This window comes from Papio anubis, chromosome 17, assembly GCF_008728515.1.
Source record: "Papio anubis isolate 15944 chromosome 17, Panubis1.0, whole genome shotgun sequence".
NCBI lineage: Eukaryota > Metazoa > Chordata > Mammalia > Primates > Cercopithecidae > Papio > Papio anubis.
Genome location: NC_044992.1, coordinates 19,742,123 through 19,868,836, shown reverse-complemented (window position 1 = coordinate 19,868,836; position 126,714 = coordinate 19,742,123). Strand labels below are relative to the sequence as shown.

The window sequence follows — 126,714 nt, the reverse complement described above, 5'->3', positions numbered from 1 at the left end:
GCGAATGGATGGGTGGGTGAATTGGTGAAAGGGTGGGTGAATGAATGAATGGGTGGATGCGTGGGTGGGTAAATGGATGAATGAATGGACGGACGGACGGACGGAGGGATGGATGGATGGATGGATGGATGGATGGATGGATGGATGGATAAGTGGGTGGTTAGGTAAGTGAATAAATGGAAGGTGGCTGAATAGATGGATGGATGGATGGATAGATGAATGGATGGATGGGTGGTTGGTTAGGTGAGTGAATGGAGTCATAGGGATAGATAGATGGACAGGGATGAATGGGTGACTGGATGACTAACAAATTATATTTTTCTCTATTCCAGTGAAGTCATAGAATATATTTTTTCGTGTTTTTGTTTGTTTGTTTGTTTGTTTGTTTGTTTTGAGACAGAGTCTCGCTGTGTCGCCCAGGCTGGAGTGCAGTGGTGCGATCTTGGCTCACTGCAAGCTCCGCCTCCCAGGTTCACGTCATTCTCCTGCCTCAGCCTCCTGAGTAGATGGGACTACAGGCGCCTGCCACCACGCCGGGCTAATTTTTTGTATTTAGTGGGTTTTTTGTTTGTTTTTAAATGGAGAAATGGACTCATTTAGGCCAAAGTGCCCTGCATGCTTGAAAGTCCTAATGTGGCCCTGGGGAAGGCCTAGCAGCCCTCATCTAATGACCGGCTAATGCCCTTGTTCTCCTCCCTTCCTCCAGCCTTCCTCGGCCTCCAGGAGGTCTCAATTTCCCCACCTCCAGGCTTTTGCCCAGGCTGTTTCTTCTGCCTTGGATACTCCAGGAAGCCCTCTGGAGCTGGCTTAGAGTCTGGTCTGGACCCCCGCAGATGCTTGGTCTTCTGTTTGAAACAGCCTCTACCCAGACTGTGAGCTCCGGCGGTGGGAGACAGGGTGGGGCGGGGGTGAGCGGGGAGGGAGTGGCAGTGGGGAGCCATCATCTCTCCACACAGGCAGGAGCCCTGGGAAAAGGAAAGGACGGCCTCAGTTACCGCCGTGTTTCCCAGATCCCGTCCATGTGTGAGGTCCCTCATTATTGCCTCTCACCATCCCACTTTCCAGATGAGGACCAGCCACAGGTCAGTAAATGGCTAGACCTTTATTCAGCAAGGGCGGCCTGAGGCTCTGGAGGGGTAGGAGGGGCCGAGGAGAAAGGCTCTTAGAGACAGAGCCCAGGACCCAGCAGCTGCAACAGGAATAAAAAGGCTGTTATCATAAGCGGGGTGCAGCAGCCACTGCAGCTCGCCCCTTCCCTGCTCTGGGACTTTGGGGCACATCCTTAACTTTTCTGAGCCTCAATTTTTTCATCTGAAAAATAAGGTCAGTTATCACTCAACCAGGAGCCAAGAGGGATAATAGTGAAGGACATGCAGGTGCTCATGGGAACATCCATGACTGTGGTTGTCATGCCTCCCAAGCTGGCTTCTTGGCTCCCCTCAAATCCTGCCAGCAAGGTCAGTCTGGCTACCCGCCTCACAGTGGCCTCAGGTAGGCACAGGGCCTGGAGGTGGGACCTGTCTGTGGTGGGCGCGAACAGAGCACTGGCGTTGGTGGTGGGGGTTCAGGGTGGTGGGAATTGACAGCTGGGCCAGCTCGGGCAGGGAAAGAACAGGGAAACCGGGCCAGACGCGGCGGCATTAACCCACGGGCAACAGGACACAGCCATAACTTCACCAAATGCCCTCGAGGGGCCCTGGGCTCGGCTTGCGGGTGGGGATCCACTGTGAGAAGAGGAACCACAGGCTCGCTGGAGGTGTTGGAGGCGGGGCAGGAAAGATGGGAGCCAACTTCCATTCATTCATTCATTCCTTTGCTGAACACCTGCTCTGGGCCAGTCCCTGATCTGGGCATTGGAGACATAACAGGGGACAAAAGAGACAAAAGCCCCTGTTCTTGTGCGGCTGATCTTTTTGTGCAGGAGACAGACAACAAAAATGGAGATGCGTAAACTTGAGAGGAGGCAGCTTCAGGCAGAGGTCGGGGTATGAAGGTCAGGGTAGCAGGGTGGAGAATGAGGCGTGAGTGCTGCTTAGTTGGGGAGGTCAGTGAGGGCCTATCCAAAGAGGGATGTTTGACAGGAGACGTGAAAACTGGTGCAGAGATGGAAAAAGAGTGTTCCATTCTGAGTGGGAGAGAGGTCAGCAGGCGCAAGGCTTGGAGGCAGGACAGAGCATGGTCGCTCACACAGAGAGCCGAGAAACAGAGCGCTGGCCCCGAGTTGGGGAGAGGCTAAGCCGGATCACGGGGCCCTGAGGGCCACAACGCAAAGCTTCAACTTTATTTTTTTGTTCTGTGGGGAGCAGCTGGAAGGTTTTAAGCAGGGGCAAGATGGTCTCTCTGGTGGGTTTATTTTTGTTGTTGTTTTGTTTGTTTGTGTGTTTTTGAGATGGAGACTCACTCTGTCACCAGGTTGGAGTGCAGTGGCGCAATCTTGGCTCACTGCAGCCTCCGCCTCGCGGGTTCAAGCAATTCTTCTGCCTCAGCCTCCCAAGTAGCTGGAATTACAGGCGCATGCCACCGCATCCAGCTAATTTTTTTATTTTTAGTAGAGACAGGGTTTCACCATATTGGCTAGGCTGACCTTATGATCCGCCCACCTCAGCCTCCCAAAGTGCTAGGATTACAGGCATGAGCCACCGCGCCGGGTAGGTTTATTATTTTTTTTAATTAAAAAAAATTTTTTAATTAAGATACTATTTATACAATGGAAAATCAACCATTTCAAAGTGAACAGGCCAGGTTCAGTGGCTCATGCCTATAACCTCAGTACTTTAGGAGGCCGAGGCAGGAGGATTGCTTGAAATCATGAGTTTGAGACCAGCCTAAGCAACATAACAGTATTCTGTCTCTATTTTTTAAATGTATTTTTAAAAAATGAATCATTTAGTGGAATTTGTTATACTCAGAATGTTGTGCAACCACCACCTCTGTCTAGTTCCAACACATTCTCATCATCCCAAGAGAAAACCCCGTCCCCATTTCCCCTCCCTTCAGCCCCTGGCAACCACCAATCTGCTTTCTGTCTCTGTGGATTTCTCTGCAAACACGCTGGCACTTTTGCCCTTTGTCTTCTCCACTAGAATGTTGCTCCCCTGGACACGGATGTTCGGAACCTGCTCACCCCCAGTGCTCAGCACAGTGCCTGGCACACGGTAGGCACTCAGTGACCTGGTGGAACGAACGAATTTGAGAATAGTTGTCCGCTGACGTTTCCTGTGAATGAAATCCTGCATGTGTGCTCTTGTGCCTGGCTGCTTTCACTCAACATGAGGCTCATCCACGTTGTAGCATAGACCAGCATGTCCTTCCTTGTGATTGCATGATGCTCTGCTGTGTGGACAGACCGTGTTTTGCTTTGCGTCCATCAGGTGATGGACGTTAGGATGTCTCCACCTTTGGCGACAGTGTGCAGCCCTGTGTAAACATGGCTGTGGTATTGTTTGTTTAGACGCCCGTCTTCATTGCTCTTGGATGTACACACCTGAGAATGCGATCGCTGGGCCACGTGGTGACACAAATGTGCCAGCGTGTCCGTGGAAAATGGGATGGAGGGAAATCAAATTGGATGCAGGGTTGGGGTGACCACCCAAGCCGGGCATGCTCTTCCCACACCAGCTCTAGGACGTGATCCTCTCACAGTGGGGAGACTCGGGGCTGGAGTCTGATGCCAGGAATGGCTTGCTGGAAAGCCCCAGAGTTTGGAGCATGGTGGGTGCTCGGTCACCCCGGGAGCCAGAGAAACCCCGCTTTGAGAAGCCTGCAGGCCCCAGAAACAGATGGCTCTGTGGGCTCCTGCTGCCCTCAGGTTTGTCTCACCCCGTGCAGAGGACAAATGGGGAGACGGACGCTGGGCAGTGGAGCTGGTGGACTTGTCCTCGGTGAGGATGAGCCAGGCCCAGCAAGTCAGCAGCCCGAACATCACAACACAGTCACAATAAATCAACTCTTGCTCATCCCACTGCCTCTCCCCTCCCCGCCAGGGCTGTGCCGTGAGCCTCAGGCGAATTTCCTCCCCCTGAGGTTCCGGGGTTCGAGGTAGCTCGCCCTGCCGGACATCCAGGAGGGCTGCCACCATTTCCCAGAGACTGCCCTGTGGGCACAAAGATCTGGGGCCCGTCCTCTGATACCTGAGGTCCTCCATGTCCCCTTCTGTGAAATGGGAGCAAGAATCCACCCCCGACCACCTGCCTAGGGGCTGCAATGGGGGAAATGAAAGCCCAGTTCCCCAAAACCGTGGGAGCCTGTCGCATCATTGCACCTCGCTGAGCCTCAGTGTACCCAAATACTCAGCAGGATTGGACCCATGGCTTCTCTGTCCCTCTGGCCTGTCACCCTGAGCCAGGACAAGTGCCCTCCGCCCAGGCAGGGAGAAGGCCTGGATGGCAGGGGAGGCGAGGCCCAGCCCAAGCCCAAAATAGCACGGGATGGCAGGATGATGGAGGCAGTGCCGGGCAGCGACTGGGTGGGTAATTGATTGCCCTATGCCGGCCATGAATTAAACATTGGCCTCTGCTCCATCCGGGTTCATTATTTGCTGGGGGGACAGGCCTCGTTTATTAGGTTCGCCTCTGCTTGTCTCCTCCTCCCCCGGATGAAGAAGACCCTGCCCTTGGCTCTCCCTCCTCCCTCTCCTGACTTGGCTCCCCAGTGCCCAGAGGACAAACGGAGGCTCTGGGCAAGACGGCCTGTCCGTGTCCCCTCCCACCGAGCCGGCAACCCTCTGCTCCCTAAACCCGCCCTGACTTTCATATCTCCCTGCCTTGGCCTGTGGTGTTCCATCACCCGGAACCCTCTCTCTCTTCCTCCCCTGAGGAAATCCTTCACTCACCCCATGGCCCAGTGAAGAAGCTCTTTCAGGAAGCTTTGCCTGTCCTCAACACCAACCTGGGGGGCAAGGAGCCCCGCCCACCCTGGGCGTGGTTAGCGCTGTCCCACCCCCTGCAACAACTAACTTCTGGCCTGAGGGCCCGGCTGTCTACCCCCAAAAACCACACTGCTCACTCTTAAAAGTGTAAACCAAATTCAATCTACCTGGAGGTGCCATTTTTCACCCATCAGGTTGTCAAAGACCCCAGAGTGGCATGGGGAGTGTCCCCAGACCTACTGGTGACTTTGGCTCACAGATAGCCCTGTCCCTGAGCAAGGGTGCTGACTGCAGCCTCTCTGCACGACCGGGACACCACCATGGGGTGGGGTGCATAATGTGTGGGGACATCCACGCTGTCGAAGAGGAGAGAGCCAGGAAAAAGGAAGCGGCAGCTCCACTGTCCCCACAGGAGACACTTCCCCAATGCATCAGGTTTGCAAAACCCTGGGTGCAGAGCAGTGTCCACACAGGCTACCTTTTCTGTTCAAAATAAGAACCACAAAAAAGGGTCCAGGCACAGAGGCTCACGCCTGTAATCCCAGCACTACAGGAGGCCAAGGCGGGAGGATCGATTGAGCCCTGGAGTTTGAGGCTGCAGTGAGCTGTGACGGCACCACTGCACTCCAGCCTGGGTGACAAAGTGAGACTCTATCTCAAAAAAACCAGAACCAAAAAACCAACAGAACAAAAAAGAACCACAAAAAAGATGTCCTAGCAATGCTGTGTGTATGGGAGTCTCCAGCAGGACACACAAACAATCCAGCACGGACCTCTGGAGAGAACTGAGAGGCTGCGGACGCGGCAGGGAGGAGACGTCCACTCCATGCCTGGATGCCTGTGAACATGGGGCATCCACGAAAATGAAAACGAAACCTGCCGGCCTGCTGGCCAGCGGCTTGCAGTGAATCGCAAACACCATGGACGTGATTGTTGCTGGTGGAGGTCGCAGCCTCTGGATGCCCGGGTGGCGCTGTTCTCGTAGCTGAGCAGAAATGCCCGCAGCATCTGCATCTGGCACGTGCCTGGGGGCCTGCAGCCTCAACTGCCGTTCACCCGGAGACACTGATGGTGAGGAAGGGCAGAGACACCGATGGTGCAGAAGGGCATCTGGGAGGGCCTGTGAGCCAGAGAGCAGCCATCGGGGAGGTGGAGGAGAGCCCTGAGGCGTGTATCACCACATGACAGATGTCACCTGGAACCACCTGGATGCTGGCCAAGGCTTTGGCCTCTTCTTGCTGCCTCTGTATTTCTGAACGTGCATCGCTAATGAGGTGAAGGGACTCACCCTCAGGCCTGCCACCCCACCAGGCTGGGCCAGGACACCACGGCACCCAGCATTCCCCTGTCACAGCCCCAGGCTGCGTGTGTGTGTGTGTCTGGGTGTATCTGTATGTGCACGTCTGAGCCTCTGTATCTATGCAGGTATCGATATGTATGTCTCTATTATCTATATTTGTGTGTCCATGTGTATGTGTGTGTGTGTATGCAGATGTGTCCCTATGTGTGTGTCTGTGTGTCCATGTGCGTCTCCGTGTAGCTATGTGTGATTATCTGTCCCTGTATGTCTGTATGTGATCCTGTGTGTCCATGTGTGCACGTGTGTCTGCGTCTGTGCGTGCCCGTGTGCGACTGTATGTGTCCCTGTGTGTCCGTGTTGTGCGTACCCAAGTGTGTCTGTGCGCACATGTACATATCTGTGTGTAGTTGTGTTTGTGTCCCTGTGCACCCTTGTGTAGCTGGGTCTGTGTCCAGCTGTGTAAGAGGCCCCAGCGGGGAAGGCTGGGCTCTACCACAGGCCCTGATGAGAGTCAAGGCCGTAAAACAAACCCTCTGAGCCCCAAACACCTGGTCCTAGGAATGGGCTGGACTTGGGAGTAAGCCAGCCCAGAGCGACTGTGAGGGCTCCAAGCCTGTGGGAACAAGAATGAAGAGGAGTCCTGGGTCTGGGGTCCAGGCCCCTCCCCAGCCAGTACTGAGAGGGCAAGAGAGAGCTCACAGCAGGCCCTGTTGGCTGAGCCGATCCTCTGCCCTGGAGACTGCAGGCCAGGGGTCTCCCTCTTGGCCTCCCCAGCCGCTAGGTGATGCTCAGGGCTGGGGGTAGGGACTGACCCTTCATGACACCCTGAAGCTGCCTGACTGGCCCTGGCTGTGCCTGTTGCAGAAATGATATCAGCTGACATCATCGAGGCCTCCTCGAAGCTCAGTCTGTTACTGTGGAAGAAGCCATCAGTCCTCATCCTCAGGAAGCTCATGATTCAGGCAAGGAAAGAGGCCCACAGCCAGACCACTCTGACCTGTGCAGTCAGGACATGGCCGCAGGTGAATCAGGCAGGATCCGGCCAGGAAGCAGAAGCTCTCCAACAGAGAGAACTGGGTCTAGGGAGCTGGTCACGCTGTGATAAAGGCTCCGAGACCTAAACGGGATGGGGAGGAATCCAGGATTGAAATCAGTAGGAAGCCGCCATCCCAGGCTGGAGGCAGGGAAGAAAGCAGCACGGTCACTAGTCCCAGGGGCTGTGTTCATGCGAAGGGAGCTGGAGCCTTGGCAGGGGTGTCTGGAGCCGTGGGGGGGGCGCAGGTGGCTGCTGCTAGGAGGCCATCCAAGGAGAGACATAATGAGAGACGTGTCCCCTTTCCCCACCACCACCAAGCACAGAAGCCTGCGGGCAAAGGATGCTGGGAAATGACCTGAGGGTCAGAGCAGGGGGCCCGTGGGGGTGGGATGGAGCCCACCTGGCAGGCTAGGATGGGAGCACAGCCGGGCCTGCTCAAGCCACGGTCTGCTGCTCATCCTAGCAGGGGCCTGTTCTACAACAGGTACTCAAAAGCATGAGTCGCACAGTGAATGTGTGCAGAGTAGGAGATAAAGCAAGGCAGCTGGAGCCCCACATGCGAAGGAGAAGAAAAGGATAGACACTGGGCGCATCCGAGCCGAGACCTCAGAGGCCATGAATGCCAGCTTGGGTTTGGCCGAAATCTGAGGGCTGGCACGTCCCCCAAACATTCTCTCTCTTACCATAACTAGAAAATAAATAAGGTGGCCGGGCGCGGTGACTCAAGCCTGTAATCCCAGCACTTTGGGAGGCCGAGACTGGCGGATCACGAGGTCAGGAGATCGAGACCATCCTGGCTAACACGGTGAAACCCCATCTCTACTAAAAAATACAAAAAACTAGCCGGGTGAGGTGGCGGGCACCTGTAGTCCCAGCTACTCCGGAGGCTGAGGCAGGAGAATGGTGTAAACCCGGGAGGCGGAGCTTGCAGTGAGCTGAGATCTGGCCACTGCACTCCAGCTTGGGCGGCACAGCAAGACTCCATCTCAAAAAAAAAAAAAAAAGAAAAGAAAAAGAAAATAAATAAGGTGTTTAGCCCTAAAACATCAAAGCCGCTGACTGTTCTTATTTCTGTCCTGTGCCAGACAGTCCAGTGTTCATATCCCCCATTCTCCAGAGAAGGAAACTGTGGCACAAAGACGTGGAGGACCTTGACCGAGTGACAAAGTGACCTGCCCGATATTTCAGTTAGGGGTAGCACAGCCACAGCAAGGGGCAGTGGATGCCCACCCACCCCTGACTTTCCAAAGGTGGAGAGATTGCTGCAAACTGCCAGCAACTGGTGACAAGCAGGAGAATGTGGTCAAGACCGTTCAGTGGCCTTTCAGTTCTGCCTTGTTGGGTGGCAACTGTGCTTCAATCACCAATGTTATTCCCCAGACAGAATATAAGGAAGCAGCAACCTGTGATAATGCATGTGCCATCTTTCCCCCATCCCCATCCTCTTGCCGCGGCCACAAACCCAAGTCCTTGCAGGACTCAAGCAAGGGGGTGAATGAGGAGAAGCAAGCAGTGGGGAACTGCAGGCCAAAGGGGTGGACACTCCTGACTCTAGGTTTCAATTTCTTAAGAAAGGCTGGAAATCAGGACTCTTCATGGAAACAAATCTTAGATTTGAAAATGCTAGGGCCGGGCGCGGTGGCTCAAGCCTGTAATCCCAGCACTTTGGGAGGCCGAGAAGGGCGGATCACGAGGTCAGGAGATCGAGACCATCCTGGCTAACACCGTGAAACCCCGTCTCTACTAAAAATACAAAAAACTAGCCGGGCGAGGTGGCGGGCGCCTGTAGTCCCAGCTACTTGGGAGGCTGAGGCAGGAGAATGGCATAAACCCGGGAGGCGGAGCTTGCAGTGAGCTGAGATCCGGCCACTGCACTCCAGCCCGGGCTACCGAGCAAGACTCTGTCTCAAAAAAAAAAAGAAAATGCTGGCCCCTAGTTGGAATGTTTAAAGTATATGGAACGCATCCACGGAGGGCAGGCTGAATGTCTACAGTAGGGGCCAGGCCTGTGAGCTCTGCCAGCTCTGAAGCAACTTTTTCAAGTGCCAAGCACATGCCAACCACAGGGCCTTTGCACTGCTGCTCCCTGCCTGGAAAGCTCTTCCTGCTGGCATCTCGTGGTTCACTCCTGCACTGTCTTCAGGCATCTGCTCAAATGTCGTCTCATCCAAGAGGTCTTCCCTGACCTTTTCTTTCCCATTTCGCTGGTTTATTTTTCTTTACAGTGCTCGCTTCCACCTGACATCTCAGTGTTGTCCAGTTCCTGATGATAACATCAGCTCTGTCATCAGGGCAGGGTCCTTGTCTTAGGCATCCCTGGATTCACAGGACCTTCCCAGCCCAGAGCAGACCCTCAGTCAACATTTGATGAATTCATGGTTTAGCACTTCAGGACCCCTGAGGCATGGCCACGGGGACACGGGGCACCCAGGACCACATGCGTTACAGATGTGATGTCTGAAAGAGAAGCCAGCTGAGGGGGTTCCCAGCCCTTCCCACCCCACAGGCTTGCTGGGAACTTTGGGAAGACCTGAACCCCTGCCCTGGAGGCCTCCATTTCCCCACCTGTGCAGTGAGGGGGTGATACATGCCACAGTCTCGGGGGCATTCATGGGGTCCCAAGGTGGCCATCATTGCCAGCTTCCTCAGTCAAGCAGAGGGACAGATAGATTGATCAGCTCCATATTGATCACGTGGCCGCAGCTGCTCTGGAGAGGGCGGGAGGGGTGGGAAGCTGAGCGGAGCCAGGGCTCCTGGAGGAAGGAAAGACAAATGCCACAGCCCCATCAATGCCTGGGGCCGGTGGGCAGGAAGGGCCGCGATCGTCCATCTGAGGGTTTCTTTCCCTGTCACCTAGGGGTTCAGAGAAGCTCAGGGGAGCTCCAGGGGAGCCCAAGCCGGGGCGAGTTCTGAACACGGCAAAGAGCCCTCCACAGCGCACCCTGAGGAGGCCATCCCAGAGCTTCCCTGCTTCTAAGTCATGGAGCGGCCGAGGCCGAGGGCTGGGGCAAGGGAGTCCTAGGGGGTCCCTGCCCATTCAAGCCACGACGTTTCTTGGATGCCGTTCACCGAGGCTGGAAGTGTATGCAAGGCTGGCATTCTGCTGCAGAGTCCACTTGAGACTTGTTTTCATACAACAGCCCCACGTCCCGCCCTGGATCCTCCAGGAGAGCCAACGCCCAAGAGATGAGATGCTGGGAATGTGGCCAGCTCTCCCTGGGAGTGATAACCCTGTGTGGGACATGCAGCTACAGCACAAAGAACCAGGACCTAGGGGTCCGTGGGGGCGGGGGGGGGCTGAAGTTAAATCCTAGCTCCACTCCAACTTGTGGGGTGAAACCCTTTTCCCCTGAGGACCTTGATTTCCCCATCTGGAACCTGTCCGTTGGGGTTCTGGGCCCCTGGCTGGAGCTCCTGGTTTTTAGGGAGGGAGGAGCAAAAAGCAGCCTTGGATAGGACCAGTGGGCATGTCAGGAGCCCAGAGGGAAGACACAGACAAGATGAGACCATAAGGACTGTTGTTAAGGCCTCGGACAGCAAGAAAACAAACCCTTGAACACCAGGGACAGCAACTCAGCCATTCCGCTGCTGGGTCTCTACCCAAAAGCATCCAAACAGGTGTTCAGACAAAGCTCGTACATGAATGCCGATGACAACACTGTTCACAGTAGCCAAGAGGTGGGAACAGCCGTGAGTCCACCCACGGATGAATGAACCCACTAAGTGTGTCCACACAATGGAATGTCACTCATCCATGACATGAAGAGGGTGGCATTCCAGCACTGGCACAACATGCACAGACTTCGAGGGCACAGGAGGACAAATGCTTAGGGTTCCATTCATATGAAATGCCCAGCACTGGCAAACCCATACAGACGGAAAGCAGCTCAGAGGTTTCCAGGGGCTCGGGGGAGGAGGGCACGTGGGGAGCGAGTGCACCGCATTTTCACGGGGTCTTCTTTTGGAGCGATGGAAGTGTTTTGGAACTAGAGAGCTGTGATGATTGCAAAACATCGTGAGCAGAATGCCACTTAATTTGTACGCTTTAAGAAGGGCAGTTTTAACTTACGTGAATTTTACCTCAATAAAAAGGGGTGAATCCCCCACCAGGGACAAGCAGAAACAGCAGCCCACACAGAGACACGACGGAGAGGCCAGGCTCTGGATCTGCCTACCGGGAGGGAGAAGGACACCCATGCCCCTGGGGCTGCTGTGAGGGAGGAGCGCTCAGCACAGGGCCCAGAAACGGGGCAAGTGAAATATTTGCTGCATTCATTACCATCCCCAGACCAGCAGGGCGGCCCATGCAGCTCAGGCTAGCAGCCCTGTCAAGGGAGGCCCCGGGACGACCCAGGCCACGCCTGTGGCCACAGCTCCTGCAGTGGCCAAGAGCAGAGCCAGAGTGGGGAGTCAGGTGGGTTCAGCCCTCCCTCCCTGGCTAGCTCATGTCTCCTCCCTGGGCCTCACCTACCTCTGGGAAGGGGATAGAGACCAGTCCTCTAGGAAGCTTCCAGCACCTGGAGTCTCTGGGGAAGACAATCAATCAATCAACCTATGGATCTACCCACAGGACCAGTGGAGAGGGAGGCAGGATGGTGCATTGGGTAAGCCGTGGTGATTAAGCTGACAGACAGGGGTTCAAATCCCAGCTCCTCCACCTCCCAGCCACCCCACCCTCAGGCCCCAGCTGCCCTAGCCAGCCCTTCCGTGCCTCAGTTTACCCACCTGTAAAAGTCAGGTAATAATCGCCACTACCCCGTAGGGTATTGTGACGATGGAATGAGTCTGTGAGAACGACGCCTGGCTCATGGAGTGGGCTCCGGAGGTGTGGACCTTTATTGTGTCTAATTCTCACTGTTGAGAATTAGAACAACAACCTCTTATCCAGGTAAGGAGAGAAAGGAGCCCTGCCCAGCACTGACCAGAATGTGAAGAGTGCACGGGCTGATGCCACCAGCTCTGTTCCCTCCTAAGACGTTGTGCTGAGCTCAGTCCCCAGAGTGAAGACCCAGAGGAGAGGCCAGGAGAGAGGGTGCTCGGGAGAGGACCGAGGAGGTGCCCCCACGCTCACTTGCACACTCACAAACTCACACACAGAGTCACACACACAGAGACGCAGAATCACACACACAGTCACACATACTCATAGTTACACAATCACAGTTACACATTCACTCACACACACACTCTCACAAAGAGTCACACACTCACTCGCACCTGCAGAGGAAGAGTGCTGAGTGGGCGGGGTGCGCTGGCCACGCGCAGGGGCAGCCTTGGCCCCGGCAGCCACACTTGATGAATTTTGCATCACCTTGGCTATGAATAGCTTCCTCTGCAGAGAGACAGACAGTTCAAAGGAAGGAAAAGGGCCGGAGGAGGGAGAGAAAGGGCGGAATGCACCCCAAATCCCTAACTCAGCTCGGCAGGAGAGCGGGGCGAGGCGAGGATGCAGAAGGTGGGCAGGGCCTCCCACTCCCACAGGGCCACGTGCGTTTCCAGAGGCGGCAGGTGAGGCTGCAAGGGGCCTCCCGCAGGACCCTGGCAGCCCCATTGTGCTTCCAACATCAGGCCCAGAAGGATGCAGCTGGGACGGGAGGGCATCAGGGAGCCCGCGCAGCACGTGAGCCACCTGCAGACCCCCATTCCCCAAGACTGGGGCTTCAAGGCCATTTCTTAGATGGACACACTGAGGCCTGGGAAGATCGTTGTCCCATCAGAGACTGCACACAGCAGTCTGGGCCTGGGTGAGCTGACAGGCAGGGCCGCAGAGGGGCTCCAGGGGCACGGCTAAGCGGAGGGTGGCAAGGAGACGTCTGCAGCCTCTGGCTGGGGAACCTGGCTTCCAACCCCAGCTCCACCGCCTCCTGTCTGGGCAGCCCTGGGCAAGACACTTCACCTCTCTGTGTCTGTTTCCCCAGTAATTAAATCATAATAATGAAAGTACCCCACTTACCAGGTGATGGTCAACGTGCAGCCTCTGGGTCCCTGCTGCTCACCAGCTGTGGAACTTTGCCTCCCACCTCAGTTTTCCCATCTGCAGAATGGGCTGCTGCAGTTCCCTGCCCTGTCGATGAGGCATAAAGCATTGAGAATGAGCCCTGCACAGCACGAGGGCCACATGAGACTTGTCAGCACTGCCAGCTTCTTGGAAAGTGACACCCAGAAACAGAGAGTCCCTTCTGGGCAGCTCCCGCCTGCCACCAAGAGGGCATCCCCAAGGGTTCCAGCCACATGCCTCATCCTGCCAATCCGGCCAGCCCTGGCTGAGGCCCACGCGATGGGCGACTAGGCCAGGGAGCTCAGCGAGGGGACACCAGGTGGGTGTGTGGGTAGACGCTGGGCAGTCAGTCATGTAAGCCCAGCTGTCCTCTCTGGCCGGGCTCGGGTGAGTGGGTCCCGCCTCAAGGCTGTCTCATGTAAACTGTGGGGATGTCCCAGCTGCCCATTGCCTCGCGGGAGACCCAGTGCCGGCACCACAGCCCCAAGGCTCCAGCATAGTGGTGACAGCGGCTGCACCAGGCACCTACTGCATGCACACTGTCTCCTAAGTGCTTTGTGTGCATTAACTCAATTAATCTTCAAACCCATTATCTGGGGCAGGTGCCGTTAGCATCTCTACTTTACAGACACAGAAACAGAGGTCCAGGGAGCTAGGGGAACATGCACAGGATGTGGCACCCCACCTTCATTCCTCCGTCCTCGGTGGCACCTGAAATTTCTGATCCTGGCTCTTCTGTTCCAGGGCTGGGGCATCAGGGCGGGCCCCTTCCTCTCCCTGGCCTTGGTTTCCGTAGCGGTGAAGGGTTCAGGTGCACAGTCTCACGCCTGGTCCTTCTACCTGCTGACCTAGAAAGTGAGTCTTTCACCCTCTCTGTGCTTCTGTTTTCTCCACTGTAAAATGGGAATGGGAACGGGCCCCGCCTCCTAGGAGTAAGTTCCTAGGGCAGTGCCTGGCACTTAGTAAGTGCTCAGGAAGTGGCAGCCACGCTATTATTATTGCTATTATTATTGCTGCTGCTGCTGCTGCTGCTGCTGCTGCTGTGAAGTGAGTACTCCCTAAGACCCCTGACCAGAGAGGATGGGGGTGTCCAAACATCCAGGTTCCCAGAGAGGCCCAGGAGGTGGCCTGTGCCCAGAGCCCAAGACAGTTGCAGGAGCTCATGGCCTCCCGGAGTGGAGAGAACTGTATCCGGGTCAGTCTCCCTGTGTTCTTCCCCACAGCCTTCCACCTGCCAGGCCTACCTCCGTGGCGTCTCTGCTCTTCCCTCTGGCCATGTCAGAAGGGACCCCAAGGAAGCAAAGATTCAGAGAGTGAACTTTCCCTCAGGGACCATCCTAAAGATGCCCACAGTGGCCTCTTGCAGCCCTTCTCTTCTGGCAGGGCCTGGAGCCCAGAGGGTTCCCAGCATGGCAGCTAAGAGTCAGGGCTCTTCAGAGTCCCAACTGCTGTGACCCGTTCCTGGCTTTGCTGCCTACCTGCTGTGTGACCTTGGGCAGGTTGCTCTGCCTCTCTGTGCCCCAGTTTCCCCACCTCCAAGACAGTAGATGATAGCAGCCGTAGGTGGGGTGGTTGTGGAGATTCAGGACCATGACATAGACGAAGCTGTTAGCCTGGTACCCACTGGGCTTGATGTCCTGGCTCCTGAGGCTGCCAGCTTGCTGAAGACAGCAGGGCTGCTGGCATCGGACATTCCCAGGGCCACATCTTTACTCATTGTGTGAATTTGGGCAATCCACTTCACCTTTCTGTGCCTCAGTTTCCTCATCTGCAAAACAGGCTTAATAACACCCATTTGGGGACATGATGAGGATTCAAAGAGGTAAGCCCAGGAGAGTGCCTGAGGAACGGTGCTGTCCCTGCGACTGCTGCTGCTGCCGTTGTCACCCCTGCCATCCAGAAGACACCCACAGCGTCTGTGGCTTCCTCTGGGGCAGGCCCCACCCTGGAGGACATTGGAGGCTTCCTCTCCAGGTGACAAGGAAAAGCTGAAGGATGCGTCTCCTTTGTTTTCTTCCCAGCAAGACTGGCATGCGACAGACACGTCAGAAGGGAAAGGAAGGTCGTGAGCCCTGGGAGCCAAAGCCAGGGCAGAGCAGGGGCTGGGGAACAAGTGGTTCCCACAAAGTAGGTCCTGGCTCTGGGTCCCAGAATGTATCCCCCGGAAACCCGTCTGGCGCTTGCGTTTGGTCCAGCCTCCGTGCCCAAGCCTCAGCCACCTGCCTACGCAAGCTCACCTGCACACACACCTCCGCGTTGGGGCCTGAGCCTCATTGGCTCACCTGGGAGTGTCCCACTTACTGAATCCGTCAGAGTCAAAGCCAGTTGGCTCAAGACAGATGCCAAAGGCCAGGCATACTTGGATCCCAACCTCAGACCTTCCTCAGGCTGCGTAACCTCACCCACTGAGCCTCAGCAAACAACACAGAGCTGACAAGACCATCATGAACACCGCTGGGAAAGAATCAGTGCAGACTCAAAGGTAGTGCCTGTCCCCTGCAGCCACAGGACACTTCACAACCCTTTAGAGTTTATTCCCCAAGCACATACCACCCCATGACCCCATGCCCTTTTTTTTTTTTTTTTTTTTTTGAGATGGAATCTCACTCTTGTCGCCCAGGCTGGAGTGCAGTGGCGTGATCTCAGCTCACTGCAATCTCTGCCTTCCAGGTTCAGCGATTCTCCTGCCTCAGCCTCTTAAGTAGCTGGGATTACAGGCAGCCGCCACCACACCCAGCTAATTTTTGTATTTTTAGTAGAGACAGCGTTTCACCATGTTAGCCAGGCTGGTCCCGAACTCCTGACCTCAGGTTATCTGCCCATTGTGGCCTCCCAAAGTGCTGGGATTACAGGCATGAGCCACTGTGCCCAGTCGACCTCTTTTGTCTGTTAAGCCAAACCTTCCATTGGCTTCTAGCACCTTGGATGTGCTCCTGTCTGACTGTGTCTGCCTCCTCCCTCAGACTAGAGGCTCCTGGGAAGGAGACACCAAGTCAGATTTCTCCCTGTGGTCCCAGCACTACCCAGCGTAAGGCCTGCATATCGGGGCCAGGGAAGGGGGCGGTGCTCAGAACACGTTTATTGATAGAACTCAAGATTGCTTTCACTACATCTAAATTGCAAATATGGCTGCAAGTTATTTGCAGCAACTTGCACGAAGAAAGGAATCTATGTCCTTTCCCTCAAGTCACGTGATTGCCATGCCAGTACAAGGCAGAGCAATGCTATGCCAGTTCTGAGACTAGGTGTCAAGGGGCCTTGCCCCTTTCACTCTTGTGCTGGGAACTCCTCTGCCACCAGTGACCCAGCCAGGGCAAGCCCACTGGGGAGTGAGAGGCCCCCTAAAGCACCAGGGCCACCTGTCCCAGCTGAGGCCACAGACAGTGAGCAAGTGGCTGAGAGCAGTTGAGCCCAACAAAGAACTGTGAGCTAATTAAAATTGTTGTTGTTTTGTAGCCCTGAGTTTAGGAGATGTTTGTTATGGCACAGTACCTAACTGATACACACCATAACCCCATTTCACAGGGAGGAGATTGAGCTTTCAAGGGGGCAGAACTCAAGTCCTCATCTCCATTGGGGGCTGCAGCAGTGAATTAAAAGTAGACACCCAGCTGGGCTCAGTGGCTCACACCTGTAATCCTAGCACTTTGGGAAGCCAAGGCAGGCAGATCACAAGGTCAGGAGGTCGAGACCTTCTCGGCCAACATGGTGAAACCCCATCTCTACTAAAAATACAAAAATTAGCTGGATGTGGTAGTGGGTGCCTGTAATCCCAGCTCCTGAGGCAGAAGAATGGCTTGAATCCGGGAGGCGGAGGTTGCAGTGAGCTGAGATCGTGCCACTGCACTCTAGCTTGGTAACAGAGCAAGACTGTCTCAAAAAAAAAAAAAGTACACACCCAGGCTGGGCACAGTGGCTCATGCCTATAACCCCAGCACTTTGGGAGGCCGAGGTGGGTGGATCACCTGAAGTCAAGAGTTTGAGACCAGCCTGGCCAACATGATGAAAACCCATCTCTACTAAAAATACACAAATATTGGCTTGGTGTGGTGGTGCATGCCTGTAATCCCAGCTACTCAGGAGGCTGAGGCAGGAGAATCACTTGAACGTGGGAGGCGGGGGTTGCAGTAAGCCGAGATTGCACCACTGCACTCCAGCCTGGGCAACAGAAGGAGACTCTGTCTCAAAAAAAGGAAAACAGTGCATGCCCAGAGGATGGGTAGCTGTGACCGTTTCTGCCAGCACTTTCGGTTGCATCATTAAAAGCATCATTAATAAAGACGTATTGTTGCAGATAAAGCTCAGACCACGGGTACCTTCTAATTGCTCCTGACATTTTTGCGCTGGCTGTTCATTGATCCAGCTGGCAGCCTGGCCCCCACCAGAAAGTGTAAAAGGGCCAGCCAGCATCAGCCTCCTCCCCGAAATGGAGCCACAGGGAGGGAGGCTTCTCCTTTGCCCAGGAAGCCAGCTGTGCCCTGGATGGTGGCAGAAGGGAGGGAGCAGAAGGGAGGTCGGAGCCGGCTTGACTTCCCCTGTGCACCCTGCAGCCACAGCCACACCAGGCTCAGCATTTTCCGCTCATGCCATGCCTCTGCAACTGCTATTCTTTCTGCCTGGTGCACCGTTCCCTCCTTCCTTGCAAGACCATGTCCAACTCATACGCAGCCCTCAAAGTCCCTCCAAGTTAATTTCTTTGTTGCCCCCACTGTCTGCCCCCCAGTTCTAGAAAAAATCCACCTCCTCTGCGAGGCCTCCCAGACCACTCAGCCCAAAACTGAAAGCGCCCCATTTCTCTCCACGAGCGCCCCTTGACTGTCATTGTGGCTGCTTGTTTCTTTGATGTCTGTTGGCTCCACCAGACTGAGTTTGGAGAGGGCGGGCTGTGGGCACGGTGGCATCCACGGAGCAGAGTCTGCCCGCCAAGGGGCTCTGTGGACACGGGTGGGATGAGTGTGTAAGTAAATGAAAAAACAGCTGAACAAGCAAACTCACTCACTCACCCTCCTGAGGCTCACAAGCAGGAGTGGAGGCAGAGATCAGTGGATAAGGGACGAGGGGCCTGGAGCCCCTGCAGGCAGTCGGACCCAGCATCCCAGGAACATGGAAGCCAATGACCCAGCCATGGCACCAGAGGCCAGTCTTGCCAGAAGAGGGCTCCTGGGCTCAGATCTGTGCTGCCTACCAGCCCCACGTGTGAGCCTTTCACTGGTTACTTGCCTGTCTGTGCCTTGGTTTCCCAGCCACAAGGTGAAGGTGATGGTAGCTGCTTGGGCAATAATTGTGGAGCTCATTGTGGGTTGGTATAGAAAGTTGGACCGGAGCTGGCTGTGCCAATGTTGGTCATTGTTTTTGAGTATTTGCCATGGACAGATGCTGGGCTCACACCCGCCCCAGGAGACAGTGCTAGGATGCCCATTTTGTAGATGAGGAAACTGAGGCACAGAGAAGTAAAGGAACTGGCCCAAGGTTACACAGCTGGTAAGAGGCAGAGCCAGGATTCGAACTGGGCCCTCACTCCACAGCCCAGGTGCTGGAAGGAGAGACAGGAGGGGCGTTGGCAGGAGGGGTACTGGCTTCCAGATCATTGCCCCTCTCCCCTTCCCATACAGGACCATGGGTGACAAAGGGGATGGTGTATAGGAGGCCTGCTCAACTGGGATGCTGAATGCTGCTGCCCAGCAACCTGGCCATTCATCTTCACTGACCACACAGATGCCAGAGCCAGCCTCTTAGCTCACAGCCAACGAGGTTAAAAATACACCCAAACCATGTTTCTATTGACTTGGCCCTGAGTTACAGCCTGGGGCCTGTGGCTGCCTCCAGCTCAGACTCTGGAGGCTGGGCGTGCCGGGCTGGCCACCTCCCCACCCGAGGGACCAGCTCACCTTCCTCGCCTACGAAAGGAGCTGACCTGCCCCTCCCTGCAGGCTCATGGGAGCGTTTCCCAGACACCAGGCCTGCAAGAGGCTCCTCCAGGCCTGACCCTGTGGCCAGCGGGGAGCCGGCCAGGCCTAGTGTGATTCAGGAGAGGAAGAAGGGCCTTTGGAATTTGCTGTCGTGTCAGTTCCTCCTCCTCAGCTGGGAAGACCTAAAGAGGGGCCTGGATGCTGAGTCAAAATCAAAGCCAGAAGGGCCTTGGAGACCCTGGAGAGGGGGCTGAGCTTTCTGCAGCCCTCAGGGTGGGGCTGAAGACCCAGCGTGCTGGTGGGTGCATGGGGTGAGTTCTCTCCCATTCCATTCCTGGTGAAGAAAGCAGAGGCGCTGCGGTCACCCAGGCCTCCTCTAATGCCTCTCCCCCTCCACACACACACACACGCACACACACACACACACACACTGGTTCCTCATCTACTTGCAGGTGCCGCCCTGGACAGGCGCCTTTGTCACCTCCTCAACTGACATCTCCCTTCTCCCCATTAACAGAAGCCAGGCCTCATCCAGCCAGGGGCCAATGGCACAACCTCCAGAGCTGGGCTGTCCACTGCGGCAGCGTCTCACCACGCATTCGCACTTAAACAAATGAAAATGACCTATAATAAGAATTCCACTCCTCCATCAAATGAGCCACATTCTGGGTGCTCAATGGCCACCTGTGGCTGGTGGCTGTCGTTTGGACAGCACAGATCTGGAACATTCCCATCAACACAGAGAGTTCTGTTGCACAGCTCAGCTCTGGGGGATGACTCCTGACTGGGCCAAACCAGTCAGGGAATCCTACTCCCCAACGCAAGTAGGGGGTCTGTGGCTGCCTCCTGATGTACTTTTGAACAATGATGAAACATAAGGGAAGGCTGGGAGAGATGGACCTCCTGGTGTGAAGAGATAGACATGAGAGGAGCAGACTCAACACATTGGCTGGCCCCCTTGCCTCCAGCCTTTGAAGGCCGTGAGAGGATGCAATGACTGGAGCTGAGGCAGCCATCTTGCAACTATGAGGCAAAAAGCCTAAGAACAAAAACCAACACGCACAGGATGGAAGGAGCCTGGGGCTCCACCAAGCATGGAACTAACTGCCTCTGCAGTTTTCTTTCAATGAATCCAATTTCTTTGTTACTAAACCACAGTAGTTGACGAATTCTGTCACCTACAGCTGAATACTCTCTAAGTGATAAGACTACAAACCAATACCCACATTTTGCTCTTAGGCCTTTAGGTAAACTTTTACCTCTTACAGAAATGCTCACCTTCTCATCTCTGTTCAATCTATCCATGCGTTAGGGCCCAGATCAAAGCCTGCCCCCCCCAAGAAGACTTCCCTGAACCTCCCCCACAAATCTGGAAGCAACCACTCCCTCCTCAGCCTTAGAATTGGTCCCTGTCTTCCAACCCTCAGCACCAGTGAGGGCAGGGCCTACACCTGTCTTCACGGAGCTGCGCCCCAGGCCCTTAGAAACATGTCCACCAAGTAACAGGAGCTCAACTGACATTTGGTGAATAAAAGAATAGATGCTTTATTTCAGCCTCCTCACCATGCCCTATACAATATGGTTTATACAAAAGCTTGCGAAATGGAGCAAGTTTCTCATGGCTCTCAGAAGTGGGGAAATCAAAGTAGATGACCTGCCCAGACCTCACACCACACACCCATGTACCTTCCTGGACAATTGAGGAGTCAAATGGAGATGCAGGAGGAAAATTTTATTTTAATTCTGTGCAAAATTGACAGATGAATGGATAAGATGTGGTTGATACCCACAGTGGAATATGATTCAGCCTTAAAAAGGAAGAACACTCTGATACATGCTGCCACATGTGAACCTTGAGGACATCATGCTAAGGCGTGAAAGGACAAACATGACTTCACTTACATGAGGTCCTCAACTTGTCAAATTCACAGAGACAGAGAGTAGAATGGTGGTTGCCCGGGGATGGGGAAGAGATGAGAAGTTGTTTAATGAGGACAGAGTTTCAGTTTTGCAAGATGAAAAGAATTCTGGAGATGGATGGTGGTGATGACTGCACAACAATATAAACGCGCTTAATGCCATTGAACTGTGCACTTAAAAATGGTTGCCAGGAGTGTTGGCTCACTCCTGTAATCCCAGCACTTTGGGAGGCCGAGGTGGGTGGCTCATGAGGTCAGGAGATCGAGACCATCCTGGCTAACATGGTGAAACCCCTCTCTACTAAAAATACAGAAAAAAAAAAAATGATCGGGGTGTGGTGGTGGGCGCCTGTAGTCCCAGCTACTCGAGAGGCTGAGTCAGGAGAATGGCGTGAACCCGGGAGGCAGAGCTTGCAGTGAGCCGAGATCGTGCCACTGCACTCCAGCCTGGGCGACAGGGTGAGACTCCGTCTCCAAAAAAAAAAAAAAAAAAAAAAAAGGTTCAGATGGCAGATTTTATGTTATGTGTATCTTACCACAATTAAAAATTTGCTTAAATGCTATGTGGAACTGTGATATTGTTAAATATACGTTTGATCTTCTTCCCTTTTCCTGGCATACAACTCCTGAAATCCTTGGAATCTCCAAAGTGATGTCTTCTTGCATGTGAATGATTCACTGAGGGCTGGTAGCCCCTAGGTAGCTTCAGGATGGGGCTGGTCAGAGGAAAGACCAAGGCAGGATCAGTCCTGGGAAGAGGAGAGAGACTGACGGTTAAGTTGATCACCAGTGACATTGCAATCATATCATATTACAATCAATTGTATCTCCGTAATGAAACCTCCATAAAAATATAAAACGACAGATTCAGGGAGCTGAACATATGAAGGTTCCTAGAGGGCGGTGCTCCCCAGGGAGGGCATGGACGTTCCACACCCCTTCCCCATAACTTACCCTACACATCCCTTCAGCTGTCACCTTTGTCATATCTCTTGTAATAAACCAGTCAATATACATAAGCGTCTCCCTAAGTTCCATGCTCCACTCTAGCAAGTTAAACCCAAGGATGTGGTCATGGGAACGCCAATTTCTTGTTGGTTGACCAGAAGCACAGGTGAAACAACCTGGGGCTTTTGATTGACGTTGGAAGTTGGGGGGCAGTCTTGGGGATTGAACCCTTGCTACCACAGTGGACTGGGGTCTGCTTGCCAAGTGCAGTAAAGCCAAACGTCCACACTGAGGTTCCGCAGCAGGAGAAGAGAGGGCATTTATTTACAGGGCACCAAGCAAGGAGAATGGGACAGCTCACGCTTGAGACCCAACCTCCCCAGTCAATTACAAACAAGGCCTCTTAAACACAGGGGTACATTTCAGGAAAGCAGAAGTTACAAGTACAATCATAAATCAATATGCGGGGGCTACACATTGGTTTGGCCTAAAAACGTGGGATGTCTCGAAGCGGGTGCACTTCCGGGTCACAGGCAGATTCAGACTCTCTGATTTGCCATTGATTAAGGAATCTAGGCTTTGTCTGAAAACTTGGGGTCAGCAGAAAGGAATGTTAAGGTTTGGCCTGTGGGTGTGGCTTCTTCCAGGCCCCTCAGGAAGAAATGTAGCTCAAAGAACAGCAGTGGTCAGAGCTCAGTGCTCAGCTCCCCATTATCTGGAGTCTCCGTCCCAGCAGATTCCACGTGGTGGGGGTCCAGGTTTTTGAAAAGCTCAGGGTCGGTGACCGGTTAGCTCCGTTGGTTAGAGTGTGGTGCTGAAAGACAACTCAGGGACATACATGAAGATCTTATCTTCGGTTTCTATAGGGAACCGAACACCTGACTCTAACTTCCTTGGCTATCGTTTTATGTTACTATTACCTTCTTGCTTATCGAGTTGCTTATTTACTTCTCAAGCCTAGCTGGGTACCTGGAAATTCCTCTGAAAGGACTCAAGATTTTCCTTTATCTCCTTGTGTGGGGTAGCGTGGCAGTGCTGACGTGCCCCTAAGAGGGGTCTCTGCTCTGTCTCCTCCTCAGCCTGTGGTCTGATGCTGTCTTCAGATCGATGGTGTCAGAACCCAGCTGGTGTCTGCTGCAGAAGTGCTTGCTTGCTGGTGGGGAGAAATCCCCCAACATTTGGTCAGAGTGTTCTGTGTTGATTGTTGAGTGATAGGATAGAGAAAGCACTTTGGTTTCGGTTTTTCTATACCCACAGAGAAAGACACATATTCAAAGAGTTTGTTCAATGACTGGATACAGTTTAGACCAGAATGACTCCAATAGGCCCATCATCCGCCTGAAGAAACAGAGCGTTCCAGTCCCATGGAGGCCCTGAGTGTCCCCACCCAGCTTCAAGCCCTCTCCCCTCAGAGCAAACTCCCTTGCTTTTTACAGTTCTGAAGGTGGATTCTTAAACAATATACAGTTCCATTTTGCTTGGTTTTCACCTCTACATAAATGTAACAAACAAAACACTAGATCGCTTCTGCGGCTCCCTCTTCTCCCTGGGTATCTTGGGGTGAGCATTTTTATTATTATCTGTTAAACTTGCATGCATGCCATGTTCTCTTTGGCATGTCTCATACACTGAACAGTTACAAATAGATACACACAGTGCTAAATATAAAGTTCAAAGTCTTAAAAAAATAAAGCAGTTTAAGTGACTGTTTTCATGGTCTTCAGATGAGGAAGCCCTGTCCAAGCGTATCACCAAAGACAAGCCACAAAAGAATAGACTGACGCGTTTCATGACAAAACAGCTTAAAAAGCCTGTGGATTAAAAAACACCTGAAGCAGAGTAGGACGGGCAAAACAAAAACTGTGAAAATAAGGCACTGGAAAGATGAATATCCTTACTACGTGATGAGGCCCTTTCCAAATCAGACAGGAAAAGGGTGACAAGCCCCTCACTCTGGTTCTAATGGAAGTTGGTTCTACAGTTTCAGAGGGCAATGTATATCCAAAGGTGAAAGAAAAGCTCACCCTTTAACCTAGTAACCCTATTTTTAGGAATTTTGCTTAAGGAAATAGCCCGAGATGTGCACTAAAATTCCTTTACAAAATGCCCTTCACAATCATACCTAAAATCAGGGGAAAAAATGGAAGTGACCTAAATGTTAAACAATATGGGATGGTTTAAACTATCAAAACTATTGAAATCATGTTCCAGAAAAAGTCTTTCCTTAAGTTGAGAAATAATGATGTTGTCGTAGCTTCATGAAGAAGAAGGTGGTACTCTGATAGATCGCTGATTAGAACGGTACAGTCACTCTGGAAAACATTTTGGCAGCCTTTTCTAAAGTCGAATCTCCCTTTATCACAGAACGCAGAAATCCTATTCTCAGCTATTCACCCAAGAGAAGTGAAAACATGTGATCACACAAAACTTGTACACAAATGTTCATAGCGTCTTAATTCACAATAGCCCCAAACTGGAAACAACCGAAGTGTCCCTCAACTGCCGAATGGGTAATAAACAAACCGTGGTACATCCATACCGTGAAATACGACTCAGCAATAAAAAGGAATGGACTTTTGGTTCAAGCTCAAAAGCATTATGTTCCATTTATATGGCATTCTGGAAAAGGCGAAACTCTAGTGACAGTAAACAAATTCATGTTTGGTGAGGGCGTGGGAGGGGTTGGGTGGAAATGGAAGTCAACGGCAAATATGCAGGTGAGGTCTCTGGGGTGTGAAGGAAGGGTCCTAAATGTTTAGCATGGCAGGGGTTACACAACTGTCTCCATTTATCAAACTGACACTTCAAGTTGGTGAATTTTAAAGTCTATAAATTATGCCTCAATTAAGCTGATTCTTTAACAGTTTTTTAAAGCATGTTATAAAATAACATGGTTGAGCCAGGCACGGTGGCTCACGCCTGTAATCCCAGCACTTTGGGAGGCCGAGGCAGGTGGATCACCTGAGGTCAGGAGTTCGAGACCAGCCTGGCCAAAATGGTGAAACCCCATCTCTACTAAAAATACAAAAATTAGCCGGGTATGGTTGTGGGCGCCTGTAATCCCAGCTACTCGGGAGGCTGAGGCAGGAGAGTCGCTTGAACCCGGGAGGCGGAGGTTGCAGTGAGCCGAGATCGCACCATTGCACTCCAGCATGGGGGACAAGAGCGAGACGTCATCTCAAAAAAAATTAATTAATAAAATAAAATAAAATAAAATAACATGATTGGTAGGGTCTCAATTTTGTGTAAAAAAGTATACACCTGTGTTAGTCAGGACAGATTAAGACAAGCTGTGGTAACAAAACCCCTCAATTTTGATGGCTTAAGCAAACTAACGTTCATTTCCTCATCATGTCCCAGTCTAAGATAAATTGGGTAATGTCTAAGGCAGCTCTACTCCACACAGTGACGCTGGCATCCAAGCAGCATCCATCCTGCAGTTCCACCCTCTCAACATGTGACTTCCACGGTTACTGCCAACAAGAGAGGAGGATGTGAGAAGTCCCAACTCTTAACTGTCTCTACTGTGGTTGGCACAGGTCCCCGCTGCATCTGCCATCTGCCAGGACGAGTCATGTGACCTCAACTCAACAGGCAGGGAGGCTAGGAAAGGAAGGAGACCATGGATATGTAGCGAGTGCTGGTTGTCTCTGCTGTAATATTTCCTTACAGTCACCGGATACCTCTTGCTCCCTTTTTCCTATACAGAGAACACACCCCTCTTCCCTAAGGGGCAAAAACCTGTGCCACCCAGCACTGCCTCCAGCTGAGGGTGATGTGCAGGTCTATGTCTGTGAGGGTCCTCTTGTCCAGGGCCTTCTGAACTAAAATGACTGGTTACCTACCCTTCTCCACACTCCCCAGTACACTCTGGTGGATACCACGGGCATCCTTCCCACCTACAGCCTGTGCAGACATGTCAAGATTCATAGTGAGTTTGAGAGCCCGCCGGGCACACTGTCGGGAGCCCCTACCTTGAGGATGAGGATGGGCCTTTCATCAGGCCCTGATGCTTCTCAGGGGAGAAACTCCCTGTCCAGTGTCTTCCAGGGCCCCTCATTCTGCCTTTTGGGGTGTTCTCTTTCTGCCTGTTTCCTTTTTCTTCTTGTCCCTATCTGGGGTGAGATTTCCCACGTTCTCAGTTCACTTCCTGTCTCCTAGAAGGGCAAAGGTCCTAATGTCATTTAATCTCTTTTTAAGTTTCAAGTCATCAAAGGCTTTTGTAAGCCAGGCATGGGATTTCCCTGGAATCACATTCCCTTTAAACATCTCGTAGGACTCTGACCTAGTTTCCTCAAGTCTGTTCTATGTGCCTTATAGGGATGATGGGGGATCAAGGCTCCCTCTACCTTAGATGCCACTGTGTCTTTGGAGATCACCACAGCAGTAGAAGAAAAAGAGGGAGGAGGCACACCGGGTCTTAATTGCTTCCAACTGGAAGTAACAGTCATTGCTGAGACTGGGAGGACTTGCTACACGCCCCACTCATGGGTGATTACAAGGGGTTCATAGAAAGGTCAGAGGGGCTGGAAGAGTGCAGGCCCCATGAACTCTCCGTGCTAATAAATTAAAACTCCGTTCCAGGGCAGGGCCCGCACTGAGATCTGACTGAGAGTAGGTGGGGTATGGTGGCTCACAGCTGTAATCCCAGAACTTTGGGAGGCCAAGGTGGCCAGATTGCTTGAGCTCAGGAGTTCGAGACCAGTATGGCAAAACAAAACCTTGTCTCTACAGAAAACACAAAAATTAACTGGGCATGGTGGCACACACCTGTAATCCCAGCTATTTGGGAGGCTGACGCAGGAGGATCACTTGAGCCCAGGAGGTCAAGGCTGCAGTGAGCTGTGATCATGCCACTGCATTTAAGCCTGGGCAACAGAGTGAGACACTGTCAAAAAAAAAAAAAAAAAAAAGAATTGGGTGAGAGTAGAATCCAAAATGGACAGAACAGAGACAACAAGAACCACAAACTAGAAATGAAAGAAAGAAAGAGCAAGAGAGGGCGGGAGGGAGGAAGGGAGAAAAGGTCTAGGTAGAAAGGAAAGGGGGTATAAAATACAAGATCCTATTTTTTAGCACTTCACAAAAACAACAGAAGAGGAAACTAAAGAGCCGTAAAGTTAGAAAAGTGACTCTGACCCACCCTCTTCTTCAGAGTTTAGAAAACTCATTTCATTAAAAAATGAGCAACACAAAATGACTGTGGTTAAACCCCATACAAATTATTGTAAGAAAAATGAGAATGATGAACAATGTCCCCACAGATAAGGAAGGCATTCCAGAAACACATGCCCCAAAGTACATGCCCCAAAGTGTAGAAACTCATTTAAAAATGAGCCAACAGAAATTAAGAAAGTAACCAAAGTTATAAAAGAATAACAAAAGTTGGAAGACTTCAGGAAAGATGTGCTAGAACTGAATAAATAATTAGAAATAAAAGAAAAACTCGGCCGGGCGCGGTGGCTCAAGCCTGTAATCCCAGCACTTTGGGAGGCCGAGACGGGCGGATCACGAGGTCAGGAGATCGAGACCATCCTGGCTAACCCGGTGAAACCCCGTCTCTACTAAAAAATACAAAAAACTAGCCGGGCGAGGTGGCGGGCGCCTGTAGTCCCAGCTACTCGGGAGGCTGAGGCAGGAGAATGGCGCAAACCCGGGAGGCGGAGCTTGCAGTGAGCCGAGATCTGGCCACTGCACTCCAGCCTGGGCGACAGAGCGAGACTACGTCTCAAAAAAAAAAAAAAAGAAAAACTCTATTTCAGAATGACGACTAAACTAGAAGGAACACAAGAACAGATGAACACAAAGAAGATAAAATGGTGAACATTTCTAAAAGAAAAAAAAATGGAAGACAAAGAACTAGGATTGAGAGAAAGTGACTATGTAGACGACAGGCAAACGATCTAACATATGTATAATAGTAGCTGCTGAAAAAGCAAACCGAAGCTAAAGAATCAAAGAAAGACCAAACACTACAATTTAAAAACACTTTCCTTAGATAAATACAAACTTGAAACAACACTGTGTACCTTAAAAAAGTGAGCCGGCATATCCAACAGAGAATCGTATTCTATGACATATTCTATGGATGCCATTAAGAATCTGGGAAAAGATCAAGTCACTCTTAGACAAGATGGCATGACAAGAAGAAAACAGAGAAAGAAAAAGATTAAGTCACTTATCAGGAAAATCAGATTGTCATCAGACTTACCTACAACAATACTTGATGCCAGAAGACAAGGGACTAGTATGGTCACATTATTAAAGGGGTAAAGTATGATCCAAGAAAGATATGTCTCCAGCCAAACTGATGTTCAAGTATAAGGGCCATAAACAATTATCAACATGCAAAAACTCCAAGAATATTATTCCTGGGAGCACTTCCTGAGGACCCTATCAGAAAACTAGCATCAGGCACCCAAAGTGACTAGAGAAACATAAACATAAGGGTTGGTGGTGAGTATTCAACATACACAGCATATACTTATACAATTAGGAGCAAACAATGGTTGTAAGGAAAAAAGTACAGCTGTTACAGTATGATTATGAGATATTTGAGTGAAAATGGGAAGAGCATATGAAAAGTAGAATAAGCTTGTTGACTGCCTTATAGTTAATAACTAGAAGTAAAAGGATATTAATTCAAATCAGGTGCTGTGGGAGAGAAAAGAAAGGGAAGAGGACACTAGCAAATTTCAATATTATTCTTAATAGGAAACCAACAGACCAAAAAAAGGAGCCTGAAAGCATTATACACAGATATTAGTATAAAGGTAATCATTTCTGCAAAAATATGACCCTTCCTAAGTACCAAAAAAAAAAAAAAAAAACCAATGAGAGATAGAGAAAAATAAAAGCCACACTGAAAAACAATTTGTTGAAAAGACTTACATAAATATCAATGTAACATAAAACAATATGACAGAACTGAGGTTAAACATACTGATTATATGGTCTTAATTCACCTATTAGGAGAAAAAAAGATTTCTATATTGGCCAACAAAACAAAATTTAAACCTGTGCTTTAAAATTTCTCTGGAGGCTGAGATAGACCCTCACCCCTGTAATCCCAACACTTTGGGGGACCAAGACAGGAGGATTGATTGAACCCAGGAGTTTGAGACCAGCCTGGGCAACATAGGAAAACCCTATCTCAAAAAAAAAAAAAAAAATTAGCTCAGTTCAATGGTGCACACCTGTGGTCCCAGCTACTCAGGAGGCACAGGAGGGATTGCTTGAATCCAGGCAGTTGAGGCTGCAGTAAGCTATGATCACACCACTATACTCCAGCCTGGGTGACAGAGCAGGACCTTGTCTCAAATAAAAAATAAATAAAATAAGATAAAATAAAATCTCTCTGGAGTGATGGCCAGAACATATTGTCTAGTGAAAAGTGTGACGTAGGGAAGTAACTCTAATATGCTACCATTTATCTAATACAGAGGCAGGATACACACTTACATGAACCATCTTATACTGAAAATGGAAAAGGAAGGGCGTTCTAATCACCTGAAGCAGCATAACAAACTACCTTTCGGGTAGGTCTGAACAATCATTTTATTACGTAAATGATTATTTGGATCTGGAATTCAGGCAGGGCTGGCTGGGTGGTTTACTTTCCCATGCGGCGTTGATAGAGATCACTCATTGACATTCAGTTGGAGAATGGGCTGATCTGGAGGCTCCATGATGGCTTCACTCACACAGCAGTGTTTGGTAGGACCTCTGGAAGGCTGGGTTCAGCAGGTGGACCCAGTGCCTACACATGGCCTCTCCAAAAAGGGGTCTTGGAGTGACTGGACTTCACGCGGTGGCTCAGGCGGTTCCAAGCATGAATGCCCCAGGTGAGCTGGGTGGAGGCACTAAGGCATTTTACAACCCACCTCAGAAGTCTCTGAGCATCACTTCTGCCACACTGTTAGCTGAAGCAGTTACAAGTCCTTCAGATACAAGCAGAGGGACGTGGAACACATCTCTTTTTCTTTTTTTTTTTTCTTTTTTTTTTTTTTTTTTGAGACGGAGTCTGGCTCTGTCACCCAGGCTGGAGTACAGTGGCGGGATCTCAGCTCACTGCAAACTCCGCCTCCCGGGTTCCCGCCATTCTCCTGCCTCAGCCTCCCGAGTAGCTGGGACTACAGGCACCCGCCACCTCACCCGGCTAGTTTTTTGTATTTTTTTTTTAGTAGAGACGGGGTTTCACCGTGTTAGCCAGGATGGTCTCGATCTCCTGACCTCGTGATCCACCCGTCTCGGCCTCCCAAAGTGCTGGGATTACAGGCTTGAGCCACCGCGCCCGGCTGGAACACATCTCTTAACGGGATGAATATCCAAGGATTTGTGGCCATGTTTTACAAATGCCATGAAGGATAAACTGTATATTGTGTATAATGCTTACATATGGGGAAGAGTGGAGACAGGGTGGGACAGACAGGGATAGAAGTTAGGCTTCTCTGAATATAATTCATTCCGTAGATTTGATTTTAGAAACACGTAAGTATGTTATATAATTATAAAAGTTTTACAAATTCCCTAAACATTGAAAGCAAAAGGAAACAAATGAACCTCTGTATACATGTTTTTTGTTCTGCTTGTTTGTTTGTTTGTTTTGAGATGGAGTCTTGCTCTCTCACCCAGGCTGGCGTGCAGCGGCACCATCTTGGCTCACTGCAACCTCCACCTCCTGGGTTCAAGCAATTCTTCTGCTTGTCTCCCGAGTAGCTGGGACTACAGGTGCGAGCCACCACACCGGGCTGATTTTTGTATTTTTGGTAGAGACGGGGGTGTCACCATTTTGGCCAAGCTGGTCTCGAACTCTTGACCTCGTGATCCATCTGCCTTGGTCTTCCAAAGTGCTGGGATTACAGGCATGAGCCACTGTGCCCAGCCTGTGTATACATGTTTTACTACCACATTGAGAAGAAGTATTCCAAGGAACTTCAAAATACCATAAATTGACTATACATTTCTAGTGCAATATGCCCTGAAAACAAAAAGAAAAAATCATTTTAAACTGTTTCAATCATCGCATTATGCTGATGATGGTGCTGGTATTATTCTGATATCATTGTGTGTGTACAGTGGCTTCATGCAAATGGTTTTCTTACTCTATTAATGTGTGTCATTGAGAACCAGATTCTTTCCTAGAGAAAATGAATATAAATAAATGATAGAAGTTAAGTGAAAGCCCTGAGGGCCTACATTTGAATTATGAATCATTATGAATTAATGGTGTAGAAATACTGACCACAGGCTGGGCACAGTGGCTTAAGCCTGTAATCCCAACATTTTGAGAGGCCGAGGTGGGCAGATCACTTGAGGTCAGGAATTCAAGACCAGCCAGGCCAACATGGTAAAACTCCGTCTCTACTAACAAAACAAAAATTAGCCAGATGTAGTAGCACACACCCGTAATCCCAGCTACTCAGGAGGTTGAGGCAAGAGAATCATTGGAACCCAGGAGGCAGAGGTCGCGGTAAGTGGAGATAGCGCCACTGCACTCCAGCCTGGACAACAGTGGGAGACTGTCTCAAAAAAAGAAGAGGAAGAGGAAGAAGAGGAAGAAGAGGAAGAGGAGGAGGAGGAGGAAGTATTGACCAGGGCAGCACTGTGCACTTCTGGTACCCAAGTTGTGGGTTTTTAAAATTTTATTTTCCTTTTTTTATGTTTTGTTTTACATGCTATTTTGACAAAGGTTGTGGTTTCTAAACACCATTTCTCACTAAAAGAAACTAGGGCTCCTAGGAGAAATGGCTGACTCCAGGTCTAGAGCAGTGAATGCACACAATAAACCTGCAGCTCCTTGCTAAACCAGAGAGCAAGTACGTTCTCAAAGACCACTGGGGTCATGTCCAAAGTACTCAAGAGCCAGCTTGAAAGATGGGACAATTTGAACTTCAATAAGGGCAATTAATGCAATCAATTAAAACACATAAAATGTCTTTGAACTCACCAGTTTGTACTTATTTTTTTATCCCTACTTGATCACCACTGGAAGAACAATTTAATTTAAAAAACTGTTAGAGGAACCAGATCAAGCATATATCAGTTTGTAAACTGTACCACCAAGTAGCCAAATAGCAGAAGTTTGGTAGATGGGAAGTTTCTCTCTATAGAAACACTTCAGCAAATACATGAAGGAATGATAGACTATCACCATTACGCAACCACTAATTAGTTTTAAATTTATTTGCAACCACTAATAAATTAATGAGTCCAGGCAATGAGCATCAGCAGCTGCTAATACCACAAAGAGAGGATAGAACACTGCCTCCCAACAGAAGAGCACAGAGCTCTGCACCAAGTGCTCTTGCCAAAAAAAAAAAAAAGTCCAACCTGATCTGGTCAAGTCACTAGACCAGCTATGGATTTACCGGAAATGCAGACTATGGGAAACTCTACAATCTAACAACCCAGTTTCTTCAACAAATACATTATAAGAAAACAGGGAGGGGCAACCACTAAATGAAAGACACGGAGGCAAACCATCAGCCAGTCGAGAGGCGGGGTCTTATTCAGATACCAAATGAAACCATTCTTTTGCTAATTCTATTATTTATGAGACAATTGGAAATTTGAACCGAGACTGGACGGTTGCTGATATTAAGGGATGGTTGTTACTTGTGCAAATGTGAAAGACTGTTATTGCCATTTTTTAGGATCCTAATCATCCAGAGCTATGCTCTGAAATATTTGTGAATTAAATTATACTGTGTCTGGGATGAATGGAACGAATGTTCAGATAATTTGGGAGGGGAAGTAGCTGAGGGTAGAGATGAGACAGGACTGTGTGCGGGCATCACTGCTGCAGCTGGTGGTGGCTTCCTGAAGGTTCCTTATGTGACTCTTTGTTTCTGTGTATGTTTGAACCTTTCATAATAAAAGACTTGTGTATGTAAATTTTCACACAATAAAAAATTTATATTTAGGAAAAAGGCTAGAAGGATACAAATCAAAATGCTAGCAGACAGGATTATAGGTAAAATTACTTTTTAAATTGCTTAATATCTTCAACAGTACTTTGAAAATCTGGGAAAGAGATGAAACCAAACTATCCCACCCTTCTGCAAGCAAGGTTTTGCCTGTGCACTGCGGGTGGTCGGATACATTGGCACCACTGGATCAGGCAGACATTTGGCTGTGCCAACCACGGCCCTTACAGGCAAATGCACTTCTCCTACCCGATTTCGCTTCTGGGAATCATGCCCGAGGAAATCATCTCAAATCTGAAATGCCAACAAAGCTGCCTGCGCAAGCTGTCCAGGTCGGGGCTATTTACTGGAGTGGACGCTGGAGTCAGAGGCCGCGTCCAGGGCAGGGAGTGTCTAGGGGAAGCCACGGAAAACGGTAACCACGGGGTAGAAGGCCGCAGACGACGCTGGGGCGCCAGGGATGCGCATCTGCACATATGACACATTCGTTTTGCAAACACGTGTGGAAAATGGACGGAAGCCAGTTATCAGCCTCCCGGGACACCTCGCTAGTATTTAAAATGGAAACGCCCCTAACCCCTCCTGAGGGAACCTGGCGTTCTCAAACGGCCCCGGAAGTTCCCAGGAGGCCTAGGGTCCCTCACCCCACTGCTGCCATGTTCCGTGTCGTTACACTCGCGACCTAGCTTTGTCGTTTGCAACTTGTCCCTGATCGCCTGGAGGGTTCCGTCTACACTCGCTCCTTTTCCCCACCTCTGACGCCCCTCCCAGGCTGCTGCCTGTGTCCACTTTCCCTGAAGATGGAAGAAGGTCGGGTTTCCCTGGGAGGGTCCTCATAGGACCTGCCTGGCCACTCCTTGCCCCAGGACGCCCTGGGCCGGCCACCTCCAGAAACATCTTCCTGCATCCCCGGCAAGAGCTGCCTTTCCACACCCACAGAATCCTCTGCATATTTTCTTACATGAAGACCATTCTTCCTAAAAGAATCTTGTCCCCGCTTTAAAGTTTGTGCTCCCTCCCTGCGGACGGAATGACAACCCGCACCTCTATTCCCCTCCCGCAGCGGTGGACCCAACTGTTCCGGTGAAGGCTGGCTCCCTTAAAAAAAAAAAAAAAAAAAAAAGACTACATTTCCCAGACTCCTTTGCGGCCACGGTTGGCCATGTGACCCAATACTGCCAACGGGGTCAGAGCGGCGCGGGGCGCCTCTCCTGTAGGTGCGCTGGAGGAACTGGACGAACTCACACCCCGAAGGGCAGAAGAGCGATGGAACCCAGCTCGCAGTCCCTCCGTGAACCACTGACTGTTACAGGAGCGAATAATCGTCTTCGAGATGGAGTCTCGCTGTGTCGCCCAGGCTGGAGTGCAGTGGCGCGATCTCGGCTTACTGCAACCTCCCCCTCCGGGTTCAAGCAGTTCTTCCTGCCTCAGCCTCCCGAGTAGCTGGAATTACAGGCGCCTGCCACCACGCCTGGCTAATTTTTGTAATTTTTAGTAGAGACGGGGTTTCGTAATGTTAGCCAGGCTGGTCTCGAACTCCTGACCTCAGGCGATCCGCGTGCCTCGGCCTCCCAAAGTGCTAGGATTACAGGCGTGAAACACTGCGCTCGGCTGGTTTCGTTTTTTAATAAGTAACCAAACCTGCATTCTAGCCAATAAACTCATTCTATTAAAACCTGCCTATAGTGCCCAGGGGCAGCAGGTTGTCTCGTGTCAGGTTCTCCCAGAAGCTGAGTCTGAGAGGAGGATTCAGGTGCAAATGTTTCCCTAGGGAGTTTCTCCCAGCAGAAACCAGCGAGGGAGCCAGGGGAAAAGAAGGAGAAGACAAGAAAGGGTTTCTTCATTTTCCATCCTCGCCATGGCCCGAGCCCAAGGGAGCTCTGCAGCACAAATTATGCCTCTGAGTTTGTCCTGCCTTAAGGCAAGGGGCTGGGCTTCCCTGCTGCATACTTCTCTGAAGCAGGTTTGAGATGCAAGGGTTAGCAACACAGCACAGAGCAGGCAGGGAGCTGGCTTCTCCCAGTAAGGAGGTCTGCAGGCTCCGGTGGAGGCACCAACATTACTCTATGCCCAGGAGTCCCAGACTCTTCGCAGCAGCCTTCCAGGCCCTCTGTGATTTCCACACCTGTCAACCTCCGCCACCCACCTCGGCCCACCTCCTCACACCTTGACCCAACAAAATGAATGACTGACAGCCCCACAAACACTTCCCCAGGACCTTCAACTGGGAGTGCAATACCCCCACCCCACCAGCCTTTGTCCCCAGGACCTCCAGCCAGCACACTAACACCCAGGCCTTCATCCTCTGCCTTCTGGAGATTTCTGGCAGACACCACAAGACCTGGGATAGGACTGCTTAGCAAAGTATGCTGGCATTTGCCCAGAGAGGGTGTCAGGTCCCAGCACACGGGGCTGAGAACGTGGAGAATCAGAGAGGTGCAGTGACTTGCCCAGGGCCACACAGCTAACAGGAGGGAGCAGCTGAGATGATGAGGAAAGGAGAAAGCAGTGCCACAGAGAAGTCTAAAGGTGAGAGAGAAGCTGGGGGAGGTAGACCTCAGACTCTGTGGGGAAGCACCAGCAGTGATGTGGAGGGCGTGGTCCAGTGGGGCAGCAAGGGTCCCTGCAATATCAGGTGTCATTTGCTGAGCACTTTGTGGTCAGCTCCTGTACTCCCCACCATGATTCTCAGAGGCGCTGTCTCCTTGGCTTCTCCCAGTACACTCTCAGACACTGAGAAGCTTTGGACTCAAGTAAATCCTAGGAAATACCATAGGGAAGTGGAGAAGTGAGACAGCGAAGAGCCAACTAAGGCTGTTGTCATCTACAGAGCTATTGCTGGGTGCAACTGGAGCTCCATCCCCTGGAGATGGCACAGGAGATACACTTCCAGGTCTCCTCTCTCGGCTGGACGGATGCTCGTGAGGAACACCAGCCTCAGCTGGCTGGCTTTGCACTCACACAAGCAGCTTTGACCCCTCAGCTCCACTTCACAGCAACCAAACCATGAGGGATGTGCTGACTCACTGAAAGTCATCCACAGACAGAAGGGACCAAGTGGCCCCCAAGAGGGGGTCTGGGCACCTGGCCAGGCTCTGCCCTAGCTCCAATCAGGGCTCCAGGACCCGAAGATGGCAGGTCTGTGCCTGCCTGCAAGCACAGCTTGTGAAATCTCACAGTCCCAGGACAGATGCCTCCAGCCTCCTAGCCCAAGGTCTAAGGACAAGCCCAGCTCTGCCATGGATGTGTATCCTGAGGGACCCCACGGGGACAGATCGTAGTTGAAGGCGACCGTAGGAAGCAGAATAAACTTGGGTTTGGCCCAAGAGGAGGCAGTGGAGGCAGGGACCAGAGGGACAGCACTATTCATGGAGTGCCTACTGTGTGCCAGCCTGTTCCATGCTGCAGGGTTCTGTTGAAACCACCCACAATCTGGCCGGGCGCCGTGGCTCAAGCCTGTAATCCCAGCACTTTGGGAGGCAGAGAAGGGCGGATCACGAGGTCAGGAGATCTAGACCATCCTGGCTAACACGGTGAAACCCCGTCTCTACTAAAAAAAATACAAAAACTAGCCAGGCGAGGTGGCGGGCGCCTGTAGTCCCAGCTACTCGGGAGGCTGAGGCAGGAGAATGGCGTAAACCCAGGAGGCGGAGCTTGCAGTGAGCTGAGATCCGGCCACTGCACTCCAGCCTGGGCGACAGAGCGAGACTCCGTCTCAAGAAAAAAAAAAAAAAAAAAGAAACCACCCACAATCCTGCAAGATCCTGCCCCAATCTGCAGATGAGGAAACTGAGTCTCTGAGAGGTGCAGTGACATCTTCAAGGTCATACAACCTGGGGTGAGAGTGTCAAGTTCAAGGTTATCTGACCCAAGGGCTGGGGACAGTGGGAGCTGAAGAGGCACGGAGTAGCGCTTTGAGGGCTAACAGGCGTGATCTTGCTGCCGCTGTTGTTCTTAATACAATTAGATGACATCTCTCCCCGGCTCACAGCCCTCCAGTGACTTTTGCCCTGAATATGAAGTTCAGTCTCCCTGCCACGCCCTGCAGGGCCCATGCCATCTGTCCTTCAACCCCTTGGTCTCTTGGGTGGCACGAAATCCCTGCCTGCCCCAGGGGCTTTTAAATGCAAATATAAAAACTTTAATTAATGAAATGTAATCATTTAATGGTAATTAAGCTTAACTAGTTTAAATGACTTTCCTAATTAACTTAGATAGAGTTCACTGCTTCTCCTTAGGGAGTGATCATGGGGTGATGCTGGAAGAATGGGGGTAGCACGGCTTTCCACGAGGGTGAGTGCCTCCTCCCCTGCCTGACGCCCTGGCTGAGCAGGCCCAGGTCTGTCTGAGCCCTGCTACAGCTACGGTTCTAGAACACAACGTGGCACATAGGAGGTGCTCAGATAACGCGTGCCATGGGCCAAGCCCTGTGGAGAATATCTCAGATAAGGCCCTGCTGTCAAGTTCATGCTGTGCCTCCTTTTCCTTGGATGTCGTGGGAATAGGGAGCCATGGAGGGTTTGGGAGGCAGACAAAGAAAGAATTTCCTAGGCTAGTGCCCAGAGCAACTCCCCCATCCCCAACCAGAGCTCGCAGCTGCCGCTGCCTCCCCAGGCCTCCCCAAGTCCCCAATAAGGCTGGCCCAGAACAAGAATAGAGCAGCCCACGGCTTCTGTGAGGACAGAGTGGGTGGCTGCAGCTAAACCTGGCTTGGCAGGTGGCTCCCTGGGGCGGGGCAGAGCCTCAGCTTGGGGTAGGGACTAGGGGCAGGACACTTGGGTTTCTGGGCTTCCCTGGCTCTGCCTCACTCTCTGGTGGCCTCAGGAGGGAGTCAGAGCCTCACTGAGCCTCTGTAACCTCCAGGAGAAGCTGGCTGCCCTGGGTGTGAAGACACACAAGCTCTGATAAACATAGTACAGCCAATGTATATATAGACCCTCCCACCTGGTTTCCAAAAGGATTTGCAACAGCTTTCACAAAAGGCGAAGAAATGAGCATTGAGAGTGAGCCAGGGTTTACACATGGGCCCCTCACGTCACAGGCCTGGGGAACTAGAACAGGGACAAGAAGATGGAGTCCAGATCCCTCCAGGAATCGTGTCTGTATGTGAGTGAGCTCCCCATCAGGGCGGGTATGCAAGCAGAGGCCGGCAGGCCTTGGTGGGGGTGTGGTCGAGGGGATTGGTGCATCAGGGAGAGGTGCGGTCAGATGTCAAGCCCCTGTTGGAAGATGAGGTGACTGGTCCTGCCTGCCCACCATGGCCCCTGCCCACCAGGAAACCAGGATGAGATAATGCTGGTGTTGGGGGCCTGTATTCATCTGTTTCATTGTTGCTATAACAAAATACCACAAACTGGATGATTTCTTCTTTTTTCTTTTTTTCAATGGAGACAGGGTCTCAATCTGTCAGCCAGGCTGGTGTGCAGTGGCAATCACCGCTCAATGCAGCCTCGATCTCCTGGGCTCAAGCAATCCTTCCACTTCAGCTCCTGCAGTAGCTGGGACTGCAGACAGCCACCACCATACCTGGCTTTTTTGTAAGGATGGGGTGTTACTATGTTGCCCCAGCTGGTCTTGAGCTCCTGGCCTCAAGCGATCCTCCCGCCTTGGCCTCCCAAAGTGCTGGGATTACAAGTGTGAGCCATGTGCCCAGCCCAGACTGGGTACTTTCTAAACAACAGAAATTTCTCAGGGTTCTGGAGGCTGGGAAGTCAAGATCCAGGCCGGCATCTAACAAGGACTTCCTGCTGTGTCCTCCCATGGCAGAAGGAAGGCGGAAAGGCAAGAGAGTGCTGGAAGCAGCCGGGGAGGGCAAAACGCCCTTTTATTACAACCAACCGCCTGGGTAACTAACCCACTGGGAGATGGCTGGCGGTTTTCATCCATTCGGCAGGGCGGACCCCCAGGACCTAATCCCGCTGTGAAGCCCCACCTCCCAACACAGCAGCTTGGGGGACACATTCCATCCTGCTGGCCCCTGACCATTCCCTGGGGGAAGAGGGACTTGACCACTGTTTCGGGGCTGCTGGAGCCTGAGCCGCCAGATGGGCAGCACGGGCCTCCTTGGGACCTGCCGTCAGAAGCAGAGCTCGGCTCTGAGGGAGGGCATGGGAGCGGGAGCGAAGCCCGGACGACGCTAACCCCCGGCATGAGTGCTGCCTGCTGTCTGGCCTGAAGCTCCTGCCTTCCCTTCTCTGAGGTGCAGAGTCCTCAGCCAGCACAAGGCGTGAATCGGCTCGCTTCTAGACAGCCTTCCCAGGGCGGACCCCTGGAATAAACAGAACGGCAACACTGCCCCCAGACCACCTCCCGCCCAGCCCTGCTGCCTGCTGTCTGCGCTGAGCCTTGAGGCAGCCTTCCTGCACCTGCCTTGTCTGCTGTGAGCAAGGCCGGCTCCTCCTGGTCTTGCGGGGGAGGCGGTCAGCGGAGCAAGAATGAAAATAAATAAATGTGAAGAAAGTGCGGCAGGACAAGGGTGGTCAGGGAGGCATCTGAGCAGACCTCTGAGCGGGAGCACATCCGGGGAAGAGCGTTGCGGGCGGATAACAAGACGGCCCGTGCAGAGGCCCTGCGCCGCCAAGCTCGGGGTGAAGCGCAGGGAGCCTGGCTCAGGGTACCGGGGAGGCGGGGGCGGGCGCCCAGGGTGGGGCACTGTGGACCATGAGGAGGCCCCCACCGAAGACGGGAGCTGCAGCAGGGATCTGGAGGAGAGGCTTCCCGCCCTGGCCTCTAGAAGGGAATTCGCCAAATCCTCCCTCCACAGCCTCGCTGCTCCGGAGCAGGCCTGTCTGCTGCGTTTTCTTTTTCTTTTTTTTTTTTTTTTTTTTTTGAGGAGTGTCACTCTGCCACCCAGGCTGGAGTGTAGCAGTGCGATCTCAGCTCACTGCAACCTCTGCCTCCCAGGTTCAAGCGATTCTCCTGCCTCAGCCTCCCAAATAGCTTGGATTACAGACGTGCGCCGCCACGCCCGTCTAATTTTTGTATTTTTTTTAAAGTAGAGACGCAGTTTCACCATCTTGGCCAGGCTGGTCTCGAACTCCCGACCTCAGGTGATCCACCTACCTTGGCCTCCCAAAGTGCTGGATTACAGGCGTGAGCCAACACGCCCGGCCTGTCTGCTGCATTTTTAATGCTGCCTGATGAGGAGGCTCTCACGGCTGTAATTGAACAGAAAGTCCACATGCCTCTGCCATCTCCGGGTCCAGAGACTCATTAATCCCGGGCCTGGAAGAGGCGCCTGCCCGGACCCTGCTGCCTGACAGGAAATGCGGGCGTCCGGCCTCGGGGGAGGGGGGGCCCGGCCGCTCCCCATCCCCATTCCCCTACTTCAGGGCCAGGGAACAGGGGAGAGGGGCCCTGCCGCTTGAGACCTCCACGGAGGCCCTGGGTAGTATAAACTGTCAAGGGCCTGGGCTTCGTAAATGTTAGTGAACTGCACACTGGCTTCCCCACTCTGATGGCTGGACACGCTCTGTAAAAGCCAAAGTGTCCCATAAATGGCAAGGGAACTGGAAACGACTGGGGCTGCAGTCGTGCGTGGAGGCGCCTGCTCTCTGTGAAGGGCTGTAGGCATCCAGCCAGGCCTGCGAGCCGCGAGCTGCGCGGTGAGCTGCTGGGCGCTGGGCAACCTCAGGGGCGCGCATGGTAAATCGCTAGGCTTTGGGTCTGCTGCTCTCTGCAGGCTGCAGAGTCCCCAGAAGCCCCGAGGGCCGGGCCGGGAGGTGCACACGGGTAGGACAGCTACGGAGGCCGAGAACTGGGCTGACGCGTGGCAAGCCCGCGGCCTCCAGCCGCGCCGAGGACACACGAGGACGCGGACCGGCGCTCGGGGCCGGGCGGGGCTCCAGGGCACGCTGTTGAAGCCGAGCTCTATCGCCCCCTGGCGGCTACAGGAGACGGAACCTGGGGCCGCGCCCCACCAAGGGATTCATTCCCTTCCTCCCCACTTCCCTCCCTCCCTCATTCATTCTTTCATGTGTTCATTCAGCAGAAGCCGAGCGCTCCCTCGGTGTCGGCAGCATTCTCAGTGCTGACGACACAACAGTGACAAATCAGGTCTCGGCCTGGATAACCCAGGCTAATGAGCTAGACTGGCTGGGCCTGGTGGGTGGAGGCTATTTGAGCCAGGGTGGTCCTGGAAGACGTCGCTGAGGAGGTGACATGGGAGACCCGGATGGGATTGTGGGGAGCCAGTCACAGGAAGACGGGGGAGGGGGTGTTCTACGCAGAGTGGACAGTCAGTGCAAAGGTCCTGGGGTGAGAACAAGTCTTCACGATTGAAGGATGGAGGGAGGGAGACAACAGCTCCCAGGAATTATTAGCCCCTGTGCCAGGGAAGGGTTAGAGGGCAGAGACCTGACCCAGACTGGGACTGGAGGACAGGAGGAGTGCGGCAGGACAAGGGTGAGACAGACCCCATGGGGACCCTCCTCCTGGGAACACACCCTAAGCTTCCTCAGAGGACCACAGAGGCCCTGCTCTCAGACCTTGAGCCGTAGTGCGCTGAGTCCCTCATGCCTGCCCTGACCTGAGCCGTCACACCCACCCTCCTGGCGTGGGGATGAATCCGACTCCTTCCCAGCTGGTAAGAGCCAGTCCTGGGACTTTGGGGTAACCTGGGCACAGTGTGCTGAGCTCCTGGAGTCCCTGGGTCCTGACTGGTCCCCATGAGGGGGTGAACCTGAGACTGATGAACAGCCAAGGTGGACGCAAGTCCTTCAGGCCATCAGCTGAACTTCGAACCCAACGGTACCTGCAGCTGAGCACACCCTGCTTTACGTGAGCAAATTCGCTGCTGCCCCGGCCATGCTGCCAGTGTCACAGGGCCGGACTGCAAGGGCGCCTTCATCAGGCTGCCCCCACTCCCCTCGGAGCCTTCTGCGGAGCCCACCGCCTATCCCCAAGCCTGTTTTTCTCTTATAAGCTGTGTGGCTTTGGGCAAGTGATGTCAGCTCTCTGGGTCTGTTTTCCCATCTGTAAACTGGAGGTCACGTAACCTCCATGAGGTCACCGTGTCCAGCCCAGGCACAGTGTCCGGGGTGCTCGCCACTCTGTGCACCTGGCTGTCATCACTACTCCAGGACAGTGGGATGGGTGGCCGCCACCAGCGGGCTGGGCCTGTGTGTTCGCTGCTCTGTCCAGCGTCAGTACAGGGCCTGGTGCCTGGATGATCACAGGATGTTACCTCGTCACAGCCCTCTGGGGGCCTCTGTGTCCTCAGATGTAGAAGGGCCTGATGGGTTGGCAACCCTCCTTCCCCTAAGCACAGAGGCAAGGGTCCCTCGAGGGGCCACAACCTTCCCCAAGTAAGAGGGGGGCTCGCAGGTGTCATATGGAGTCTCACACAACCTTTAATCCTTTTCTTTTTTTTTTTTTAATTAAAACAGCAACCAGGTAACTGCCCCAACCTATCAGGGAAAGGACCTAGGATGGGCAGTCGTTTTTTCAAAAAAATATATTTTCTTTTTTTAAAAACAACACCAAAGCAAACCCATAGCCCCCGCTGAGCCAGTCCTCAGGGAGAGTGGGCGGGAAGGCTCCCCCTGCACGTCTCTGAGCAGAGATCTTGGGCCCCTCCCACTGGACCCCAGCCTGAGCAGAGGGCGAGGCTGATACCCTAGGGGGTGGGGGAGAAGCGATCAGATCCAAACCATGCAAGAAAAACAAGCCAAACCCATAAAGCAAAAGAAAAAATCAACAGAGGATAAATTAAAAAAAAACGAAAAGGTGAATGACACCGATTAGGGTGGCAGGCAGGACTGGGTGACCCAGTGTGCCCCGCAGAGGCCCCGTTCGCCAGTGCCAGCGGAAGGCCTTGGGCGGCTCATGGCATCTCCCTCATGGGAGTCTTGGGGGATTCACACAGCTCATCCCCTCTTGTGTACCCCGCACCAAAGCCGGGATAGAGGTGTGGCCACCCTGGGCCAAAGTGTGCAAAGTCCATTCAGTCAAGAGATTAAAAAAATGTACAACTTGGGTGGCATCCAGGCTGGGCAAGGCAGTGGCCCATTCACCCAGGCACCAGCAGCCTGCTGTGCAAGGGGCAGCAGCATCCACAGGGGGCATCCAGGCCCCCTCAGTCCAGGATCTCAGCAGCTGGAGACGGGTCCTTGGAGCAGCAGGGAGAGGCACTGGTGGGGCCGACAAGGGCCTGGCTGGCAGCCCCGATGGTCTGCTTCTTTGGCACTTGGGACAAATGGCTCGCTGCAGAGTCAGGTGGGAGCAGGCCCTTCGGTTCCTCCCAGGTGCCCTGGGCCAGGATGGCAGTAGCTTATGGTGTGGGTGAGCACTGCCCCCGCAGATGGGGCTATGGGGCTCTGGAGGGCCGGAGTGGGGTCCGAGGCCCAGCCCCTATGAGTCTTCGCCCAGGATCTCCTTCACGAAGGCAGCGATGTCTGTCTTCTTGGTTTTGTGCAAGGTGAAGAAGGGGTGCTCCTGGGGGTGACAGAAGGCACAGTCACCATGGAGGGGGTAGCAGGAGGGGGAGGTGGCCACTCCTCCCCAACCAGCTCCAGCCCAAGTGTTCCTCCTGACTGGCAAAATCCTACTCATCCTTCTAGGACCTCCACCCCCAGGAGGCCCTCCATGACAGTCACGATGGCATTTGTGGCTCCTCCTCAGCTCTCTTGTGGTCACTCTCCAGCCACACTGACCTCCCTTTTCCCCGACACGTCAGGCCTCTGCCCATGCTGGACCTTCTGCTTGGGACAGCCTCTCCGTCAGCAGATAACCCTTATTCATCCTTCCAGGCTCAGTTCAAATGGTACCTCCTCCATGAAGCCTTCCCTGATGCCACCCTTGGCCCCTCTGCCCCATTCTGTCACACACTGCCTGTGTATCCTTCCCAGGGCCTGGCATGCAGGAAGGAGGGAGGAGGGAGCCAGGTATGCAGGAGCAAACAAATGACCGAGCACCTAAAGGAGTGAACACAGGGCCAGCCGGAGGAGCTACCCATCTGTGTGCAGGACGTAGCCCTCTGCCCAGAGCCCCACCCAGCCCCAGCCAGCCCTGAAGAGCAAGGCAGGCACCTCCCGCCCATACTCACCATCAGCTCCAGGTAGCTCATACGCTCTGCGGGGTTCTTCCTCAGGCTAGGAGAGAAGAGTGCAGCTGTGGCCAGGCTGGCAGGGAGGAAGGAAGCCCAGCCCCGAGGGCCAGCCAAGCCACTCTGGGATTGCCCCAGGCCTGGCAGCAGGGGACATGTGCACCCAGGGAAGAAGGGACAGGAGTGTCCAGGGCTTCTCCCAGGGTGGAGGGGCATTCATAGGGGCAAACTAGAGACTCGCAGCAAGTTTCTCTGGCTCTGGGGGTCCTGGTTTTCTTGTCTCCATAGTGACTTAGGAATTTCCATATCAACACCAAAATGGGACTGCAATGTTCTGCCTAACAAGCATACACTTGGTATCCTCGGTCAGGAGAGAAAACTCCTTATCATGGGTTCTGGGAGAGGTTAGTCCCCAGTTAAAGGGGTCAGACTGCCCAGGGACACTGCTGGGCTCCTCTGTTGCTGATTATGGTCAACAACAAAAGTGCTGGGACCATGGGTGTGAGCCACCGCACCCGGCCGCTTCTTCCTTACCCATTTCTCACTCTGTTTAATTATGGTCAGAGAAGTTGGTCTGTATGACTTTGCCTTCTTCCTTATTCCCTCTGTAACCTCAAACATGATTTTTTTTTTTTTTTTTTAAGAGAGAATCTCGCTCTGTCGCCCATGCTGGAGTGCAGTCGCATGATCTTGGCTCAGGCTCACTGCAACCTCTGGCTCCTGGGTTCAAGCGATTCTCGTGCTTCAGCCTCCTGAGTAGCTGGGATTACAGGCGTACGCCACCATGCCTGGCTAATTTTTCTATTTTTAGTAGAGACAGGGTTTCCCCATGTTGATCAGGCTGGTCTCCAACTCCTGACCTTGTAATCCGCCCGCCTCAGCCTCCCAAAGTGCTGGGATTACAGGCGTGAGCCACCGCGCCCGGCCTCTCAAACATGATTTTTATAAGGCTCCTGTGGGGCATTCTTTCATTTGGTACAAAGTTCTAGACATCAATAAAAGCAAACTTGTTTTTTGTGTTCAAATCTTCCATACACTTTGTTCTCTTTTCAGTCTGTCTGATTTGTCCACTTCTGGAAGAACTATATTAAAATCTCCCGGCCGGGCGCGGTGGCTCAAGCCTGTAATCCCAGCACTTTGGGAGGCCGAGACGGGCGGATCACGAGGTCAGGAGATCGAGACCATCCTGGCTAACACGGTGAAACCCTGTCTCTACTAAAAACTACAAAAAACTAGCCGGGCGAGGTGGCGGGCGCCTGTAGTCCCAGCTACTCGGGAGGCTGAGGCAGGAGAATGGCATAAACCCGGGAGGCGGAGCTTGCAGTGAGCTGAGATCCGGCCACTGCACTCCAGCCTGGGCGACAGAGCGAGACTCCGTCTCAAAAAAAAAAAAAAAAAAAAAAAAAAAAAAAAAAATCTCCCACCGGGACCATCGTTTTGTCAAATGCGCCTCATGCTCCAGCTGTTTCTGCCTTACATATTTCGATGCCATGTCATCTGGGGGTTTATTTGCTAAAACAAAAAGGAACAGGGCCCAGGAAGGTGCAGGGATCTGGCCAGGGAGGGGCAGTGACAGGTGCTCAGCAGCACCCAAGACTCACCACTGAGCAGTGAAGTCCACAAACTCGGGGGAGAAACGGTCGGCTGGGAGCTGGGGGGACGGCTCCTCCACCACCTGCTTCAGCTGCTGGAACGGGGTCCCCCAGGACTCGTAAGGGAACCGTAGGATGGCCATCTCAATCTGCAGCGGTGACAGGGGGGGTCAGAGGCCCTGGCCCCAGATACACCCACGCTCTGCACCCAGGAGCCAGGGTTGGGGGCTCCCACCCATCCTGGTCCCAGAGCCAGGCCTCAAAGCTGCACAGCTCATCTCCCTATCACAGCCCAGCAGGACAAAGGCAAGAAAGCTCTTAGCTCCTCCCACCCAGCCAGCAGGACCCAGCTCAGGAAGCAGATCCGTCCAATGCCAGGACTGGTGGGACCATCACTGGGTTTTCAGACAACCTGAATTCTGAAGATTTTACAAAACAATGCAGGTTCCAGCTGCTCTGGAAAAATCTGAGGAGGTGGCAACCTCGGGCCGCAGCCTCATGAGCCAGGTGGGCAGGTCCCAGGTGGTCACAGCCATTCCCCGCCCTAACATCTGACCATCTCAGACTTCAGCATCTGCTGTCATTTATTTGGGCTGCTGTTTTCACAGAGGAGGCACACGGGAAATGCTACACACACACACACACACACACACACACACACACACACACACGGCTGTCCCCAAGGCCACAGACAGACTGTGAGACCATAAGGTTGCTTCGCCTCTGCACCCGTGAGCCTGCAGCCTCATCTTCTGCAGGGCCCCGGCAGTTTCCCTCCTAGACAAGTGGCCTGTGTGGCCACATGTGCCCTGCTGGATCCGGATTTCCTGTGGGTGACATCGGGCCGGTGGGTCTCTGTACTCGCTCCAAGCTCCCAGCCCTGTGTCCTCCCTGTGGTTGGCAAGAAGTCATCATGGAAGGGACGGACTAGCTAGGACTAGTCTGGGCTCCAGTCATGACGACTGGATGGAAAAAACAAGTCATGTCAGCCCTGGTTCCAGCCTGGAAGAACAGAGAATTCCGAGGCTCCAGCACAAGGGCCCTCACTGATGGCCGTCCTCACCATGATGAACGGAAGAGACCTCAGCACAAACGCTTGGCGCTGGCAACTGGAGCCTGGACAGGACCCTAAGGACTGTGCTGAGAACGTGCCTCCCATCAAGCTAGAGGCTCTTTCCAGCTCGGACACAAACATACCCACACAGGCAGGGCCCACTGTGTGTGTGTGCATGTGTACACGTGTGTTCACAGGACAAAACCATACCGATTTGGGGGGCTTTTCTCTTAGAATTTTCACTGACTGCAATATGTAAAGCAAGGACCCCACATGAGCTGCAGGAGAAGGGCCAGTGGCCATGAGAGTTATAATTAGAAAACCAGAAGTGTCCAAATCCTCAACCTCGTACTCCTTTATTTTTTCTAAAGAGCTCAAAAATACCTGGGCACGGTGGCTCACGACTGTAATCCCAGCACTTTGGGAGGCAGAGGCAGGCAAATCACAAGGTCAGGAGTTCGAGACCAGCCTGGCCAACATGGTGAAACCCCGTCTCTACTAAAAATACAAAAAATTAGCCGGGCATAGTGGAGGGCACCTGTAATCTCAGCCACTCCGGAGGCTGAGGCAGGAGAATAGCTTGAACCTGGGATGTGGAGGTTGCAGTGAGCCAAGATCACTCCACTGCACTCCAGCCTGGGCGACAGAACAAGACTCCATCTCAAAAAAAGCTCAAAAAATGAAAAACAACAAAAATAGCCTCCGGGCACAAAGATGTGCCATATGGTGTTATCTGCCAGGAAATGTTTAGAAGCAGCCTGAATGTCCAGCACCGGGGGGGGGGCCCCACTGTGGGGGTGGAGACCCAGCCAGGATCATAGTCACACCCCTGTGACTCCCCAGCGACAACACTAACAGGCCAGCACCCAGTCAGCACTCGCTCCTGGCCAAGGGCCATCCCTGGCATGACCCCTGTCTGTTCTGGGTGATTCCCACTGGCATCCTGAGGCGTGTGCAGTGAGTGGGAAAAAGCCAATGCCAAGAGAGCGCTGGGGCCCTTGCAGGATGGGGTGAGGCCGAGACCAGGGTCCCACCCAGGGTGACTCTCCCGACTCTGTTTCACCAGTCACTTCCCCAGGATGGCCAAGAATTTCAAATGGAAGGAAAACATCAGGAACAAGGGAAACATCCCTCATCAGCAGACAGGGTGAGTGAATGGTGGCAGATGCTTATGGAGTCTTTGGAAGAGATACACACAGGAGTCTATTACAATTTAGAGAAATTGGCCAGGTGCGGTGGCTCACACCTGTAATCCAAGCACTTTGGGAGGCCGAGGCGGGCAGATCACATGAGGTCGGGGGTTCGAGACCAGCCTGACCAACATGGAGAAACCCCGTCTCTACTAAAAATACAAAATTAGCCAGATGTGGTGGCGCATGCCTGTAATCCCAGCTACTTAGGAGGCTGAGTGAGGCAGGAGAATCACTTGAATCTGGGAAGCAGAGGTTGTGGTGAGCCGAGATTGCACCATTGCACCCCAGCCTGGGCAACAAGAGCAAAACTACGTCTGAGAAAAAAAAAAACAGAGAGAGAGAAAAATATGAACAATATGTAATGCTATAAAATAAAAATAAAAAAGCTTTTTAGAAAGAAGCATTACGAGGCTGGGCGCAGTGGCTCACACCTGTAATCCCAGCACTTCGGGAGGCTAAGGTGGGTGGATCAGAATCAGGAGTTTGAGACTCGCCTGGCCAACATGGTGAAACCCCATCTCTACTAAAAATACAAAAATTAGCCGGGCATAGTGGCACACGCCTGTAGTCCCAGCTACTCGGGAGCCTGAGGCAGGAGAATAACTTGAACCTGGGAGGCGGAGGTTGCAGTAAGCCAAGATCACACCACTGCACTCCAGTGTGGGCAACAGAGCGAGACTCTGTTTCAATAACAACAAAAAAGAGAAGCATTACATATTGTTCATATTTCTCTAAATTATAATAAAATGTATTTTATATAAATATATATAATAAAAATATTATATATATAATATAATGCACAACATTGGCATTGAAATGGGGTAAGAGGTGTCTCTAGGTAGCTAACTACAGTCATTTTCCCCTTACTTTGCCTCTGTATTTTTGTGTTAGGTTTCCACTACTTTTGTAACTTGTGGGAGAAAAACCTAACCCGTGCCCAAAGAGGCCACCTTCACCTCCACCTCCCTGTGTGCGCCTGCTGATCCTCCATCAAGCCGGGAGCATTCCCTGTCCTTGAACCTAAGCTGGCCTGTGACTTGCTGACCAAACAAGGAGGCAGAAGTGATGCTGTGCCAGTTCTAGGCCTAGCACTTCAGGAGACTTCCTTTTGGATGCCAGTCATCACGAAAGAACTCCAACTCTGCTGACACTGCCATGCTCTGAAGCCCAGGGAGCAGGCCAAGGTGAGTAAGTCACATGGAGAGGCCAGGCAGAGGAGGCCCATGTTTGTGAGGTCGTGTTGGGACTTTCAGCCCAGCCCAGCCCAGCCCAGCCCAGCCATGACCCCAGCCAGTGCCAGGTACAGCAGAAGAGCCATCCAGCTGAGCCCAGCCACAATGGTGGAAACATGAGAAATAAGAAACTGCCATTGGTTTGGGTCAGTAGGTTCTGGGGTGGTTTGCTATGCAATATTTGACAACTGAAATATGAAATATACACTTAGCACACACTTGTCCAAGTTCCATCAGCTACATCAGAAGGCCACTAGCCATGGTGGGCCCAATAATGATGATGGACAGATGGAAGGGAGACAGAGAGGTGGGGAAGGGACATAAGGGTGTGTGTATGTGTGAGGTGGTCATGAGCGGGGTCTCTAATATCCAACCAGTTCTGTGCAGTCTAAATACAGCAAGAACTTGTCCTTTGCATCTAACCTAGGACTTGGAAAACTATTATTGCAGATACAGCACCTGCCTTCAGGCTGAATATTCCTCTCCACCTCAAAAAAAAAAAGTTTAATTGAAAAATTACATGTCGCCAATTAATGAAAATTGAAGGTATGGCCCAGTCCCACCTCTCTGACAAAATTATTTCGACTTTGAGTCTTTCCCAGTCACTGTCTACAGATACACTGTTTATAAAGTTACAGCCACAGGCCAGGCGCAGTGGCTCAAGGCTGGGCGTGGTGACTCATGCCTGTAATCCCAACACTTCGGGAGGCCGAAGTGGGTGGATCACCTGAGGTCAGGAGTCGGAGACCAGCCTGGCCAACATGGCGAAACCCTGTCTCTACTAAAAATACAAAAATTAGCTGGGCGTGGTGGCAGGCACCTGTAATCCCAGCTATTCGAGAGGCTGAGGCAAGAGAATTGCTTGAACCTGGGAGGCGGAGGTTGCAGTGAGCTGAGATTGCGCCATTGCACTCTAGCCTGGTCAACAGAGTGAGACTCCCTCAAAAAATAAAAAAATAATAAAAAAAAGGCCAGGCGTAGTGGCTCATGCCTGTAATCCTAACACTTTGGGAGGCAGAGGCAAGCAGATAACCTGAGGTCAGGAGTTTGAGACCAGCCTGGCCCACATGGCGAAACCCCATCTCTTCTAAAAATACAAAAATTTGCCAGGTGTGGTGGCTTACGCCTATAATCCCAGCTACTGGGAAGGCTGAGGCAGGAGAATTGCCTGAACTTGAGAGGTGGAGGTTGCAATGAGCTGAGATCGTGCCATTGCACTCCAGGCTGGGCGACAGAGTGAGACTCTGTCTCAAAAAAAAAAAAAAAAAAAAAAAAAAGCAGGGCATGGTGGCACAAGCCTGTAATCCCAGTTACTTGGGAGGCTGAGACAAGAGAATCACTTGAACCTAGGAGGCAGAGGTTGCAGTGAGCCGAGATTGTCCCACTGCACTCCAGCCTGGGCAACAAAGTGAGACTCCATCTCAAACAAATAAAAATAAAAAATAAATAAAGTTCCAACCACATGATGATAATAACGATGGTAGCAGCAACACCAATAAAACCCACAACACCCGCGTCAACTCTCTACCCACCAGACACTTCTCTTACCTCGCTCCCAACCCTCCCTCCCTCTCCTCTGACCCGGCCACCCAGGCACACAGCAGGCACAGCCCCACCTCAGGGCCTTTGCACCTGCACCCCCTGGTCTACCCTGCCCTCAGGTCAGCAGGGTGCCCTCTTTGCAGAGGCCTCCACATCTGCAACAGTGGCCTTCCACCTGTCCCCAGGGCCACCCCCACCTGCCCCACTCTTCTCCACCCCTGTGGCATCAACAGAAATTTATTTGGTCTTTGTTCCTGGCACAGAGCTCCTAAAACCCTTGGAATTTCCTGAGTGACAGGAGTGGTTTTGTTATCCACAAGGAGCTTGAGTTTATGCTAATAAGGTGACTCAGGGTAAGGCCCCTAGACAGCCTCAGGACCGGGCTGCTGCCCAGAAAACCTAGCTGATTATACAGGGTGGGAACTCTCAGCATCACCCGCCAACTGACACTGAGAGGAGGGGGCTGCAGACTGTGCTCTATAAAAACTTTCAGTGGGTGCGGTAGCTTGTGCCTATAATCCCAGCACTTTGGGAGGCCGAGGTGGGCAGATTGCTTGAGCCCAGGATTTCAAGACCAGCCTGGGCAACATAGTGAGACTCCTCTACAAAACATTTAAAAAATTAGCTGGGCGTGGGGGCACACACCTGTAGTTCCAGCTACCTGGGAGACTGAGGTGGGGGGATGGCTTGAGCCTGGGAGTTCAAGGCTGCAGTGAGCTGCGATCGCACCACTGCACTCCAGCCTGAGCAACAGAGTGAGACTCTCTCTCAAAAATAACTTCTCCATGTGAGGCCGGGCGCGGTGGCTCATGCCTGTAATCCCAGCACTTTGGGAGGCTGAGGAAGGCAGATCACTTGAGGTCAGGAGTTCGAGACCAGCCTGGCCAACATGGCAAAACCCCACCTTCACTAAAAATACAAAAATTAGCTGGGCATGGTGGTGCCTGTGATCCCAGCGACTCGGGAGGTTGAGGCACAAGAATTACTTGAACCCAGGAGGCAGAGGTTACAGTGAGCTGAGACTGTGCCACTGCACTCCAGCCTCGGCAACAGAGTGAGACTCTGTGTCAAAAACAACAATAAAACTCCATGAGCTTGAGGAGCCTGTAGGTTGGGCAAGCACAGGGAGGTACCAGGAGGGTGCCAGGCCCTGAGAGGGCATGGCAGCTCTGCACCCCATACTCACACCCCTCCCCCCATGAGTCTCTTCCACCTGGCTGGTCCTGAGTTATATCCTTTCTGATAAACCAGTAAACACAAGTAAAGTGTTTTCCTGAGTTTTGTGAGCCATTATCAAACCTTAGGAGAGGGTCGTGGGAAACCCCAATTTGTAGCGGGTCAGTCCAGTAGTATGGGAGACCCGCTACTTCCAACCGGTGTGTGATGTTGGGGGCAGTCTGGTGGGAGAGAGCCCTTAACATGTGAGGTCTGTGCGAACTCCAGGTAGCATGAGAACCGAACAGAACTGCAGGACACTGGGCGGGTGTCTGGAGAATCTGAGAATGGGTTGTAGTGTTGGAAAACACCCCGCTACTGCTTCTCACCACATCTTACTGATTTCCTCCGACGGCCTCATCCCCAACACCAAATAGTCAAAGGGACTGGGGACAAGCAGGAATGTCCTGGGCCAGGCTTCCCTGGGCAGGGAAGGAGCTGATGCCCAGAAAACTCCACTGGTCCCAAGCCACGCAGCTGGCCAAGGCCACCGGCCTGAGCCCTACCTGCTGACGGCATCGTCCTTCCACGCATCTCCTGCACAACTTCCTAGCCCTGGCTGGGGACACACCCTGGTGGTCTTCCCATCCTTCCAATCCACTATGCACATGGGAGTCAGAGCAGGCTCACCCACACCTTGACCTGAGCCCCAACACGGAAGGCACGGGGTTTTGCCAGGCAATTCCAGAAGCAAGGGCTCTGGGCCCATCCCTACACCTGGACTTCTGCCGCATCTGCTCTCACCCTACCCAAGCCAGGGATGCTTTTGGCCTCCGCAGGCCCAGGATTGAGAGTCCACCCACCCTTCCTACCACTCCACAGCAAGGTACCAGCACACCACTGGCAACAAACCTTCTGCTATGAAATATTTTTGAAAAGATCTTCACCATCTTGCTTTTGCATGATTTACATACCAGGAACTCACATAATTTGGGATTGGCTGTGATTTCTCAACAAGCACCAAGAACTCCAGAGAAAGCCCTGTGGCCACCATATCACAAAGTGCCCAGGACTTCATGATGAGTGACCCTGACCCTAGGACGTTCCCCTAAATCAATGGTAATTTCTGATGGCATGTTTTCTTCTCAGATTTTGAAGCCAATACTTCTTCCCAGAGCCTAAACTATTTGAGGAGTCCCCCAGAAGCTCAGGGCCCCAGGCACGGCTCCACCCACCCCACCTGACCACCAATGGCAGGCCCTGGCCCCACACAGTACCATGGTAATGCCCAGGCTCCAGACGTCGGACTTGACATTGTAGCCCTTCTGGTTCAGCTCTGGGTTGATCCTCTCAGGCTGCAGGAGGGAACAGTGAGGCGTGAACACCCGCCCCAGGTAAGCTCCGATGGCTAGGCCTTGCCTCCCAATCCCCAAACTGAGCGCCCAGCTTAGCCCACCTGCCCATGTGACAGGGGAGGAAACTGAGGCTAGGAGGGCCTGCGTCATGCTTAGAAGGCCCAACCCTTGCCTCGGGCTGCCCCTACCTGGGAGCAGACCCCTAAGGCCCTCCTGACAATGAGGGCGGGGCGGGACCAGCACAGCCCACCACTGTCCTCTGTGGAGGTTGTTCATGCAGCTTATCACCCAACGGGGGCGCTGTGGGGGTCAGTTAACAACAGGGTTCAGAAGGGCTGCCCCTGGGCAGCAAGACACAGGTGGCCCCACTATGGTAGGAAACGCAGTGTGGGGAGGCTCTGCCCGACGGGTAGAGGGCATGGCCGGGGTGGCTGATTTGGGCAGATCTCTCCCCGCCCCATCCTCTCCTGAGCCTGGGGGACTTGGGGACCACTCACGGCCATGTAGGGCTTGCAGCCGGCATCCATCGTCTTGGCCACAGAGTCCACCAAGTAACCACTGATGCCGAAGTCACACATCTTCACATGGCCCTCCTTGTTGATAAGGACATTGGAGGGCTTCACATCTGCCAGGAAAGGACATGCCTCAGCCACGTCTGTGGAGCATGACTGGAGGCAGGTGCCATGCTCTGCATAGCTGTGTCCCCCTCCCTCACCCAAGACCCCTCCTGTGCCCCCTCCCACGCCCCAGTGGGCAGGTTCCACCAGGGTCCCAAGGGTCGGACCAGGGAACTGAGGCTGCAAGAGGTGTCGGGCTAGCTGACGGTCATACTTCGTCCTCAGGGAATAGCCAGGACGTGCCCAGCCCAGCCAAGCCACTGCAAAGAAGGCAGGACTCCAGGTGCTTTGCTGGGGGCGCCGCGCCTGCCTCTGCCCTCCAGACGTGAGGTGCAGTGAGAGCCTGGCTTGTGTGGGTGCTCCCAGAGGGCAGCAGGATCAATTAAAGCCTGGGAGGCAGGATCTGTGTGTTTGGACATGGAGGCCCCACAGACCAGCATGGGAGACCAGCCTAGCAGGGATTCTCCATGCAAATGCGCACTCGTATCCGCGTGCCCTCCATGGGGATGTGTGTAAAGATGGAAATGCACATAAAAAGGACCAGAAGGTTCCGTGCCAAACGCCAACCACAGTGACCTGGAGGCGGAGGCTGGGATGGGCACCCAGTGGTCAATGGGAACTAAGCCTAATTCATTTTTTGAAAAGCCGTAAATCTGGAAAAATAGACTTGTGCTCAGCAGCAAAAAGGAACAAACCGACACCACACCAGACCCGGGTGGGTCCAGAAATATCAAGCTAGTGAGGCTGATGTTCCAGAAAGGGCGAAACCAACTCACCATGGGAAAACCAGACTTGTGGCTGCCTTAGGCACATGAGGGATGGCAGAGAAGGGGCCCAAGAGAACATTCTGGGCTGGGGTGAGGGAATTATCCTGCATCTTGGAGGGAGGTGGTTGCATGGGTGTGAACGTGATTATACGTACTCTGTGCTGGAATTTCACGATTTGTAAACTATACGTTAGAACAGAACCCGGTCCACCTTTCTCAGGACAAAGGTAAAACTAGTCCTTGCTTCGAACACCAGCAAACATGAGGGGAGGCAGCTGCAGGGCTGCAGGTGGAAAGCGGCTGGGACCCCATTGGGCACGTCACAACTTATCACCTCTCTGAGCCTCAGTTGCTCATAGGGAGACGTCTACCCGCCTTGGCCTGGGATCCCTCCCACTGGCTGCACCATGCCTGGGTGGCTGCCAGGTACTGACCTCTGTGGATCACCGACAGCTTGCTGTGCAGATGCTCCAGAGCCCGCACGATCTGGCGGTGGGGTGGGGAGGAGGGAAGAGACAGGACTCTGTTATTGCTGGTCATGTCAACAACGACAGCAGTAAGACCCCATCCATGTCCACCTGTCTCCTGCTCCCACTGCACAGGCTAGGCACCTCCTCACCCCAGCCTCCTGCCCTGTCCTGGCATTTGCCTCAGCATCCTAACAATCCCTGTGCAGACACACTCAGCCTCCTGCCTCCTCTCACCCTCCCAGGCTCACCTCCCAGGGAGCCATCATCATCACTGCCTGCCAGGCTCTTCTTGGGTAAAACCCAGCTCTTGGCAGCTTTCCTGTCCCATTTCCCCTCCTGTGGCAGAGCCAGTATTCTAGCAGCTTGGAGCCATTTCCCTTGGGAAGGCTGGGTGGGGAGCCTGAGGCAGGCATATATTGTAAATGTTTCCAGATGCAGTGAGGATTGAACCAGTGTCACTAGTTCTATTTTCCTTTTTCCTTTGGCTACTGGGATGCTCAAGCCCAGTGTTGCTGCCCTCCCTCAAGGACTTTTGAGACTCAAAAAGCACACATTTTGGATGCTAACCTTTCCCTCAACTTAGCTTGTACCTCTGTGAGCTGCCCCGGGGCATTTTCAGTATGATGTTGTTGTAAATACTAAATTCCTTTTTTTTAAAAAAAAAAATGGTCTGGAACTCAAGAGTTGGAATCAATGGCTCAGACATCTGGATCTGCCAAATCTGTGGGGCTCCAGGAGCCCCAGGAGCCGAGGTCTCCTAAGCGTGAAGGCTGTGGTCTGGGGTGGAGGAGAAGGGCCTATGCAGGGCAGCTGCCCAGGCTCAGGGGGCACACTGATGCCCAGCTCTGCCCAAGACACCAGCATCTGGCAGGCTCCATGCCTGCTGGAAGGGCTGGGCCTCTGCCTATGCACCTGGGACCCCCAGCCCACCCAGGCCACTCACAGACACAGCAATCTCCCCGAGGATGTCCTCTGGAATTGTCATGTTTTTATCCAGCACCTTCCGGTAGAACTTGTCCAGGGATGTGTCCATGAGCTCCATGCAGATCCACACATCTCCCTGTGGGTGACACCCAGAGCTCAGCCAGGCTGCCGGGCTGCCTGTGTCGGCACCACCTGCACGGCCTGCCCCAGCACCAGCCCCAGCCCCCTCCTCAATGTGTGCCCACCCACTCAGCCACAGTTCACCGGGCTCCCACCCACCCCCACTTGCCCGCTTCTCCCCACCCTCCAGCTCTGCCTGCACTGCCAGGTTCGGGTGCCAGCCTCCTCCATCTAATCCCTAATTCCAGGTGTCTCCAGGGAGGAGGGGGATTAGCACAGAGCCTCACTGGGTCCCTCCACCAGAGCCTCAGGATGCGCCTGCACCAGCTCCACGGCAACAGCCGGCCCTCCGGACCGACAGACACCTTCATGCCAGCTGACCCTGGCAGATGGCTCCCTGCCTGCAAGGACCTGCTTCCTCTTCCCCAGTGAACTCCTGAGGACCCTCCTGACAGGAAAGTTAGGAGATGCGCACGGGACACCCGCAGGCTGCAGGGGCCCCATTGGCTAGGAGCTGGCACAGGGGATGCTGAGCTCTTCATGAGTGAAGAGTGAGGCCAGGTGAGGCAGCCCTGACCTTGCCCGATTGCTGGACTCAGATGCCCTGACCTTGCCACAGCTCCTTGAGGGGAAAGCGACCAGTATGAGCCCAGCATCGCCCAGGCTCCCAGCCTCCCTGCTCACCCACACCCACCCGGCTTGGCGGAAGGCAGCTCCACCCTTCCAGCCTCAGTCACTCCCTCAGCACACACCCCATCCTGCCCATAAACCTAGAACCCAGATCTCGTATCTCCACGGCCACTGCCTGCTCAGGCACCCCACGCCCCGTATGCCATGGGGATACGAATGGTCACACAGGCAGAACTGAGTGCAGCCGAATGCCAGGCCCCAGGCCATGTCATTTAACTTCCGTGTCAACTTTAGGAGGCACCCACAACCACCAGCCTCATTTGACAGACAAGGAAACCGAGGCACCGAGCAGGACAGGAACAGCCAGGAGGTGGGGGAGCCCGGTGGTCTGGCAGGGTTGGTGCCTCTGGGAGCCATGCTGGCCCCGGGTGGCTCCCCGTGTCCCCAGCACCTGGCACACTGGAGGGACTGAGTGACAGTGGGTTGCAGGCGACTGATGGGTGGGAGGTGGAGCTCCCCAGCTGTACCACGCGAGGACACACCTCTCTGAACAGTGCCCCGTAGAAGGTGACAGTGTAGAAGCAGTCGACCGTGCGCATGTTGATGTCCAGGTCCATGAGCAGCCGCTTCTGCTCCTGTGAGTTCACAGTGGCCCGGATCCGCTGCAGGGAAGGACTGCCGTTCAGAGATTGCTGTGGCAGCAACCTCTCATGACAGGAGGGCCAGGAGCTCAGAGGGCCACTGCCTAGTGTGCCCCAAAAAGCCTGGGCTCGGTACTGGTCACTGAGAGGGACAGGCAGGGCCCCATGGCAGGGCTCAGCTCGCCTCCTCCAGGGAGCCCTCCCAGGTGCCTCCAGGCCCTGCTCACCTTCACGGCCATGATGGTGCCGCTCTGGGCGTGCCGCACCTTCTCCACCACCCCATAGGCTCCACGGCCCAGTTCCGAGATGGTCACCAAGTCATCAGCCTCCACCTCAAAGTTCTTGAGGGATGGAAAAGAGAGAGAGTCAGCGGCCACCAAGCTGGAAGCCAGTCCTCACCCCTCACCCAGTGGAGATAGCTAGGCAGCATGAAGAGGACCAGCTGGTTAGATCTGGGCTCAAACCTCATACCCACCACTCCCTGCTGTGTGACCCTCAGGAAGTCACTTAACCTCTCTGAGCCTCACATTGCCCTCTATAAAATAGGCACAGTGCCAACACCCCAAGGTTGCTCTGGAGTGTGACTAAGACACCCATGAAATGCCCCGCCAGCAGGCAGAGCTCTGAGAAAGAGGGGCCCTGTCCCTCTTTCCCCAACCCCACTCAGCTGATTGGAATGAGTCAGTCATTCAAAAACTGTTTACCAAGCACCCACAATGTGTTTTACGCACTGGGGACACAGTGACAACAAAACAAGTCTTGTCTTTACAGATGTGTCCCTCTCTTGGGAGGGACACAAAAAGGAACAAGCAAGTAGATGAACAGGACAGCAGGTGGTGAGTGTCAGGGGGTGCGACAGCCTGGAGGGGGCATCGTCAAGGACAGGCCTAGGAAGTGGGGTTTCTTTTATTTGTTTTAGACAGAGTGTCACTCTTGTCACCCAGGCTGGAGTACAACGGGGTGATCTCGGCTCATTGCAACCTCCACCTCCTGGGTTCAAGCGATTCTGTCTCAGCCTCCTGAATAGCTGGGATTACAGGCGCCTGCCACCATACTGGGGTAATTTTTGTATTTTAGTAGAGACAGGGTTTCACCATGTTAGCTAGGCTGGTCTTGAACTCCTGACCTCAGGTGATCTGCCCGCCTCGGCCTCCCAAAGTGCTTGGATTACAGGTGTGAGCCACCGCGCCCAGCTCTTTTTTTTTTTTTTTTTTTTTTGAAACGGGGTCTCACTCTGTCACCCAGGCTGAAGGGTAGTGGCATGATCATGGCTCACTGCAACCTCCACCTCCTGGGCTCAAGCGATCCTCCCACCTCAGCCTCTCAAGTAGCCAGGACCACAGGCATGCACCACCACACTGACCAATTTTTTGTATTTTTGTACAGACAGGGTTTCGCCATGTTGCCCAGGCCTGGTCCCGAGTTCCTGAGCTCAAGTGATCCTCCTCCTGCCTCAGCCTCCCGAAGTGCTGGGATTATAGGTGTCAGTCACTGCACCTGGCCTGGGAGTAGGGTTTCTATTGGGAGGACCTGGGCATAACACATAATTCTATTGGGAATCCCTGAGACAGGATTCTCAATGGCTAGTGCCCTTCCGAGGCTTCTGGAAGCAGAAAATGCAGGTTTCCTAGGTGCTGGCCTGAGGGAATGATCCAGCAGGTCCAGGGAGGCCTAGAAGCCTGCACGTTCAGTACTCTCCGCTAGGGCTAGGATGAGGTGCAGGCCCGTGCTCTCAGCTCAGAAACCTTCCTACCAGCTCTGAGCTCGCCAAGCTCCAGACAGGCAGCCAATGGTCCTCATTCCCTCCAGCAGGGTCAAAGAGTGGGTGGCCCAGGGCCACACAGCCAGCAGCGCAGGACAACACTCTTCTCCACAGCCTGACCTCTCTGACCCCTCAGTCACCTCCCCGCATAGTGACCCTGCAGGGTCAGCTCTACCCACTCGTCAGGTGAAGTGAGAGGCCCTGCAGGGGTGGCGGCTGGCACCTACTCTGTCTCCAATGGTGATGAAGGTCCGGGAGTCCAGGTTCCGGGGGGGTCTGTGGAGAAAGAAGACTCCATGAGTTTCAGAGAGAACCACACCCTTCCTCCAAGAGCAGCAGCAGATGGGCCAGTGTGGGGCCTGGCGTGGGAACCAGGTATATCCTGCCCCGGAGGCACCTCCTCGGACCACCTCCTCTCATTGGCTGCTGAGCATCTACATGAGCTGGGCACGGCCTCATCGAGCCTCCAAGACAGGGTGAGAAGTGAGCAGAGCAGAGCAGATGGTGCTGCATGAACCCCAGCAGCTGTCACCTAGCTGGACCCACAGCAGGTGCTGCCCAGGACAGGACGAGGCAAAGCATAGCTGGCCCCACCTGCCTCTCACTCCTTCCACTGAGCCCTGTTCGGGAAGCCTCTCCAGGGTGAGCCAGGGAGAAACTGAGGCAGACTCACGTGGGGTTAGGCGCGGGTGGCTTGGACATGCAGGATATCCGTAGATCCTTCTTCCTCTTGGATTTTCCTAGAATGGAGAGAAGGTGAGGCTTCTGGCCTATCCCTCAGTCATCAATGTCCCCTGCACTCCCCTTGGGCTGGGCAAAGATGGAGACAGGGATGACTCAGGCCCTGGCCCACAAGGATGCCAGCCTCTGCGATCACCCTTGCTGGGAGCCCCCTCTCTCCAAGCCAGACCGTGAGGCCTTCAAAGGGAGGAAGGAGGCCCACCAGCCCTGCAGGGGAACAGAGCAGGATAGACCCAGGCCTAGAGGCTGGAGCCCAGGGCCTTATCTCAGCCCTGCCCACTGGGCACATCTTGAGTACCTCCCTGGGCCTCAGTTTCCCCATCTGTGAGGTGTCCTCACTGCCCTGCCTGACTAGCCAACGGGACGTGGGGTGAGAGGGGCCCAGCAGGGGTCCAGCCAGCACCTGCAGCAGCCACTGTGCAGGGGCCTCATGGCCGCAGGTAGCAGGATGAGGCTCACACTACCTCCAAGATGAGGAAGGCCAGGCCCCCAGAGAGGGAAACAGGCGGTGGAGCAAGCGGGGACTCCAGCCCAGGCTGCCCTCCAGACTAGCTCTGCCTGGCCCTGCTCACCCTGGAGGCCAACACCTGATGCCCGTTTCTCTCCCTCCCCTGAAAAGTGCTGGCTCTCTCCCCTCCCCTGCACTGGGCAGGCCACAGTCCTGGGGCAGTACCTTCCTCACTCCACCCCTGGGGGCAGGTAAGAGGCCCCAGTGTCCACACCTCTCAGCCTGGCTGCAGGAGCATGGCCAGGTGCACAGCACTCAGCTGGTACTAACAGAGGGTCAGCATTTCTGGGGCTCCAGGCACAGTGGGGCTGGCATGCCGAGGGAGCTCCCTGTAGTCAGGGCTGCCCTTTGAAGAAGGCATAGCCGCCATTCCACAGGCAGGAGAAGCAAGGATCAGAGATGGCAGGGTCACCGGGCACTCTGGCACCATCAGGCAGCAGGGCTGGGAGTGACACAGCTCCCCGAGACCACCCAGTACAGACATGCTGGCCACATTCCTGCCCTTGCGAGAGCTTCTGCCCCATTTCCCAAGCATGGTCCTGCCACACCTTGGCCCTCACCCACCACCTCCCACTCACTGCTGCTGGCTCAGCCTGGCTGCTGGCACTGGGGCCTGGAAACTGCCCATGGCCCTGCTGCCACCTGCCAAGAAGACCCCAGTCTCTGAAGCCGCCTCCAAGTCAGGTTCAGATCCAGCCTTGGCCACAGTGCAACGCAGACTTGTGGCCCCATCTGAGAGCCACGCACTGGGGCCCAGTAGCCAACCCAGCCCGGACGGAGGGCAAAGGGTGGTTACTGCCACTAGGAAGACAAGGCCAGAACAACAGGAAACAGAATAGCCTTGGCGGGGACAGGGGTCCCAGGGTCCATCCTGGGGCAGGTGGGCAGAGTGCAGGGGCCAGGCAAGCAGATACCTGCAGCCTTTCCACCAAAGCCGCCCCGGGGACCCCGCTGCCAGGCCCCAGAGGCTTCAGGAAACAACGGCATCCACAGACAGAGGCAGCAGCGGCAGCTGCCGCCACATGCACTGGGTGCCTGCCTGCTAACCGCTCACCCGGTGAATCAATTGCCTAGTCACTACTCCTGTGTGAGGCTTTTTAACTCATTTTAAGATGCAGCAACACCCTGGCTGTCCGGGACTGCACGGGTCTCACGGCGAGTCTGTCAGAGCCACAGCACTGGCCACAGGCAGGGCCCTTCTCATCTGTGACTCCAGATGCTCCCACAGCCCCAGAGGGAGGGGCTCTCAACCTCACTTTACCTGGCAAACAGGCTCAGAGAGGTGAAGCCACTTGCCCCAGGCTGCGCAGCAAGTCAGGGTTCTGGCTACAGTCCCTCCTGAGTTTGTTGACTTGGAGACCCCCACAGGCCAGGCCACGGCTCACAGCACCCCTGCCACAGGGAGCCCTCCCTGAGGCTGAAGGACGGGTCCAAGTCTCATGCTCAACAAGAAACGGCAACAGAGTCTGGAGACGCAGAGGCTCAGCACACTCTCACAGGAGAAACCATGGCACACAGGGCCCACAGCTCCCGAGACCACTTCTATCCTGCCTCTGGGCCAAAGGCTCTGAACTTCAGGGGCTCTGGGCTTGGCATAGGGCAGCCATAGTAAACCCCAGCTCTGCGATCCTGGCGTGGTGCCCTCCTCTGTACCTTGGGTTCCTCATGTACAAAACAGCTCGAGGCAGAAATGCCACCCACCTGCCCCGCACGGTACTGCAGGACGAAGCAAAACCACGTCTGCAAGGCGCTCAGCACAGGGTTCACTGCGCAGATGGGGACCTGTTGTGGCCCATAAATGGTCACCATGGATATGACCAGCCTCTCTGCAGAGGTGAAAAAAAAAAAAAAAAAAAAAAAAAAACTGCCCTAAGTAATGAGAATTACAGATAGCTTTTATTCCTGATGTCAGGCTTTTTGTAATCAGAATATAAAATATTTTCTGTTAAAAATGAAAGCTCTGCACAGAGACCCTGGGCCTTGACCTTGCCCCAGCCCCTTGCAGTCCCATCCTTTTCCTGTGGGGTCCACGCCACACCCTCCCTGCACTCTCTCTGCTCTTGGTCCCTCTGGCCCAGCCTGCCACCCACCTCACGCCCTGGGATTTGGGGATGTTGTATCATGTGCCCCCCTTTCACCAAGCCTCAGTTTCCCCACCTGTCAAGGGCACTTGCACATATGGGCTGGATGGGTGGGGACCACGCTCCTCACAGTCCTGGGGGGTATATATGGCCTGGTCTCTGCATCCACCTGTCTGTTGGGGACACCGGACTTGCATCAGGAGGGCCGCAGGCTCCGCAGGGAAGCCACCCAGCTGTCAGACGGAGTGGGTGAGGCCGTCATGGAGACAGCCCAGAAACAGGCCTCAGGCTGCCACAGACGTCAGAGCTGGGCCCAGATGGCCAGGCAGCCCAGGGCTGCCCAGGTGCAGCCGTTGTGGCGACCGTCACCACAACAAACAGAGGCTCTCGGCGGCCACTGGCAACCCACGACAAGCCCGCCTGTCCTGGTTCCCGGCACGGGGTGTCCTGGGGTGTCCTGGGGTGTCCTCTGCATACTCTAGCCTCAAAGCAGCCCCCAGGCAGGGGTGAGGAAACGGAAACTGACCAGAATTCAGCCACTGACCTGAGGCTACACCACAGGTAAAGAGAGGTGCCCCCAGACTAGGACACAACTCTCACTGGCCGTGGCAGCTCTGCCCTATCTCCTCCCACTCACCCCCCACTAGAGACCCGACCCTTGAGTGAGCCCTTCTCTGAACGAGACACCTGCTTTCCCATCGCAGGGCCTTCGCGCATGCCCTTCCCTCTGCCTGAAATGCTCTTCCCTGCGACTGTCCCAGCTGCCACATGGTCTTGCCTTTCACCAGTTCGGAGAGGCTGCCTGACCGCTCAGGCCCCAGTGACCGGCTCTCCCTGTGGCCTGCTGGTTTCTCTGCTGTGGAGTCCCGTAGGTGGCCGTTCTGCGTTACCATCTCAGCCAGCCAGTCTGCAGATCACCTGTGAACAAACGCTCTGGAGCCAAGGCCTGGGCTCAACTGCAACCCTGCCCCTTCCCTGCTGTGTGCCCTCAGGCAAGTGGCTTCACCTCTCTGGACGTATGTGAAGCGGAGACTACAGACCAACCTCCCGGGGTTATCAGCGCCATGCCGTAGCAATGCCTGGCGCGTGGAGATTAGATGGGGCCATCTGGGAGTGCACAGCTCCGGAGATAACACCACCCTCAGCCCCAGACCATCCCTGTCCACCCTCTCAGTGACTCCACGAGGGAGCAGGGGAGGTTCACGTATCTGTTGTACCAAGCATGCGGGAGAAGAGGCGACTCAGAGAGGCCACACGGTGGGCATCTGGTGAGGAGTGGCCATAAAGGCAGGTCTGCCCGGCTCCAACATCCAAACAGCAACAGCCTGAGGGCAGGGCCCCCACTTCGGCTCCTCCTTCCATCCCGGGCCTGGAGAGACTGAGCTGTGTGGCCCTCTAACAGTCACCCACAGGGGCAAGGTGACAACCCCTCCTCACAGACTCTGCTCTGCCTCCACTCATAAAGACAGCCCCCACGCTGCGCCACACCACGCCACACCACGCCACACCACGCCGCGCCACGTGAAGGAGCATCACCAGGTTTCCGACAACAGAAGTAACCCCTGCTCCTAGTTCACTGTCCTCACCTGACTTCTGGATGTTCCAGGAGGTCCCTGTTCCACTGTAGAAGTGCTGGGCCCGCCAGGGAAGGAGCCACAGGGGCTGGGAGATGTGAACAGCAAGAGGCGCCGCCATGCCCCAGGCCACCTCTATTCCGCAGGGTCCCTCAGAGGGACAGAAACAAAGCCAGCCCACTCCACGGCACGGGAGAAACTGAGGCCCTGAGAAGTGGGCGCAGGCTTTTGCGTGGGCAGATGTACCTCGATAGTGAATGCGTTTGGCTGCGATCTGCCAGACACTGGCCCCTGTCCCCAGGACAGGTGCCATTAGAGGTCCTGAGGCGCTGCATGCGCCACTGACAAGCACCTGCAGGCAGTAGGGGGTGGCCATGCACCTTCAGGCAGGGCCCCTTGCCCTGGGGTCCTGGGGCCCCTGTCTCAGGCTCTGGAGAGGATGCAGGACAAGGGGAAGGTCCTCCCACCTACCCAAGCGCCTGCTCCATGCCAGGCCCAGGCTGTCCCATCCGGCCTCACACACGGCCACTGCAGGCCCTACCTTCTCTATCCTCACCTCGTAGGAGTGCAGCAGGCTAGGGTGAGGAGGAGTGACCAAGGCTCTGCCCTCCACAGCCCTGCCCTGCCTCTGCCCGGCTGTGCGAGGCCACCTGGTCAGGGCCTGGCCTCTAGGGCCTCACACCCTCCCCACCTCTCCACCCTACGGGTACTTCTTCCCCTGCAGAGCACTGGAGACCCCCAGCCTACCTACCTGGCAGTGGCCCCTCCCCAGTGATGCTCCGGACCGGTACGGCTCGGGAGCACCCCTAACATCCAGTGGGAGGCCAGGTGCTAAGCTGCACAGGGGCACCTATGGCTGCCAGAGGGTCCTCCCGCCCAATGCCCACAGCCCAGCAGAGACAACCATGGCCCCCCTGCAACATGGAACCACTTGTGATTTGGAGGGAAGGACATAGGGAAGGGCCAGAGGCGTGGGCTTCGCTGAGGAGAGAAGGAGGCAACACGGGAGGACCCCGGGCAGAGTGGCCTGGGCACAAGGCGTGTGAAAGACAGGGGGCCCACAGCAGGTGGCTGCGGGCATCAGGGTACGGCCTGGCCTCCCATGGCCAGACCTCACCGGTCTGGGTCCTCCATGCCCCATGACCATCAAAATGTCCATTCTTCTGCACCCAGAAATTCCACACTGAGCGGCTCACCCCCACACTACAACACCCACTAACATTTAGTGAGCACCTACTATGCTCCTGGCCTGTGCAAATTACTTTCATTACATCTCATTTGATCCTCTCAGCAACCCCTTGTGATCTCCATGCTGCAGATGGGGAAACTGAGGCCCAGGGTTTATAGAATCAAAAGGCTGGCACATGGAATTGGTGAGGATCCTGCAGGTCCTCAGCAGGATGTGAGGAGCGGCCTCCCAGGGACAGGAAGAGCCAAGAGCAGCAGGAGGACAGCAGTGTGAGAAAGAAAATGCTGGCCAGACCAGGCGAGGTGGCTCAAGCCTGTAATCCCAGCACTTTGGGAGGCCAAGGCAGGAGGATCACTTGAGGTCAGGAGTTTGAGACCAGCCTGGCCAACATGGAGAAACCCTGTCTCTACTAAAAATACAAAAATTAGCCAGGCGTGATAGCGCAGCACATGCCTGTAATCCCAGCACTTTGGGAGGCCGAAGTAGGTGGATTACTTGAGCTCAGGAGTTCAATACTAGTTTGGGCAACATGACAAAAATCCCGTCTCTACAAAAAATAAAACAAAACAAAAATGTAGTGGGTGTGGCGGTGCGTGCCTGCAGTCCCAGTTACCTGGGAGGCTGAGGTGAGAGGATCGTCTGAGCTGCAGTGAGCCATGACTGTGCCACTGGGCAACACAGTGAGACCCTGTCTCAAAAAAAAAAAAAAAAGGAAAGAAAATGCTGGTCTCTGCACAGAGTATTCCAAGGAGAAACAAGAGACTGTCTTTTTGTCCCTTTGAGATTCCTGCCCTGTGCGATAAAGGTTACTCAAGTGCAGGCAATTTAAAGAAAAGAAGAAACAAAGAGACCTGCTTTAAGCCAACCCCAGTGCCCTGCTCCGTCTGAAGGGGCAGCCAGGCTCACTGAGCACAGTAGAGCCCCAGCAGCAGGCTGCTCGGGCCAGACGGTGCCTCAGAGACTGTCCAGTGCAGACGCTGACACCAGGGGCCCTGGGACACACCTGAGGTAAAGCACCAGTGCAGCAGCAGAGAGGTCCCCAGCCTGGGCCCCAGCTCCTGCCTTCCCCACACCTCAGCGGAGCAACCATCACAGCGTCGGCCCGTGCCGGCCTCGGAGCCAGCCGCTCTCCCTCTCTGTGCACACCTCGGTTTCCTCCCTTGATGTTCCACGAACCGGTGAAGGGGCCACGACCTCTGGGAAAGGATGAGCAAGGGTCAGGAGTTGTAAAGATAAAGCCATGCTCCCAGGACAGTCCTTCGTGACCTTGAGCAGGTGACTGTCCCACCAGGCCTCAGTTTACTCACTCCTAAGATGGGGTGATGATAACACACCCAGGTTGCTGGGTAGCCATGAAGACTAAACAAGTCCATGGGCCGGGCACGGTGGCTCACGCCTGTAATCCCAGCACTTTGGGAGGCCAAGACAGGCGGATCACAAGGTCAGGAGATCGAGACCGTCCTGGTTAACATGGTGAAACCCCGTCTCTACTAAAAATACAAAAAAATTAGCTGGGCGTAGTGGTGGGCGCCTGTAGTCCCAAGTACTCGGGAGGCTGAGACGGGAGAATGGCATGAACCCGGGAGGCGGAGCTTGCAGTGAGCAGAGATCGCGCCACTGCACTCCAGCCTGGGCGACAGAGCGAGACTCCATCTCAAAAAAAAAAAAAAAAAAAAAACAACAAGTCCACGCACACAAAATCCCTGGCACAAAATGGGTCAGATGGGTGGGACTCTGGCCCCAGGCTCCCACACTGTGGGGTAGACCCCATGCTCAGGCTTTAAGAGGCCATGACAGGGGAGGGAGACCCACAAGAGATGCTCAGCCCTCCCAGGGCATCAGAAGAATGGGACATTCCTTGCACTAGGATCGTGGGCTGTGCTCCAAAGGTCCCCACATGGGCCCAGCACAAGGTCAGCAAGGCCATCCCGGCCACCTGCACTGTCGACAGGCCAGTGCTGCTGCTACTGCAGAACGGAAAACAAACCTTCTGAACAAACACCATCTGTGCTTCATTGTTATCACTACTTCTATTTTTTTTTTTTTTTTTTTTTTTTTTGAGACGGAGTCTCCCTCTGTCGCCCAGGCTGGAGTGCAGTGGGGTGATCTCAGCTTACTGCAAGTTCCACCTCCCGTTTCACGCCATTCTCCTGCCTCAGCCTCCCGAGTAGATGGGACTACAGGCACCGGCCACCATGTCCAGCTAATTTTTTGTGTATTTTTAGTAGAGACAGGGTTTTACCATGTTAGCCAGGATGTTCTCAATCTCCTGACCTCGTGATCTGCCTCCCACCTCGGCCTCCCCAAAAGTGCTGCTGGATTACATGGAGCTTCACCACGCCGGCCTCTATTTCTATTTTTTTTTTTTTTTTTTTCAGTTTTGTTTTTTGTGTTTGAGGACAGAGTTTGCCTCATCTGCCCAGGCTGGGAGTGCAGTGGTCGGATCTCAGCTCACTGCAGCTCCAACTCCTGGGTTCACTTTACTCCTCCCTCACTCCCTGGGTAGCTGGGACTGGCACCCTCAGCCACCTCACTGGCTAATTTTGTATTTTAGTAGAGATGGCTTGTTACAGCCAGGATGGTCTCGATCTCCTGACCTCGTGATCCGCCCATCTCGGCCTCCCAAAGTGCTGGGATTACAGGCTTGAGCCACCGCGCCCGGCCTTTTTTTTTTTTTTTTTAAAGAGACCGGGTCTCACTCTGTCACCCAGGCTGGAGTGCAGTGGCGCTCACTGCAGCCTTAACCTCCCAGGCACAAACGATCCTCCCACCTCTGCCTCCTGAGTAGCTGGGACTACAGACATGTGCCACCATGCCCAGCCAATTTTTTATGTTTTTTGTAGAGATGAGCTCTCCCTGTGTTGCCCAGGCTGGTTGTGAACTCCTGCCCTCAAATGATCCTCCTGCCTTGGCCTCCCAAAGGCTGGGATTTATCATTTCTATCAAAATCTTACAAAGCATGGGGTTGATGATGAGAGATATCAAAAACGGGGATCTTGGTGATGGAAATGCTAGCACAGACATCAGCTTCAAATTCAGCGCTGACTAGCACCTAGGGGCTCCCGGGACTTGCCAGGTCTCACTCACCCTCGACAGCAGCCCTGAGAGGTAGGTGTGATTCACTCCTGTCTTCAGCAGACACTAAGGCTGGGGAAGGTCACAACAGGGGTCAGGGCAGAGCTGGCCTAGAACCAGCCCTGCCACCTGGAAGTCCCTGCAGACTTGCCCAATGAGTGTCTGCCCACACCACCCTGGGGACTGCCCCAGCCATCCGGGATGCAGTGTGCCATGCCAATGGCAGGAGGCTATGGGGTTGACCAGAAGGCTAAGCCAGGTGAGAGCAGAATGGCAAGAGGATGGAAGCTGTCTCCATCCCCATACCCAGAGCTGTCCTGGGCAGGCCTCCCATGTGTGCCTCAGCTGCCAATTGACACCACCAAAGCAACCCTCCCAGGCAGCAGTGCTCCCCACCCACCACACACCTCCTGATTAGGTCTGAATGCACCGCTGGCATCCACAGCCCTTCGCAGCCCTGCCCCAGTGAGGCAGGCCCTGGCCTGTCATCGCATCACCGCACACACTAGCACATGCAAACCTTGGGACAGGTCTTGGAAGCCCCTGGGGGCATCAGCACAGTGATGCAGGCGAGGACAGTCAGGGCACTCCATACAGCCACCAGGAGGCGTCAGCAGAGCCAGGTGCAATCCCGGCCATGGGCCTCATGGCAGGAGGTGGTGCTGGCCACCCTGGGCAGGGGACCAGCTGGGAGACGGTCAGCGGGACATGGCCTCCCCAGAGAAACCAGGGAGGGTGGCCCTGGAATGCAGGGCAGGGAGGTGACAGGGACATGCGCCCAGGACTGGGGTCAGGGGAAGAAAGCCTGGGGCCCTCTCTGGAGCTGCTGCAGTCAGGTTTGGTATCTGGAAGCTGCAAGGGGCCCAGCAAGCTGCTTCTGCCTCCCCTGGCCCTGTATGGCCTTCATGCCCTTGACATGAGGCTGTTTGAGGTTTCCAGGGCCACTGCTTTGGGGAGGCATCTGCAGAAGCCACTGGGCAGACAGGCCTGACGGAGGTGGGCAGCGCCAGGAGGCACGGCCAAGGGCAGGCATGGGTGGCATGTGGGCATCAGTCATGGGGCCTTGCCACGATGCGGTGTCCTCCACGCTGCTGCCCGGCAGCCCTCCTCTGGGACCCCTCCTAAGACGTCGGCATCATGACCCTGCGCCCAGTTGCTCCCTTCAGCTTGGCCCACCAGCCACCAATACCCCTGACTCAGGACCGAGCCCCCAGAACCACAATCCCAGGCCCTCCTGCTTCCCAGGCTGGCCCAGGGGCCTGCGTCCTGATTCCAGGCCCCACCCCACCTTCCCTGCATCCATCCTGTTCATGCTGCATGCCAAAGCCAGGGGCAGGGCAGCTCTCTGTTCCCCACTTGCCCTCCCCAGGAAGGCCCAGGAGGCCAGTGGCAGTCCCCAGCCCCACCTTGGGGACCAGTGGGTTAAGAGGCCCTAAAGCCTGGTAAACTCTGGCCTGCATGAAAGGACCCTGCTGCCAAGAGGCCTCGCGTCACAGCGCCTAAGAGCCCATCGTCACGAAGCCCTGTTACTGTTTATCCACCTACCAACGAACTACGCTCACAAAAGTAACAATAATAAAATAATAACAGATGCCATTCACTTGCCAAATGCTATCTTCAGTCTCGACCACCACCCTGCAAGGAAGGGTGTTTACTCCCACTTTACAGAAGAGGAGACTGTGGGCTAGAGAGGGCACAAGACTTGCCCAGGTAAGGAAGTAGTGGAGCCAGGATTCGAACCCAGGCCCCTCCCAGCAGAGCCCAGGCCCCCAGGCTTCCTGCCTGGCAGAGGCGTGCCTCAGCTGGGTTCTCTGTGGGCAGAGGGCAGTCTCACTATGACTCGTGCCTGACACTTAGCAAGTGTGGAATGGAACTGTCTACATCCAGACAGGCAGGGTCCCCGTTCCCAGTCTGCGGATGACGAAATGGAGGCTTCTCCTCTGAGAGCTGGGCCATGCCCAGGGGACAGAAATCTTTTACAGAGTGCAGAGAGTGGACCAGATGCAACTTGTGCCACGTCACATTGCAAAAGGGACAGAGCTGGGGTATGAACCCAGGCAGTCAGGCTCTGGAAACTGAGGTCCTAGCCTCTCCACATCACCATCTTCCAGGAGCTCAGGTCGGGTCCCACCCCAGCCGACCCTGCACAACCTCTGCTCCTCGCCCTCCCTGAGTCCCAGATGCACAGGTGAACCTGAGGTGTCCCCTGGACCAAGGGTAGTAAACAGTCACTGCCACCTGTTCCTGCTCTGTGAGCAAGAGGAAGCAGAGCCCCTTGCCTAACAGAGGAAGTTCCTGGGTGGGGCACAGAGGGCCTGCCCAGGGGTTCCCAGCCTAGTCCGAGGCGCAGGAAGGGGCCACCTCCAGTGCTGCAGCTCAGGGCTAGGTGCCACCTGCAGGACACGTAACCCCCTCCCCACCCACCAGGCCAGCAGGCATCGCCCCTTTAAGCTGTAGGCAGCCGGCTGGCATGCCCAGCGGGTGAGTCAGCACTCAGTGCCCGCTGACTCACCGCCGGAAGCCTCCGCTGCCCCGGCCTTCTCCTCACACAGGCCAACTGAGAACTTTGCTCCCTTTGGGCCCTGGGCCATGGGTTGGCTGACAGAGAGTTTCCTGTGCGTCACAAGAGGGGTGGGGGAAGTCCCCGAGGTGCCACCTCCAGTCTTTCCGACAGCCGGGGGATGGGGGATGGCCACAATAGGCAGGGCTAGGATACAACAGTGCTCCATGAAACCTCAGTGACCCCATTGGGCAGTCAGGAGTCCTATAGCCACAGTCCAAGCTGTGTGAAGATTAGCCATGAAGTGCCCCCACAGGTGGCACTCTTAGGGCAGAAGGGGCAGAACCCACGTTCTGAATGACAACAGGACACACATGGTACCCTCCAAGGACAAATGTGGTTTGCACACATGCCCCCACCCACTGGCCCCAGCGCCGGCCACTTGGCCTCTGATCCCAGCCAGAGACGGCCATGTGGGCAAGAAGGCCAGGGGAAAACCAGCAGAGCTGTGGGCCTGAGGGCCTCACACGCTCACGGAAAACTCCCCAGGCCCATGGCAGGAAGGATAGGGCAGGGTACCTGCTACAAGGCAGGAAGCTCAAAGGTAAAGCTCCAGTAAGGTCAAGCGCCAGCCACTCCCTGCTTTGTTCAAATTCCTTTGAGAAGGTGGAGAAGGGCTCAGTGCTGGGAGGCCCAGTGCCCAGGATGGGGCAGGCACGGGGTGAGGATCTCCACCTGTGGGAGCAGTCCAGCTACTCCATCCAAGCTCAGTTCTGCATCTGTCAAATGAGTGGGATTCTGCAGCGAGTATGCAACAGGCCCAGTGTAAAGCACTGTGCACAAGAGCAGCAGCACCTCTGCCTCAGTCTGTCCTCTAGGTCTGACATGGCCATGAGGACAGGCCCACTGCACATGCTCTGAGCAAGGCCAGGGGTGGGGGCACCCCACCAGCTTCAGCTCAGGCATCCAGCATGGGAGGGGCACATAAGGGAGCACGGGGAAGGCCACTGTGGGGATGCAGTCCTAGGGGGAACCCTAGCTCCGCCTGTCACAGCTGTGTGGCCTCAGGCAAGGCACTTAACGCCTCAGTTTCCTTATCTGTAAATGGGGCTATGAGGAATAAATGAGAAAATGCATGACACATGGAAAAAAAGAAAAAGCTCATAGGGTTTTTGGTGAAGGGCATTGCGGCTCTGTCACTACATCCTTCCCCAGATCCCAAAGAGACTACAGGGTCCCTGGGCCTGAGGGAGGTCCCTGACCCTCCATCCAGCTCCCTCAATTTCATTTGCGACCTGGGTCCCTATCTAGAAGTTCATCTTGGCCCTCTCACAGCGTTCTCACCACCTCTATGACCCCTCTCCCTTCACAACTCTGCAACTGGAACTTTTATTTTGATGAGGCATTCTCTGCCTGGAGAGCTAAAAAGCCTCCAAAACAAACAGGGCTTCCTACCCTTCCCCAGGCTCTCCAGAGTGGAGAAATGTCTGATTTCCTGGTTCCCAAGCTCCACGAGGTCTGGGCAGTGCAAGTCCCTCCCCAGACACCTCCCCCCTCAAGTGCCTCCTGAGTTACTCACAGTGGTTGGGCAATGGTCAGGGATCCGGCCTCCCACTTATGTAAGGCATAATTATCCTGCCCACCCGGCTCCAGCCACCACAGCAGCCAGCAGCAGGGGCCAGGAAGAGCCCGTGCCCTCCCCAAGCCCCCACAGGGCTCCCACTGGCCTGCGCCCTCCAGAGCAGAAGAGCGGCTGATCCCCGATGATGGGGCCCACTAGGTGCCCGCTGCTAGATGCTTCCTCCTGCTCACTCTGCGGCTGCAGTTCCAGCAGTGGAGGCCTTTCCAGCAAGAAGAATGGAAACAATAGCGAGATGTGTGCAGCCAGTGTCCCCTGGTGAGCACCGGCTCTCCGCCAGGCGCTATGCTGAGTGAACACCTCAGAGCGCTTTCGTATTCACCACCCCACGCCACACTCCCGCGTCCACAGAAGCAGGTGTGATTACTTCCAATTTACAGAAAAGGAAACTGAGGCCCAGAGACACCAGGGAGCTTGCTGGGGTGAAGCAGCTGCAGGTTCAGCTAGGCAGGAGGCAGCCCATTCATTACGGCTATGTCCGGTTTGGAAATCTCTCACACAACCCAGCCTACTGAAACTCCGACGCACCAAAAACATCCTTTCCTCTTCCTGAAAAAAAAATTCCCCTTTTGCCCTCCGAGTCTCATCCTTCCCCCTCCGCATGACAAATCCTGCTGCTGCCACCTCACAAAAATTTCCAGGAAGGCCAGCTACTTGGAGAAGAGCAAATCCCTTGCACAGCCAGCACCCTGGCCTGGCGGTTGGCCCAGATCTCAGGCAGCCAGGAGAGGAATAAGATGGGGTGAGAACCTCAAGTGCAGGGAGAAGCTTGCAACTCAAGACAGAGAGAAGCCAGTAGAGAGGGGGCTGTACCTTAGGGAGGGGTGGGAGGACAAGGGAGGTTCCTGGGAGCACAGGGCTGCAGGACAGGGTGCAGGCCAGCCAGGGAAGGGGCAACATAGGGCCTATAAGGATAAGAAGAGCTGGAGGAGAGAAGGACGGGGAGTTCCGAGCTGGGGTGTAGCCAGAGCACCCGCATAGCGGGTACAGTGAGGTTCGAAACAACAGGAGCACTCTGGGGCCCAGATGGAGACTTAAGTTAAATCCCAGCCTGGATACAGCCCTGGGACCCCAAGTTGGAAATGGGAGTGGGTGCTGCCCAAGGACGCAGATGGAGGCCAGTGTGAATCTCACCTGGGTCCCTCTGAGGGAGAAGACTGAGAGAGTTCCCGTCCAGGCTACAGCCATAAGGCCCAAATGAGGTCAGAGTGAGGCTCCTGACTTGGATGGGGTGAGCAGAACAAAGTCCTAGTCTGGGTCCAGCCTGGGTGATCTCGGGCCTGAATGCAGTCCCAAGGCCTAACCTGGGGATCCAGGTGAGGACCCAGGCTGCGGTCGGTCCCGGGGCCCCGAACAGGAAGGGGTTCCGGGACCGGACGCCGCTGCCAGGTCGAGAACAGGATGGGGTGGGACCAAAGAAATTCGGTCGGGGTTTGCAGCCCGGCCCCAGATTGGGCGCGGGGTCAGGCCGAGGTTCCGGCCGGGAGCGCCTACCTTTGGACTGGGGCATGCTGGCGGGCTGGCTTGAGGCGGGCGACTCCATGCTGCAAGCGGGTCCTGGACGGCGGTGGGGACTAATCTAGAGGACTGCGGGCTCCACCGGGGCCGAGCACGCTCATGGCTGCGGGCAGACGGCCCGGGCCAGGCGGAGGAGCAGAGGCGGCGGCGGCGACTACTGCAAGGACGAGTCCGCGACGGGCGGCGCCAGAGCCAGACTGGGCAGCGCCGGGGGGACCCCGGCCGAACGGCGCTGACTCAGGCCCCGCCCCTGCGTGCCCGATTGGCCCTTTCGTTTCCAAGGCCCGTCCCCTGCCTATCAGACGCCGGTCTGTCCCTGCCTGTCAATTACACGCCCCACCCTCCGTGGGCCCAGGATCCGGGCCCCTCCCGCTCTCTGTCAAGTCCGCCAGCCGCCTGAAAAACCCAAGTCCGGTCAGGCTCCGCCCACTGGACTAAAGCCGCGCCCCTCGCGCTGCCCGTCAACACGCAAGCCCCACCCACTCCCGGGACCCACTGAGCCCGCTGCTCCTTGCAAGCGCCAGGCTCCGCCCAGCACCCCCACACGCGCAGCCCCGGCGGGTGCGATGCGTGGGCGCGTTCTCCCGGGTGCGTCGTCTGGAAAAAACCCGAGATCCCTAAAGGTGGCACGGCTGGGCCTGGCGAGGCGGGCGGGGGTTAAAAGTGCGCTGCTGGGCTTCCTCCTGGCTCTCTGAACCTGCAGCTGCCTCACCCCAGCAAGCTCCCTGGTGTCTCTGGGCTTCAGTTTCCTTTTCTGTAAATTTGACCCGGGTTCAGATCCGAGTCGGCAACTTTGTAGCGGAACTAGCCTTGGTCAGGTCGTGACACCTGAGCCTCAGTCTACGCATCTGTGAGCGGGCGGCGGTGACAGCCGTCTGACGGTGCTGCTCGCTGACACTCACTGAGGGCCCGGCGCCAGCAAACGTCCGCCCGCGCCCGCGCTCCAGGCGCCCGGCCAGGGCGCGGGGTTGGTGGTGAGCTCAGCGATGCCCGGTGACGAGGCAGCACGAGGAGTTGTCGTGGCTGGTTGTTGCTGCCCCTGTTCTACACCGGGGGAAACTGTCTCAGAGGGAGTGAGGCAGCATGCGGTGCATTTTATCCCACGAGCCCGGAGGCCCCATCCTGGCTCTCTCCTGGACCTTGGTTCTCTCCTCTCCTCCTAAGATCTCAGTCTGCCCATCTGTATAATGGCTGGATGGACCAGTCCTCTCTCTGCTCCCACACGGAACCTTGGGGGATTTCAGGAACCGCTGACCAATCTGGCGCTGGGATCAGATGACTCTGGATGTAAAGTCAGGGCTAGTGAAGGCAAAATGTACCAGGCAAAGGTCAAGGGGTCAGCCCCTGGCCTCCAGGCAGACATGAGTGTGTACCCTGTCAGGGACCTCACGTGAGGGAAGCAGATTCCACCACCTGCTAGAAACGCTTGAGGCCGGGCCTGACCTCTGCTTGCCCAGGTGTAAAGTGGGGGTGATGCAGGGCCCCATGCACACAGAGTGGGGAGGGCCACATGAGATAGGAGGGAAGCCTTGCAGCCATCACCATTCTCTTCCTGCGTCTCCTGTTCACAGGCAGTGGGATGGAAAATCATGAGTCTGGGGCTCAGACAGGTGTGAGTTCCAATACCAATTCCTCTACTTACTAGCTGGATGTCCTTAAAGAAGTCACTGAGCAGCTCTGTGCCTCAGTTTACCTATCCCATGGGGACAAGAAGGTCTCTGAAAGCATTTCATGAGTTCAGGAGTGGGAACACCTGGCCTAGGGCCTGGCACTCACTAAGTGCCCAGGAAATGTGAGTTCAAAAACACTGTGGACTGCCTTCATCCTGGCCGTATCATCCCTGGTGACCTGCGCTTATCCATCCATAAAATGGGCATCCAGTAGCAGTTTCCTTTCTACCAGAACTGCAAGGCTGGTCCAGCAAGTTTTTTGGATTCAGGCACTGGCCAACAGCCTTGACTTCTGCTCCCCGACACTCTGCCTTGTGCACTCTGCTCCTTGGGATGTTCAAGAGTCTTAGCGTTGCCCCTCAAATGTGCCAGTGATGGTCCTGCCGCGGGAACTTCACCCTTGCTGCTTCCGCCCAGAACATTCCTCCACTCAAGCCTCCTGGGGCTGGTTCCCTCTCATGCCTCAGACTGACTCCTAAATGAACACGCCTAAAAAGCCTTCCCATCAGTTTGAGGACCTTCCCTTCCCAGGTCCCCAGACGGAGGCACAACACTCATGCTGCTGATGCCTTTGTCACTGACTCGGTTTTTAACACAGCTCTCCCTCCAGACCATCTGCGCCTCATTCCCTGCTGTGTTCCCAATGCACAGCCCAGAACCAGGTACATAGTAGGTGCCTGATAAATATTTGAGGAATGAAAAAAGGAAGGAGGAAAGCATCCACAGACCAGGGTGAAGCGACTCCAGTCCCGTGCCAACCTCCTTGGCAGCCAGATGACTCAGACGGGCCCTTGCAAACAAGCAGTTTGTAGATTAGTCAGGAGCCCGATAAACAGCCCAGGAATCACAAAACTCCATGTGAGTGCTATAAATAGATGCATGAGCAAAAGTCCCAGTAGGGTGCCTGGGTGATGCAGGCATCTCCATCTGGGTGCGGTCAGGGAAGGCCTCTCAGAGGAGGTGATTTTGAGACTGGAACTTTAAGGACCAGTAGGAGCTTGCCAGGCAGAGAAGCAAGAAGAGCATCGCTGGAAAGGAACAGCAGAGGCAATGGGTTGGAGATGCAAAAAGGGCCACACATGAGGACAAGGTGAGGGGCCAGACTGGGATGCACAGCTGCATTGCTGCAGCTCAAGAAGTACGATCAAGGACCATCAGAGACAAAGGTCTCTTGCTGGCTTGCTATAGTGACATCTCTTGATTTCTTTCTGTCTGTAAGTGGCACAGTAAGGCTGAGGAACTCCATGACCACGCAGAAATCAGAAGAAATGTTTGACGTGGGTCACAAGAGGCTGCCTCTTACCTTGACTCCTAGGAGAAAAGTCCCAAACCCGCTTTCTGCGGATGCAGGAAACTCAGTCTCTGGATGGGAAAGATTGTGGCCAAAGTCAGGATGCAAGCATGATCTGAGGTGGGCAGGACCTGGGGTGACAGAAGGCTGTAGAAAGAGGCTGACTCAATAGCATTACCTATAAGTTTTGTGCTTCCAAATCACTTTTGGGTTTTTAAGAATTTCTTGATACTCTTAGAGCCTGCTTTCGATTTTGATCCTTTAGTCTTTCTATTTGTCAGGTGCATGAGATTACCTTCCTTTTTTAGCCTTCTGTCTTGTCACCAACCATTCCTACTTGGTGGCCACGTACTTGGAAAAAGGCCGCATGATCTTTCTGGCTCCACTCAATGTCTACGACACCCTGCTTCCTTTGCTTGCACCCCACAGACTATTTCCCTTATCGTATTTACTGCAGCAAATCTCTCCTTAGTTGATGACATTGTGTTTATCTCCCTTTAAAACCCTACCTATCCTGAATGGTCTGTCATTGTCTGCCTTTAAAATCCTTCCTCTTTCTTCTTCCTCTATTCTCTAAATAATGATGGGGCTAAGTTATACCCAAAGCTCACTTTACAAAATATTTCCTTGGTGCTTTGCAGAAAATACCAAACAAAAATGCCATTTTAAAAGAGCTGTATTTTTTCTTTTAGAATGTAAGCTCCTCAAGAGCAGGGACAATGTTTTCCGTATGTTCTGTTGTGCCTAGTACACTGTAAATGCTCAATAAATATTGATGATGGGAAAAAAAGAGAGAAAGAGAGAGAGGCTGACCCAAGCCCAGGTTGTGGGCAGCTCCTTCATTCATTCAACAGGTATTCGTTGAGCACTTACTTATGTGACCGGCACTGAGAACACAACATTGAACAAGATGGACACAGCTCCCTGGGGAGGTACGCCCTGGTGTGTGAGCCAGACAAGCAAAATGCCTAAGTCAAATTATGACAGGCCAGGCATGGTGGCTCACACCTATAGTCCCAGCACTTTAGGAGGCCAAGGCAGGTGGAACGTTTGAGCCCAGTAGTTTGAGACCAGCCTGGGCAACATGGCAAAACCTCGTCTCTACAAAAAGAAAAAAAAAAGTTGGCTGGGCATAGTGGTATGCACCAGTTACTCGGGAGGCTGAGGTGGGAGGATCACTTGAACCCAGGAGGTTAAGGCTGCAGTGAGCCAAGGATATGCCACTGCACTCCAGCCTGGCAGACAGCAAGACCCTGTCTCAAAAAAAAAAAAAAAAAAAAAAGACAAATGCTATGGGGAAAAGTAGGGTAGGGGACAGGGTGTGTGTCTGGACATGGGGGCTATAATTTTAAGGAGGGAGGTCAGGAAAAGCCTGCCTGGAAGGTGCCATATAAGCAGAGACCAAAGGACATAAGCCAAATGACGTAAGGGAAGGTCCCACAAGGATATGTGGGGGAGAAGCATTCCAGGCAGAGGGAACAGCTGTGCAAGCGCCCTGAGGTGGATGGCTTGTAGGTGAGTAACAAGGAGACCGATGTGGCTGGGTGGTGGGAGCTGAGGGGCCCCTGTTCTCACCTATATACACCCCTTGGACGTGCTCACTCCCACGCGCCCCTTCATACCTGTGCTAGTCCACACACCCCAAATACACACGCACACACACATGAACACAAGGGGGTGCACAAGTGTGTATGTGCATGTGGAGGCACCACATGGGCACGTCCACAGACACAACCCACAAGCACAGCGGTGCACATAGTATATGCATGGCCTTGCCACCAGCTGGGGCCTCCACTGCTTGCTGCCCCACAGCGCCCTCTGGTGACCAGGGCACGGCAGTGCTCTAGCGTGCCCAGGAGCTCAGAATCCACTGCCCTCACTGCTTTGACCGCCATCCAGCCCACTCTTCTCTCTGCTTCCTGCCCCCAGGCCTTCCACACTGCAGCCACAGCCTTCCCAAACACGGCTGGCCAAGTTCTAAATCCTGCCCTGGCTCCGTAGATGGGGACCTTCCAACACTCCAACCCCTGGTGACTTCTCCAGACATCCCTCAGTCCAGTCACTCCCAATTCAAGCTTTCCTCCTTGAACCCTTCTTTGCAAAGGCTGTTCCCTCGGCCAGGAATGCCCTTCCCTGCCTTCCCACCTGACACATTCCCTCCACTCCTTCGAGGCCCAATTCTGAAGACGGGACAGGAGGCCCTGCCTGACACTGCTCTGCCCAGGGCCCCTGCCCCAGCGCCTCTCACTATGGCTCACCTGCCCTGTCAGTAGCTGCGCCCCTGTCTGCCTCTCCCATCGGACTCCCGCTGCTTGAAAACAGGGCCTGCGACTGGTTCTCCCCAGAACAGCATCGGGCCATGCTGGAGGTGGTGGAAAAGTGAAAACGTGAGAAGCATGGAGGCAGCAATATGTGGTTCCTGAGCACCTTTTACTCAGGGGCCGGTTCTGAAGTCGAAATATAGAGAAGGAAACCTCAACAGACGCTCATCTGCTTTATTTAAATCATCCTCACTCTCAAATATCAAAAGATGAATTCACACAAGTGACTGGCTCCACTAGCAAAACAGCAAGTCCCATTTTTACAGCTCCTACTCTGTGCTAGTCCCTCCAAGCACAGCATCTTGTGGACTCACTGTGATGCAAGCTGCATGGGGGCAGTGCCTTTGCTTTGGTCACTGCAGTGTCCCTGGCACACAGTAGGTGCTCAGTGAATACTTGCAGAGTGGAGGAAAGTTTTCAATGTCCCAAGAAGGTGTCTACGATTATCATCATCTCCACTAAACGGATGAGAAAATCGAGGCTCAGAGAGGTGCCTAGAAGCATCCAAGACAGCTGGTCATGGCAGAGCTATTGTTTGAAATCTGTTCTGTCAGATGGAGGCAGTTTTCCCTGCCTTTTCCTGCCCACACTTCCATTAAAATGTTTTGCAACACCCTGCTTCTGAGCAACACAAACTCCCCTTGAGCTCCCGTCACTGCTTTCTGGAAAGCCGCCAACTCTGCTTGTAACAGAGCAGTTGAGTCTGGCCTGCCCGGTTCCCTGCAGGGTTGCACGGACAACCCCGTGACTGCCCCCAACACCAATCTGGGGGTCCAAGGAGCCTCAACATGGTGCCTCCCTGCCCAGGGTTCTCAAACATAGCACTTCCTGCCCAGCAGGCAGGGGGCAGTCAAGGGGACATTTAGTGGCACCTGTTGCATGCCAGGCCTCGTGACTTGACACACACTCCAGGGAAGTGGGTGTGGTTAGACCTTCATCTTACAGATGAAGAAACAGAGGCCCAAGGCTTCAAGCAGCTTGCCCAGGTCCCACCACCAGGAAGGATGACACCAGATTTGTAACCCAGGCCATCACCATAACAGCCTACTGTGTGTCAGGCTTTTTAGTTCAAGCCTGTGCTTCATATCTAGATGCCAAGACCACAGGGCTGTTCTTATTGCCCCATGATGAGTGAGAAGTACTGTAGACATGGAGATGAAGCAACTTGCCCGCAAGATCACACAACCAGGGAGCAGAGAGGTAGAAGCGTCTCAGTGGGGCTGACTCCACCACACAGGTGCGTCCAGCATATCTGCCTTCAAAGGGCTGTGCTCTAATCTAAGCCAGGAAGTAGCCAAGTAACCTTCAGCCAATGATTTGTCTCAGCCGGGCCTTGGAGGTCACCCTGTCCGTTCCCATCAATGCCTCTGTCCCTTTTTGGCCATCCGAGCCTGGGCTTATGTCCCTCCCACGATGAGTGTCTCACCCTTTCATGGCAGGGTCTTTCATTCCCAGTAAGCTTGGACCCTTATTAGCTTTTTCTTAAGCAATCCTGAAGTGGTGTCACGCTCAAACCCATCCGTCCATTCCCTGTGCTTCCTCAGCATCCGGTTTTGCCTGACACTACGGGAAGCACTGAGGATACAGTGAAAAGCAAGACAGACAGGTCCCTGCCTTCACGGGGCAGTGAAAACCTCCTGCCTTTATGAGGCAAGCCTTCTGGAGGAGCTTGAGAAACAAGGTAAATTCAGCACGGATGCACGTAATCTATAATTTCAAATAGCAGTAAGGGTAGGAACCAAAGTCGAGCTGAGTGAGGTTGCAGAGAAGCACTGGGTAGTCAGAGAGACCTTCCTGGAGGAGGTGTCTTCTCTGCTCAGGCCTGGGTGACAGAAAGAGCTATGTGAAACTGGGGATGAGGGCTGGCTTAAAATAGGCTGTGGCACATAGCAGGTGCTCAGAGAGTGAGAGGGACTTCTAGCTAACATGGAACGAATAAGGATATGTTTCTCCTTTCCCTCTCCAAATCCCACTAAGATGACAATATAAGGAAAAATGTTTAAGTCGCAAACTTATAAAGAAAGTCAATGATAAGGACAAAAAGTTGACAGAACTTTTTTTTTTTTTTTTTTTTGAGACAGGGTCTCTCGCTGGCACCCAGATTGGATTGCAGTGGCGTAATCGCCTCCTGGACTCAAGTGATCCTCCCGCTTCAAGCTCCAGAGTGGCTGGGCCCACAAGCGTGCACCACCACGTGCCACTAATTTTAAACCTTTTTGTAGAGACAGGGTCTTGCCACGTTGCCCAGGCTGGTCTTGAATTCCTGGACTCGAGTGATCTTCCTGACTCAGCCTCCCAAAGTACTGGGATTACAGACGCGAACCACCGCGTCCAGCCTACAGAATTTTCGAAGCTGGAAAATTAATAGTAATCACCTAGGCAGAGTGGAGGAAGCTGCAACCAAATTCTGCATGTCGAGGGGACCACTCAAGGCCAGAGGCCCCCCAGAAACACAGCCTGGGAGTCACAAGGTCCCTCTGGAAGTGGAGGGGCAGGTGGGGACGGAAACAAGATGAGTTGAGAGCTTGTGAAAACAGCACTTGTGCCTTCCAGCTTCCCAGAACCGAAGGTCATGTCTCCAGATTTGAAAGGATCCACTGAGTGTCCAGCTTGATGCAAGAAGAAAACAGGCTATTATGAATTCCCAGGAAAACAAACAACACAAAATAGAAAACGTTGTCACAATGTACTGCACAGCTCAGCTGGGAACAATATTTACATAACCATAATAGTGTAAACACCAAATACTGATGCATTGCAAAACTGATGAAATGAGACTTGGAGCTCACAGGAGGCGAAGCACAGGGCTCATACCTAAGAGAACCAAATCCTCACTGAGTGTCCATGGTAGAGAGCCGGCGGATACTGTCTAAAATCGCAAAGAAATAAAAGAATCTCAGTGTAGAATGCAACTGAGAAATAAGGAGGGAAGAGCTCAAAGGGCCGAAGAGGTGCAGCTGCCATGTCGCGGCGGAATTGGGTCTGTTCGGGGGGTCAGGACCCGGGCTGCACCGGCGATGCGCATCCTGCGGGTAGGGGTGGCGGGTGGGGCAGGCCGCTTCGCGGTCGCCGCCTTGCGCCCTGCAGCCGCGGGCTCCCACCGCTCCCTGCGCCACTGCCTTCCTACAGACCAAAGGCGGCTGCGGGGAACTGGAAAGGCCCACGTGTCCCCAGCATACAAGACCGAAGGAGCAGAGAAGCAGAGGAGAGAAGGGACACAGAGTGAGCAGGCCAGCCCAGGTCGTCGAAGTTCAAAAATGGAGTATTTTTAGAGAATGTTAAGTCACTCGGGGACTCGCCGGCCGGCCACAACCCCCTACACAGACGCAGGAGCAAAGGCGGCAGCGCAGAGAGGCCGCAGGTACCTCCCGGCCACGCCCTCCAGCCACGCTCCAGCCACGCCCCCAGCCACGCCCCCAGCCACGCCCCCCAGTCCGGGACGGAGTCCAGGGCGAACCTCTGATTGGCTGCGCTGGCTCACATGGCCGCGCGGGTCGCAGGGCAAGCCGCAAGGGCGAGTGTGCCGCCGCCTCCAGGTTCTCAGCCGCTAGCTGGGTGGTGTGGAGCCCCGGGGTCTGCGCAGGGCCGGCGGAGGGAGCGCACGTGCCCCGAGCAGAGCCCTCCGGCCTTGGCTGGGAGTGTGGCCTCCTGTCCCAGGTCAGAGCTCAGCCCCCAGGGCCGGGCCTCCAGAGGGCCGCGGACCGTGGGGACGTTGGGCGGGCGTGGAGCCGGACCCGAAGCCAAGCCTCAGATCTGTGCGGGGAGCGGCGTGGCCGACGCTGTTAAACCGGTGCTGTAAAGGCCTTGTTTTCTCTCCCTGAGCGGCTCGCCACATCCCCATGCAGAGAAGAGGCCGCTTCTCCTCTCCCATCAGCTGTGCCCCCGGGTGCAGCAGCTATGGGTTCAGCCCTTTAAAGGTTCAAGACGGTCACACACCTCATACTTTCCCAGCAAGGAACAGGTCTTGCTTGTATGAGGGTAGAGAGGACATTCAAGTGGTTGGTCTTGGAAAACTGCCATCCGAAGGCTTGCAAACATTCTTGGGTGGAGAGAATAATTTGTCCCCGGTGGAGGAGGGCTGCTGGGTGCTCTTGAGGCCGCTGATGAAGGGAATTCATTTCCTCTCCCGGGTGCCCAGGATTCAGACTGATCCAGACATCTGTTGGGCCGGCCGCCAGGATGCCCCCGGCGTGCTTAGAGAAGTGGCTTTCTTTGCCCTCCTGAGAATAGATTTACACTGTCCTGAGTCTGCAGGTTATTGTTTGTGCTTGGAGACTTGAGAGCCAAGAATAATCTGCAGCAGGAAGGATGCACCATCTTCAAGGATGCCCCTATACAACAGATCAAGTCGGCCGGGCACAGTGGCTCATACCTGTAATCCCAGGACTTTGGGAGGCCGAGGCAGGCGGATCACCTGAGGTCAGGAGTTCGAGACCAGCCTGACCAACATGGCAAAAACCCATGGATTTTTTAGTCTGTACTAAAAATACAAAAAAATTAGCCGGGCATAGTGGCGTGAGTCTGTACTCCCAGCTACTCGGGAGGCTGAGGCAGGAGAAATGCTTGAATCCGGGAGGTCGAGGTTGAGGTTGCAGAGTCCACCTTACCCAAGGTGATTCTGACATGAATGGCTTGAGGCAGGAGGAACGGTTGTGAGAGCCTCTGCGGCAGTCGGTGCAGTGCAGAGAAGGAGCAGCCTTGGCCTGGGGACCCTGAGTAGTTCTGTCTGGGCACGGAGGGCACTGAGCTGACACCCTCCTTGGAGGCCACATGGCCCAAACATGGGCACTTCTGCTGGTGATGGGATCTCTCCCTTCTGCCAGCTGGTCTCTGCCCTGCTTGAGCTGGGAAAGTTTGCTAAAGGCTGCAGCCTGGTCTGAGTTGGATGGTAGAAATGTAGGAAATACACCAACACATCAGCCATGATGATTTCTGGGCACTGAAATTACAAAGATTGTTTTGTTTTTTTCTTTATACTTTTTCTGTCAAACATTTCTGCAAAAAGTATTATCTTCAGGATATATTAAATTTATAGTATTTTAATGTTAATACAATCAATATAATTGTTAATATAGCATTTTAACATAAATAAACAAAATATCACAATTATTTCAACTCTGCCTGTTCTTTACAGCTCAAATCCTGCCTCTTCCATGCAGCCTTCCAGGATTACCCAAATTGAGGTCCTCATGGGAAGCCAGAGCCAGGAGGAACATGTCACCATCTAGTGACCTGAGACCCCAGACTCAAATGTTGTCAGGGGCTAGGGTGTGTGCAGTGGCTTAGGGGTAGTGCAGGGGGTCCTGTCAAATGTGCCCTGATTCTAATCCTGCCCCCACTGTTTTACAGGGACAGGGAAAACAGTGGATCTAGGATTTGACCTTGAGCTGCCTGTACAACCCCTATCCCGTCATGGGTTCCAGCAGATACGTGTTGAGAAAGGAATGATGACCAGGGTTGGGGGAAGTCACAAAATTGCCTCTTTGCTTATCTCCTGCTGTGTCACAAACCACCCTAAACTCAGGGGTATGAAACAGCTGGCACAGTAGGGATGGCCTGTCCCTGTGCTATAAGGTCCCAGCCTCGGCGGGATTCATGTGCAGGTTCCTTCACCTGCATATTACCTCCTTCTCACCCGGGTCAGGAGGACTCTGGGCCTGCCTGACTGCGGACAGGAGCACCTCCACCCAGCCTCTGCCTATGACTTCCTCATAGCATGGCAACAGGCATGGAGCACGAGTGTCCCAAGAGAACCAGACGAAGCTGCATGGCCTGATGTAGCATAGACAGCCTCCCAGCATCACTTCTGCCTCACTCTGTGGGTTGAAGTAGCCCATTTAGATATAAGGGAGGAGACGTAGACCCTGCCTCTCAATGGAGGAATGACAGAGAATTTGCAGCCATTCTCTAAAACCTCCACACTCCTGGAATTTATCGTGAACCGTGACCATTCACAGGGCCATCTGCCACACTTCACAGTCTGTCAGCATGTTTCCTAGGGCAGGGCCCCTGGCGGAGGCTTCCTCCTCCAGTGGGGAGGGGACGGGACCTGGGAAAGATTCTGAGGTTGTGGTGGCAGGTGGGCAGTAGAAGGAGGCTGAGGGAGGAGGCCAGGGTGATGGGGAGGCTTGGAGCCTCTTCCAGAGTAGGGTTGGGGAGCCTGCCAATCACAAAGTTAAAACAAGGCAGGGCAGCGGGTGTGGGAAGGGCAGATAGAGCTCGGTGGAGAAATGTGGAGTCGATAGGTTGATGACCACGTCATCTTTCTAGGCCACGTGCCAGCACCACCTCCCCTGAGCAGCCTTCCCTGATGCTCCAGGTGGAATTACCACTGGCTCCTCTGGGTTCCTGCAAACCCTGTACTGACCTCGAGCCTGCAGGTGCAGGCCAGATGTATCTTTGGGTTCCTAGTGTCATCCAGAGCAAGAGAAAGGCACCTGCAGGCCTCCAGGCCTCCCGCAGTTGGAAGGGCTGGGCCGCCTTGGCCAGTCTCCCTTAAGGGCTACTGCGAGCCTCCAGATAGAGTTCTGGTTCTTAGTAGCTGCTTGGGTGGGGACACTGGTGCAGGAAGCAGCCCTGCACGGAACAAGGTTCAGAGATGGGGCCACATGAGCTTGAGTGGGGAAGGAAAGGGGATTCCAAGGGTGAATGGGAATGGCAGGGCCTCCTGGAGGACCCTTGTGATGGTTGGTGAGAGCACACCCACAGTTTGTGTGCTCCCAGAACTGTGGGCCAGATTGGGGCCCATCCCACTGAAGGGATACAGCCCATGGATTCAGTTGGGCCCAGCAGTCAGCCACTCTGGCTGAGGAAACAGTGTGCCTGGGTTCAAATCCTGCTCTGCCACTAATTTATTGAGTGAGTCACTAGGTCTCTTTAAGCCTCAGTTTCCTGGTCTGTAAAACTGGACAATAACACAATAACAGCCACCTCACTGGAGCGAGATCATTTATGCAGTCTGGTGGTGCTTCATACCTGCTGGGTGCCCAACAGTCGCTGCCTGCCTCTGGCTGCTCTCCCACTTGGGCGGGCAGCAGGAGAGGTGGATGAGGGTTTGCGGAGTGAGAATGTGAGCAAGTGATGACGTGAGAGCCAGAGACCCTGCAATCGTATCTCAGTGCCAACCTTCTGGGCCGTGGGACTCTCGGCAACCACGTGGCCTCTTTGAGACTCTGTTGTCTCATCTGGCAAATGGGAATCAGAACCTAGACCCAGGTGCTATGGTGTGGCTCTAATGAATGGGAGATGTCTGCAGACACCCAGCACACTGGGATGTGGGTGCAGGCCAGGTGATGGGGAGGGCTATGATGTCTCTCCCACAGGTCCGGGAGGGTGAGGCCACCTCCCAGGCCTCTCCTCCCATGAGCGGTGCAGCCGAGCAGCCTAAGTAAGCTGGCTGGTTTTGATAAGTAAGAGTTATAAACAACACACGGCCGGGCGCGGTGGCTCAAGCCTGTAATCCCAGCACTTTGGGAGGCTGAGACGGGCGGATCACGAGGCCAGGAGATCGAGACCATCCTGGCTAACACGGTGAAACCCCGTCTCTACTAAAAAATACAAAAAACTAGCCTGGCGAGGTGGCGGGCGCCTGTAGTCCCAGCTACTCGGGAGGCTGAGGCAGGAGAATGGCGTGAACCCGGGAGGCGGAGCTTGCAGTGAGCAGAGATCCGGCCACTGCACTCCAGCCTGGGCAACAGAGCGAGACTCCGTCTCAAAAAAAATAAATAAATAAATAAAAAATAAACAACACACAGAGCACATCCCAGGGCTCTGGTGGAAACTGGGGCTCCTTCGGGGGGGCCTGCTGGAGGGGACCCGACTGGTAGGTATGGGGCACCAAAGAAGCTCTGTGGGCAGGTGCTCCCAGCAGTTCTGGGCTGGGAGACACATCATCGTATCCACAATGACAAAATGAAGTGATAAATAATAGTAATAATCATAATAATAATAAGAGCACCCACTACTGTGTGTTGATGATGTCATTCAATGCTCAAAACAACCCTGAGAGAAGATCTTGGCAGAATAATTCCTAGATGCAAGGCTTGCACCCAGAGCATGCAAACAACTCCTACAACTCAATAGTAAGAGAACAACACAATGAAAAATGTGCTATGGGCCAGCTGTGGTGGCTCACACCTGTAATCCCAGCACTTTGAGAGGCTGAGGCAGGCAGATCATGAGGTCAGGAGATCGAGACCACCCTGGCTAGCATGGTGAAACCCTGTCTCTAATAAAAAATACAAAAAATTAGCCGGGTGTGGTGGTGGGCACCTGTAGTCCCAGCTGCTCAGGAGGCTGAGGCAAGAGAATGGTGTGAACCTGGGAGGCGGAGCTTGCAGTGCGCCGAGATCGCATCACTGCAGTCCAGCCTGGGCAACAGAATGAGATTCTGTCTCCAAAAAAAAAAAAAGAAAGAAAGAAAAAGAAAAATGTGCTATGGCTGGGCATGGTGGCTCACGCCTGTAATCCCAGCACTTTGGGCAGCCAGGGCAGGTGGATCATGAGGTCAGGAGTTCAAGACCAGCCTGGCCAACATGGTGAAACCCTGTCTCCACTAAAAATACAAAAATTAGCCAGGCATGGTGGTGTGCACCTGTAGTCTCAGCTACTCGGGAGGCCGAGGCAGGAGAATCGCTTGAACCCAGGAGGCAGAGGCTGCAGTGAGCCGAGATCACGCCACTACACTCCAGCCTGGGCGACAGAGCAAAACTCCATCTGAAAAAAAAAAAAAAAAGAGAGAAAAAGAAAAAAGAAAAACGTGCTAAAGATCTGAACAGATTGGCCGGGCGCGGTGGCTCAAGCCTGTAATCCCAGCACTTTGGGAGGCCGAGGCGGGCGGATCACGAGGTCAGGAGATCGAGACCATCCTGGCTAACACAATGAAACCCCGTCTCTACTAAAAATACAAAAAAATTAGCCGGGCGTGGTGGCGGCGCCTGTAGTCCCAGCTACTCGGGAGGCTGAGGCAGGAGAATGGCGGGAACCCGGGAGGCGGAGCTTGCAGTGAGCCGAGATCGCGCCACTGCACTCCAGCCTGGGAGACGGAGTGAGACTCCGCCTCAAAAAAAAAAAAAAAAAAAAAAAAAATCTGAACAGACACCTCCCCAAGGAAGACATATGGATGGGGAGTCTCTTTTCCATGCACTTATTTGGAAAGAGACTCAACCCTGGGAGTCATCAGTGGAATGCAGTTAAAACCACAAAGAAACCACTACACACCTATTAGGTGAAAATTAAAATGACTGACACAGCCTGAGCAACATCGCAAGACCCAATCTCTACAAAAAATAAAAAATTCACTGGGTGTAAAGGCCGGGCGCGGTGGCTCACGCCTGTAATCCCAGCACTTTGGGAGGCCGAGGTGGGCGGATCACCTGAGGTCAGGAGTTTGAGACTAGCCTGGCCAACATGGTGAAACCCCATCTCTACTGAAAAATACAAAAATTAGCAGGGCATGATGGCAGGTGCCTGTAATCCCAGCTACTCAGAGGCTGAGGCAGGAGAATCACTTGAACCTGGGAGGCGGAGATTGCAATGAGCCAAGATCGCACCATTGTACTCCAGCCTGGGTGACAGGGCAAGATTTCATCTCAAAAAAAGAAAAAAAAGAAAGAAAGAAAGAACAAATTAGCTGGGTGTGGTGGCACCCACCTGTGGTCCCAGCTATTCGAGAGGCTGACGCAGGAGGATCACTTGAGCCTGGGAGTTTGAGGCTGCAGTGAGCCATGATTGTGCCACTACCCTCCAGCCTGAGTGACAGAGCAAGACCCTCTCTCAAAAATAAATAAAGTGTAAAAAAATAATAATAATAAAAAGATAATTCCAGGACGGGCGTGGTGGCTCACGCCTGTAATCCCAGCACTTTGGGAGGCTGAGGTGGGTGGATCACGAGCTCAGGAGATTGAGACCAGCCTGACCAACATGGTGAAACCCCATCTCTACTAAAAACGCAAAAATTAGCCAGGCGTAGGGGTGCACTTGTAATCCCAGCTACTCAGGAGGCTGAGGCAGGAGAATTGCTAGAATCGCTTGAACCCAGGAGGCAGAGGTTGCAGTGAGCTGAGATCACGCCATTGTACTCCAGCCTGGGTGACAGAGTGAGACTCCGTCTCAAAATAAAAATAAAAAATAAAAAAAGATAATTCCAAGTATTGGTGAAGATGTGCAGAACCAGAACTCTCATACATTGCTGCAGGAATGTGAAATGGTAGGATCACTTTGGAAAATAGCTTGACAATTTCTTACAAAGTTAAATATACCTACTTAGGACTCAGCTATTTCACTCCCAAGAGAAATAACTGTTTACACACACACAAACCTGAACACAAATGTCAGTAACAGCTTTTTCCACTATAGATAAAACCTAGGAAGAACTCAGCTGTCTATGAACTTGGAAAGGGATAAACAAAACATGGTATATATCCATCATGCAATACTACTCAGTGACAGGAAAGGAATACACTCCCAAAACATGCCACAGCGCAGATGGAGCTCAGATGCATTCCGCCGAAAGAAAAGCCAGATTCAAAAGGCTGCCTACAATATGATTCCATTCACAGCACATTCTGGAAAAAGCAAAACCACAGTGGCACAGAGCCATCAGTAGTGGCAAGGGACCGGGGTGGGGAGGGGACCAACTGCAAAGGGGCCCCAGGGAAATGTGGGAATAAACGAAATGTTGTGTATGATGGTTGCAGTGGCGATTACACAACTGTATACATTTGTCAAACATCATCAAACCATGCACTTAAATGGCTGCATTTTATTATATGTAAATTATCCTTCGTTAAAGCTGAGAGAGGAACAGAGAAGCCCTTTCAATGAAGGAGAGAAACGGTGAGCATTTGGGGCCATTACTGCCATGTTACACATAAGGAAACTGAGGCTTGGGGGTGACATGATGGGCCCAAGGTCAAGCAGAGAGAGAGTCTGTGGTGAGACCGGGATTTGCCCGCATTCTCACCCCCAGGACTCTGCCCTGCATTTGCTGTATGACTACAGGCTGGTCCCAGTTTCTCATTCTTTAAAATGGGTAGGGGGACGAGCAAAACCCAGGCCCTCTCAGGCGATGGAGCAGGAAAACCCACACCCCCATAATGGTGACACTCAGAGGGACTGCAGGAGCCACCGGCTGGTGCCTGACCCGACCTGGGCTGAGGACGGGGAAAAGCTTCTCAAAGTGAGGATATTTAACCTGGGCTTCAGAGGATGAATAGGAGTTTGCCAAAAGGAGTGTGAGAAAAAGGACATTCCAGATAAGGGGTGAGAATGTCCCATAATCTCCTCAGTCGCTCTGCCTCTTGCTGCCTGAAATTCCACTAGTTCATGCCATTCCTCAGGGCCAAAGCCTGGCTAGTGGCAAACCCCGACAGGAGGAGACATGCAAAACCTATAAGCAGGCTAGAGGGAAATAGCAGCAAGGCGGGGCGGGGCCATGGCAATCCCTGGAGATTCTGAGACTCCAGGGACTGCAGGGACAGAGGAACATGTGACATAACTGACCGTGTGCAGGGCAGCAAGGTAGGAGCCTTCTCATGGGTCTCCTCATTAACTCCTCACCCCTGGAGCAGCACAGAGAGGTCAGACGAATCCCCCAAGGTCACACAGCAAAACTAGGCGCCGGGCCGGGCCTGCTAATCCAAAGCCATTGCCCTTGATCTAGGGATCAGAGGAAAGTGGAGGCCTGGGGACCAGCTTCCCACCCCAACTCAATGTGTGGCTCAGGCAAGTAACTTCTGTTCTCAGGCCCTCAGCTTCCACCTCTGTGAAATGGGCTGCAACAGAACCACCCTTACAGAGCTCTGGCAGGAAGACAAAAGACAAAGGGACAGGAAGTGCCAACTCAGCCTCTCCTGCCCAAACACCTGCTTGCACGCGGCATGAGGAAAACAGAATTAGGGAGGGAAGTCAGCTCTGAGAAGAGACCCTCCCTCCGCCTCTCTGGGCTTCAGTTTTCCCATCCTGCACTGGGGGAGGATTGGGCTGAATGACATGTCACAAACCAGGGACCATTTCTAGCACCCATATGTTTTGTTTCACCCCTGTGGTCACTTTTTCCCCCTTTTCCTCTGAATTTTTACTTATGTAAAATTTAAGCACACAGTAAGTCAAGAGCAGAATCCACAGCCACCATCTGGTGCGACCTGCCCGGTGCTGATACTCTGCCCACGTGCACACTCCCCCCTCTACACACAGCTATGTGCTGTTTTCTGAATCTTTTTTTTTTTTTTTTTTTTGAGACAGAGTCTTGCACTATCGCCCAGGCTGGAGTGCAGTGGCAGGATATTGGCTCACTGCAAGCTCCACCTCCCACGCCATTCTCCTGCTTCAGCCTCCCGAGTAGCTGGGACTACAGGCGTCCGCCACCACGCCTGGCTAATTTTTTGTATTTTTAGTAAAGACGGGGTTTCACCATGTTAGCCAGGATGGTCTCAATCTCCTGACCTCGTGATCCGCGAACCTCCCAAAGTGCTGGAATTACAGGTGTGAGCCACCACACCCAGCCCTGAATCATTTGAAAGTAAGTTACTGGCCAGAAGCAGTAGTTCACGCCTATAATCCCAATGCTTTAGGAGGCCAAGGCAGGAGGATCGCTTGAGGCCAGAAGTTCAAAACCAGCATGGGCAACATAACTAGGCCTCCCTGACTCCTCGATCTTTATCTACAAACCATTTAAAAGAAAAAAAGAAAGTAAGTTGTTGACTTTGTGACCTTTTGCTCCTAGTCTGTCAGTAGGCACCCCCTGAGAAGGCGGCCATTCTACAAGACCATGATATGCTTACCTCACTGCAAAAAACGCTATAATTCCACAGACATCTAATACACAGTCCACATTCAAACTACTTAGTTGTCCCCAAAATGTCTTTTATGGCTGGACTTTTTGTTTCAAACTAGGAGCTAACCAAAATTCAGATGTTACATTTAGTTTTATCTCTTTTGGAGTGAGCAATTTTTTTTTTGTTTTTGGAGACGGAGTCTCACTCTGTCACCCAGACTGGAGTGCAGTGGTGCGATCTTGGCTCACTGAAACCTTCTCCTCCCAGGTTCAAGCGATTCTCCTGCCTCAGCCTCCTGAGTAGCAGGGACTACAGGCGACTGCCACTACGCCCAGCTAATTTTTGCATTTTTAGTAGAGACGAAGTTTCACCATATTGGCCAAGCTGGTCTCGAATTCCTGACCTTGTGATCCACCCTCCTCAGCCTCCCAAAGTGCTGGGATTACAGGCATGAGCCACCGCACCCGGCCTCTGTCACCCAGGCTAGAGTGGAGTGGTGCCATCTCTGCTCAGTGCAACCTACGCCTCCCGGGTTTAAGCGATTCTTGTGCTCAGCCTCCTGAATAGCTGGGACTACAGGCATGTGCCATCACGCCCAGCTATTTTTTGTACTTTTAGTAGAGACGGGGTTTTGCCATGGTTTGGCCAGGTTGGTCTCAAACTCCCGGCCTCAAGTGATCCCCTCCACCTCAGGCTCCCAAAGTGCTGGGATTATAGGTGTGAGCCACCTCGCCCAGCCTGTTTATTTTTGAGACAGTGTCTCACTCTGTTGCCCAGGCTGGAATGCAAAGACTCAATCTGCTCACTGCAATCTCAGTCACCCGAGCTCAAATGATCTTCTCGCCTTGGCTTCCCATCCCAGCTAATTTTTGTATTTTTTGTATAGGCGGGGCCTCACTCTGTTGCCCAGACTGGTCTCGAACTCCTGAGCTCAAGAGATCCGCCCACCTTGCCCTCCCAAAGTGCTGGGATTATAGGCACGAGCCATCACACTCAGCCAAACTGAATTGCCATTTAAACATCAAGAAGTCTCACATTCTTATTTAATTTCCAGCTCCTACTGAAAACCAGAAGACTTAGCCCAGGGATCCCTCGTGGAACAACTTGCTGGAAGGAGCAGAAGCTGCCCCCGGGACAGACCAGGTGGTCCCACTTTGCCACACTCCACACTGCTCTCTCCTGTCTGACACCCAGCCATCTCTTGCAATCCTGTAACCTGCCTGGGTCCTACACCATGGAATTTTTTACCCTCAATTAATTCCACATAATGTTTTTTATTTTATTTATGTATTTATTTTTGAGACGGAGTTTCGCTCTTTTTGCCCAGGCTGGAGTGCAATGGCGCATCTCGGCTCACTGCAACCTCCGCGATTCTCCTGCCTCAGCCTCCCTAGCAGCTGACATTACAGGCACGCACCACCACGCCCGGCTAATGTATTTTTTAGTAGAGACGCGGGTTCACGATGTTGGCCGGGCTGGTCTTGAACTCCTGACCTCAGGGGATCCGCCCACCTCGGCCTCTCAAAGTGCTGAGATTACAGGCATGAACCACTGCACCCGGCCAATTCCAGATCATCTTTAAGGGCCTCAGGTCTCTTGAGGGTGGGGGACCACCTCATCCTGGGTAGGCAACTGCCCGTCAGTGCCAGTGGCTTCACAATGCACTGACTTTGTAGCCACTTATTCTCTGCTCAGGAGATCAGCCTCCAGACTTACCCTCACTGGGGTTCAGATCCAAATTCCATGAGCTACCACCAAGGATACTTTTGGGAAGTTCTAAGGCTCCTCAGAGCCCAGTCCCTTCATGAGTGCGACTCCTGCTTCCCAGGGTGGGTGTGAGGACTGGATGAGAAAATGCCCAGGAAGCACTTAGCATAGCACCTGGCCTGGGAGGAGCCCTGGGGTGTCATTTTCCTGAGAAGACAATCAGGTGGGTGGGCGGAAACCAGTACTAACACACTCATCCATCGCAATGCAGTGAAACACTGGAAATGACCTAAATCCCAAAAAGTGGGAGCTGGATAGATCATGATCATATCCCCGAGATGAAAGAATCAACAACTGAGACAAAGATGATGTATTTTGAAATGACCCAGATAGCCATCGATAAAGGACTGCTGTATCCAGGAGAATGGTCAGGGTCTTCCAGCTGCGAGCGCCATGTCCCTCCACTCCGTGGACCGCTGTGCTATAGGGAGAGACTGCTAAGTGACATGCCAACGTGTGGGTTAAAAGTAGGGGGAAAGAATATATATTTGTATTTACTTGTATTTATGTGTGGAAAACACTGAAGAATTCATGAGAAACAAGTAAAAATGCTTCCCTGTGTGAAGTGGAGGCGCTCTGGGCAGAAGGCAGATGGCAGAAAAAGCCAGTGGTAACCACTTTCTCAGTACCCACATACACTTCATTTTAGTTTCTGAAACATGAATATATTACCTAATCAAAATTGTCTTTTAATATATTCTTTTTTTTTTTTTTTTTAAAGAGATGTTTCCCAGGCTGGCCTCAAGTGATCCTCCTGCCACGGCAGGAAATGCTGGGATTACAGGTGTGAGCCAGCCCACTCAGCCTAAAAACCATTCTTACAGAATAATTCTGTGGTTTCCTATATATTAACAAAGGAAAATGATCACAGCATATTGTTAAATTGAAAAAAAAAAAAAAGCTATAAAACAGAGACTCTGATTTGATTACAATTTTGTTGGAAAACTTTTTTATTTATTTATTTATTTTTTTGAGATAAGGTCTCGCTCTGTTCTCCCAGGCTGGAGTACAGTGGTGCGATCTGGGCTCACTGCAACCCCTGCCTCCGGGGCTAAATCGATCTTCCCACTTCAGCCTCCCAAGAAGCTGGTGCACGCCACCACGCTTGGCTAATTTTTGTATTTTTGGTAGAGACAAGATTTCACCATGTTGCCCAGGCTGGTCTTGAACTGCCGGACTCAAGCAATCCACCTACCTTGGCCCCCCAAAGTGCTGGGATTTCAGGCGTGAGCCACTGCATCCACCCTTGTTGGAAAACGTTCTATTTGCATATAAACAGCTCCATGTGAGCAGGGCTTTGTCTGTCTGTTCACTGCTGTGTTCCCAGAATCCAGAACATACCTCAACTGCTCAATAAGCACAGTGTGAGTGAGCAAGTGAATGAATGAGTGAATGAGTACATGAATGGATGGTTACAGCATCAGGAAGATGTCTGAGGGCATGTGGCCAAACTGAACGGTGGTGAATTTATGACTTTTACCTTCTTGATATTCTTCTGTGTGTTCCAAAAATTGTAAATGAGCACTCCTCATGCTTCTAATCAGGAAAGAAAAAACAGTAAAGGCATGGTGGCTCATGCCTGTAATCCCAGCACTTTGTGAGGCTGAGGCAGGTGGATCACTTGAGGTCAGGAGTTTGAGACCAGCCTGGCCAACATGGTGAAACCCCGTCTCTACTAAAAATACAAAAATTAGCTGGGTGTGGTGGTGCGTGCCTGTAATCCCAGCTACTCAGGAAGCTGAGGCAGGAGAATCGTTTGAACCTGGAAGGCGGAGGTTGCAGTGAGCTGAGATCGTGCCACTGTACTCCATCCTGGGCGACAAGAGCAAGACTCTGTCTAAAAAAAAAAAGAAAGAAAGAAAGAGAAGAGAAAAGAAGAGAAGAGAAGAGAAGAAAAGAAAAGAAGGAAGGAAGGGAAGAAAGAAAAAAAAAGAAAGAAAGAAAGAGAGAGGAAGGAAGGAAAGAAAGGAAGGAAGGAAGGAAGGAAGGAAGGAAGGAAGGAAAGAAAGAAAAGAAAAACAGTAAAGGTATGAAAAAAAATGCAAAGGCTCTGTCTGCAGGTGTCAGGACACTGGGGTCTGGGCAAGGGAAGGAGGTAGACTCACTGGGAAGAAGCTTGGGCTGGTGACCGGCACATGTCCCACATGTCTTGCCCACACTATTCTGCCCTAGCAGCAGAGCCAGGATTCCCGGGGCGGGCAGCTCAGGAGCACAGAGAATCAGGGCTGCAGGAGCCCTGTGGAAGGCCTGTGACTGGCATCAGGCCACACAGCAGGGCCAGGATGGAACCAGGCCTGCTCAGGTGTCAGCCTCCAACACCAAGACACTTTGATACTGGATGAAGTAATTCACACTTCTTACCTCTGGTTCACAGATGGGGAGCAGAGCTAGAGGCTCTGAAGACAGATTCAGCGTCTCATCCCAGACCGATCTGTCACCAAACTTTTGTTGGTGCTCCTCTCTCTTCTGCAAGCGGGCAGTAGGATCTGGGCCAAGCCCAGGAGCTGCCTGCACATGCGGAGGTCCTCAGGCTGCTGTTGGCTGTTAGGATTCTGAAGCTGCCTCCCTGGAATCGGTTCCCTGGCCCCACAGTGGAGATCAGAAAATCTACAAATGGGCCGGGCGCGGTGGCTCAAGCCTGTAATCCCAGCACTTTGGGAGGCCGAGACGGGCAGATCACGAGGTCAGGAGATCGAGACCATCCTGGCTAACACAGTGAAACCCCGTCTCTACTAAAAATACAAAAACTTAGCCGGGCGAGGTGGCGGGCGCCTGTAGTCCCAGCTACTCGGGAGGCTGAGGCAGGAGAACGGCGTGAACCCGGGAGGCGGAGCTTGCAGTGAGCTGAGATCCGGCCACTGCACTCCAGCCTGGGCGACAGAGCGAGACTCCGTCTCAAAAAAAAAAAAAAAAAAGAAAGAAAATCTACAAATGTCCAGGGAGCCCCTGGGGAGCCCCGAAGAGACTGCGCACTCCTGGAGACAGAACACAGAGCGGCTGGGTTTGAATCTGACTTTGCCACTTGCCAGCATGTAACCCAAGGAAGTTACCTCCCCTCTCTGTAAAGCGAGGCTGAACTGAGCACAGCACCTTCTGCACAACACTGCCGTGAGAGGGAAGCGCTCAGGGCCACAGGCTCTGCCACTGCTGTCATTATGTGTAGGGAGAGGACAGCGGTCCGGTCCCCGGCTCTTCCTCTTCCCCTCCAGGGTTCATCCCCCACACCAAGGGCAGAGCGGTCTTCAAAACCAAGGCCAGTTCATCATTCCCTGGAATCCCACGCAGCTGTGAAGGGACAGACTGCTGAGCCGTGTAGCACCCAGGTGGCCATTCTTTTTTTTTTTTTAATTATTATTATTATTGTTTATTATACTTTAAGTTCCAGGGTACATGTGCACAACGTGCTGGTTTGTTACATAGGTATACATGTGCCATGTTGGTTTGCTGCACCCATTAACTCATCATTCTCTTTTCTTTTTTGAGACAGGGTCTCACTCCGTCACCTAGGCAGGAGTTAGGTGGTGCAATCACTGCTCACTGTAGCCTCGACCTCCTGAGCTCAAGCAATCCTCCCACCTCAGCCTCCCAAGTTGCTGGGGCTATAGGCATGTGCCATTACACTTGGCTAATTTTTTTATTTTCATAGAGACAGGGTCTCACTAGGTTGCCCAGGCTGCTCTCAAACTCCTGGGCTCAAGCAATCTTCCTAGTTCGGGCTCCCAAAGGGCTAGGATAGTAAACTGTTTTATAAGTTGGTAGTGGTCATGGTTAAATGATTACATATGTTTGTCAAAACGTGCAGAGCATGCTGAAAGAAATCATTTTTACTTTATATAAACAGTACATTAAATCTTTCTTTCTTCTCCCCTCCCTCTCTCCCTTCCTTCCTTTTTTCTTTCTTTCTGAGACAGTCTTACTCTGTCACCCAGGCTGCAGTGCAGTGGTACCATCTCAGCTCCCTGCAGCCTTCAGCTCCTGGGTTCAGGCAAGTCTCCTACCTCAGACTCCCAATTAGCTGGGACCACAGGCGCACGCCACCACACCCAGCTAATTTTTGTAATTTTAGTAGAGATAGGGTTTTGCCATGTTGGCCAGGCCGGTCTTGAATTCCTGGCCTCAGGTGACTGGCCCATCTCAGCCTCCCAAAGTGCTGGGATTATAGGCATAAGTTACCATGCCCGGCCATAAACAGTACATTTAATTTTTTTTAATGAAAAGAAAACCAAACTCCTCAGCCACAATACAGGTACATGGGCTTCATTTTACTATTGTATATATTTACATATATCTTTGAAGTTTTCTAAAATTGGGGGGGAAAAAAAAAACACTAAGATTGCTACCGGAAATGGGTCCAAAAGAGAGGGCTCTTGGATCTCACCCAAGAAAGAATTCAGGGCAAGTCCATAGAGTAAAGTAAAAGCAAGTTTATTAAGAAAGTAACCGAATAGGCCGGGTGCGGTGGCTCACGCCTGTAATCCCAGCACTTTGGAAGGCCGAGGCAGGCAGATCACAAGGTCAAGAGTTTGAGACCAGCCTAGCCAACATGGTGAAACCCTGTATCTACTAAGAATACAAAAATTAGATGTGATCAACTTCCCAGGCAGGGCGGAAGGCCCAGGCATTCCCCGAACCTGGGGAAGCCGGCTGTCCCAGACTGACCTGCCCCAGGAGAGCCAGCAAAGGACACATTTGGCCTGGCCCAAGCCCTGATGATTTCAGTGTTATTTTCTGCATGCACAAAACATCTTAGGGGGGATGGCAGTGGCAGTGGCATCTGAGCCTTGCAAATTCCTGAGGTCTGGCACTCCGCCGGCCTCGGCCTCCCAAAGTGCTGAGATTACAGGCGTGAGCCACCGCACCCGGCGCAGCTTAACCTTTCTTTTCAGACCCCTTTGTTGATGCAAGTAAGGCTGATGACCTGTTTCTTGCTGGTACTGAGGATTATATCCATGTAAGAATTCAACAGAGAGACCAGACGCAGTGGCTCACGCCTGTAATCCCAACACTTTGGGAGGCTGAGGCGGGCAGATCACAAGGTCAGGAGTTCGAGACCAGCCTGGCCAATATGCTGAAACCCCATCTCTGCTAAAAATACAAAAAATTAGCTGGGCGTAGTGGTGGGCGCCTGTAATCCCAGCTACTTGGGAGGCTGAGGCAGGGGAATCGCTTGAACCCGGGAAGCAGAGGTTGCAGTAAGCCGAGATTGCACCGCTGCACTCCAGCCTGCACGACAGAGGTAGATTCTTCTCAAAAATAAAGAATAAAAGAGAAGTTTGCCTGCAATGGTACTGTAATTGAGCATTCAGAATATAGAGAAGTACTTCAGCTATAGGGCGACCAACACAAGAACATATGCCAGTTCCTCATAGAGACCGGACTGGCTAAGGACGATCAGCCGAAGGTTCATGGGTTTTAAGTGCTTGTGGCTCAGTGAAGCTTAAGTGAGGATTTCCTTGCAATGAGTAAAATTTCCCTTCTGTCCCTTGTCACAAGTTTAAAAACCTCACAGCTTATATAATGTAACCATTTGGGGTCTGATCCCTTTTTAACTTGGACTAGTTTAACTCCTTCATGCAATCCACTGAAAAGAGACATAAAAAAAATACTGGGCTTGGTGGCATGTGCCTGTAACCCCAGCTACTCAGGAGGCTGAGGCAGGAGAATCGCTTGAACCCGGGAGGCGAAAGTTGCAGTGAGCCGAGATCATCCACTGCACTCCAGGCTGGGTGACAGAGCGAGACTCTGTCTCAAGGAAAAAAAGAGAAAGTAAAGGAACAAAAGAAGGGCTATTCCATAGGCAGAGCAGTAGCTTGGCCTGCTGGACTAAGGATAGTTATAGTTATTTTTTTATTTTGTATTAAACAAGGGGTGGATTATCCATGAGTTTTTCAGGAAAGGGGTGAGCAATTCCTAGAGTTAAACCCCTTTTTAGACCACATAGGATAACTTCCGGAAGTTGCTATTGCATCTGTAAACTCTCATGGCCCTGGTGGGAGTGTCTTTTAGCATGCTAATATATTCTAATGAGTGCATAATGAGCAATGAGGACGCCCAGAGGTCACTCTCATCGCCATCTTGGTTTTGGTGGGTTTGGGCTGGCTTCTTTACTGCAATCTGGTTTTTTTTCTTTCTTTTTTTTTTTTTTGAGACGGAGTCTTGCTCTGTCGCCCAGGCTGGCATGCAGTGGCGCGATCTTGGCTCACTGCAAGCTCTGCCTCCCGGGTTCACGCCATTCTCCTGCCTCAGCCTTCCAAGTAGCTGGGACTACAGGTGCCTGCCACCACGCCTGGCTAATTTTTTTTTGCATTTTTAGTAGAGACAGGGTTTCACCGTGTTAGCCAGGATGGTCTCGATCTTCTGACCTCGTGATCTGCCTGCCTCGGCCTCCTAAAGTGCTGGGATTACAGGCGTGAGCCACTGCACCCGGCCTACTGCAACCTGTTCTATCAGCAAGGTCTTCATGATATGTATCTTGTGCCGACGTCCTATCTCATCCTGTGACTTTAAATGCCTAATTTACTAAGAATGCAGCCCAGCAAGTCTCAGCCTTACTTTACCCAGCCCCTATTCAAGATGGAGTCACTCTGGTTCAAATACCTCTGACAAGATCATGCCCCAAACCCTCCCAGGTCAGAGTCCAAGCCAAAGGCCCCTCAATCTGCCTGCAGGACCTCTTATCTCATCCCCTGTCCCCCAGGGTCTCTGTCCTAGCCACGCTGGCTTCCCTGTGTTCTGGGAATGCACCCCAGGGCCTCTGCACAGCCACTCTTTCTGCCCTTCCCCCTATGCCACCTGATTCACTCCCTCACTTCCTTCAAGCCTTTCTTTTTTGACATCGAGTCTCACTCTGTCACCCAGGTTGGAGTGCAGTGGCACAATCTTGGCTTACTGCAGCCTCCACCTCCCAGGTTCAAGTGATTCTCCTGCCTCAGCCTCCCGAGTAGCTGGGATTACAGGTATGCGCCACCATACCCAGCTAATGTTGGTATTTTTCGTAGAGACAGGGTTTCTCCATGTTGGTCAGGCTGGTCTCGAACTCCTGGCCTCAGGTGATCCGCCCACCTGGGCCTCCCAAAGTGCTGGGATTACAGGTGTCAGCCACCACCCCGACCCCTCCTTCAAGCCTTTCAAAAAAGACTTCACGTCAGCTGACGTCTGTCCTGACCACCCAATCTGAAACCATGACCTCCTCCAGGAGCACGCCCCCGCCCCCTGCTGAATCTCCCTCTGGGCCACGTGAAGGGCCAGATCATTAGTTTCCTCTTTGCTTATTGCCTCTCTCCCAACTAGAGCATCAGCTCCTAAAGGGCAGGGAGTTTTGGTTTTTTTGTTGTTGTTTTGTTTTGTTTTGTTTTTTTGAGACGGAGTCTCGCTCTGTCACCCAGGCTGGAGTGCAGTGGCGTAATCTCGGCTCGCTGCAAGCTCTGCCTCCCGGGTTCACACCATTCTCCTGCCTCAGCCTCCCAAGTAGCTGGGACTACAGGCACCCGCCACCGCGCCCAGCTAATTTTTTTATTTTTTTTAATTTTTTATTTTTTTATTTTTTATTATTATTTTTTTTTGAGACGGAGTCTTGCTGTGTCGCCGGGGCTGGAGTGCAGTGGCCGGATCTTAGCTCACTGCAAGCTCCGCGTCCCGGGTTCACGCCATTCTCCTGCCTCAGCCTCCCGAGTAGCTGGGACTACAGGCGCCCACCACCACGCCCGGCTAGTTTGTTATATTTTTTAATAGAGACGGGGTTTCACCGTGTTAGCCAGGATGGTCTCGATCTCCTGACCTCGTGATCCGCCCGTCTCGGCCTCCCAAAGTGCTGGGATTACAGGCTTGAGCCACCGCGCCCGGCCTAATTTTTTTTAGTAGAGATGGGGTTTCACCGTGTTAGCCAGGATGGTCTCGATCTCCTGACCTCGTGATCCGCCCGCCTCGGTCTCCCAAAGTGCTGGGATTACAGGCGTGAGCCATCGCACCGGGCCAGGGCAGGGAGTTTTTTGTATTGTTCGCTGTTGGGTCTCCTTATAACAGTACGTGGCATGCAGTAAGCGTCCAATATTTGCTAAATGAACTGATGACTGACTGAATAAATGATAACCTACGTCTCTAACCTGGTCTCCACATAGCCGGGTTTCCCCAGGGTAGGGAGGCAGAGCACATCCACCGACTGGATCAGACGGTAAATGCTCACTTGGTTCTTTTGTTTAGCCTTGTTCCAGAAGGAACTTCTGCAAGGTGAAAAGATGCTAGTGAGCTAAGGATATTCAAAAGCAGGGGAGAAGGAAGGGAGCCAGAGACAAGGAAGACCCTGGCTTTTAACTAGGCCAGGTGTGTGCTGGGCTCTGCCAGGGACTGATCAGAGAGGAATCTGCCCTGGATCTAGGATAGCTGGGGGACAGACACTAAATAAATGTGACTGCAGAGATGAGGGCTTCCCAGAGGAGGTGATGTCTGGACAACAGCATGTGCACTGGCCCAGAGTTGGGAACGAGTATGGCCTGTTCAAGAAATTTCAGGAACATGTTCTGGCCTCCCCAAACCACTTACGTGCTCTGGAGATGGAGAAGACACCTGAGACGCTCACGAAGTTACATCTTGCTTGCTCAGGAGTGCCAGCCACTATGACCCATCTGAGGTCAAGGACTTATCTGACCCCAGAATCACTTTCTGTCTCCTTGCATGTAGACTCACTCTCTAGCCTTGTTTTGTTTACAAACTCCCCAATACAAGACACACTGGTTAAAATAACAATAAAAATACGCTAGCAGAGGATAGTCTCAGTAAATATATCTGACAAAGGAATGGTAACTGAACAACAAAAATCACTCTAAAGAATTTACAAATTTAAAAAATTAATTTTGTGCCACAAAAATTGTGGCACAATTGGCCAAAGTGTTCACAACAGGATATCCAAATGGCCAAGGAGCATATCAAAAGAGGCTCAACATCTCCATTCAACAGGCCACCGCAAAAGAGAGCTACAGTGTGATGCCACTTCACATGCAGAATGGCTAACTTGGAAAAGACTGGACAATGAATGAAACTCACAAAATTGGTGGCAGGAGTGTAAAATGGTACACCCACTTTGGAAAAAGCTCTGGCAATTTCTCACAAAACTAAATATACACCTGCTATAAGATCCAGCAAAGGCCGGGTATGGTGGCTCATGACTGTAAACCCAGCACTTTTTGAGAGGCCAACACAGGAGGGTATCACTTGAGTCCAGGAGTCTGATACCAGCCAGAGCAACACAGAGAGGCCCTTATCTCTATGAAACTGAAAATTAGCCCAGCATGGTAGCACACACCTGCAGTCCCAGCTACTCAGGAAGCTGAGGTGGATCACTTGAGCACAGGAGATCGAAGCTGCAGTGAGCAGTGATCATGCCATTGCACTCCAGCCTGGGTTACAGAGACAGATTTTCTCTTATAAAAAAGTCCAGCAATCCATTTCTGGTAGCTACACAGAGGAATGCTACAATGCAGACCCTAAAAGACGTTTTTAAGAATGTCCATAGCAGATTTATTCATAATAGTCCCAAAGCAAAACAACCTAAATGCCCATCAACAGATGAATGGATAAATTGTGGTATATCCACACTACAAACCAAAAATAAAATTCTAAGCTCCCCAACTGACTGAATGGGTCTCCCCTCTTCCCCAGGGGGATTCCAAAGACACTTGAAAAGCTAGTTCAGGCCGTGATGGGAAGGGAAATGGGACATGCCTCGTTTATAACCCCCTCCCTTTGGAGTGTAGGCACAACTGACCAGAATTAACATTAAAATATACATCATGGCCAAGTACGGTGGCTCACGCCTGTAATCCCAGCACTTTGGGATGCTAAGGCGGGCGGATCACCCGAGGTTGGGAGTTCGAGACCAGCCTGACCAACATGCAGAAACCCCGTCTCTACTAAAAATACAAAAAAAAATTAGCCCAGCGTGGTGATGCATGACTGTAATCCCAGTTACTCCAGAGGCTGAGGCAGGAGAATCGCTTGAACCCAGGAGGCAGAGGTTGTGGTGAGCCAAGATCGTGCCACTGCACTCCAGCCTAGGCAACAAGAGCGAAACTCCGTCTCAAAAAAAAAAAAAAAAAAAAAAAAAAAAACATAAAATATATATAGATTGACAAAACAGACTCATTCTTTTCCTTTTTCTTTTTTGAGATGGAGTCTTGCTCTGTCACCCAGGCTGGAGTGCAGTGGCACGATCTCGGCTCACTGAAAGCTCCGCCTCCCAGGTTCACACCGTTCTCCTGCCTCAGCCTCCGGAGTAGCTGGGACTACAGGCGCCCACCATGACACCTGGCTAATTCTTTTTCTGTATTTTTAGTAGAGACAGGGTTTCACCGTGTTAGCCAGGATGGTCTTGATCTCCTGACCTTGTGATCCGCCCGCCTCAGCCTCTCAAAGTGCTGGGATTACAGGTGTGAGTCACCGTGCCTGACCCAAAACAGACTCTTTGTAGCACTAAGATACCAAATTCCAACCTGACTCTGGTAGAGCATCACATGACAGATAACAGGCTCCGAAAGAAATGAAATAATTTTACCCAAAAACATATTCTTTGACATATTTTGGAATGGCCCTGCAATACCATCTCTTGTGGGGAAAATTTGCATGTGTGGAGAATTTCCCTGCCTTTCTGGGTCTTTTCCTGATTAAGGAGAGATTGGACTAAGAGTCTGACACCTTTCAAAGTCCTAAAAGAGACATTTACCATCTATTCTTTCTGAAGTCTGCTATCAGAGGCTTCATCTACATAGTAAGAACCTTGGCTTTCCACACACCCCCCTTATCTTAACTCTTTCTGACATCAACTCTTTAGGAAAAGCTTAACTCTTTCAACCAAATGCCAATCAGAAAATCTTTGAATAGGGGGGCAGGGGGGAGGGGCGGGTGGCTCGTGCCTACAATCTCAGCACTTTGGGAGGTCGAGGCAGATGGATCGCCTTTGCCTGGGCAACATGTTGAAACTCCATCTCTACAAGAAATACAAAAAAATTAGCCCGGTGTGGTGGCCCACACCAGTGGTCCCAGCTACTTGGGAGGCTGAGGTGGGAGGATCAGAGGATTTTCTCAGTAAATATATCTGACAAAGTAATGGCTTGAGCCAGGTAGGCAGAGGTAGCAGTGAGCCAAGATGGCGCCACTGCACTCCAACTAGGGTGACAGAGTGAGACCCTGTTTCAAAAAAAGAAAAAGAAAATATTTGAATATACCTATGACCTGTAAGCCCTCACCACCTTCTGGATGGCCGAACCAATGTACACCTTACAGGTGTTAGGTCTTTGCCTGTAACTTCTGTCTCCCTAAAATGTATAAAACCAAGCTATAACCCAACCACCTCCGGCACATGTTCTCAGGACCTCTTGAGGCTGTGTCCAGGATCATAGTCACTCATATTTGGCTCAGATTAAGCTCTTCAAATATTTTACAGTTTGGCTTTTTTTGTTAACACAACGGAGTAATTACTCAGTGGTGAAAAAGATGCAACAACAGGGATGAATTTCACAGATAAAATATTGAGCAAAAGAAACTGGACATCAAAAGTACACATTGGGCTGGGTGCGGTGGCTCATGCCTGTAATTCCAGTAGTTTGGGAGGCCAAGGCGGAATGGATCACCTGAGGTTGGAAGTTTGAAACTAGCCTGGCCAACATGGTGAAACCCTGTCTCTACTAAAAATACCAAAATTAGCCGAGCGTGGTGGTGTAGGCCTGTAGTCCCAGCTCCTCGGGAGGCTGAGGCAGGAGAATCACTTGAACCCAGGAGGCAGACCCTGCAGTGAGCCGAGATCAAACCACTGCACTCCAGCCTGGGCAACAGAGCGAGACTGTCTTAAAATAAATAAATAAATAAATAAATAAATAAATAAATAAATAAATAAATAAAATAAAATAAAATAGTACATATTGTATGATTCTGTTTACATGATGGTCTAGAGAAACCTAATTAGTCAACAATGCTAGAAGTCAGGGATAGTGGTTAAATCAAAGGGTAGGGCATTGCTGGGAAGAGGGCCCTAGGGAACCAGCAATGTTCTGTATTTTGATTTGGATGGTGGTCACGCGGGTATGAACATGAAGCTTACACCGTAATTAACAAAATATTAAAAGCAACCTGTGTGATTCACTGCATAGCTATGGGCAACAGGAGTGCCCCTTCAGGTGAACAAGAGGGGAGGGTTGGGATCTAAGGTTGAGCCTAATTAAGTCGCCTTTCAAAGAAGTCTGAGCCCCAAGAGTCCTGTGTGCCTTCAATCAAGTCCCTGCCCCTTTCTGGGATTCAGCCTCCCCATCTGTGGAGTGGATCCAAGGATCCCCAAGGCCTCTTCCCGCATTTCCACCTCCCTTGGGAGAGGTGGCATTTCACTTCTATCCCAAACAAGGCTTCACAGGACAATTCCTTCCCAGGAGCCAGTAGCCACCCAGGCTGCGCACACGGGTGGGTACGTGCTCCTTGCACCAGTAGCCCTAGGGCACTAACTGCGTGAGAATTCATGCATGTCTTTCATTGCCTTAGGCTTCTATTTGCTCAACTGTAAAATGTAGTCAAGCATACCTATTTCTCAGGTTTCTGGTGATAAATTTCAGCGCAGTGTTTACTGAGCGCTTCCTGTGCTCCAGGGCTTTGCTATACACAGGTCGTGCACACAGCAAGTGCTTAATAAATGGTGGCTGCCTTGGGGACGATTAGAATGTCCATACAGGTTATTACGTCTTTTTTAGAAGGGTCCTTGCAGGGGTACCAAAGTTGCACGTGGGACAAACGCAGGACGGAAAAGCAGCCCGGCGCCCGGCGGCGTCCCGTGTTGTTTTGTTTGGGGCTGCGAGCCGAACGCGGCCGGCGCGGTCCCTTTAAGAGGTGACTGGAATGTATCAAAACAAAAAGGCCAGCGCGTCCACTGGCTGCGCATACTTTACTGTCGACCCTCCACAGCTGATTTCCACCAAGCCCCCACCTCATACTTTATTTCGCTTGCCGCCCGCCGCCGGGTGTCGGTTTCAGCGCCGCCGCCTGCGTCTCCCGGGCCCTAACTACCCACCGCCTGCCGCCTGCGCCCGCGCCCAGGCCCGCCGCGCGCCCAGGCCCTCGCCAGCGTCCGGGGCTACCGCCGGCGCCGCCCGGGTCCCAGCGCCGCAGCCCCGCGCGCAGATGGCGCACTCGGCATTACGCCGTGCGCTGGAGCGCGCTGGAGCAGAGCTGCCCCATCCGCGTGGAGCACGACCGCCGGCGCCGCCAGTTCACTGTCCGGCTCAACGGTAACGCGGCCCCGGTCCGCCCCGACCTTTTGTCTGCGAGCGAGCGGGACCCGCCGGGGCCGCCCCCTTTCTGGGCGCCCGTCCCCCGCGCGCCCGCGGCCCGGTCCCGGCCCGCCGCCCGGGAATGCTGTTGCGAGCGTGCGCCGCGAGGTGGTCTTGGGCGGCCGGAGCTCCGGGCGCGGGCTGGGTTGCCCTCGGGGCCAGTTGGGGGCGCGGTCGGCGCTCCGGGAAGTGGAACGGGCTGGGCGGGGTCAGACTACCCGAGAGAACAGGGGCCAGGGCGGACAGGGGCCCCTGGAAAGGCAGAGGCAGGAGCTGGGGCCGTGCGGGTCTCCAGTCTCAGCCGCAGGGGAACCGCACCTGCTCAGGCCCAGTTGTTCACGGCTGTTGGGCACCCACTGAAGGCTCCTGTTGGAGATCCTGGAAAGGTGGTCAGCGGTGACCTGTCCCCTTCTGCGGGTGTTATATGGCTTCTTGCTGCCCCTGGGAATCTTAGTCTTTCTACACCTGGGAGGTCTGCGGACCTGGGGCTGACCGCGAAAGGGGCTTGTGGTCCCTTGGGGGGAGTGTTGGAGGGGGATGACTATCACTATCAAGACTTCAGTGGCTCTGGGACTGGCCATTTGCCTCACTTCTGTGTGCCTCAGTTTTTCCCTCTCTGCAGTGGGAATAACACCAGTGCACACCCCATTGGCTAGCTGTAAGGATGAAAGACTGTGACAAATGTAAAGGATCAGACCAGCTCGTGGGGCATTAGTAAGTGCTGGTAATTGTGGCCGGATCGTGATTCGTGAAGCCAGAAAGCAAGGGCAAGTCCTCCTTTAGTGTAGAGAAGTTTTTGTTTTTGGTTTTTTGAGATGGAGTCTCACTCTGTCACCCAGGCTGGAGTTCCTGTGGCACGATCTCGGCTCACTGCAACCTCTGCTTCCTGGGTTCAAGTGATTCTCCCGCCTCAGCCTCCCGAGTAGCTGGGATTACAGGCACCCACCACCACGCCCAGCTAATTTTCGTATTTTTAGTAGAGACGGGCTTTCACCATATTGGCCAGGCTGGTTTTGAACTCCTGACTTCAGGTGATCTACCTGCCTTGGCCTCCCAAAGTGCTGGGATTACAGGAGTGAGTCACCACGCCCAGCTGGTGTAGAGAAGTTTTGACTGGCCCATCCCGCTCAGGAGGTCCCAGAGGTAGGAAGTAGAACTACAAAAACAGGGCCATGAACTCCCCGTGGCCCATCTCGCCCCAGTGGGAATGTCCAAGCTGGACCAGCCCTTAGAGGCCACTGTGCCCATTTTCAAGAAGGGAAGGTGGAGGGCCAGGAAAGGGAAAGGTTTGCCAGAGGTCAGGCCGAGAGTTGGACAGAGCTGGGATGGCCTCCTGACTGGTCTGACTCCCTGGACCGTGGGGCTCCTGTGAGCCACGTTTGGCTTCAGCCAGGAGGGGCCTCTGCCAGATCTCCGATGCTATTTGGAATGTGCCCAGTGTCGAGCGAGGCCCCACTACTGCTTCGTAGATGGGACTGTCACAATACCCTGACAATGTTGTGACATACCACCCTGTGTTACAGATGAGGAAACTGAGGCTAGAGACCTTAGGAAATGATTGCCCAGCATCGCCCAGAACTTCACCGTTGGCCCAACCAACCCTACACCACCAGGCAGAGGCCAGTCCTGCTACTGCTGGGGTGCCGGCAGGGCTTAGCTGGCAGTGACATTCGGGGCCCTGGCCACTCGGGGAGAGAGAGCTGGTGGCTTTCATATCCTCTCTTCTGAGGTTCCAGAGCGGCCTCTGGTTCCCTTGGGGGCTCGGGAGGCCCATTATCCTCAAAGATAGAAAGAAGAGGGGATACATTGGGGTTTTTTTTTTTTTTTCTCTTCCAAGTGGGTACAGCCAAAGGACAGCCCTCCAGAGCTGGCTGTGGTCAGGGCTGTACATGCCCAGCCATATTTCTAAACTTACCCCCTTCTGGAACTTACTGCCCAGATAGCTGACCACAGATGTGGCTGGGGATCTCCCCAGCCACAAGCCCAGGGGAGAGAGAAGAGGGAGGCCAGAGGCCCCCAAGGGAGTGGCTGTGCAGCTCAGGGTGGGGCTTTTCTGGGCTTCCAGGCCGCACTGGGTTTGGGTGTGTGTGTCTTGGGACCAGAGAAGGGTCGTCTGAGTCTGGACCCAGGCCTCCCTGAGCTGATCAGGACAACAGGCCGTGGTATCATTCCCGACCTGTAAGGCAAGCCTGGAGGCTGGCGCTGTTGTGCCCACTGAGTGATACAAACACTGAGGCTGAGGGGTCAGCTAGCCCCAGGCGCCTGGTGCGGAAGTGTTCCTAGGCTGTCCACATAGCAGAGCTAGGCCGATCTCTCTTCCTGCGAGCTCTGGTTCTGAGTGAGGGAAAAAGTTTGAGCAGCTTCGTTTATTAAGCACTTAACAGCGTTCTAGGAGGCCCGGTGCACCTGGAGTCTCTTTATTTCATAGCCGCACAGCACAGGGAGAGGGGAAACTGCATTTCCCATATACGGATGGGGAGACTGAGACATGGGGAAGTGAAAAGACTTGCCCCAAGTCTTGCACCACAGAGGTGGAGGAGCTGTGATTCACCCCGTAAGTATTTTGTTGAGCGCCTACCGTGTACCAAGCACTCTTAGGTGTTGGGGTCTCGTGTGGCTGACAGAGAGGGAAATGGACAAGACATAGAGTCCGTTTGAATGTATCCTGGAAAACAAGGGCTCTCATGAGAGGTGCAGGGGGCAAAGGTGAGGCTGTGTTGGGCAGGGCTGCTATTTAGAATCTTGTGTCCAGGACGCCCCTCCCTGGAGGATGGCATTTCAGTGAAGACCCGAAGGAGTCAAGAAACAGAGCTACAAGAGGGAAGAGTGTTTCAAGTGGAGGGAACAGCAAGAGCCAAGCTCTGCAGTGCCTGCGATGCCTGGTGTGTGCAGGATGGATCGAGGGGTCATGGGGAGCACGTGGTGCAGGGCCTGGAGGCCGTTGTCCCGTGGACTTGGCTTTGACTCTGAGGCACCTAGGAGGGTCCTGAGCAGAAGAAAGACGGGATGCCCTGGCTCCCTCTGGCTGCTGCTCTAAGGGGAGCAAACTGTGAGGACCAGGACAGAGCAGGGAGGTGGTTACTTCACTAGTCCAGGCACTGCCACGAGGCGTGGGAGAAACGCCTAAATCCTGGACAGATGTGGAAAGAAGCATGGCTGTGACTTGCTTTTGGGTGATGAGAGGAAGGCTTGAGCTCGGGCTTGTCTGATCCCACATCCCCGTTCTGAAATGCAAGCTTGTCATCACTTCGTAGATGGGGAAACCAAAGCACACAGCCTGTAGGCAGCTAAGCCAGAATCAAGCCCCTAGCCTTCATCTGAGGATGGTTTCTGAAGGTTGCAGACAGCTGGAAGAGACCCCCCACCTCCTGGGCAGCCCCTTCCTCAGCCTTCCCTCTCCCTCACAGGCAGGGCTATGTGTCCCACTTGCTGCAAGGGAAGGGACACTTGAAGGTTGCAGAACCGTGGAACTTTCTGCATCCTCCCTAACCCCCATTTTGCAGAGAGGAAGACTGAGGCCCCAGAGAGTCAGCTGCTGCCCCTGGCCTCCCTCAGCACCCCTGGATGCAGTGGAGCTGAGACCACAGCCCCAGGCCTTGGGAGGTGCTCAGATCACAGCCCCAGTATGAGGCCCCTGGCTGTGTTGGGCTGGGCTAGACCAGAGTCCTCTGGGGAGGGGAGGGACCTATGGCTGAGCCTCTCCAGGCTCACAGCTCCCTCTGCCTAATCCACCAATGAGCCACCAACATGTGGCTCCTCTCTGATCCAGGCTCTACTTACAGAGGTGCCGGAAAAGCCAGCCAGGGTGTCTGCTTGTCCTTGTCCAGGGCCACCGTTCCGGCAGCCTGGGCTCTGCCTCCGTCTGCCTCAGTGTCCTCATCTATATATTTTGATCCGCCAGCTCTTTTTGCGGGGCGGGTGTGGGCCGAGTGGAGAAAGCAGAGGTCAATACCTTCTGCAGACTCCACATCTCCCAGAGGTCTTGCCCCTGTCCCCTGTCTGCAAGCTTTGGTCTTTCTCTGTGATCGCCTCCCCTGACAATTTCCTGGCCCGCTTTGGTCCTGAGGTTGGGGAGGGGCAGAGAGAGCATGGGGGTACAGAGACCCAGGGACGGGTCCCCCACGAGCAGAGTAGCTTTAACTTTTCTCAGACCAGCCACATGATGCTGGTGGGGTTCTCATGCCCAGGAGGGAGGAGCGTGGTGGTGATCGTCCCGGGACAGGTGAGGTCTCTGGGGCAGAGAGATGTCGGGACTGGCGTAAGATCACCTGGCAGAGTTGAGACTGGAACTGAGGGCCCTGCCCTGCCCTAGGCTTGCTCCTGTGGCTCCCAAGTGACAAGTACTGACCCCCTCTGTGCTAGTCTGAGGTCTGGAGCTCTCAAGGCAGCTCTTAGAGCCTAGCCCAGATAAGGGCCTGGGGCCCGGACCAGGCCCAGAGACCGTGCCTATGTCGCTGTGAGCTGAGACAGCAGGATCCACGGTGCCCAGAAATGAAAGCGTGGCTGACAGTGCTACCCTGGTGTCCTGCTGTCCCATCATGGGGGCTGCGGGCAGCCAGTGGAGGCTTCTGGGCAGGTGACCTTTGGGCTCACCTGGAATGAGAAGGAAGGGTTCCCGGAGGCCCTGGGCAGAAAGGTGGCAGGCAGGGGAACAGCCACCAAAGCAGGGTGGCCAGAGAGGCAGCTGGACCCCAGGCACGTTTAGAAAGCTGTGTCCACAGCCCTGCCGAGGGTCAGGTCAGATGAGAAAGGCAAGGCGAGGAGGAGCCAAGGACCTTGGTCAAGCTTTGGGGACTTGGGCATTTTCCTGGGATCTCCAGACAGGTTTGGGGCAGGACAAGGAGTTGAGCGCGAGGACCGGTATTGCATTTGTGGGCTGTGTTGTGGGTGTAGACACTTGTGACTGGGTGGCCTTTGAAGGCCCTCCAAGGTGGGGTTCAGGCCCTGGCCGGATGCTCCGAGGTTGCCGCCCAGGAGCCCGGCTCCTCGCCACCCACTGCCATGTGGTCTGGCCCATGTAGGGTGTCCATTTAAACTTGATCTTTTCCTCACATGTAGCCCCACCACCACTATGGCCACCCCAGATGCCCTCTGTTCCCCTTTCAGCCTGAAGACCCTCCTTTGACTCAGCCCTATCGCCAGTCAACTCCACACACCTCCCTGATTCTCATTCCAGGTGAGCCCAAACATGACCTGTCCAGAGGCCTCCCCTGACTGCCCGCAGCCCCCATGATGGGAGCAGGACACCAGGGCAGCACTGTCAGCCACGCGTTCATTTCTGGGCACCGTGGATCCTGCTGTCTCATCTCACAGTGACACAGGCACAGCCTCTGGGCCTGGCCCAGGCCCCAGGCCCTTATCTGGGCTAGGCTCTAAGAGCTGCCTCGAGAGTTCCAGACCTCAGACTAGAACAGACGGGGTTAGTACTTGTCACTTGGGAGCCACAGGAGCAAGCCTAGGGCAGGGCAGGCCCCTCAGTTCCAGTCTCAACTCTGCCAGGTGATCCTACGCCAGTCCCGACACCTCTCGGCCCCAGAGACCTCACCTGTCCCGGGACGATCACCACCACCCTCCTCCCTCCTGGGCCTCAGTTTCCCCATCTGTACATGGGGCTGTGAGAATCCTACCTGTTTAGTGGGATGGTTGTGAGGATTGTCGTGTGGAGAGAGCAGAGCACAAGCCTGCCCCATCCTGGGGCTGCACACGCTTGGGCCACCACCGTTCCTGTCCTGCTGTCTCCTGGGAGCCACAGCCCGAGGTGCGGGCCCGGCTGTGGGAAGGCCGGCACGCTGGTCCAGCCAGTTGTCCACAGGTCTGCCGCAAGGCCCTAGTGTGTGTCTGGCAGAGACAGAACAGCAGTTGTTTTAGTTGGACAAATATTTCTTGGGTGTCTACCCTGAGCTGGGTGCCTGGAATATGGTAGTGGCTGAGCTGTGCGATCACTGAGGGCCAGTGGGAAGCAGAGGCCTCCCAGGGTCAGGCCCATCCATGGCCCAGGTGGCTACTCCAGAAACGCTGACGCAAGACGTGCACAGAGGAGCAGAAATGAGCTTGCCAGGCTTCTGGTGTCCACCTCCCTGCTCTGCAGGGACTGTGCTGGAGCAAAAGCTGAGCTCTTTTTGGTGGCTTGCAGGGCTCTGTGTGGTCTGGCCCCAGGATCTCTGACTTGGCTTCCCAACCCTCACCCCCGGCTTGTTTGGGCCCAGCCACTCTGGCCTCCTTGCTCTTCCTTCAACCTCCTATCCCAGGGCCTTTGCACATGCTGTTCTCGCCAGTGGATGGCTCATACCCCACATCTCCTTTGGGGTCCCTGTATGCCCTCTTTACAGTGGCAGCCCTGCCCCTCCCCACCCACCCCTCCTCTGCTGTGTAGTGATCCTTGGCACCTGTCAGCTTATCACCTGTGATGTATGTATGTATGTATTTAGAGACAGGGTCTCATTCTCACCCAGGCTGGAGTGCGGTGGTCTGATGCTCACTGCATTTTAGGCTCGCAGACTCCGGTGATCACTCCGACAGTGGCCTCCCCAGGCCAAAGCGCGGACCATGGTGGCAATACTGTGCTCCTTCCCTTTTAAGGATGGAGTTTTGCTCTTATTTGCCAGGCTGGAGTCACGATGGTCGGAGGTCTGCGGCTCCTGCAGTCTCAGCTTCCCGGGTTCAAATTCTCCTGCCTCGAAGCCAGAGTAGCTGGGATTACAAGTACCAGCTACCACACCCATTAATTTCTGTATCTTTAGTAGAGATGGAGGCACCACCCGTTGGCCAGGCTGGTCCTCAGACTCCTGACCTCCAGGTGATCCAGCCATGCTCCAGCCTCAAAAGTGGGATTATAGGAGTGGGTCACTGTACTACAATGATTTTATTTTATTTTTATTTTTTTTTTTTTTTTGAGTTGGTCTCACTCCTGTCACAGGCTGGGGTGCAGTGGCGGATCTCAGCTCACTGCAAGCTCCGCCTCCCGGGTTCATGTTCTCCTGCCTCAGCCTCGAGTGGCTACAGGACTGCAGAAGCGCCCGCATGCATGGCCCAGCCTAAGAGATTTTATATTTTAAAGTAGAGGCGAGGTTTCCACCGTATTGTAGGATAGTCTGATCTCCTGACCTTGTGATCCACCGCCCGTCTAGAGGCCTCCCCAAAGAATGCACAGGATTGGGAGGCAGGCCACAGCGCCCGGCCTTATTTTATTTTGTAGAGACTGGAGTCATCATATTTGCCCAGGTTAGTCTCAGCTCCTGGGCTCAGGCTGATCCTCCTGCCTCCTCTACTCCTGGAGGTGCTGGGATTACAGGCATGAGCCACGTGCGGCCCTGTATTATTTATGAGTTATAGCCCCACTTATTATGTGTCTTCCTCAGTAGGTAAGATCCATGAGGAAGAGTTCCATCAGTTTTGTTCACTGCTGCCTGCCCTGCAGCCCAAACACGGCTGGAACATAGTAGGCCCTTAATGAGCCTGGGGTCATTACATGGCCAGGTTAGGTAGGCAGCTCCCTTGGTGACTGGGTCAGTCTCAAAATAGCCTCCTCTCTCTGCTCGCCTGTCCTGGGTGAGTTGAATTAACCCCAGCAGGTGGGGAGCCAAGAACCACATCCCTTGCTGTGCAGCCAGGACAGGCGGCAGTGGCCACAGCTGGGCCTTGGCCAGGGTGGCAGGCACAGTCCATAGAAGGACAGTCAGGCCCACAAGGCGGAGGCAGCAGGGCCGGTGCGGGGGCGGGGCTGCAGGCATGAGGGGAGTGGGGCTGGGGAACCCTCAGCTGGGCCTGGCAGGAACGGGGAAAGGGCATCGGTCAGAGGGAAATGCCTAGGCGATGGCGGGTGCAGGAAGTAGCAGGTGTGTTGGTGGAGCAGAAAGAATGGCTGTGGCTCAGGACCTGCGGGCCTGGGCTCCAGCGTCATCTCGGCCTGCTGTGTGACTTGGATCCCTGGATCTCAGTAGTTCCGCCTCTGGAAATGGGGAGATGAATTGTAGCCATCTCCTGAGGCTTTGGGGAGAATCAAAGGAGAGACCAAGGGCCAGAAAGCCTCCTTGCTGCCGTTGGCCCCGGTTCCGGTGGCCCTGGACTAGTGGTTGGACCTCTTGGCCCGTCAGCCTTCCCCTCGTGTCGCCCAGCGCAGGCTTTAGGGGCAGATTCTCTGGGGCTTTGAAGTTAAAGCACGTGAAACACAGCGTGCTTTTAAAGAGTGGAGAAAGACACGTGGCGATGAATGTCTTCTTTTAGTGCCAGCGTGTTGAGTCTCCCACCTTGGAACCTTTGCCCTGGCCATGCCCCTGCACCACCTTCCCGGCACTCCCCTCTCAACTCAGAGGCTTTGGGGAGAATCAAAGGAGAGACGGAGGGCCACTGAGCTGGGCACGGTGACTTCCCCTCCATTGGAGGGGCCTCCCTGACGGCCCCCTCCCAGCTTGTTTATTTCATTCACACACTTGGCGCTCCCTGAAACTAGAAACCTCAGTGTTGTCCTAGGCTCCCCTTTCCCTGCTCGACCACATCCGAGCCATCAGTAAATCCTGCTGGCTACACTTTCAGATACCATCCAGTCAAAACACTGCTCTGCACAGCCACACTGCCCCCGCCCTGGTCTGTGTTCCGTCTTCACCCTCTGGGCTCCCTACCCCTGCTCCCCATCCGTTCTCCCCACAGTGGCAGCAGAATCCGTGAATCGCATCCGTCCCTTTGCTGAGGGGCTTCCAGTGGCGCCCAGCTCAGAAGGCTTAGGAGGCTCTGCAGGACCTGCCCTATCACCTCCCTGCCCCCATCTCTTCCCTTCCCCTCACCCACCCCACTCCAGCTGCTCCTCATTCAGGCCCACTCCCGCCTCAGAGCCTTTGCACTGGCTGTTCCCTCTGCCCAGAACACTGTTCCCTCAGAATGGCTGGTACCCTTTCCTTCCTGTCTTCACCTGCCCCCATTCCCTGGCATCCTACACATCCACTTGCTTTTCATGTTTATTCTTTCTCCCGTTTCGGTTTCATGGGGGTAGGACTCCTTGTCTGGCTTGTTTGCTGCTATATTCCCAGCATCTGAAACAGTACCTGGGGCTCAGGAAACATTTGGTGGATGGATAAGTGGATGGGTGGGTCGATGGATGCATGGCTAGGTGGACAGGCAAACCGATGAGACACTGAAAACTGTGGTTAGGAAAAACTTCAGTTCATTGTTTGCCCAGCAGGAGTTTGGGGTGGACTGGTGAGCTCCAGGCCTGGCAGGCCTGGTGGAGTGTGAAGACGCATTTGTTACTGTCTCCCGTGTCCAGCGTCATGGACTCTGCCACGGGCCTCTGATCTTGCCTGCTGCATCTCGGTCAGGGTCCAGCAGGTGGTCGTGATGCGTGGCACAGCGCTGCCTCTCTTGTCTCTTCATGCTCTGCCTTCGTCGCAGATTTGCCGAGCCCTGTTCTGTGTCCCATGCTGGGTCCTGGGGCCAGATCCGGGGGTGTGGTGGGGTGGGGATGCAGAGAGCAGGGCTACAGAAGGGGTGGTAGGGCTCTGGGATGCTAAGACTGACGTAGTAGCAGAGGTTCAGGTGTTCTAAGCACTACTGTAAGCATGTCACAGAGGTTACCTCATTTAATTCTCCAAACCACCCTATGAAGGACATTTTATTGTATCCCCACTTTATGGATGAGGGGACTGAGGCGCCGAGAGGTTATTCAGGATTTAGCTGTAGCAGTTGAATGGCCCCCAATGCCTGTCCCTCCACCCCAGCCTCTGCACCTGAGTCCACTGGGATGGGAGTCAGCATAGGCTTACTTGTCTCCACAACCCCCAGGATGTCATGACCGGGCCGTCCTGCTCTATGAGTACGTGGGCAAGCGGATCGTGGACCTGCAGCACACCGAGGTCCCAGATGCCTACCGTGGGCGCGGCATCGCCAAGCACCTCGCCAAGGTAGGGCAGGCGGCAGGGCCAGGCGGGAGCGGGGACGTGGGGGCTGCCACCCTCCCTCAGAGGAGACGGTGGCCCTGGTGGCCAGTTCAGCCTGCTTCTTGGCCCTGGATCCTCTCCGGGCCGGTGGCAGCCTTTCTGGGCCCAGGCTCCTGTTCAAGACCCTGGCGTGGCTGAGCCTCCAGGATCCTTACACACCTCCTGTGTGGCAGGTGCTTCGTGGGAGCCCCATTCCTGCCCCCAGCCCCTTCATCCTCAGGGAATCCCAAATCCCAGGCTGTCTGGAGAGAGGTTTGGGCTTGGGGAAGGGAGTTACAGCCAGAGCAAAGCAGGCCCTGAGGGCTGCTGCTGGGACTTAGCTGGGCCCTCGGCAGGCTTCCCTCCTCCACCCCCACCCCGCCAGGAGAATTGCAGGCAACCTTTGCCCTCCGTGCTGCCTGGGGCATGGGGGCTTGTACCTCCCTGGGGAGAGGTGATATGTTTTTTCCTTGTGTACTGGACCAGTCTGTGGGGATCATCCCAGGTGATGCTGAAGCAAGAGAATTACTGAGCAGGGCAAAGTGGGTGGCCAGGGAGCCGGGGCCTGGGGAGGGAGCAGATGATGCCACCTTTCTGGTGCCGGCTGCAGGCCCTGACCACTCTCCTCTCTGCCCGGCTCCCAGGCCGCCCTGGACTTCGTGGTGGAGGAGGACCTGAAGGCCCATCTCACCTGCTGGTACATCCAGAAGTACGTCAAGGAGAACCCCCTGCCGCAGTACCTGGAGCGCCTGCAGCCGTAACCCTGGCCTGCAGGCGGGAGCGCTCCCTGCCGGACTCTTCCACGTGGCCTTTGCCCGGCCCTACGTGCTCTCAGGAACCTGGTCCCACTGGGAACAGACTCAGAGTTATTTTTGTAAGGACACTTATCTGTGCTCCACGTCCAGATCCCTGGAGGCCGCTGACCAATGATGGGCGGTGACCCGGTAACTGAGGTGGCAAGGAGGCCGGGTAGTCCCTGCAGCTCCCTTTCTGCAGAGACCAGCAGCTTCGTGGGAGGCCTGTGGGCTGCACTAGGGGCTAGAGCCAGCCTGCATCCCGCCCGCCGGGTTCCACGTGGAGATCAGCAGGAGGGCCAGTGCGGGACCCCTGCTGCCACCTCTCCTGGGCCCGTGTCCTTTCTGGAAATTAGGAAGGTGTGCCCCAGAGCCAAGAGGAGCAATAAGAAACCTCGTGTGCCAGCTTCTGAGGGTGGCAGCGCCAGACCCCACCTGCCACCAGCGCTGCCCCTTTCTCAGACCCCCATCCCCAGTACAGGCAGGGCCCTGGAAGGGAGCAGCTCTCACTGCCAGAAACCAGGAGAGTGAAGGACTGAGCACTGGCCAGGCTCAATTGCACGTGCGGTTCACACATGTGAACACACAGGATGTGGTCTACAGGCGGGCTGGTGGTGGGTGCCGTGGGTGTTTTCCTCTCCTTGGTACCCCCACCTTTTTTTTGGCCTCTCGTGTAGGTTCTGCAGGAAACCAAGACCCCATCCCCCTGGGCTGCTGTCCCCTATACCCCTGTCTGCTGGGAGCAGCTCCAAGGGGCCCTGAGCAGCTGCAGGCCCGCCCCTTGCTGGCCTTGGCCACCTGCCTGAGCCTTCTCCGAGAAGATGCCTTGGAGCTGGGGTGGGAGAGAGGCTGACTGTTCTCCAAAAACTGCCGTCAGCATCCAAGAGGAAGAAACATCAGGCACAGGGGTTTCTGTGCTGCTGCCAGACATCAGTGTCCTCTTTTGGGCTGGCTAAGCTGGATACACTCTGCTGCCCATCCGGCCCTGGGCTCCTCCCCAACCCAGCCTTCCTGGGTGCAGTCCGGGAGACACACCAGCACACTTTGGTGGGACCAGCCTTTCCCGGGCATGCTGGCTTCCCCTGGGGCTGGCTCAGGTCCTGCCCTCTTGTGTCAACTCTAACAAGGGTCAGATTCGTCCCTGCTCCTCTGTAAAGCTGGAGGGTGACCCTGGAGCCAGGGGCCCTTTAGGGCTGAGACATTGGTTAGTCAACACCACATCCCTTGGGAGTGATGCATTCCCACCAGGCTTCGGGGGGTGTCAGGCTGGGCTCTGGGCAGTACAGGGAGAGGTCGACTCCCCCGGTGCAGCGGCGGTGGTTGCCATGGTGACTCCTCCCTTTGACTCCATGCGCAGGCGCTGGCTGGCCTATGGTTGCATTTTCCACTCACCTCCTTGCTATCCCCAGTCTTGGCACCGAGACCCCCCGCATTCCTTCTCCAGCCACAGCAGCTCAGGGGTCTTCCTGCCTGGACACAGGACCATGGAGACCTGCATGTGCAGGGAGGCCTGGCATCCTGCCGATGGGGGTCCTGGAGCCCCAGAGTCTCCTCGAAACCCCTGCTGTGGGTCACAGCGTGGACCAGCAGGGGTCACCATCCCAAGCACCCCCCACATCCCTGCCCCTTGCCCTGTGGCAGATGCTCCTGCCCTGGCCTCCAGGAATTTGGCCCTTTTGCAGAGGGCTTGTGTGAGAGGTCGGAGGCAGGAGGTGGGCCGAGCTGCTCCGGGTCCCCTCCAGGGCTAGGGGTGGCCCATTGCTGGCAGAATTTAAGGAAAGAGGAAGTTGTAGGCACAGAGGATGGGCAGCCAGGCCTGGGCCTTCCCCTTACTGTCCCGGGGCAGCAGGGCTGGGGGCCTCCTTTCCCCTCCCTGTGGTCACCCCCTTCCCATGCACACGTCCCTCCCCACGTTCAAGCACGTAGTCCATCATGACCACCCAGGAGCTCAGTGAGCTGAGGCTGTGTCCCTGTGGCCTCCAGCCCACCTTGCAGTGGCAGTACAAGGAGGCCCCCACCGGAAGCCCTTGAGAGCCAGGAGGGAATGGGCCTGGCCCCACCCTGTTCCCACGCTCACCTAAGATTCCTCCCCCTGTGTTCTAGCAGGTGACTCTCCATCCGGCCAGCCCACAACCAATACTTGAACCAGGAGGCTTGGGGTGGTGGAGGCCCGCAGAGGCCCTGGGCCCAGGAACCGAGGCTAGGGCTTTCTCAGGAGACCTGATCCAAGCTCCCGCTGGTATGACCTGGCCTCGCCTCGGGCTGCCTTATATCACCGCTAACCCACGCCGGTGGGGCTAGGCAGGGCTTCGTGGGACCTGGCCCAAGGTCTCCAGCAGAGCAATAACCACATCTCCCCAGGTCAGGTCGCCACAGACACCGTGCCCTGGAGCCCCCAGCTCATCCCGTCTGGTGCTACCCTGTCTGCCTGGCAGCCCAGCCTCACCCCTCCCATCGGGTCACCTGGGAGTCCTTGGTAAGGATGTCACCACATGGGGCCGGTTTATGCATCTGGGCAAGAGCCAGAGTGGGGCAGGGGATGCTCGGGGGCCTGCAGGTCTCCCACAGAGCTGCTTTCCTGCCCGCCTCACCCTGTGGGTTTCTATTTTCTTGCCCAGTCAAAATAGGCAGTGACTCGTGCCTTCCCTCCTCAGGGCCCGTGGCAGGGTGTGGACCCAGCTGGCCCCGGGACCGCCCCCTTCCTCATTCTCCAAGCTCCTCAACAGGTCTCAGAGGAACGTTTCCGTAAAAGGTGTGGCCTGACTTGCAGTGCTGTCCCCACACTGTCACCTCCCTCACAGCAACCTGCTGGTCAGCCCTGTCCTTAACTGCTGGGGAGGTTGAGGTGGGAAGGGGGAGGCAGCCTTCCCTCCCTGGTATCTGGCCTCTCTTCTCAGTCCTCAGCCCAGCCTTCAGTGTGGAGAGCGAGACCCTGAGTGGCACTGGGGCTTGGCTGAGGTCTCCCCGCAGGATAACAATGACTTCAGGACCCCAGACCCCTGTCTGGGCAGCTCTGCCTTTCCAGCTGGCCCAGCCCCCACATCACAGTTCCCTGCCATCTCCAGGTGCAAAAGGCCCCGAGGCCACAGCCCAGCTATGAAGCAGAGTGACTTCGTGGGGTTTCCTAGGAAGGGGCAGCGATGTCATGCAGGAGATCTGCTGTGCCATAAGAAGTCGCTCCTTTGGGATTTCTGGTCCACTGCAGGGAGGTGAGGCCCAGCCTCATGTCAACACATGCCCATCAAGGAAAGCTGTGGCTAATGCTTACAAAACAAGTGAAAATCTTGCACCAGGCCCAGGGCCATATCTTATTCCATGCCAGCTGCTGAGGGAGGGAACAGACTGCAAGACAATTTCTCCTAGTTCCCACTCAGGGTTTCATGGCTACTCAGAATGAAAGAGAAAGTGTCAGGCCCGTTGCAATCTTTTTTTTTTTTTTTTTTTTTTTGGAGATGGAGTCTCGCTCTGTCGCCCAGGCTGGAGTGCAGTGGTGTGATCTTGGCTCACTGCAACCACCACCTCCCGGGTTCAAGCGATTCTCCTGCCTCAGCTTCCCAAGTAGCTGGGGTTACAGGTGCGTGCCACCACACCCAGCTAATTTTTGTATTTTTAGTAGAGACGGGGTTTCACCATGTTGGCCAGGCTGGTCTCGAACCCCTGACCTCAAATGATCCACCCGCCTTGGCCTCCCAAAGTGTTGGGATTACAGGTGTGAGCCACCTCACCCGGCCCCGTTGCAATCTTATTCCACTTTGTTTTCACAGCAGTCCCGTGACGTGCCTATTATTAGGCCTATTTGATAGATGAGACTGAAACTCAATCAGGGGTCACAAGCCAAAGCCCATGCTACTTGAAGGGCTCAGGATTCAACCCAGCTCCCGTCCTCTTGGTGGCATCGAGCTTGTGTGATACAAGGTCTTATGTCTGCTTGTGGTGACATGGCCTTGAAAGCAATAAACATAAAACTTCCAGCAACTTCCCACTCAGCTGCAAGCCTGCAAAGGGTCCTGCCTCGAGCCATAAGGTGAGCGGCTAACCAGTGCTGGGCTGGTATGGAGAAGGCTGAATCGCCTGTGAGGCTGGGGTTGTAGGCAGGAATATTCACGGAGCCCCTGACCATACACTCACACTGCTCTTCCTGAGTTCAGGGTTCTTGGATTTGCTCAAGTCCACCCAAATATCCCTTTACGATTCTCAGGGTCCCACTCCTTCCAGATCCAATGCCCTAAATTTTACATAAGAGTTCCGGCAAGGCTGTGAATTCAACTTGTGTTGTAACTGCAACCTGCAGGATCAAATTTAGGGTTTTCAGTTGTATCAGTCTTATGGCTACAAGATATTAAAGAGATTCTTTTCTGGTTATCCAAGATGCTGTCTGTTTTTCTATCAAACCCAAGAGTTGGGTTTATCACTTCTGCTGCCTCCAGTGTAGTCAGAAGCCAACCGTCTCTCCAGCTGTCCCCGTGACATGAAGGGCTTCAGCCATTTGGTCTCTCAAGCTTTGCCTTCAAGAGACGCTTCACCCCAGGTGCTTAAAATAGGTGATGTTTTAAGGACTAGTTTTGTCACTGAATGCTGTGACTTTCCAGGGTACCACATCCCCTCTGACAGTGAGGTCATTACTGTGTTCCAGCCCAATCCAGGCAGATAACCAATCCCCGATTTCCAGCATTAAGGGTCTATTTCTAGGAAGTCATTTCTGCTACCAAGGACATTATCAGTCAGTGAAGAGTCAGGAAAATGGAAATTGCCCAGGCGCTTCAGAGTGGATTTAATGCAGGGGACTGGTTATGAAAACTGATGGAAAAATGAGAAGAGTGAGAGTGAAAAGGTGAGATTGCCCAAATATATTGGTAAGTGCAGGAAAAGTGCAGGAAGCTGCTTTTACATGGAGGCTGGAGGAACAGGTGTCACCCAGAAGTGCCTGGGGATCACAGGGCCTGCTGAGGGTGCTCCTGGTAGAACCTTGCTGGCTGAACAAGACCCAGGTGTGCATGCCTGCTGATGACTGCTGCTGTTGCCAGCACTAAAAAACCCCCCAGATCCAGGAACTTTACTGCCTTCTGATTGATCAGTGCTTCCTACCAGTGGGAACAAACTGGAAGGCCACTGGTAAGGGCTCTAGCAAATGTAGTTTGCAGGCTTCCAGCCTCTCTGTGATCAGAGGAGGGAAGGGATCTGGCAACCAACAGACAATCAGGGCAAGCGGAAATATTCTTGCCTGCAGGGGCTGTGGCATATGACATAATGCCAGTCCATTGGTACCAAGGCTGAGGCAAAGCATCTAGAGGATGACAGGCCCCAGAGCCAGGCAGACCAAGAATGGATGGATAGTGGGTAGATGGTTGGGTGATAGATGAAGGGGTAGATGAGTGGGTGGGTGGGTAAGTGAGTAGATGGATGTGTGGATCGGTGAGAGAATGGTTATTAGCAATACCAGCTCATCTGCCATCACTAATACCAGCACATCATGCACTGGAGTGCTAAAATTAAAAGCTCCTTTGTCTTGGGAAGAGCTTGTCTGAGGGTTGAGGGAGACACTTGCAGGCCATTACACATGGAGTCAGGTGGGAGATCTGGCTGGGTGAGATTCTATCATTTTCTGAATTAGGGAGAGGGTGGAACCCAGGAGTTGAAAGAGGGGGCCCCTTGAGAGGTTTGTTCCTGAAAGTTGTCCTGATTCAGGAGGAAGCTTGACGATGGGGTCGCACATTGGGTGTGGAGACCCTGAGACTGCAGGAATAAGCCTCTGCATGGCCATTCTGGAATCTGGGAAAGGAGAGCCAGGGCATACAAATGTATTGGTGTTTCATCTGCCAACTAAGACAAAAAAGTCCAATTAGGTGCCCTGGACTAGGTCGTCTCATTTAAACTTCCCAGCAAGCCATGAGGAGAGAACCTTCATCCTGTTCACGTGGAGCCACTGCCCTTTGGAGATACGATGCCATCCACACCGTGCGCAGTGAGGGTGACCCAGGCAGATGGGCCACTATCTTCACAGGACCTGAGTTCAGGGGAGGGGGATGAGAAAGTGCACACATAACAAGAAACTCTGTGACCAGACTATTGGTGCACACACAGGCGACGCACCCAGCCCCAATGCGGAGAACCTGCAAGGCTCTCTTGAAGAAGGAGATGGGGACTGGGGCCTGAAAGATGAGGGAGCTTTGCAAGGGGCACAACCTGCAGGCCCCAAGGGATCCGGGCCTCATGGTCTCTGACCTCAACTCCCACTACTCCTCCCCCTTCTCACTCCACCCCAGCCACATGGGCCTCCTGCTGGTCCTTGTATCTGCAAAGCTGCTCCAACCTCAGAGGCTATCCTCTCTGCCCAGAGCACTCTTCCCCCAGATATGCTCATGGCTCCCTCCCTCACCTCCTTCAAGTCCGTGCCCAGTGATCACCTTCTGGATGAGGCCTTCCTTCCCAGTTCTCCCCTGCCCAACATTTAAATTGCTACCTCCTCCACTTCTGATCCCTTTATCCTGCCCTATTTTTTCCAGTCATTGATTTCTTCTTACACGATGTATGATTTATTTATTTTATCTGGTTTATTATTCATTGTCTCTCCCAGCTAGAATACAAGCTGCATGAGGGCAGGAGTTTGTTTTTTCATTGCAGAATCCCAGCATGTGGATCAGTGCCTGGCACACATTCGTCTCAAGGCTTATTTGGATGGGTGGGTGGATGGATGAGTGGATGGGTGTGTGGATGGGTGGGTGGGTGGATGGATAGGGATAGGTAAATGGATGAATGAATGGATGAGTGGGTGGGTGAATTAGTGGATAGGTGGGTGGATGGTGGGTGGGTGGATGGATGGATGGATGGGTGGGTGGATGGGTGAATGGCTGGGTGGATGACTGGGTGGATGGGTGGGTGGATAGATGATTGGGTGGATAGATGGATGAGTAGATGAGTGGGTGGATGGGTGAGTGGGTGGATGGATGGGTGGATGGGTAAGCGGGTGGATGGATGGATGGAGTAGATGAGTAGGTGGATGAGTGGATGGGTGGGTGGATGGATGGATGGATGGATGGATGGATGGGAAGAGATTAATGGGTGGATGGAATGGCTGGAGTGGATGGAGTGCGGTGGATGGAATGCGGTGGTGGATAAGATGGGTGGATGGAGTGCTGGATGTGTATGGATGGATGGGTGGATGTGTGGATGGATGGGTGGATGGATGGATGGGTGTGGGTGGATGAATGGCTGGGAGGATGAGTGGATGGATGGATAGATGAGTGGGTGGATAGATGGATTTAGATTGGATGGATGGATGGAGTGGATGATAAAATTAAAATTAGATGGAAGTGATGGATGATGGATGGGTGCTCTGGGATGCGATAGGTGGATGGATGGATGGAGTGGAATGGATGGATTTAGGTGGCAGATGGATGGATGGATGGGTAGATGAGTGGGTGGATGGATGGATGCGTGGGTGGATGAATGGGTGAATGGATGGCTGGGTGGATGGTTGGATGAGTAGGTGGGTGGGTGGTTTGGTGGATGAGTGGATGGATGGATGGCTGAGTGAATGGCTAGAACAGTGAGGGGGAGAGGGCTCCAGGTGGGCTAACCAGCATGAGCAAAGGCCTAGAGATGAGAGATCCTTGAGGAATCGAATGAAGATGAGTGAGGCTGGCAGGGGGAAGGTCAAGGGATGAGACCGGAGAGGTGGAATGGCTGGATGATGGAGAGCCCTGAAGTGTGGTAGAGATTGTTAGCAGTTCAATGAGTTTTCACTCATGGGCACACAGCTGCACCTCCTGCCACCCACACAGCAGTTGGGGCCTGAGATCTGCATTCTGCAAGGAGCATGGATATGGGCTCTCTCCAGGCTCTCTCTTTCCCGTTCCACTGTTGAATATCATTGGTTACTAGGCCTTGGGAAGGATGAATCTACTAACTGTAAAGAACACAAGTTTCCAAATTACTGCATTCAGCTTTTTAGGAGAAAAGCCATATGCCACTAATGAGCTCTCACTCTGGCTTGTTATGTGAGAAATACATCTCTGTGGTTTTTTAATCATTCTGCATTTTGGGGTCTATTTGTTACAGCAGATAGTGTGCACTAATGAATACCTCAAAATAGAGTGCTGCCATAACTTGAAACCTCAAATATGTACCATTGGCTTAGTAGCCAGGCAGCAGGGAACATGGAAATAGATGTTGCAGAATGGAAAGTGGGAGACTCATGTCATGCAGAGGTAAAATGTTTGTTAGAGCTGTAGCCTACAATAGGTTGAAGGGCAGACTGGGAGAAGTAAGCCTGTAGCTCCAGAGAAAGGAAGCCAAGTGAGCACAATAAAAATATATGTTAGGCTAGGCACGGTGGCTCACGTCTGTAATCCCAGTACTTTGGGAGGCTGAGGCGGGCAGGTGATGAGGTCAAGAGATCGAGACCATCCTGGCCAACATGGTGAAACCCTGTCTCTACCAAAAATACAAAAATTAACTGGGCATGGTGGCGGGCGCCTGTAGTCCCAGATACTCAGGAGGCTGAGGCAGGAGAATCGCTTGAAACCGGGAGGCAGAGGTTGCAGTGGGCCGAGATCGTGCCACTACACTCCAGCCTGAAGACAGAGCGAGACTCCGTCTCAAAAAAAAAAAAAGAAGAAAAATATGTTAGTCATTCCTTTGGTGTACAGTCAGGTATTGTGAGAGAGAGACGCACTGAAGCAAGATATAAACAGTGTGGAAATAGAAGAAAGGGAAATACGAAGAGTTTGAGGCCTTGCGGTGTTGGAAAAGTGAACTGCGAACGGATCTCAAATAGCAGGAAATAAAAATGAAAAGGTTTTAAGTAGCAACGGCTTATTAAAACTCTCAGGTCTACAGACGAAGGCCTTAATCGTGCAGCAAGGATCAAATGAAGTGGGTGGTCTTGCCCCACTAATTGTTGAGATGTTCTCAAGGTCAGTGTCAGTAAATAGAGAGACAGAGACAGCAGAGACAGAGACATAGGAGATGAGGAAGCTAAGAAATCAAGCTGCTGGAAGATGATAGTAGAAAAGTACCTCGGGTGTGGTCACATGGAACTTACTGGAAGGAAAACTCC

The 126,714-nt window shown here is 53.7% G+C and overlaps 2 protein-coding genes across 6 annotated transcripts; one reads left to right on the top strand and one right to left on the bottom strand.

The window, feature by feature from the left end:
• Window positions 1-42,254: 42,254 nt before the first annotated feature.
• Window positions 42,255-74,087, bottom strand: MAP2K3 (mitogen-activated protein kinase kinase 3). Of its 5 annotated transcripts, XM_009189898.4 has the most exons (13): window positions 62,410-63,251; window positions 61,954-62,078; window positions 59,677-59,743; window positions 59,231-59,279; window positions 57,469-57,582; window positions 57,143-57,262; window positions 55,870-55,986; window positions 54,891-54,942; window positions 53,570-53,697; window positions 52,995-53,072; window positions 45,551-45,690; window positions 43,950-43,995; window positions 42,255-43,339 (listed from the first exon to the last, which is right to left on the bottom strand). In XM_009189898.4, the coding sequence occupies exons 3-13, from the start codon at window positions 59,703-59,705 to the stop codon at window positions 43,256-43,258; spliced, it is 957 nt and encodes a 318-aa protein (XP_009188162.1). In that variant the 5' UTR covers window positions 59,706-59,743; window positions 61,954-62,078; window positions 62,410-63,251; the 3' UTR covers window positions 42,255-43,255. The 5 variants fall into 5 exon arrangements, with proteins under 5 accessions (XP_009188162.1, XP_003912520.1, XP_009188163.1 ...); XM_003912471.3 differs by lacking the exons at window positions 61,954-62,078; window positions 62,410-63,251 and adding an exon at window positions 73,805-74,087; XM_009189899.4 differs by lacking the exons at window positions 61,954-62,078; window positions 62,410-63,251 and adding an exon at window positions 73,445-73,755.
• Window positions 74,088-82,127: 8,040 nt separating this feature from the next.
• On the top strand, window positions 82,128-122,023 carry NATD1 (N-acetyltransferase domain containing 1). Its single transcript, XM_003912470.5, has 5 exons — window positions 82,128-82,332; window positions 82,544-82,646; window positions 106,659-106,912; window positions 116,729-116,847; window positions 117,507-122,023. Exons 1-5 carry the CDS (start codon window positions 82,128-82,130, stop codon window positions 117,621-117,623), a joined length of 798 nt encoding a protein of 265 aa, XP_003912519.2. The 3' UTR covers window positions 117,624-122,023.
• Window positions 122,024-126,714: the final 4,691 nt, after the last annotated feature.

Bases quoted from the DNA above. Each gene is read 5' to 3' on its own strand.
- NATD1 (XM_003912470.5), top strand. From the start codon at position 82,128: ATGCGCATCCTGCGGGTAGGGGTGGCGGGTGGGGCAGGCCGCTTCGCG. The intron at 82,647-106,658 runs GTTCTCAGCCGC...TGTCGGTTTCAG, and splicing joins GAGTGTGCCGCCGCCTCCAG to CGCCGCCGCCTGCGTCTCCC. The intron at 106,913-116,728 runs GTAACGCGGCCC...CACAACCCCCAG, and splicing joins GTTCACTGTCCGGCTCAACG to GATGTCATGACCGGGCCGTC.
- MAP2K3 (XM_031657004.1), bottom strand. From the start codon at position 70,900: ATGGAGCACTGTTGTATCCTAGCCCTGCCTATTGTGGCCATCCCCCAT. The intron at 45,691-52,994 runs GTACTGTGTGGG...TCACCGCTGCAG, and splicing joins GGAGCCTGGGCATTACCATG to ATTGAGATGGCCATCCTACG. The intron at 43,996-45,550 runs GTGAGTCTTGGG...CTTCTCTCCTAG, and splicing joins GTGGACTTCACTGCTCAGTG to CCTGAGGAAGAACCCCGCAG.